At 44.9% G+C, this 125,909-nt stretch overlaps 2 protein-coding genes across 3 annotated transcripts; one reads left to right on the forward strand and one right to left on the reverse strand.

Annotated features, from left to right (window-relative positions):
* Positions 1–19,874: 19,874 nt before the first annotated feature.
* On the reverse strand, positions 19,875–42,543 carry LOC144500669 (ras-related protein Rab-18-like). Of its 2 annotated transcripts, none has more exons than XM_078223969.1 (7): positions 42,282–42,543; positions 31,069–31,124; positions 30,896–30,957; positions 28,779–28,851; positions 26,106–26,224; positions 22,898–22,964; positions 19,875–21,284 (listed from the first exon to the last, which is right to left on the reverse strand). In XM_078223969.1, the coding sequence occupies exons 1-7, from the start codon at positions 42,347–42,349 to the stop codon at positions 21,112–21,114; spliced, it is 618 nt and encodes a 205-aa protein (XP_078080095.1). In that variant the 5' UTR covers positions 42,350–42,543; the 3' UTR covers positions 19,875–21,111. The 2 variants fall into 2 exon arrangements, with proteins under 2 accessions (XP_078080095.1, XP_078080096.1); XM_078223970.1 differs by lacking the exon at positions 42,282–42,543 and adding an exon at positions 42,073–42,200.
* A 14,647-nt stretch (positions 42,544–57,190) lies between these two features.
* On the forward strand, positions 57,191–92,606 carry dusp3a (dual specificity phosphatase 3a). Its single transcript, XM_078223972.1, has 3 exons — positions 57,191–57,569; positions 72,904–73,130; positions 91,572–92,606. Exons 1-3 carry the CDS (start codon positions 57,448–57,450, stop codon positions 91,775–91,777), a joined length of 555 nt encoding a protein of 184 aa, XP_078080098.1. The 5' UTR covers positions 57,191–57,447; the 3' UTR covers positions 91,778–92,606.
* Positions 92,607–125,909: the final 33,303 nt, after the last annotated feature.

Here is a 125,909-nt window from a genome sequence, read left to right on the forward strand (position 1 = left end):
AGTTAGAGTGGAATCAAAGATTGGTGGGTGACACAGTTGTCAAACAATAGAAGATGTCCTTTGAGGAAATGGTTCAGGAACAGAAGAGGTACATTCTCACGAGGGAGAGAAAATGGCATTCAATGTTAGAGTTCCCCGAATGACAATAGAGATTAAAATGAAACAGAAAAAAGGGTTTTAATGCAACAAGTTGTTGCGATCTGGGATGCACTTTCTGAAAGGGTGATAGAAGCACATTTAGCAGTAAATTTCAAAAGAGAAGTGGATAAATACAGAAATTAAGGTTTTTTTATTCATAAAACAGGGCTACGGGGGAAGAGCAGTGGAGTAGAACTAATTGGATCACTCTTTCAAAGAGCTGGCATGTTGGCTGAAATCCTCCTTCTATGTTGTAGCACTCTGATTCCTCTCAGGATTTTCATCTTTAGATTTTAACTCAATATGAATCAGTTACAATGTTGTTTCTCATGTTATTCAGTTAGGCCCTTAACCTGAAGAAGATAAATAATCACAACAGTTATAAATAGATATTCTCAATGAAATTAGTACCATGAATTTAACAATGCATAGTAAAGTGGAGGTGATGGCCAAGTGGTATTATCGCTAGACTTTTAATCCAGAAACTCAGCTAATGTTCTGGGGGCCCGGGTTTGAATCTCACCACGGTAGATGGTGGAATTTGAATTCAATAAAAAATATCTGGAAATAAGAATCTACTGATGACCATGAAACCATTGTCGATTGTTGGAAAAACCCATCTGGTTCACTCATGTCCTTTAGGGAAGGAAATCTGCCATCCTTACCTGGTCTGGCCTACATGTGACTCCAGAGTCACAGCAATGTGGTTGACTTTCAACTGCCCCCAGGCAACAAGGGATGGGCAATAAATGCTGGCCCAGCCATGACACCCATGTCCCCATGAATGTTGTTATAGTCCATGATTTCACCCCACCCCACATCCCCACCAGCAATATTTCCCTCTGTTCCCAACTGCACCACGTTCTGCACAAGCAGTAGAGTCTCTTAGACACAACAAATTGTTTTGGCCATGCTAAATTCTCCCTCAGTGTACCCAAACAGGCACCAGTGGCAACTAGGGGATTTTCACAGTAACTTCATTGCAGTGTTAATGTAAGCTTACTTGTGACACTAATAAATAAACTTTAAACTTTAAAAACTGTTTTGTTATCTTCTGGATATGGGTTGGCACATCTCAAGATTACGTATTAGCCGACAATCGTGTTAAATAATTTACTGGGATACAAACCACATTGTCTATTACTTTAAAAGGTGAGATAAATACCATGCCATCAGATCACTGAGTGCGGGCTAAATTATTTGTTCGGGACTTATAGATGAAAGAGTATTTTGAAGTGCTAGGATAACGCAAGATGCAAAACAGCACAAAATGTTGAAATACAACTGCAATCAATTCTGCAAAGGGCAATTAGATCCTTTACAGGAAGTAGGTTTTTAAAAATTCTTAGCGTAATTTTGGTAATGCAGTCTCCAAAATGATTTGTTCTGATGTCTACTCATGGTGCCTCTACTAAGCACCCTCAGAAAGATGTGGCAAATAAAAGATAGAAGACAACAAGAATATTGCTGAATTATATAGTCTTGTTTTTTTTGGAAGATCCAACAATTTATTTGGAGAAGTCAAGGAATCAAATTGTTCATGGCTTTTATATGTTTAAATACCAGGTGGCTGTAGCTTGAAATTTCTCTGAAGATGTGTTTGGCATCGGATCACAATTAAAGTATAGCACCATCTGCTAAACTGCATCAATCAACATGTTGAACAAGACTTAGCGCCTAAAGTAAGCTTGTAAACTACATGGCATTGCTCCATTACCATAGTATCTCTTGTCGCTGATTGTGAAGTTTAGCAGAGACTGGCTTCAGTTTGACCTTAGTTACTTTTCTTAGATAAACTACAAAATAAAGACAGAGAAGATAGTTACACGGCAAACTGTGTGCCCCAGCTCTGTTCCCACTTCATACACAAACACAGAAATCAGGTAACACAGCATTGCTTGAGTTTAGTGTGCTTGTAAGCAGTCCTTTTGTATCTCTCCCAGTTTTTAGTTTTATTGATGCCAACCAGATGAAAAATTGGGAGGCATGTAAATAAGTTGTTGAACCCCTGCCACTCACTTTACACTATTGCACAGTGTCAAGATTTGCGCCACAGTCACTTCTTCATCTTTTGAGCTTCTGAACATTTATCTCTGAAAATGAGAGTAAGAGGCACCCGATGGGTATGGCAAATGGAGTACTCAGGCATGAAATTGCACCTAAATGCACCCTGTAGGACGGCACAATGGCACAATGGTTAGCACTGCTGCCTCACTGCGCCAGGGACCCGGGTTCGATTCCCGGCCTGAGTCACTGTCTGTGTGGAGTTTGCACATTCTCCCCGTGTCTGCGTGGGTTTCCTCCGGGTGCTCCAGTTTCCTCCCACACTCCAAAGACGTGCTGGTTAGGTGAATTGGCCTCAATGTATCCGAACAGGTGCCGAAGTATGGCAACTAGGGGATTTTCGCAGTAACTTTACTGAAGAGTTGCTGTAAGCCTACTTGTAACAATAAAAATAAATAAATAGAATGTATTAGTCAACGCAACTCCTCATGTATTAACAGAAGCATTGGTGGAGGCAAGATGACATGGGCAATTGGGCTAACTGTTCAGCCAGGAAACCACATACAAAATGGGTCAGAAAAAATATAGAGATAAAGTACATTACATTTTTCAACATCCATATTTTGTTATGATTCCATGGACAATCCTTCAGTTTAAACTCAACTATAGTCGATCCTGTTTCTGACATCTTGCTTGCAGCACTACAGTGCCAATGTTGAGTGCCAATTCCTCTACCTTTAAACTTCCAGGGATCTGCAAAATGTGTGAATAGCTGCAATGCTGGACAGCTGCTGTTGGAGATTTTTGAATCAAAACATACAGTTAATCATTTTACTGTTCTTTTAGGACATTGTGATTAAATGCCTTCAACAAAGACACGAGTGTTTATCCTCTCTGTTCTTTAACTTACTCCCAGTCCAAACAGTTAAAATGAAAAATCACACAATTAATCATCTAACTCAATAATGGGATCTCCATAGTCTTACGTAAAGAATATTGGAAAATAGATGTTGATTTGTTACATTCAACTCCTACTTGCTTAAGCTGAAACATTTTGATCACGCCAAAACATTTTCTACTTACGCACAGAATTTATTCCTTTTACATGGGAGTGGATAACAGCTGGATGCTTATTTTCCTCCAATTCTTAACAACTCATCAGAAAGGACATGCAGGAATGATTTCAGTTTGGATAGAAACCCAACTTGAGGGTGGTGTCTATCTATTGAAGTAGCTGATTTTGCAATGTTAAGGATGACCAAAGTGCATATGGACCGGAATTCCACCGGCACGCCCGCTCCAGAATCGGGGCGGGTGAGGCTCGCAGAACGGCATTCTCTGTTGGTCTCAGGCGGGATCCTACAAGCCTCGGGCGGGGCAAGGCGGTAAAATTCCGGCACTGGAGTTTACTTGGATTTTGAAAAGGTGTTTGACAAAGTACCTCCTGTGAGACTACGTAATAGTTGACAAGTTACCTGGGTGGATCGAATGCATGGAGGGTGGTCCGAAATCCTGAGCTGGAAAAACCTGGGCCTGGGCCCCCCAAGTCGACACTATAGTTAAGGAAGCCCACCAACGCCTCTACTTTCTCAGAAGACTAGGAAATTGAGCATGTCAGCTACAACTCTCACCAATGTTTACAGATGCACCATAGAAAGCATTCTTTCTGGCGGTATCACAGCTTGGTATGGCTCCTGCCCAAGGCTGCAAGAAACTACAAAAGGTCATGAATGTAGCCCAATCCATCACGCAAACCAGCCTTCCATCCATTGACTCTGCCTACACTTCCTGCTGCCTCGGCAAAGCAGCCAGCATAATTAAGGACCCCACGCACCCAGACATTCTCTCTTCCACCTTCTTCCGTCAGAAAAAGATACAAAAGTCTGAGGTCACATACCAACCGACTCAAGAACAGCTTCTTCCTTGCTGCCATCAGACTTTTGAATGGACCTACCTTGCATTAAGTTGATCTTTCTCTATACCCTAGCTATGACTGTAACACTACACTCTGCACTCTCTCATTTCCTTCTCTACGAATGGTATGCTTTGTCTGTATAGTGCGCAAGAAACAATACTTTCACTGTATGTTAATACATGTGACAATAATAAATCAAATCAAAAAACGTAATCAATGATGTTCTACAGGTGGTGGTGGCAATTTCTGTGGGCTTGATTAGTTAAATAGATGAGCTTTGATAAGGCAGATGGATTCTAACGAAAGATACCGCATATAGGAAAGCTGGAACAGTAAACTGGTGTATAATGTGAAACTATCTTCATTGGCACAAGCCAATAAGAATTTGATAGTGATTATTGATCATACTCTAAAAGCATCAGTTAGGTCTGAAGCACTTATATAAGACAACAAGACAAAGCCATTATTTATGTGAATCTGGAGTGCAAGTCAAGACAAGTGACAAATGTTAACAAGTATAGGATTAGGTAGGGCACCAGTATAAAATTCCCTGCATCTTGTAGATTACACTGCTACCATTATTTGTCGGTAGTGTTTGATTTGTGGAAAGGGTAACAATCAAGCTGGCTGCTTTGTCCTGGATGGTATTGAGCTTCTTGAGTTTTGTTGGAGCTGCACTCATCCAGGCAATTGGAGAGTATTCTATCACACTCCTGACTTGTGCCTTGTAAATGGGACAGGCTTTGGGAAGTTAGGAGGTGATAATCCCGTGCCTCAAGATTCCCAGCCTTTGATCTGCTCTTGAAACCACAGTATTTTTATGGCTAGTCCAGTTCAGTTTCTGATCAATCATAGAAATCATCATAGAAACCCTACAGTGCAGAAGGAGGCCATTCGGCCCATCGAGTCTGCACCGACCACAATCCCACCCAGGCCCTACCCCCACATATTTACCCACTAATCCCTCTAACCTACGCATCCCAGGACTCTAAGGGGCAATTTTTAACCTGGCCAATCAACCTAACCCGCACATCTTTGGACTGTGGGAGGAAACCGGAGCACCCGGAGGAAACCCACGCAGACACGAGGAGAATGTGCAAACTCCACACAGACAGTGACCCGAGCCGGGAATCGAACCCGGGACCCTGGAGCTGTGAAGCAGCAGTGCTAACCACTGTGCTACCGTGCCGCCCTGGTTTCAATGGTTTCATCCAGGATGTTGATAGTGGGGTCTCAGTGATGGCAATGCCATTGAATGTCAAGGAGCGATGGTTAATTGCCACTTGTCAGCCCAAGCTGAATATTGTCCAAGTCTTGCTGCATTTCTTCATGTACTGCTTCAGTATCTGAGGAGTCGCAAATGGTACTGAAAATTGGGCAGTCATTGGCAACCACCCCCACCACTGATGGAAGGTCATTGATGAAGCAGTTGAAGATGGTTGGGTCTAGAATAAGATGTGATCTAATTGAAACATGTACAATTCTTAAAGGGCTTAACCGGATAGATGTTGGGAACATGTTTCCCCTGTTTGGGAGAATCTAGACCTGGTGTTCCAGTCTCAGAATAAGAGGCGGCCATTTAGGATGAAGATGAGGAGAAATTGCTTTGCTCAGGGTGTGAACTTTTGGAATAAAAACAGAAAATGCTGGAAATACTCAGCTGAGCTGGCAGCATCAGTGGCGATGGAAACAGAGTTAACACTTCATCAGAACTGGGAAAAATGAGAAATGAAGGGTGGGATTTTCCAGCTGCGCTCATCCCAAAACCGGAAAATCCTGCTCGAGGTCAACGGACCATTTGCATGGTCCGCCCTCCCCCATCCCCCATCCCTAGTTGCCCTTGAGAAGGTGGTGGTGAGCTGCCTTCTTGAAACGTTGCAGTGCACTTGCTGTGGGTTGACCCAAAAAATGTTGTTAGGGAGGGAATTCCAGAATTTTGACCAGGGACTGCAAAGGAACGGCGATATATTTCCAAGTCAGGATGGTGAGTGGTTTGGAGGGGAACTTGCAGGTGGTGGTGTTCCCATGTATCTGCTGCCCTTGTCCTTCTAGGTGGAAGTGGTCGTGGGTTTGAAAGGTGCTGTCTAAGGATCTTTGGTGAATTGCTGCATCTTGTCGATAGGACACACTGCTGCTACTGAGCGTTGGTGGTAGAGGGAATGGATGTTTGTGAGGAACCTCAATTGCGATTATCATCATGCTTAGGATCCAATCTTTTATTGCACCCACTAATGCGAGAATAATGAAAGTTCCTTCGGATTTTAAAACAAAAAATCTGCAAACATAGGTTGAATGAAGAAAGCTGTACGATTGACATACGAACAAGGATATACCCCATCTTCAACACTGCTTTGTAGGAACGTTTGATTTTAATTAAAGGAGTACACAGACACTCATCATGATTATGGATTATTGAATGTGAAAGAAAATGTTCCAATTCAGATAGTAGTGAATGAATTAAGTCATGAAAGAGTCATATTGGATTCTTAATTCTGTTTCACTCTCCACTGTTGCTGCCAGGCCTGCTGAGTTTTTCCAGCACTTTCTATGTTTATATTAAACTCATGATTGGCCAAGTACACTTGTGAAATAAGCTTATGACCATTAGTTTGAATGATAATACAGTATTAAGTGCACTAGAGGGAGACATAGTACTAAAGATTGTTACATAATTAACAAACAACAATATTTATGGAGATGGTTAGCATTTTTACATGCAAGTCTAAGCTTTAGGGCATCAGTGTTACCTTTGCAAAGATTCTAGCAACATTGCCTACCAAGCAAAAAGGTATTAGTGTGCTGTTGACACGGGAACACCACCATCTGCAAGTTCCCCTCCAAGCCACTCACCATCCTGACTTGGAAATATATCGCCGTCCCTTCGCAGTCACTGGGTCAAAATCCTGGAATTCCCTCCCTAACCGCATTATGGGTCAACCAAGACTCAACGCTCCTGTGACAGTACACCATGTACTGGGTAAAATGGATTCTTCCTGGATCCTTTACCCAAAAAGGAATGACACAGAGATCACATGACTACGGCAAGAAGCCACAGTGCACAACAGGCAACCAAATACAAAGACATTTCTCCAAAATCACCATTTTCTTGAAAAAGAAAAATATAACACATTGCCGACCCAATCATTTGCTTAATTTCCAGGCCATCACCTTGAGCAACTTCAGAAGGGCCGGTGAAGCTCATGATGTTGCTGGTGTTCTACCTGAAACTTCACATAAATGTCCTGCTCTCCTTCTGTGGTTCTCATTCCCAGAGTTACGAGCTATTATTAACCTTGAGACTTGATGGTGCTTATCCTCTCCAGGGTGTAGAGACATCCCTCCAGCAATCACAAGATCACATTCTGCACCCTCTCCTTTCCTTCTCCCCTCTGTAATATAAGAACAGTATGTTTTGTCTGTATAGCACGCAAGAAACAATACTTTTCACTCCTTCCAAAAACACGTGACAATAAATCAATTCAATTCAATTATTGGCTTGTTTTTCATCTTTCAAGTGAAAGGCTTGCTTGCAAAGTGATTCAGTTTCTTGCTGTGAGAACACTGCTTTCCCCAGAGCATGCTTCATTTTCTTTTGTGTGCTGTCCTCCACGATTTTTACATCCAATACTCCTGCATTGATCATTCTGCTGATTCTTCTGTAAATATTCCTTCCTTTTCTCCATTGTCTTATGGAAGGTTTGAACTGCCTCTCCACGTGGAGCAAAGTCTCTCAGTTCTTCCATCACTGTTCTTCACCTGGTGATTAACCACTTCAGAACATCTTCATTTATCAATGGCTTGCGTGAGAACAAGTTACTCTCCTCCCAGCAGGCAGGCTTTCATTGCAAGGATCGCCTGTTCCTAAGTCACTCCTGTCTCTAACTAGGTCGTCCTTCAGTAGCTCAGTTGATTCAGCTAGACGTCTCAGTGCAGTCAATTACTGATCAATATTCTTTCCCTCTTTCTGAACTCTGGTATTGAGCATGTAGCGTTCGTAAATAACGGGAGCAATTCTCCCAAAAGTGCTGAATTATCAAGAAAACTGGTCTAGATCACGACTGTTTTTTCAGTGCAACTTCAGACCCGAATCTCCCTGCTCTATGCAATGCAGAGGTCCCAACTGTGAATGTCATTAAAAACAAGGGAGGTGGGGCCTATTCGCGCCACAGTCTGACAGTTTTGAGCCTCTGAGCATGCGCAGTGGCCGCGATCTGTCGGTCCTGGGCTGACCAGCTCCCGGACTTGATCGCTGGCCAGCTCGGGACCCCCACAGTGCTGCCCCTCCAGCCCCCCCTCCACGGCCCGATCGCAGCCCCCACGACAATTCCCGGGCTAGCCCTGACCACCCCGCCCATCCGGTCCCGGAGTGCCCTGATGTCCAGCCCCCCTGCACCCAGCAGTGGCGATCCCCCAACCCCCCTCACCCCAGCAGACCCTTCTCCACTGCTGACTCCCCAACAGGAGGCAGACCGCCCCCCCCCCCCCTCCCCGGGAGGCAGACTCCCCCGCCCCCGGCAGACCACCAACCCCCCAGGCCCACCCCAATCGCTGGCCTTCCTTCAGCCCAGACCGATCCCCATGCAGAGTGGCAGCGAGATCCCATCAACCCCACCAATTGCCCCCTAGGCCCTGCCCACAATAGGCCCCAACCCCCCAACCCAGGGGGGCACCGATGGGCAATGCCAAGGTGCCCCCTGGGCACATACACTTTGCCCCTTGGGCAGTGCTGGGGGCATAGGCTGGCACTGCCAGGGTGCCCATGCTCAGGGGACACCACCCCCCACTGCCCGACCCCCTGGGGCCCAGATTGCCTCCCCTTCCCTCCAGCAGGGTCTCCTGCTAGTTCCCCGAATGTGGGGAGCTACTCTAAACCCCGTCGGAGTGAAGTACTCCTGGCGGAGTGGAAAATGCTATCGGGCCCGGCAAGTTCCGTGCCGGGCCCGGTAATCACATGTAAACTACATTTATAATACATTAAAAAGCAGGTTTACATCACTTACCTCTCTTCCCGCCGGTTTCCAGCGTGGTCCCGACTGTGACTGTTCCCTGGCTCTGGGAGACACGCATGAATCCCGCAAAATGGCCGACATGAGATTCTCCGGACCGGACCCACCAGAAAATTTGCGGGTCGTGATGGGAGAATCGCCCCCAACATTACTAGAGGGTTCAAAGTGGGTCTTCAAGGCCTCCAAAATTTCACAAGACTGTTTTTTCTTCCTTAGTGTGGTCTTGGTAAAGCTTGTAAAGTTTATTTATTTATTAGTCACAAGTAATGCTTACATTAACACTGCAATGAAGTTACTGTGAAATTCCCCTAGTCGCCACAGTCCGGCACCTGTTCGGGTCAATGCACCCCAACCAGCACATCTTGTCTTTCAGTCTGTGGGAGGAAACCGGAGCACCCGGAGGAAACCCACGCAGACACGGGGAGAACGTGCAAACTCCACACAGACAGCGACCCAAGCTGGGAATTGAATCCGGATCCCTGGTGCTGTGAGGCAACAGTGCTAACCATTTTGCCACCAGGACACCAATGTCGCACTCTCTCTTATAGCACTCTTTCCTCAGAACGTATATAGAAACATAGGAATTAGGAGCAGAAGTAGGCAAATTCAGCCCTTCGAACCTGCTCCACCATTCAATCAGATCATGGCTGATCTCTCCCTGGTCTCAAATCCACTTCCCCATCTGTTCCTTATAACCCCTTATCCCTTTTTTTATTAGAAATATATCTATCTCATAACAGAGTTGCTACTCTTATCCATTTAGGTTTCTTGTTTAAATCCACGGCAAGTTCTGCCATTGAAACTGGAAGAATTTCCAATTCATTTTCGCATCTTCCTTCATCTCCATAGGATCCGATGCTGCAATATTCAAAGCCATACTGATCCACCCAGTGGTCAATGTTCTGTACAAAGTTGGAGACTGAAGTCTGAAATGTTCTCTGCTGTTTCTAACACCATGTTCCATGTTGCGGGTAGAACCTCAAGACCATAGAAACGTTACAGTGCAGAAAGAGGCCATTCCGCCCATCATGTCTGTGCTGGCCAACAAAAAGAGAATAAAGTAACAAGCCGCTCATTTTAATCTTGCTTTCCAGCGCCTGGTCCATAGCCTTGCAGGTTACAGCACTTCAGATGCAGATCCAAGTACCTTTTAAATGAGCTTCAACCAACAACTTAGGCAGGGAATTCCTGATGCCCTCAGAGTGAAAGGTTTTTCCTCATGTCCCCTCTAATCCTTCTATCAATCACCTCAAATCTGTGCCCCCGAGTAATTGACCCCTCAGCTAGGGGAAACAAATATTTCCTGTCTACCATACCAAGGCCCCTCATAATTCTGCACACCTCAATTAGGTCACCCCTCAACCACTGCTGCCTCACAGTGCCAGGGACCCGGGTTCGATTCCCGGCTTGGGTCACTGTCTGTGCAGAGTTTGCACGTTCTCCCCGTTTCTGCTTGTGTTTCCTCCGGGTGCTCTGGTTTCCCCCCCACAGTCCAAAAGCCATGATGGTTAGGTGCATTGGCCATGCTAAATTCTCCCTCAGTGTACCCGAACAGGTGCCGGAGTGTGGCAACTGGGGGATTTTCACAGTAATTTCATTGCAGTGTTAATATAAGTCTGCTTGGGACTCTAATAAATAAACTAAAATACACTCATTTTGATTTACAATATTCAGATGTCTGAAGGGCAAAATTTACAGATCAAACATTTTAAAACCATATTATTAAACCAACCCCATCCCAAGGTTACCTCCCACAAACAAGAACTGTTTATTTTAATAGGCCATTCTTTTATGTTAAACTAATGGATCGTAAAAGCTAAATTAATTTCTTAATGTATTCCTTGCCACTAGGTTTCTCTTTGCCTATAGAAAATAAGAATGATTGTTTCACTCGACATGCAAGGGAAGCACAGTGGTCAAGGAAAAGGGAAAAAATACATTTTTACGGTAAAGAGAAGTTTAAGCTCCTGCAGGAATTAAGTAAAGCTTTCTCCACCAATGAACCATAACAGAGGCCTTCCCGTTCCATTTCCATCACCTATGTAAAGTATTCTGCAGAATTGTATATGCACCGATTGAAGAGGTTATAGACTTCATAGAATCTACAGTGCAGAAGGAGGCCATTTGACCCATCAAGCCTGCATTGACAACAATCCCCCACAGGCCCTAATACTGTAACCCCACATTTACCCTCCCAATCCCCCTGACACTAAGGGGCAATTTATCCTGGACAATCAACCTAACCTGCACACCTTTGGACTGTGGGAGGAAACCGGAGCACCCGGAGGAAATCCACGCAGACACGGGAAGAATGTGCAAACTCCACACAGACAGTCGCCCAAGGCTGGAGTTAAACCTGGGTCCCTGGCGCTGTGAGGCAGCAGTGCTAACCACTGTGCCACCGTGCCATTCCATGAGGGTGAAGATCATGATTTTAAACTTTACACACCTGATGGGAACTGGGACTAGGCTGGGAATGGGGAAAATTTAAATTGGCCTGGCTATCACCAAAAGCTGTCAGAAGGTTGGCACTGGGACTTTAACCTGCACCCCTAGGCAGATGGCAAGATATCTGTCCATACACATATATATTGACTGAACAGGACAAATACTGGAGCTTTCTAGCCTGATGAAGGGCAAAAGCCCCACAAGACAAATATTAGCTGGGACCCAATTTCATAGAATCATAGATACCCTACAGTACAGAAAGAGGCCATTTGGCCCATCCAGTCTGCACCGACCACAATCCCACCCAGGCCCTACCCCCATATCCCTACATCTTTTACCCACTAATCCCTCTAACCTACACACCTCAGGACACTAAGGGGCAATTTAAGCATGGCCAATCAACCTAACCCGCACATCTTTGGAATGTGGGAGGAAACCGGAACACCCGGAGGAAACCCACGCAGACACGAGGAGAATGCGCAAACTCCACACAGACAGTGACCTAAGCCGGGAATCGAACCCAGGTCCCTAGAGCTGTGAAGCAGCAATGCTAACCACTGTGCCACCCCATGTGCAAATGAATGGGTTTTAATTGTGCTAAAATCTCAGCCTAGATGTCCGTAAGCTAAAGCCCCACCTCTTCCCCAAACACAAAATATGTATAAGTATGGTTTGATCACTGACCTTGTTTCAGCAGGTGGCCTATGAGTTGCATCATTTGCTTCTCCACTTGCTAGGGGTTTCCTGCGTCTCGAGGCCACCACACTTTAGAAAGGATGCGGTGGTCCTTGAGAGGGTGCAGAGGAGATTTACCAGAATGGTTCCAGGGATCAAGGAATTTAGCTACAGAGTTAGGTTGGAGAAGCTGTTGTTGTTCCTCTTGGGGCATAGGATGGGGTGGAAATTTGATAGGGGGGGCTTTTACAGGTTCATGACAGGTTAAGAGAAGGTAGGCAGTGAAAAGCTGCTTCCATTGGCTGATCATTTAAGGTCTAGGGAGGCACAAATTGAAGGTCTTGGGCAAGATTATTTGGGGGGGGGAGGGGGTGAGGAACAAACCACTTATGCAGTGATAGGTAATGACCTACAATGGTAGTTGAATCAGAAAAAGTCAATGATTTCAATGGAAAATTGCATTGGGCTCTTATGGAAGATAAATTTACAAGGCTGTGGGGAATGTGACTGGTTTACTCCATAGAACGCTGGCAATGGACCAAATTATCTCCTTCTGCGATGTTATCGACTTTATGGCGGGGAGGGGGGGGGTCTTACTAAAAAATTCCTAAGTCCTGAATAGCGTGAACATGGGAAAGTTTCAGATCCATTTTGTCAGCAAAGACGCAAGTCCAATTTTACGCCACTCTGTTAAAAAGAAAGTGCAAAATCTGTTTTCCACCAGCAGGGGGAGGGGGGTGAGGCCTAAATTCGCCAGAAAGGTGGAAGCTCACAGTAGAGGGCACTATTGCGCAGGTGTAGATCTCTCTGTCACTGCCTTCCCCCCCCCCACCCCTGGTATCACTGGCTTATCGCCCCCCCCCCCCCCCCGCCACTATCACTGGCCTCCATGGCCGATCGCCCCCAAACCCCCCCCACCCCCCGCGCCACGATCGCTGACCTCCACGGTCGACCCCCCCCCCCCCCCCCTCCCCACCCCCCACCCCCCACCCCACCAGACACTGCCTGGCCCGATCAATCGCCTGCCCTCGGTCGACTGCTGGTTGCGCAGCGTCCCTCTGCCTGCCTCCCCTTAGGTCCCACCTCCTTGGCACGGCCCAGTGCATGGTGAGTACTGCCACAGTGCCAGGCTGGCACAGTCAGGCTGGCACTACCCAAGGGGTACTGCCTCCCTGCCCCCGACCTTCCTGGGGGCCTCAATGGCCTCCAGTCTTACCGACGAGGCCATCACAACAGATCCCCGTTGATGGGAACAATATCTGATCTTCACTGATGAGGACTTTCATCGATGAGGTCGCTATAGCAAGCGCGGTCGGACGACAGCGTCCCGGGCTCATTAATTATATTTAAATCAAATTTAAATTTGATTAAAATATTGAAATCAGCTTCTTAGCAGATATCTGGGCGTGGTGAGATCGCGATAGGCGAAAAATGGGGGCGCAAACCCGATTTTATGGGCCTCTCGCGATCTTACTGGCTCACCCTGCCCATCGACTGGCAGAACAAGAAGGTAAGATCGCCCCCTATGACTATAAGTGGGCTGAAAGGATATAAATGAGGCCCCGGAGTTTAAAAAAAAATCCTGGGACTTTCTGGAGCGATGGATGATCCAGTTCACCTCGCTATCGTTCTAGTCAAAACTCAAACAGAGTTAAAAATCAGGGATGTCGTGTTTTATAAAACCAGTAGCCAATAATAGCTTAGAAAATATTTTGATTATTTCAAGCATGCTGCAATCAGTCTCCCGTTTATACCAAGTATGGTGCTTTAGCAAAAAAACAGCTTGTATTTCACCAAGTTCAGTAAGGGGTCAACAGAGAATTTCACATAATCAATCAAAAATGTAGCATTTTTGTTAATGTGCTTGTGTTGTGCCCAAAGTTCAATGTTTCCCTTGTTAGTCAAACATTTGTCTGCAGTACCAGTCTATAAAGATCCATTTGTCTAATTGAGACATCACCATACAATGTTTGGACTAAAAGTCCAGTTGGCACTCATTTTAGGTCATGATGTGGAGATGCCAGCATTGGACTGGGGTAAACACAGTACGAAGTCTAACAACACCAGGTTAAAGTCCAACAGGTTTATTTGGTAGCAAAAGCCACTAGTTTTTGGAACAGGCTGTCCCTTCGTCAGCCTGGGTGGGACCTAATGGAAGGGGTGGGGCCTAAGGGGAGGCAGGCAGAGGGACGCTGCGCACTCTGCAACCAGCAATCGACCGAGGGCTGGCGATTGATCGGGCCAGGCAGTGCCTGGTGGGGGCGCGGCGGTCGGCTGTGGAGGCCAGCGATAGTGGGGGGAGTTGGGGGCGATCGGCCGTGGAGGCCATGGCTGTCCCTTCATCCTGACAAAGGGACAGCCTGTTCCGAAAGCTAGTGGCTTTTGCTACCAAATAAACCTGTTGGACTTTAACCTGGTGTTGTGAGACGTCTTACTACGTCATTTTGGGCACAAGGGTCACAATTCGAGATGTTAGCGCCCGTTCACATCGAGGCAGACAGCGGGTAAACTTGGTGCTGTCTCCTTACTTAAGCGATTGCAGCATTGGGTTAGGTGAGGCTCACAATGGTGGCTGCCTCAGCCCCTCTTAACAGGGGTGGGGGGCGGGGGGTGGGGGGGGGGGGGGGAGGGTTATGACAAGGGATGTACTCAGTAAAAGGAACCTGCTGCAGGCTACCTATACTGAAAATGGTTACGAGTAGGAGCTGCAGCAATGGAGTAGCATAGAGGAAAGCACACTCATTGGAGACCTTATTGGTGGAGGGCCACAGGAGGGTGGATGTCAAGTTTCCAAGGAGGTGGCATGCAGCAGGGAATGAGGCCTCAAAGCTGGATTTCCATGGCTCATAAGAAATAGGAGCAGGAGTAGGCCACTCAGTCCTTCAAACTCATTCCGCCCACCATTCAATGAGATAATGGCTGATCTTCTACATCAACATCATTTTCCTGCACTATCCCCGTATCCCGTGATATTTTTAATATGTTGAAATCCATCAGTCTTGAAAATACTCAATGGCTAAGCCTTCACAGTTCTTTGGGGTAGAAATTTCTAAAGATTCACCATCCTGTGTGAAGAAATTCTTCCTCATCTCAGTCCTAAATGGCCTGCCCCTTATTGTGAGACTGAGTCCCCTAGTTCTAGACACCTCCAGAACATTAGCTGAGTTTGTAGATTAATAGTCTAGCGATAACACCACTAGGCCATCACCTCCCCTGGTCTATGTTATAGTTCGGAGTCTAACAACACCAGGTTAAAGTCCAACAGATTTATTTGGTAGCAAAAGCCACTAGCACTATGTTATAGTTCCCCATAGGACACTGCCTCCATCCCAGGAATTAGTTCGGTGAAGCTGTGTTGCACTCCATCAATGGCAAGTATATATTTCCTCAGGTAAAGAGACCCAAAACTGCACACAATACTTCAGGTGTGGTCTCACCAAGGCTCTATATAATTGCAGTAAGACATCTTTACTCCGATGCACTCAAATCAGCCTGTGATAAAGGCAACGTAGCATTTGCCTTCTTAATTGCTTGCTGTACCTGCATGTTAGCACATGAACCAGGACACCCAAGTTCCTTTGAAGTCCTTACCAGTCTTTAAGAAGTACTCTGTTTTTCCGACCAAAGTGGATAACCTCTCATTTCTCTACATTGTATTCCATCAACTAAATTTTTGCCCACTCAGTGAGCTTTGCCAAAATGTCCCTTGAAGCATCTTTGCATCCTCTTCACTCAGAGGTCTAAAACCCAGCACATGGTTCATTTCGCTTTATTGCAAGGTAATTAAGAGTTTCTCCCCCCGCCCCCCCGTTATGTTTACAATAGCTCATCAGTCTATATTCCATCTACTTCACAGAATTCCAAATATTGTTGAAAAGAGAGGAGATGTGTGGCTGAAGCTTGCACTCATCAGGACAAACACAAGAAAGCCAAATTTTAGACAACCATAACCATTTATAATTCAGGAGAAAAGGGTGCTGATAGGTTGGCGTGCTGACTCCGATTGGCCGAGGTGTTGCCATGGAGAAAGCAACGGGGAACTATAAGGTGCCCAAGCTCCCAGGTTGAGAATTATAAACGGAAACATCTAAATGAAACATATAGGAATACAGGGGCAGGAGTAGGCCATTCAACCGATTGTGACTGCTCTGCCATTTAATGCCATCATGGCCGAACATCCACTTTTGATGCCCCCCCCCCCCCCCCCCCCCGCCCCCCCCCCCCCCGCCCCAAATCCTCATATCTTTGTCATTTTCCGTTTTAAGTGTACTTAATGGTGGGAGTTTCCTCACATCCCACCCCATGTTTTGTGGCTGGTGGCAGGATCTGCTAGTTGTTGTCAATGGGGCTTCCTGTTGAATGCGCTGCCCATCACTGGGAAACCCAGAACGAGGGTGTGCCGTTGGTAGAAAGGGAAGATCCCGCTGGCATGAATGGCCAGAAAATTCCGGCCAATGTCTGCGTTTCCACAGCCCGCTGGGCCAGAGAATTTCAAAGATTCACAAACCTCTGAATAGAAAAAAAAATCTCATCTCATTCCTCAGTGGCTTCCCCTTTATTTTGAACTAATATTCCTTGGTTCTAGACTCCCCAATCAGAGGGAAACATCTTACCTGCATCTACCCTGTCCTAAGTATTTCGCAGGTTTCAATGAAATCAGCACTCATTCTTCAAAGCGAGAGAATGCAGACCGAGTTTTCCTCAATCTCTCTTCATAGGATAAAGAAAATAAACAAAAGGAGAGCGCTTAAGATCTGAAAAAGACAGAGCTATGATCCATCACACCAGAAATATGCTTTTTTAGCAATGCCAATCACACGCAATATGCAAACTCCACCACACAGGAATGCTAAAATTTTGCCTTGGAAAGCCATGTGTTTATATAGCATTCTTGTCCTCTACATGGTGATAAAACCCCAAAAAAATGATATGACGTATCTCATGTACTTGTCCCTCTGCCAGAACAAGCTTCGACAATAAGAATTCCTACTACTATGGAAGCCTGCAAGAAAATTACTTTCTTGCTGGGTGGTGAGCACTTTAATACAAGCGGAAATCATCACAGCATAATCTTCTTAGAACTATAGAATCACTACAGTGCAGATTGAGGCCTCTGCACCGACCACAATCCCACATAAGCCCTATCCCCATAATCCTACTTACATACCCTGCTAACCCCTTGACACTAAGAGTCAATTTAGCATGGCAAATCAACCTAACCTGCACATCTTCACAGTGTGGAGGAAACCGGAGCACCCGGAGGAAACCCACGCAGACACAGGGAGAATGTGCAAACCCCACACAGGCAGTGACCCAAGGCCAGTATTGAACTCGGGACCCTGGCGCTGTGAGGCAGCAATGCTAACTACTGTGCCATCGTGCCGCCCATCTTGCTGCTTAGGAAAGGATTAAAGACAAGTGCTGATGGAACCATTGAGTTAGAACGTCTAGCAAGTTCAGTTCAGGAATAGGTCACATGAAGTCAACACAAATTAATGCCATGTGGAGGAATGAGTGCAACTTATTTTAACAGTGTTTAAAAAAAAACTTAAAAGAAATACCATTTGACAAAGGCAGAATTCTTTCGTAATCTGTAATGACTTCCAATTCATGGCTCAGCCAGTTGGGACAATGATTCAGTGAGTAAACCAAAATAGATCCCAGTGTAATTCCGGCTTGTGCCAAGTTACTTGTAGCCATCCAGGACAGTGACAAGGGGACTACAAATGGCCTTGAGTGCCCCTGGGCTCGTAGGGAAAGATGAGAAGGAGAAAAAGAAAAAAGCAAAACAGAGAAAGTTCCTGCTGCTGATAATTACCCAGCACACCTAAACTCTAGTTTAGTTTATTTATTAGTGTCACAAGTAGGTTTACATTAACACTGCAATGAAGTTACTGTGAAAATCGCCTAGTCTCCACACTCCGGTGCCTGTTCGGAGGGGGACTTTAGCCAATCCACCTAACCAGCACATCTTTGGGACTAACCAGCACATCTCCGGGAGAAAACCGGAGCACCCGGTGGAAACCCATGTAGACACGGGGAACATGTGCAGACTCCGCACAGACAGTGGCCCAAACCGGGAATCAAACCCAGGTCCCTGACGCTGTGAGGCAGCAGTGTTAACCACTGTGCCGCCCTACAACACTGGTCTGCGCCAGCTACATAGAGTGGCGTACTGGTTACATTGATTGGCATCCTCTCAGATTTGATGAACAGATAAGATTATCTGACGACTGAACAAGTTAATTCTGGGAAGGCAACATTTGCCATGCTAAAAGTGGTCTCTTCCTGGTGGGTGCAGGGTGATCTCTGGAGCTTCTGAATCCACGGGAGGAATTTTCCGGTCCCTCCCGCCACTGGAATCGTAGCGGGCGGTGGGTGGACTATGCAAAGGTCTGTTGACCTCGGGCAGGATTTTCCAGTTTTGGGGCAAGCACAGCTGGAAAATCCTGCCCCACATGTCATGGTGACTGTTGTAGGGAAACATCCCTTGTACCAGTGCATTCAAGGAGGTCGAGTCGCAAGGCAAGGTTCAAAGCGTTTTTCTTTATTGTACCATTACCGGGATCCCAGGGAGACCCGCGTAGCCAGCTTAGAAACAGTGCTTGGCCACGTTGATCTCAGCAGTTACACCTTTGCTCTGGATATTTATAGGAATCCAAATTCGAGCGGGAACATTTGCTCATACATTTTTACAATATCTAAAAAGTGTCCTATCTGGTCAGGAAGTTCCCTGGGAGACTTGTCAATTTGCATCTGTATGGTGTGTGTCCGTGTTAATGGGACTGCCTGTTCTTGTCCCGGTGTTTTAATGTGTTTCCCATTATCCTCTCGATGTGTCCCCTTATCTAAATCGACCTCTGATGTTTTGTGTCTGTATTCTATGCTTGCGAGATTAGGTGTTAATGTCATTTTGTCCTGCTGTGTGTAGGGGGATTTAATCTAATCTTTTATTCTTTTTATCCTGGTTTATCAAGTTTCTTTGCCTGCCTTGGCCATGTTATTCCCATAATATTTTATTTAGAGTACAGTTATGCCATATATCCCACTGCCAGATCTTGACTCGCAGATATCCCGATCTTCTGGCCAAGGGCCGGTTTAAAATGCAGCTTCGTGCTGTTGCTGGGCAGAATAAGGATCTTTTGTCGGCTTTGAAATTAAAGGTCTCTCAGCTGCGCAGAGGGGGATTTAAACGAATGTCCATTCGGGTGTTCCCCTCTGCATTGTGGGCACGTTATGAATGGTGCCAATCAGTCCAATAAATGAATATGTTTAATGAGGTGAACATTGATGAGATAATAAAAATATGACTTTGGAAAATGGCCTACTTCATGACAAATTGCTGCCCACATCTGGTGTTGTCATTTGGTCATCTCGCGTTTCCCTGTGAGTAAGGTCGAGGGTTTTCACATCACGGAGCTTTGGGTGCCCTGCCGTTCTTGGAGCATGGGCTACCTCCTTGTACAGCATTTCCCCAAGGATGTGGTCATCTTTCATCCTGCGTAAATTCCCAAAGCAACAAAGCCTTCTTTGCTTGATTAGCGCCAGAGAGCTTGGCACATTTGCCCTGGAAAGGATTGCTTCACTGATGACCATCTATGCAGTTGCATTAATTAATGCATTTGTAATCCAGAAACCCAACTTTCTAACAAAAGGCACCTCGAATAAAAACCACAGGAGACCGCATTCAAAAAATTGAAGTTTTTTCGAAGTGACTGTTTATTAAATCTGATTCATACAAGTCCATATGGAACCTTTAGAGAACTGTCTGACAACAGATTATTTCCCATACTAGAAAATAGACTGCAAATACTGTTACCCCACGTAAATCTGAACTCAATCGATCATCCATTTGCGTAACATTTGGAAAGACATTAATAAATAGGTTACACTGGAAATTGTGCAGACAGTTTAAAACACAAATAAACTAAGTGATGAAAGGACTCGATCATACTTAAGCGCTCTGCATATTGGGTCACCCATGGTAGAGCTGCCATTTTGTCGAAGTGGGAGAGCATGCTGCAACAGATGATTGTAGCACTCCTTCATCCACTCTGTCCAGGGAGGCAATTTAGATTAAAATCAACTTAATACTGCATACAAACCAATGCAAGATCAGTATCATCATACACAACACACCATATTCACAACAAGTCAAGTCTTCAACATAGCCCTTTAAGAGTAACGTTTATAGACAGACGATGATAACTATGTTAGTCCTGGCAATACATCATTGCACAAGATACAATTAACAAGTTATGGCACAGAATTAAGTTTTTGCATTAGAGTGTTACAATAGATTGGAGGTACCTTTGTATACAGAAGAATACAATGAAAAAGGTCCCAAGATTGGATTCAAACCATGGCTCAACCAACTTGGGCATTCCCAACCCATCAGAGCCCTAATTTATACTTCCACATCACGTTAAAGAGAAAAGACAAGAGAAGTTAAGAGATCCCAGATTCAGAGGTCACCTGAAATCAGGAATAAAAGGCAGCAGATGAAGCTTAACAAGATTATGTGTCTGGTCCCAACCGAAGTTTGATTTTAAAAATATAATAAATTTCAGAAGCAACAATGAACTACTTATAATGTTGGTCCCCACAATTTAGTGTTGTTCCACAGCAATGCTTGCAGACCAATATGAATTCTATATCGGAACCTTCCACAGATTAATTAAAATCACACACTGGATTTCAAGGTGCGGAAACAAAATTAAAGTGGGATAATGCACTGGTCTATCAGAAGGAGATTACAGTTTTAATGAAAAATGTACGCACGAGGCTTTGTTAAGGCAAAGAGCTCTTATCTCACGTCACTTTAGCTGTCCGAGATTCTAGCCGGCAGTTGCTTCCTGTCCTTGTAGGCCAAGTGGTATTACTGTTGACACAGTAACAGCATTAAGAAGTCAGTCTCAAGTTGCTTTACAATAGGGAGCAGTAGGTGCTACATCCTCCACCCTGACTGGACGTGGCGTCAGTTAATTTCAGAGCTTTATTCTGTCCCTCGGCCTCCCATAGCCCTGGCGTTTGGAGAATTTTTTCCACCACCTCTTCAAATGCACACTCCACTCCATCGCAGGTTTTAGCACTGGCCTCTGAGGGAGAAAGAAAACACAAATGAGGGATCTCACAATCGAAAAACAAATCTACTAAGAAAGAGTGTTTTTATTACATGCACCCAAACATCGAGTCTTTTCTAAGCAGTCTGCAAGGCATACTGTTCATCTGTTCCCTAGCAATGGAAATGTAGGAAAAGGCCTGTAGGTCTTAATTCAGAAAAAATAGGTTCCTTAAGGTGAAACAACTAATGTCCAGGAGCTCACAATTGCCCAAGAGTCACCATTATCGCAACTAGTTTTGCCTCCTCGCCATTCTTAAAAGTTTATTTATTAGTGTCACAAGTAGGCCTTCATCAACACTGCAATGAAATTACTGTGAAAATCCCCTAGTCGCCACGCTCCGGCACCTGTTCGGGTCCACAGAGGGAGAATTTAGCATGGTCAAATGTACTTAACCAGCACCTCTTTTGACTGTGGGAGGAAAGTGGAGCACCCGGAGGAAACCCACGCAGACACAGGAAGAATGTGCAGACTCCACACAAACAATGACCCAAGCCAGGAATCGAACCCGGGTCCCTCTTGCTGTGAGGCAGCAGTGCTAACCACTGTGCCACCGTGCTGCCCCATTCTCATGCTCGAACTTGGGAAGGAGGTAGAACAAATAACAGATTAACCTTGTTGGGTGCCAGGTGGACCAGAGTGAAGCATTAGGCAAGAGGAGCTGGGCCCACTGACATCTGAGTGGCTGGAACATTGAGCTGTGGAGGCGGGCGTGGGGTCCGGCGGAGGGGGTATAGGGGTAGGAGGGCAGCCAGCCTCCAGTAGCATCTATGTTTCACACTGCATGCCCCCTCCCACTACCGGCAGTTGCACCCCAGTCCCATAAATGCCATAGCCCCTCTTGCCAAGAGGGCGGATAGCTTTTTGGTGGAAGGGCTTCAAGCAAACTTCAGGTCAGAGGGCACAGGGAATACGATGTCCTGTAAAATCTAGCCCCAGGACAACTTTGCAGCTAGCTTGATCCATCTATTCTTCCTTATTAAGACAGACTGTGCTTGCGTACAACCCAGGAAAATGATGTTAACGCCAGACAAATACAGGATTCAGTTTAACTTTAATGCCAACAATGGCCTTCCTCTTGGGCCTCTTCCTTCTTCCACCTTCAAATAGTGCAATAGTCTTCACCTGGACTTTACATCTGAAGATCAGACCAGAGGGTGCCCGGACTCTTGTGGAAAGTGACACCGGGGCAGCACGGTAGCAGTGGTTAGCACTGCTGCTTCACAGCACCACGGAGCTGGGTTCGATTCCCGGCTTGGATGACTGTCACTGTGGAGTTTGCACATTCTCTCCCTGTCTGCGTGGGTTTCCTCCGGGTGCTCCAGTTTCCTCCCACAGTCTGAAAGACGTGCTGGTTAGGTGCATTGGCCATGCTAAATTCTCCCTCAGTGTACCCGAACAGGCGCCGGAGTGTGGCGAGTAGGGGACTTTCACAGTAACTTGCAGTGTAAGCCTACTTGTGTCACTTATAAATCAACTTATTTCCAGGGACTCAATGTCATGAGGACAGTTGGAAAAAGTAAATTGGCAGCAAATATAAAACTGCAATGGGGATAGGGGAAAAAAATAAAAGCATAAAAATGACTTACCAATAAACAGCATTGAGTGTTTTCTGGCAAATCTCAGTCCTTCATTGCGGTCGATTTCACGGTTTTTCTTTAAAAAAAAAAGTTTTTTTTGGTCACTTTCAGAGCTATCGATGTACCATACATTTATCACATGGCAATATGGTTACACTACATTTAACACGGGGATTCATTACAAATATTGCAGAGCATCAAGACTTATAAATGAAAAGGTACAATGGGAGAACAAGGACACACGTTCTTTTGCTGTTATTATTTTCTGACCGTACTAAAGTAACCAATGTCATTCTGGCCAGCATGGAAGATCTCATACCCAACTCTTATTTCATCAGATAAAAGTAAAATACTGTGCGGATGCTGGGATCTCTGACAAAGGGCCATCCTGACTCGAAACGTTGGCTCGATCCTTTCTTCACAGATGCTGTCAGACCTGCTGAGATTTTCCAGCATTTTCTGTTTTTTATTTCAACAGATCAGCTGCAAGATCATAATTAAAACTAAGTTTATTTCTGCTGTTCTTTTTGACAATGCTCCCATTGCACTAACAGAACTTTCTAACCATCTTTACTTTATAGAAATCATAGAAACCCTACAGTGCAGAAGGAGGCCATTCGGCCCATCGAGTCTGCACTGACCACAATCCCACCCAGGCCCTACCCCCACATATTTTACCCGCTAATCCCGCTAACCTACTCATCCCAGGACTCTAAGGGGCAATTTTTTTTTTTTAACCTGGCCAATCAACCTAACCCGCACATTTTTGGACTGTGGGAGGAAACCGGAGCACCCGGAGGAAACCCACGCAGACACGAGGAGAATGTGCAAACTCTACACAGATAGTGACCCGAGCCGGGAATCGAACCCGGGACCCTGGAGCTGTGAAGCAGCAGTGCTAACCACTGTGCTACCGTACCGCCCTATAGATTTACTTCTGTAAATCCACGAAGGTAATCATCCATTAGAGTTATTAGGATAGTAAATGAAAGTTTAGCGGACTTTCTCCAATCCCTTCAGCCATCCATTGTCAAAATTATCTGCAAATTAGCCTTGTTTAAAATTTTAGATATAAATGCCAGCTCTCTAAACGAGAAAGCTGACCTTTTTTTAAAGAAAACCTCAATTCTATTTCTTTCAAAGCTTCAATAATGCCATCCTATAGTCATCCTACGCTGCTCATTATGTCACTTCTTTAATCTTCGATCCCAATTATATCCACAAATTTGCTATGCAAGAAACAAAACAATCAAGCTTTTCATTAAAAAAAAATCATTCATGGGATGCGGGCTTCTGCTTTCCTCGGCCAGCATTTATTGCCCATCGCCAATTGCCCCCACGGAGGAGGTGGAGAGCTGAATTCTAGAACCACTGCAGTCCTGGAACTCCCTCCCTACAGTGTTCTAAGGGAGGGAGTTCCAGATTTTGACCCATCGACTGTGAAGGAACGGCAATATATTTCCAAGTCAGGATGGTGTGCGACTTGGGAGGGGAACTTGCAGGTGGTGGTGGTCCTCAGTATCTGCTATCCTTGTCCTACTGGATAGGAGCTGATAGCCTCCAAAAGGCAATTTACATTTCTTTCTTACAATAATTCTTTAAAACAGGGGTTTTCAAACTTCTCAGACGATCCACTTTAACCAAATAGTTTACCCGCACAACTTAATCATTTGCAGGCTGTTCACCAGAGGATTATAGAATCCCTACAGTTCTCAAGGAGGCCATTCAGCCCATCGAGCCTGCACTGACAACAATCCCACCCAGGCCCTACCCCTGTGACCCCACGTATTTATTTACCCTGCTAGTCCACCTGACGCTAAGGAGCAATTTAGCATGGCCAGTCAACCTGACCAGCACAACAGGAGCACCCCAAGGAAACCCACACAGACATGGGGAGTACGTGCAAACACCACACAGACAGTCACCCAAGGCCGGAATTAAAACTGGGTCTCTGGCGCTGTGAGGCAGCAGTGCTAACCACTGTGCCACCCAATCGACATCCTGGCACTCTGTTTATAACTAGCACGAGTGCTGCTCTGTCCTGTTGTGGACTTGGCAGACCAGCTGAAGTTCTCTTTGGCAGGTTCAGATTGGAGATCCTTGCTGGTAAGTTTATCAGCTATTGGTGCCCCTGGCCCTCTCTTTTGGATGAGAAAACGATGCATGGATTACATGCTGCCTGGCATTACATGTGTAGCATAGAAAGAGAGGGAGAATATCAGTGCCAACTGCACATCCAGGGCGCACTGACCTGTTTGTTGCCTCGTGTGGCCATACTGTGTTACTGCAGAGAGAATAGATATCTTATTTACCCACCAGGGAATCTTTGCAAAAATCAGTTTTGGTGACCCAATTTTTTAAACATCCCACAACCCACCCGAGGATTGCAAATTCCCATTTTGAAAACCACTGCCTCTGAGGGAGGGTCATCCAGAATCGAAACGTTGGCTCTATTCTCTCTCCACAGATGCTGTCAAACCTGCTGAGATTTTCCAGCGTTTTTTGTTTTTGTTTCAGACTCCAGCATCCGCAGTATTTTGTCTTTAAATTTCTTCACTGTTTCTTCAGTTTTGATGATGACGACGACAAGAGGTCAGTCCTCCCCCACCCCCTCACCCCCCAACGTGTTCTTAAAGCTGAAGCTCACAAAACATCATCGAAATTTAAAAATCAGGTTTTTGCCAAATAATGCAACACATGATTAAAAACTAATGATACACAAAAAAAAAAATGACATTAATGCTCTGCAGTCCAGCGGTTTGTTGATGCTGGTGTTGCAGATTGGACTGTGGGAGGAAACCGGAGCACCCAGAGGAAACCCATACAGACGGAGAATGTGCAGACTCCGCAGTGCTAACCACTATGCTACCGTGCCGCTGGCCATGCGAAATTCCGGGTGCTCCGGTAGCACAGTGGTTAGCACTACTGTCTCACAGCACCAGGGACCTTCCCTGGTTCGATTCCCAGCTTGGGTCACTGTTTGTGCGGAGTCTGCACATTTCCCCCTGTGTCTGCGTGGGTTTCCTCTGGGTGCTTCGGTTATCTCCCACAGTCTGAAAGACGTGCTGGTTAGGTGCATTGGCCGTGCTAAATTCCCCCTCAGTGTACCCGAACAGGCGCTGGAGTGTGGCAACTAGCAACAGTAACTTCATTGCCGTGTTAATGTAAGCCTACTTGTGACACTAGTAAATAAACTGTAAAAAGTTTAAAAACATACCTTATCAATCTTGTTTCCAACCAGCATCTTTACAATTCCATGCTTTGTGCTGAAGGTTTCCAATTCGTTCAGCCAATTGTCGAGCTTCCCGAAGGTTTCTCTCCTCGTGACATCGTACACTGTAACAGAATTCAAAACTAAACCTTCAGAAGGAGCAGAAAAAAGTGACTATAAGCCAAATACATCACTGCAATGCCTGAAAAGCTTCGCTTTAAAATTACTGAGCTAACATAATTACTGGCTACTTTCAAAACAATGCTCAGAAATTATGCAAGTACGTCCGCAAATTTGCATTGCTCGATTAGCGTGAAGGGGAATGCAAAAAATAAATTTTACTTTTCACCATCTAAAATTTTACAATAATCTCAAATTTTACACAAGTAAATATAGGGGCACAGTCTCAAGGTAAGGAGCTGATCTTTTTGGACTGAGTTGATAGGGTGGCATGGTGGCACAGTGGTTAGCACTGCTGCCTCGATTTCCGGCTTGGGTCGCTGTCTGTGTGGAGTTTGCACGTTCTCCCTGTGTCTGCGCGGGTTTCCTCTGTGCACTCCGGTTTCCAGCAGCTGGCAGGTTTGATGAGGGTCCAAGTTCTTTCTGCTGCCACCAGCTTGATGGCAGACAGCACCTACTGTTGCCTGGAGTTCTGCTCGAGGTCAAACTCACCTGAAGAAGGGGCAGCGCTCCAAAAGCTCGTGCTACCAAAAGAAACCTGTTGGACGTTAACCTGGTGTTGAGAGACTTCTTACTGTGCTTACCCCAGTCCAAACCTGGCATCTCCACATCGTAAGTACTGGTGCAGCTTGTTGGGGTGTGTGCGCGCGTGCGTGACACATCTCCCACCATCACTCCTCAATGTGGGACAAGGGAGGTATATTCCCATGGCTGGAATCCTGGGGTCTTTAATTGGACTCAGGATTCCTTTTGTTCTGGAAGACCGATTCTTTAAACGAGGCTCTCTTGTTGAAACCATTGCGTTAGAACAGAACAGTTAATGCTTCGCCCATCGTCAGCACTATCATGGGAGATGCAGACCTGCAAACTCTTGCCTTTGTTCAAAGATGGCTGGAGCAGGCCCATCATCTGTGGGGCCATTGTGTTGGCTGGGTTGGAATGTTTATGCTGGGCTAGGGGTGTTACATTCTCGACGTTTGAAGTCTTTGCCTTTGTTAACTTGGAAGCTGCTGGATGCCAGAAGTGACCGGCTGGAGATATCCCGTCAGCTCAGCAATTGTCCATTTTGAAAAGCACAAAAAATAACTTCATAAAGTAGTCCAGCTGATGAATAATATATAGATTTTTTTCTTTCACATCTTGACCTTGACACTAGATAAGCATTTGAGGAATAAAGGACTAGAAGAGCATGCTAATAGAATTAAAGTTAAGGATGGGGAAGGAAGGAAGGAGACTGAAGTGGAGCATAAATGCTGTCATTGACTATTTGGGCCGAGTGGCCTGTTTCTGTGCTGTACATTCTATGCTATGCTGCAAACAGTGTCGGTTTGGCTACCAGCATCAATATAAACGCAGTAACAGGGACATTTCAGTTGTCAGTTTCATTGCACTGGGCTAGGTTACAGATTGCTATTGACTACGAGGAATCCCGGCATTTGAAGCAAGAAGTCAGGAACACCGAGTTACAGCTTTTAATTTCCAGATTGCTCCAAAATGTACACTATGAGTTACTGCTAGATGATGTTCATCTATTAAGTACACTGCACAGGACTGCCTGCAGTGATAGTGGAGTCAAACACTTTAGGAACATTTAAGTGGTTATTGGATAGGCACATGGAGCACACCAGGATGATAGGGAGTGGGATAGCTTGATCTTGGTTTCAGACAAAGCTCGGCACAACATCGTGGGCCGAAGGGCCTGTTCTGTGCTGTACTGTTCTATGTTCTAGGAGTCTTCCCCTTAAACTAAAATCACAAAATTGCACCAACCACACAGAATATGGCAAATATGAGCCCACGGCACGAAACTTGGTATGGTTCCTGCTCTGTCCAAGACCGCAATAAACTACAAAGGGTCATGAACGAAGCCCAGTCCATCACTCAAACCAGCCTCCCATCCGTTGACAATGTCTACACTTCCTGCTGCCTTGGAAAAACAGCCAGCATATTTAAGGACCCCAAGCACCCTGGACATTCTCTCTTCCACCTTCTTCCATTGGGAAAAAGATACAAAAGTCTGAGGACACGTAACAACCGACTCAAATACAGCTTCTTCCCTGCTGCCGTCAGACTTTTGAATGGATTTACCCAACATTAAGTTGATCTTTCTCTACACCCTAGCTATGACTATAACACTACATTCTGCACACTCCCTTTCCTTCCCTATGTACGGTATGTTTTGTCTGTTTAGCGCACAAGAAACAATATTTTTTACTGTATACTAATACATGTGACAATAATAAATCAAATCAAAACTACTCAAGGTGGGGTTACTTGCAAAGCAGTCTGGGATTCAGACCACTTTCCGTAGATTCAGCATCAAGAAGCACAGCGGGAATGATCGGGGAATTTCACAGTAACTTCATTGCAGCGTTAATGTAAGCCTTACCTGTGACTAATAAATAAACTTTAATCGGGCCAAACAATCTTCCCTAGCAAGACGGAATTTTTGATGACATGGAACTTCCAATGGCAAATGGATAACAGCAACTTCCTTACCCAAAATAACACCCTGAGCACCTCTGTAATAACTTGGTGTCAATGTCCGGAATCGCTCCTGCCCAGCCGTATCCTGTCAAAGCAATACAATATCTGATTATCAAAGCTGAAGACATTGCCAATCCCATTGTACAATGATTGAAAGAAAGCAAAGGTGTGGCAGGATTATGTTAGCGTGCGCAAATAATAAATCAAGCTCACACATGCCATTCAAGGGTGGACTGACTAATCAAGACGACCTGCTTTAAAGCTCTTCACTTACAGCACCGAGACACGGATTTCAGAATTTAAGCTGCTGAATGGGATTTTCAGCACACCCAAATTTTTTAAGCTAAATGCATGGCAACTTTCTCACAGTGGCAATCAGACTGCCACTCTGTAGCAACTTACATACATGCAAAAAAAAAAGGGATTAGCGGGTGGGGCCTGGGTGGGATTGTGGTCGGTGCAGACTCGATGGGCCGAATGGCCTCCTTCTGCACTGTAGGGTTTCTATGATTCTATGATTTAACTTGTAAAGCGCCCGCCTTGGACAATCATCCTGACTCATGCAGTGGGGCACAACCCAGTCTCTAGTGGCAAAGGGCAAAAGAAGCGGAGCGAAGGAGGACTCGCCCCCTTTTCACAGCACTAGCTGCCGTAAAGCAGGTGAGTTTAAAGGTCCCATTGAAAGGGAGAAGGTATGTTTCTAAGGAAGTGACTGGGATGTGGGGATTCCGGTTTGGACATGAGCGGAGTGGAGATTCGGACAAGGGGGTGGGAGTGCAGGGGGTGTCCCATGCGGGGCTCAGTCTGTATCTTTAAAATCATAGAATCCTTACAGTGCAGAAGAGGCCATTCAGCCCATCAAGTCTGCACCAATTCTCTGACAGAGTATCTCACCCAGGCCTTCTCCCCCACCTTATCCCCACAACCCCACACATTTACCATGGCTAATCCATCTAAACCAGACATCTTGGATCACTAAGGGGCAATTTAGCATGGCCAATCCACATAACTTACACATCTTTGGAGTGTGGGAGGAAATCGGAGCAGCTGGAAGAAACCCACACAGACTCGGGCAGAACGTGCAGACTCCACGTCACCCAAGTCTGGAATTGAATCCAGATCCCTGGAGCTGTGAGGCAGCAGTGTTAATCACTGTGCCAATTACTCTGAAGTTAGAAGTGCTTTTCTTCAGTCTAACTCTTTCAGAGTAACTATGAGGGTAAAACTGGCAGAACCATCTGAAGTTTGCGATTCAAAAATGGCTTTGTCGGATGGTTCCCAGCCCAGCGCAATTGTCCAGGGAAAGTTAGCGCTTCTGGACAATTGCCGGGTAAACCCTTACATGGGAACTTTCCAGAGAGATTCCCCAGTCCATCTTTGGGGTACCAAGTACAACGCTGTGGAGCCTGAAAGTTAGAGCCCTTTAAATATTTTGGCCAGAAGTCACACAAGTTTTAAGATGCCGATGGCCTTTTCACTAAGTGTTCAGAACAGCCTCAGTGAAATTGGAAAGCGTGGAGAAGAAAGAGAAAAAGAGATCAGGAAATGATGCTTAAGGAGATAAACCTGGAAGTTCAATGCTTAAAAGATGGAGGGAAAGCGAAGGGGCTTTAAGGTGCATAGTTTTAAGATTTTAGTAAATTGCCAGTTTAGTAAAACATAAATGGGAGATATAACCGCATCTCTCCCATTTGATTTCACCATTACACATTTTCTTCAGTAAGATAGAGACAGAGTCTGGTGTAACTCACCCACTGTGAGCTACAGTGGCTGGAGAGATTCTGGGCAAGACTCACTTTGTGGAGTGATTTACTCACAGACACAAAAGTGAACCAAAGGCAAATTCACATTTTAATTCACAAAGGAGGTCCTTCAATCTCCCCCATTCAATTATCCGAAAATAACCTGAAAACAATGACCCAACAGTTACAATGCTCAGAAGAGTTGGAAAGAGAAGAATTTGGAAAGCTAGTGTTACATTATTCATTCAAATTGCCAACCCCGTGTGTTGCACACATCTTGTGTGGACAATGGTTACAACATCGATAACAAGAGAGCTGACCTCACGTTATACAGACAGCGTAAATGTGACAAAACAGACCACTTTAAGAATCACACAACTGACTTACCCAGATTGCAAGCTTGACATTGTTTCCATCAGATTTCATGGTTTTCACTTTAAAGTCAACACCTAAAAGGAAAGATTGCATTAAAATCAATTATCCATCTACACACAGCAACAACGTTGGTTTTCATACACCCTCGGAGGTGTTATGGTATAATAACAAAAATTAAATCTCACCAATAGTTGAACCAATTTCAGAGTCAAACGTGCCATCTGTGAACCTCAGTAGAAGGCTAAAAAACAAAAAAAGTTTTTTAATTAGTATTTATGAAAAGTGTATTGCTGCATTTTGTGTTTGCCAGCTGGAAGACCTAAAGCACCAATTTTGGGATTTTAAAAATCAGTGCAAGCTACTGGGCTATGGGCTGGGTGCAGGAAGGTGGGATTAGAAAGGGCACCTGGTGTCATGGGGTGGCTTGGTGGCACCGTGGTTAGCACTGCTGCCTCACAGCGCCAGGGACCCAGGTTCGATTCCCGGCTTGGGTCACTGTCTGTGCAGAGTCTGTACGTTCTCCCCGTGTCTGCGTGGGTTTCCTCCGGATGTACCAGTTTTTTCTCAGTCCGAAAGACGTGCTGGTTAGATGCATTGGCCATGCTAAATTCTCCCCCAGTGTACCCGAACCAGCGTGTGGCAACTAGGGGATTTTCACAGTAACTTCATTGTTGATGTAAGCTTACTTGTGACTAATAAATAAACTTTTCTTTTTACTTTGGTGTCCTCACGCTGGCATGGACAAGATGGGCCAAATGGCCTCCTTCTGTGCTGTAACTTTTCGATGGTTTTAAGCTGCATCTACACTCAATACGAAGAGGACATTCTGTCGCTGTAGGGATACATCCCAATTACTCAAGTTCAAGTCCAGAACATCAAGGCTTAGAGACCACCACTGCCCACATTATCAGAGGTAGTGACGGAGCTTAATCTGTTACACACTGCATCAGTTCTAAGACCTGCTTTGACTGATTCGGATCACTGTACCGACTGAAGCAATAACGTACAGAGTTGTCCACAGCAGAAACTTGAATCACTAATGGAACCGGAGGGTGCAGGGATGGCATGTAAGTCAGGCGAGCTTGTCAATAATTAACAATGGCCTGGAGTGAATGACGGAGCAGACTCGATGGGCCAAATGGCCTAATTCTGCTCCTATATCTTATGGTCTTAAATGCCTCTGATACTAATGAACAAAACACAAGTGAGGTTTCCTTCAGCTTCACAATGTTTTGCAGATCTGTGACTTTTAAGGGGCGTCTGGACAAACAGATGAATTGGATGGGGATAGAGGGATATGGTCCCCGGAAGGGTAGCGGGTTTTAGTTTAGACGGGCAGCATGGTCAGTGAAGGCTTTGAGGGCCGAAGGGCCTGTTCCTCTGTTATAATCTTCTTTGTTCTCATTAAAGCCACAACCTGTCCTATATATTGATCAAGATGCAGCTTACAGACTGGGAACATTGGACCTGATGTAGTTCTAACTGGAATCCTTGGGAATGCTCTAACGTCCTAGTTTTGGCTTGTCCATTGTTAGGTTCCTATGTTTCGCAGTTGCGATAATATAAAATATAATTTCTGGAATCATTGTACAATCTACCAGAGAAGGCAATGGTGGCACAGTGGTTAGCACTGCTGCATTACAGTGCCAGGGACCGGGGTTCAATTCCGGTCTTGGATCACGGTTTGTGTGGAGTTTGCACGTTCTCCCCGTATCTGCGTGGGTTTCCTCGGGGTACTTCAGTTTCCTCCCATGGTCCAAAGACGTACAGGTTAGGTGGATTGGCCATGCTAAATTCTCCCTTAATGGTCGGTTGGGGGGATTGGAGGGGTAAATGTGTGAGGTTGCAGGGAGTGGGCCTGGGTAAGATGCTCTGTCGGAGAGTTGGTGGAGATCCGATGGGCCAAATGGCCTTCTTTTGCACTGCAGAGATTCTATGCTTCTAACTGTCTTTCAGAACTCAAGTGGGAAGGCCAGGGAGCCCCTAGGAATATGTTATTAACCAGGAGCTCCCGACAAATGAAGGTTTGAAAAATTATTTGCACAAAGGTGAACTTGAGTATCTTATCAAAATGCAACAGGCTAAATGAAAACCAGCATCCCCCTATCCCATTTTAATAACACCATTCAAGGATCTCCTTGTGAAGGCACTAATTCTCGCTGTACAGTCCCATAGCCACTCAAACACTCGACTTTGTGATCCTTCCATGAAATCCTAGAAGGTATGGGCTGTTCAACAGCGTTGGTGCATCACAGCATCACCATTTTCTGCATGGACCATTCCCTGGATGTACCTGGCTGTTTTCCCTTCACCCGACTATCCTATTGCCACTCGACTGGCATCAAACTGAATTGGCAAGACGCAACTGCTTATTGCCTTAGTATTGGGGGTGGGGAGGGGGGGAGGTGATTGCACATTTAAAAAAGTATCACCTGGAACTCCCTTCCTTTGTAAAAGATAAGTTCTACAGCCAACAAAATGCTGTTCATAGAATCCCTACAGTGCAGAAGAGGCCATTTGGCCCATTGAATCTACACCGACTCTCTGACAAGAGTATCTTAATAAGAAGTCTCACAACACCAGGTTAAAGTCCAACAGGTTTATTTGGTAGCAAATACCATAAGCAAATACCAAAGCTTATGGTATTTGCTACCAAATAAACCTGTTGGACTTTAACCTGGTGTTGTGAGACTTCTTACTGTCTTCACCCCAGTCCAACGCCGGCATCTCCACATCAAGAGTATCTTACTCAGGCCCTCTCCCCCACCCTATCCCCGTAATCCCACACATTTCCCATGGCTAATCCATCTAACCTACACATCTTTGGAAACTAAGGAGCAATTTAGCATGGCCAATTATTGAAACGAAGTCACTCATTACATGGAGAGACATGATAATCAATTTGTGTACATCAAAGTGATCAATTATCTGATAATTAGTTGAGCATTAATTATTGGTTAGGACATTGGAGAACTTTCTGAAGCGAGCGAGTCACAAGATGTTTCATTTGCTCTTAAGATGGCAGACAAGACCTCAGTTTAATATCCCATTCAAAAGATTCCACCAACAGTGAAGCACTCCCTCAGTAAAGCACAATGTCAACTGAAATAGGCACTCAACTCTTTAGAACGGAACTTGAAGCCATACTCTCTAATTCAAGAGCTGAGGGTGCTACCATGCTACCATCAGATATCTCCTTGGAAAATATATCACAAATATGGTTAGTGCTATTGAACAAATAACCAATAGATCAATGGAAGTTGCGAACTTCAGCTTTGACAAAGGGTCATCTGGAATCGAAATGTCAGCTCTTTTCTCTCCTTACAGATGCTGCCAGACCTGCTGAGATTTTCCAGTGTTTTCTCTTTTGGAATGGAAGTTGCGAGCCTCCCAAGTATAGATTATTTATGGGCGTCACGGTGACACAGTGGTTCGCACTGCTGCCTCACAGTGCTCGGGACCCGGGTTCAATTCCGGCCTTGGGTAACTGTCAATGCGGAGTCTGCACCTTCTCCCCATGTCTGTGTGGGTTTCCTCCGGGTGCTGCGGTTTCCTCCCACACTCCAAAGATCTGCAAATTAGGTTGACTGGCTATGCTAAATTGCCCCTTGGTGTCAGAGGAATTGGCAGGGTGAAGGCATGGGGTTGCTGGCGTGGTGCAGTCTCGATAGGCCGAATGGCCTCCTTCTGCACCGTAGGGATTCTATGATCCAAGCCGTTCATGCTCTGGGCATTTACAAGGATCAATTGCCTGAGACAAGTTCTCTTCTACATCCAATGCATGTCATCGGAGTTTGTTCAATTCTTCTTTCGATGTGGATGAAAAAGATAAATTCGCTCAAGATCCAAGTTAGCCAGATTCAACCTCTAACCAGAATGTTTAACATGGAGTAAATGCAGGTATTCACCAATGCACTGTGCATTGAATGTAGACTTGGAGCTAAAAATGTAGTTTGTCAGTTATATTCCGACCAAAGTTAAATCTGGGACAACACATCCTGTCCCAGTTTAGATACAAACAGTGCCGAAACAATGTGTAAGTGGCAACTTGAGAACGTTACATTAGCAGCTCAACAAAAAATGTTAAAATTAACTTCATGTGGAGACAATGTTAGAACCTAAACAAATGCTTCTAGGCCTTTCCTGTCACTTGGGTAATGTAAGCAACTGGGCAATGTCAATGCTACACTGGATTCTTTGAGGAGACGGACCCAAGTTCATTGTCTCAGCAGTATGAAATCTGTTGCATTAAAATAAAATTAAAACTGCTTCCCTTCTGTCCCAAATGGGATTAGATTCACTGGATTACTGTCTTGGATAACAAACTAGTTCGCACCAAACCTTGCCCTATGAAAGGAAGGCAGACACAGATCCTCTCCCAACACACTAGCCAATGCTCAGGATGCGTATGTAAGTTGTCATCGGGAAAGAATTCGGAATGACGCTGCAATATGTGCAAGGCTCACATCTGGAACTGTTTGTACACAAACTCTTAGAACAGGAAAGAAAAGACGCAAGGCTGGAAAATTGACCTTATTTTATCGGCATTATCCATTTAGCGGCATTATCCAGAACCAATCGGAACAATCCGTGCCAACACCCTGCAAAATACATTGGGGGGGGGGCGGGGGGAGAAGGAAGTGAGAAATGGGGAGAATTTTCCTTGCTCTTTGATAATTATGCTGCAATATCCCCTTGATCTACAAGTATTAAAAGTCTCCTCTAATGAATTTTCTTCCATGAAATTAGATTATTGATGCATGATTAATTTCAAGACTGATCCTTAACTAGTGAGCAGAAGCTAGTATTATGGAACATTGCTTTCTAATCACAGAATCCCTACAATGCAGAAGAGTCTGCACCAACTCTCTGACCCAGTATCTTATCCAGGCCCTCTTCCCTGCCCGGTTCCTGTAACTAAACATAAATATATTTCCCATGGCTACTCCACCTAACCTGCACATTTTGGGACACTAAGGGGCAATTTAGCATGGCCAATCCACCTAACTTGCACATCTCTGGACTGTAGGAGGAAACCGGATCCGGCACCCGGAGGAAACCCACACAGATACGGGGAGAATGTGCAAACTCCACTCAGGCAATGACCTGGGGCCAGAATTGAACCCAGGTCCCTGGAGCTGTGAGGCCACAGTGCTAACCACTGAGCCATCGTGCTGCCCAAGTCGAAGTCTAAATGAAGCAAGATATAAAAGCAGTGGAGAAAAATGTGGCTTAGGTTTAAGAAGATGTTAGTGTTGTGGGGTTGCTATGAAGAAAAGTGAGAACATAGGAACAGGAGTAGGCCACTGAAACCAACAATCCTTTTCCACCATTCAGTGAGAACGCAGTTGATCTGTATCACAACTCCATTCTCCAGCTTTGGCGGCGTGGTAGTGCAGTGGTCAGCACTGCTACCTCACAGCTTGAGGGACACGGGTCCCATTCACGGCTTGGGTCACTGTCTGTGCGGAGTCTGCACGTTCTCCCCGTGTCTGCGTGGGTTTCCTCCGGGTGCTCCGGTTTCCTCCCACAGTCCGAAAGTGCTGGTTAGGTGCATTGGCCGTGCTAAATTCTCCCTCACTGTACCCGAACAGGCGCCGGAGTGTGGCAACTAGAGGATTTTCAAAGTAACTTCACTGCAGTGTTAATGTAAGCCTACTTGTGACACTAATAAATTAAAAAAAACTCATTATGTTATTCACAAGCAAAAATCTAGGGCAGGATTTTCCATGGGTCCCACAGTGTGTTTCATGATGGTGAAAGCTACCCACCACCTGCCAACAGTGGGATCCTCTGATCCCACTTTTGACAACGGGGTTTCCAGTTCTATGCACCCCCCTTGCCACTGGGAAACCTGCGGTGGGGGAGTTTGCTATCAGCAGGATGAGAAGATCCACCACTGAGAATGACCGGAAAATTCCATCCCTAATTTTGAATTCAACATTAGTAATTAAGAACCGGCTGCTTCCTGTGGGAGTTTGCTTTCTCGCCCACTGTGTGAAGGAATACTTCCTAACTCCTCTCCTCGATGGCCTGGCTCTCATTTTGAGTTTGCGTCCACTTGTCTTAGACTGCCCATTAGCAATAAAAATTCGTAATGGTTCGAACCCATCAACTCCTCCAACAATTCCCAAAAACAATCAAATTATCCTTAACCTTGAAGGAAATGCAATAATTTCTCCGCATAATCTAACTTGCGGCAACAATTGAATCATAAAATAATAGAATCCCTCCAGTACAGAAGGAGGCCATTCGGCCCATCGAGTCAGCACCGATCACAATCCCCCCCAGACCCCACATATTTACCCTGCTAATCCCTCCGATACTAAGGGGCAATTTAGCATGGCCAATCAACCTAACCTGCACATCTTTGGACTGTAAGAGGAAACCTGAGCACCCGGAGGAAACCCACGCAGACACGGGGGAGAATGTGCAAAGACACCCGAGGCCAGAATTGAACCCAGGTCCCTGCCGCTTTGAGTCAGCAGTGCTAACCACTGTGCCACCTCTAGTGAATCTGCATTGCATTCTTTCTGAGGCCTCTATAATACTGAAGTGTGGTACCCATGGCTGTACACACTATAAGAAGTTTAACAACACCAGGTTAAAGTCCAACAGGTTTATTTGGTAGCAAAAGCCACACAAGCTTTCGGAGCTCCAAGCCCCTTCTTCAGGTGAAGGGGCTTGGAGCTCCGAAAGCTTGTGTGGCTTTTGCTACCAAATAAACCTGTTGGACTTTAACCTGGTGTTGTTAAACTTCTTACTGTGTTTACCCCAGTCCAACGCCGGCATCTCCACATCATGTACACACTATTCTAGCCAAAAGCAAATTACTGCAGATGCTGGAATCCGAAACAAAAAACCCCAGAAAATGCTGGAAAATTTCAGCAGGTCTAACAGCATCTGTGGAGAGAGAGAGAGAATAGAGCCAACATTTTGAGTCTGGATGACACTCCATCAGTATTCCAGATGTGGTCTAAACAGGGCTTTGTCCAGCTGTGACAAAGCTTCCTGCCCCTTCCATTATACACTCTAATTACAAAGGCTAACATTCCATCAGTACTTTTGACTAGTTGTTGTATCTGACATTTTAGGGGCTTTAGGAAAATTGTCCACTTGAGATAGGATTAAGAAGGTGTCTGGATAATTACGTCTATGACAATAATGGATGGGTGAATTACAAAGTGCCATTTCTGGTCATAAACAATTTTGTGGTGTGCACTGTAATCTTGCTACATGCCACACTCCCTACCACACTCCTCTCCCACAAATCCCTGGATGGAGGTTTTGATATTTACTGCTGTCTTGGGTAGATACATCCTAACTCCAATCATCATTTCCTACTCCTAATCAATAATGAGAAATTATCTGTTATGGTCAATGCGTGGGAAAGAGAGAGTGGATCCGAGGGCACAGCCTCACAGTAAAGGGACGATCCTTTAGAACTGAGATGAGGAGGAATTTCTTCAGCCACAGGGTGGTGAATCTGTGGAATCCATTGCCACAGATGGCTGTGGAGGCCAAGTCATTGAATGTATTTATGGCAGAGATAGATTGGTAAGGGGATCAAAGGTTACAAGTAAAAGGCAGGAGAATGGGGTTGAGAAACTTATCAGCCATGATCGAATGGTGGAGCGGAATCGATGGGCTGAATGGCCTAATTCTGCGCCTATATCTTATGGTCTTAAAAAAAGTGATTTTGAACTTGAGCAATTTCAAAATGATGGACCGTGTTCCAGGGACCTTGAAACTAAGTTAGCCGGAATCTATATGTTCTTAAGTTGTCCAAGTTCTCCTCAATTCCCTTCTAACACTTTAGAATCAATGCTCCCTGACAATTGCCCTCTCAAATGAAACTAGGTCCTTCCTATCCTCTCTTAATCATAGCCCCTCATAATTGTATCCACCTCAATTAAGACTTCATTCAGTCTCCTCTGTTCCAAGAAAACAGTTCCTACCCATTCTCCCTTTCCTCTTTATTAAAATTCATCAGTCCCTTGTAAATCTCCTCTGCTCTCTTTCTAGCGCATGTGGTGACCAGAAGTGCACGCCATACTCTAGCCAGAGCTGAATCAGTGTTTTATACATTTCAAGCATAGCCTCCCTGCTCTTAAGATTCCGAGCCTTGCCTAATAAGGAAAAGCATCCTCTGTACCTAACCCTCCACCTTCAGGGATTGTGAACATGCACTTCCTTCCGTTTCTCTACACTTCTTAGTATTCTACCATTTATTGTCTATTCCCTCGCCTTGTGTGCTCTCCCCAAATGCATTACCTCATATTCCTACAGATGGAGACACTTTTCTGCCCACCTGATCAGTCAATCAAAATTGACCTATAGTCTACAGCTTTCTTCCTCATTATCAACAACACAACCATTTTTTGTATCACATCATGTCCTCTACACTCAAGTCTAAAACACTGATCAATACCACAAAAATCAAGATACCTAATCCTCGCTCTTTTATTCATTCGTGGATCATGGGTGTCACTGGCTAGGCCAGCATTTATTGCCTATCTCTAGTTACCCTTGAGAAGGTGCTGATGAGCTGACTTCTTGCATCGCTGCAGTCCACATGCCGTGGGTTGACCCACAATGCCATCAGGGAGGGAATTTCAGGATACTGACCCAGCGACTGCGAAGGAACGGCGATATATTTCCAAGTCAGGATGGTGAGTGGCTTGGAGGGGAACTTGCAGGTGGTGGTGTTGCCATGTATCTGCTGCCCCTTGTCCTTCTAATACTAGCCTTGCCAAACCCAGCAGGAAATCCTGCAGTCACAAAGATCAGCCTTCAAGACTTTGTCTCCTGTCATTGAACTAACATTGGATCCAACTTGCCCTTAGATGCCATGGCTTTTACTTTCCTGACCAATCTGCCATGTGGGGTTTTATATAAAGTTTTGCTAAAATCCATGCAGACTGCATCAGACATATTACCCTCATCAATACTCCTTATTACTTCCTCTCTCACAATGTTTATCTAATCCTATATTTCACACTCCTGTTCAACTACAATCTTTACATCATTCCCCCTCTTTACCTCAATCCTCTTTTAAGAAGAGGGACGCCAAGCATCTATTAAGAGACACTCCCATTTGGGTTGCCAACCCTCCAGGATTTGCCTCAAGTCTCCAAGAATCGAAGATTAATCTCCAGAACACTACACTGTGCAATCGAGAAATCATGGGGGCATTAAAAAAAAGGGTAGTTTTTTTAGTCATTTCCTTTGAACATTTATATAAAAAAATATAAAATATAAAAATATTGAAAACGAGTTTTTTAAAAAAAAAGACTGTTTGGTCAGCAGTCAAGCATCATCCAACTGGGTAATCAGTCTTTTTACTTTCCCATTCACGTGGGAAGGAAGTGCATCAGGAAGATGGATCAGTTGACACCACCGGGTACCCGGGTTCGATTCCCGCTCTGGGTCACTGTCTGTGTGGAGTCTGCATGTTCTCCCGGTGTCTGCATGGGTTTCCTCCGGGTGCTCCGGTTTCCTCCCACAGTCCGAAAGACATGCTGGTTAGGTGCACTGGCCATGCTAAATTCTCCCTCAGTGTACCCGAACAGGCACGGGAGTGTGGCGACTAGGGGATTTTCACAATAACTTCAGTGCGTTGTTAATGTAAACCTAGCTGTGACAATAATAAATAGAATTTTAAAACTAACGGCTGGAGCCAGCCTTGTGATGATGAATCCTCCAAGAATGCATTTAATCACAGTTGACATAGGCCCAAGTCTTACCCCTCCATTCACAGAAGGCCTTTTGGTCTCCATTAGATTTTACTGTTTTTATATTTATAACACATTTTTTGGATTTTCCTGACAATATTTCAGCATCAAGGGGAATGGGGGGGAAGAGCAGGAGTATACTATTGAGATAGTGGATCAGCCAGGATTGCATTGAATGTCAGAGCAGGCTCGATGGGCTGAATGGCCTACTAAGAACAAAGAACAAAGAACAATACAGCACAGGAACAGGCCCTTCGGCCCTCCAAGCCCGTGCCGCTCCCTGGTCCAAACTAGACCATTCTTTTGTATCCCTCCATTCCCACTCCGTTCATATGGCTATCTAGATAAGTCTTAAACGTTCCCAGTGTGTCCGCCTCCACCACCTTGCCTGGCAGCGCATTCCAGGCCCCCACCACCCTCTGTGTAAAATATGTTCTTCTGATATCTGTGTTAAACTTCCCCCCCTTCACCTTGAACCTATGACCCCTCGTGAACGTCACCACCGACCTGGGGAAAAGCTTCCCACCGTTCACCCTATCTATGCCTTTCATAATTTTATACACCTCTATTAAGTCTCCCCTCATCCTCCGTCTTTCCAGGGAGAACAACCCCAGTTTACCCAATCTCTCCTCATAACTAAGCCCCTCCATACCAGGCAACATCCTGGTAAACCTCCTCTGTACTCTCTCCAAAGCCTCCACGTCCTTCTGGTAGTGTGGCGACCAGAACTGGACGCAGTATTCCAAATGCGGCCGAACCAACGTTCTATACATCTGCAACATCAGACCCCAACTTTTATACTCTATGCCCCGTCCTATAAAGGCAAGCATGCCATATGCCTTCTTCACCACCTTCTCCACCTGTGACGTCACCTTCAAGGATCTGTGGACTTGCACACCCAGGTCCCTCTGCGTATCTACACCCTTTATGGTTCTGCCATTTATCGTATAGCTCCTCCCTACATTATTTCTACCAAAATGCATCACTTCGCTCTTATTTTTCTATATTTCTAAATTTCTGCATCCCATATCTTTGCTTTCGCAATTTCCTTTAATTTTACTCTTACACTGTCAATGGTTCTCTCAGCTTTCGGCAGTATCAAGTTGTCAGTGTCTGAAAGCCTCATCCTTCCCTGTAACTGTATATGCTCCTTGACAACCGGGGGTTTGGAGATCTGGAAATCCCACCCTTTTCCTTGATCTGGGAACATCAGTTTTGAACACCTCCCCCCTCCTCTGCAATGCCTCTCACTCCTCTGGCGCTCATGTAAAAAAAGGGGTAAATTAAAACACATTCGGCTCTAAATGAATTCGACATACGCAAGAGTTTTTTTTTTAAAACTGGGCAAACCCATTTCATTCTCAGAACAAACCTGAGTCAAAAACAGGCAGCCATTACTCGAGACCGAAACAAAAAAGAAAGAATTTGCAGCGATCAGATCGCAAGCAGTTACACCTCTCTGTCATCTGCTGGTCCATTTAGCTTATAAAGGCACCTATGTGTTGACTGCATTTAAACACCCTCTGGCCCAGTCAACACATAGGTGGATTGATGTCTTCCAGCCTTTTGCCAGGTCGAGTCTGGTCTAACCCCCAACTACCAGTTAATTTCAGGAAGTCAGAAATTGACATGTTGTCTGTTACTTCCCCCCCTCCTTTCTTTACCTGGACTTGCCCACTCCACTCTCCCCAATGATCAGAATCTTCAATGTAGCCAGAATCTCCTCTTCCATTGTCTCAATGTATCAAGATTCCAAACAGCACAAAGGCGGCGCGTCAGCTGTTCACCCAATTGTTACTTTCACTTGTTACAGGAATGTTGCAGCAGGGAGATGACGCAACTTCTTCACACGTGTCTTTAACCTTTTACTGCCACATCCCCCCTCTCTCATTCAAGTCCTTCTTCAGAGTCTTTGCCTTGTCAGGCGGACAGATGAACCAATTAAATCGCTGGCTGTGAAAGGAAAAAGACCGCCTTAAGCAGAATTAACTCTCTTTTTCCCAAAAAACAACTATCGTTTTAATTGTAACCCACAAAAAAGGCTTGCATCAAACATTTTTTTTAAAACAAGAAATGCTTTTAATTGTAATCCATAATAGCAGACACCCTAAATTAAGTTGATTTCGTTTATTTGCTTAGACGCAAAAAGATGTCCATAATAGCAGACCATTTATTTTAGAATAAATTCATTGCAGCCCTTAATAGTTCGAAGGCTGCAGGCTACTTATTTTGGAATAATTAATTGCAAGCCATAAGGCTCACGGCAAGCAATTTTTTAATAATTCAATTACAGTCCAAAATTGAAGTATGCAGTAAGTTAATGTGGTGATAAGCTGGGTGTTACAGATAATGCTGAAGATCTGGCAGTCGGAAAGGCTACCGATGCAATCTTGGAAGAGGTCGCTGTAATGTCTGCAGTTCAAAAAATCCAAAGATTTTGTTGTGGCCCTCCAATTTTGTTTTGTGCTTCAGAATTTAAGTTATTCCGAACCATGATTCACTCAGCTCCTTGGAAAACATGTCAGAAACAGTAAGACTGCCTGATCTGAAGAGCATGTGACCAGAAAGGGCGGGTCATGTTGTTGAGTCAAAAGTATCAGTTGCAAGAACAGATAGCTTACTGAGGAAAATATATTTTACTAGGCGAGACTGTTGGTGTGTGTATTATAGAATCATAAAATCCCAACAGTATAGAAGGAGGCCATTCGGCCCATGAAGTCTGTACTGACCACAATCCCACCCTGGCCCTACACTTCCATAACCCCAGGCATTTATCCTGCTGATCCCCCTGTCAATTTAGCATGGCCAATCAACCTAAACCATACATCTTTTGAGTGTGGGAGGAAACCAGAGTACATGGAGGAAACCCACACAGACGCAGGAAGAATGTGCAAACTCCACACAGTGGCCAGGATTGAACCTGGGGTAGTGAGGCAGCAGTGCTAACCACTGTGCCACCCATATTTAGGGTATTAAAATGCTGCCAGAAATTCCAGATATGTGAGCCAGCACATCACAAGTTACCTGTGCCACTGATATTTTGAACATTGAGCAGTGGGTATGGAATATTTCTGGTTTCAAAGTTTAATTTAAAGGGAATGGGGTTCAATTGGTAGCATGCTTGTCTCCAAGTCAGAAACTTGTGGGTTTCGGGCTCCACTCAGAGTTTGAGCATGAGTTTTCATTAAACATAATGGGCGGGATTTTACAGCCTCTCTTGCCCCGAAACCGGAAAATCCTGCCCACCTTTCCATGGTCCACCCCTCGCCCGCTCCGATTCCCGTGGTGGGTGGGACAGTGAAATTCGCCCCATTGGGTGTAAGTGACCACTCAGCACTGAGTTTTTAAAAAGTTTTAAAATTCATTTATTAGTGTCACAAGTAGGCTTACCTTAACGCTGCAATGAAGTTACTGTGAAAATCCCCTAGTTGCCACACTGGGGCGCCTTTCTGATTGAAAAAAGACAAGATCAAAAACAGAAAATGCTGGAAAATCTCACCAGGTCTGACAACATCTGTGGGCAATGTTGGCTCTACTAGCGAAGTAAAATTTATTTATTAGTCACAAGTAGGTTTACATTATCACTGCAATGAAGTTACTGTGAAAATCCCCTAGTTGCCACACTCTGGCACCTGTTAGGGTACACTGAGGGAGAATTTAGCATGGCCAATGCACCTAACCAGCACATCTTTGGACTGTGGGAGGAAACTGGAGCAAACCCATGCAGACACGGGGAGAATGTGCAAACTCCACAGAGAGAGTGACCCAAGTCAGGAATCAAACCTGGGTCCCTGGCGCTGTGAGGCAGCAGCATCCCCCTGGCTTTGTCACCGATATCCAGAGAACCCTCGTGCGGTTCTTCTGGGGCAATCGACTGCACTGGGTCCCTGCTGCGGTCCTGTATCTCCCCCTTGAGGAGGGCGGACAAGGTCTGGTGTGCCTCCGCACTCAGATAGCGACCTTCCGTCTCCAGGCCCTGCAGAGGTACCTTTACGTTGAGCCCCCTCCACAGTGGTGTGCCATGGCGACGTATTTCTTCCGCCAGTGGCACGGCCTCAATTATGACGTGCAGCTCCTGCATATCGAACTGGGGCGTGTTCCGACCGCCCTGCAGGAGTTGCCCGTCTTTTACCAGGACCTCCTCACTGTCTGGAACAAGGTCGCCTCGCGACGCAGCTCTCCCCCGTCAGGAGTAGCGGCTCTCGTGCGAGAGCCGCTGCTCAGGAATCCGCTCCTCCAGCCGTATAACTTCAGGTGGCTGGCGGAGAGGAGGGCTGTGGACGCCGGGGTGACCAGAATCGGGGACGTGCTCGATGGCGGAGGGGCGGGCTGGATGAGTCCCCGCGTGCTGGCTGAGCGCGCGGGGACGTCCGTCTGGCGCGCGGCCAAAGCCATCCTAGACCTTAGGACGGTCGTGCTCGGCCCCGAAACTGCACGCAAACTTGAGACGGCGCAGGCGTGCGGTGGGATCCCGCCCGAGCGTTCCCCTGTTCGGGCGGAATTCCACATTGGCCCAAAGCCTCAGCCCCCTCCCCTGGGTGAGGTACCCCACAGCCTGAGCCGCCTCGCGGAAATGCCCTCCGTGCCTTTTTCTACCGCGCGGAGGCGTTTCCTGTGCGGGCTGCTGCTGCACACCTTCCACTACCGCCTCCTCGCCTGTCGCCCGGATACACCTTGGCGGGCCTTGTTGCCGCCGGGCGGCGGAGGTCCCCGCTGGAGGTCCCTCTACGGAGGGATCTCCCCCAATTACGTCGGGGACCTGGGGTGGAGGGTGATGCATGCAGCAGTTCCGCACAACCGTAGGGTTCACTGGTTCACGGGCTCCGAAGACTGCCCTTTCTGCGGCCTTGTGGAGTCCGTGGAGCACGTCTTTGTTGTGTGTCTTAGGCTGCACTCCCTTTATGTTTTCCTGAAGAACGTTTTGTTGATGTTTTGTCTGCACTTCAGTCCCACGCTCCTGATCTACGGACACCCGGTGCGGAGAGGGGAGGGTCGGGATGGCGACCTCCTCGTGAACCTGCTCCTGGGCCTGGCGAAACGCGCCATTTACCGGTCCAGGCTGCGGGCGATCGAGGGGGCCGTCCATCCTGACTGTCTTCCCCTCTACCGCGGCTACGTTCGCGGCCAGGTGTCCCTGGAGAGGGAGCATGCGGTGTCCACGGGCGAGGTTGACGCTTTCCGCGCCCGCTGGGCACCGCAGGGGTTGGGGTGCATCATTGACCCCAATAATCACATTTTAATTTGATGTTTTTAAGTTTCCTTTGTACTTTGATTTCTGTTCGGGCTGTTCCCCCTCCTTTTTGGGGAGCTGCCCCTTTTACTTTGTCCTGATTTAATCTGAGTTTGTTTACTTGGTTTGGTTTGATCTAAAAAGAGGGCAGCAGTGTTAACCACTGTGCCACTTGTGTCGCCCCCAGTGGTGAAACCATGGTCAGGCAGGGGACGAGACTAGCCCATTGCATTGGGGTGTGCTGTTGGAGCTGCACTTATCCCAGAAAGTGGGGAGTATTCCATCACACGCCTGACTTGTGCCTTGTACATGGTGGACGGATATTGAGGAGTCAGGAGATGAATTACTTGTCTCAAAGTTCCATGCGCCAAAATGTTGCCTCACACAACCTTTCAATTTTATCTTTGCAACTCACGTACACTTGTACCTAAATCACTTAGATAAGATGCAATGCAAAAAATAAAATCTTGCCATATTCACATTTTCCCTGGTTCATGCATCAAAAGGTTAATGCCATTGTATGATTCATGGCCACTTATTGTCACATAAGATGGGCATATTGGTCATTAGCCTCTTTTGTTTCAATTGCATCATCTGAAGAGTACTTTTCAACACAACATGGTGGTATGAAATTTAACGCATAAAGTTCCATTTGGACAATGAATCACAAATCACAGTCCTTAACTCCCTCAGTTGAGCCCACCCTGTATATCCTGGTATCTCAGAACATAGGGCAAGTAGAGAAAGATTACACAGCAGATCTTCCACAAACTACAGTGCACTGTCACACTGCCCTTGTACATTGCCTCTCATTGGAATTTAGGACATTTAGCCCCTTAAACCTCTTTTATGATGTTCAATGAGATCATGGTTGATCTGAATCTACCTCCAGATAAGGGCTTTTGCCCCATATTTCTCATTACATTTTGTTAAAACGAAGCTATCAATCTCAGTTTTTAAAAATAACAATTAACCCAGTACCAGATGACATTTGCAGAAGAGAAATCCAAAATTCTACCACACTTTGCATGTAGAAGTCTTTCCTAACTCCAAAAGACATGCTGGTTAGGGTGCATTGGCCATGCTAAATTCTCCCTCAGTGTACCCGAACAGGCACTGGAGTATGGCGACGAGGAGATTTTCACAGTAACTTCATTGCAGTGTTAATGTAAGCCTACTTGTGACACTAATAAATAAACTAAACTAGAGTTTAGGTGTGTTGGGTAATTATCAGCAGCAGGAACTTTCTCTGTTTTATCTTTTTCTTTTTCTCCTTCTCATCCTTCCCTACGAGCCCAGAGACACTCAAGGCCATTTGTAGTCCCCTTGTCACTGTCCTGGGTGGCTACAAGTAACTTGGCCATAGCTGGAATTGCACTGTGATCTATTTTGGTTTACTCACTGAAACACTGTCCCAACTGGCTGAACCATGCATTGGAAATCTACTGGCTTCATTAAGATTACAAAAGAATTCTGCCTTTGTCAAAGTTCACAGTAACTTCATTGCAGTGTTAATGTGAGGCTACTTGTGACACTAATAAATAAACTTTAATCTGATGTGTGAAAGTCTGGTTTTAATTTTTAGACTCCATCCCGCAACTTCCCAACTGGCATTACTAGTTTCGCTCTACACACTTAATGTCTTAAAAATGTCAATCAAATCACATCTTTATCCTTCTAACCTCCAGGGCAGACGAGCATAATTTGTTCGATCTCTCCTTTTATATGAATCCTTGGAGTTCGAATCTCATACTTTTAATCCTTTCAATGAACATCGGTGTCACAAGCTAGACCAGCATTTATTGCCCATCTCTAATTGCCCTTGAGAATCATAGAATGGAATCACAGAATCTCTACAGTGCAGAAGAGGCCATTCAGCCCATCGAGTCTGCACCAACTCTCTGACAGAATATCTCCCCCTCTCCCCCGCCCTATTCCTGTAACCTCCACACATTTACCATGGCTAATCCATCTAAACTACAGATCTTGGGACACTAAGGGAGAATTTAGCATGGTCAGTCTACCTAACCTGCAAATCTTTGGACGGTGGGAGGAAACTGGAGCACCAAAGGAAATCTACACAGCCACTGGAAGAATGTGCAAAGTCCTCACAGTCACCCAATGCTGGAATCAAACCCTGGTCCCTGGAGTTGTGAGGTAGCAGTGTTCTTGAACTGCTGCAGTCCATGTGGTATAGAAACACTCACAGTACAGAAGGGAGTTCCAGGCATTTGGCCTCTGCCAAATCATGAGCTTGTTCATGCAACCCGCCACCATGCATTTGCAATGGGATTTTACAGTAAAACAAGGTCATCCCTGGACTTCAACAACGGCTCCAAAGCATTTGATTTTTAAAAATGTCTTAAGGACATTCAGAGCATTAAAAATCAGGCATGCTGAGGTCTGTGCCAGAATCACCAATCTGCATGTCCATGAGGCTTGACTCCATGCTGAGAACATGTCCTTATGGTGCTTTATTGATGATTAGACGAACTAGGTCAAACACCAGTCATTGCTGTAGTGTATTACTGACTAGGTACAAGCAGGCTGTGAACTGTCATACTCAATTAATATTGGTGATTCACAGAGCTAGCTTTACAGCCTAAATAAGCACCTTACATTTTTCAACATATAAAGAGGAAGACTTGGCAGACCCAAGACTGACTATTGGCAAGACACTCACGCATCCATTTCAAGGATATTGACAAGACAAACAATCTACATTAGATATTATTACACGGCTTTCTCATTATCTCACTGGTGACAGTCAATTACTCATGTTTTTTAGCGAATAAGGTGCATCACTCATAAGTGACTTAGGAGTGTCTTCTCAGGAATAAGGAAAGCACTCACGCTTTCACTGGCATTGCAGAGATGGTCCATGTGGAGAGAAGGTGTCATGTCAACAATATTGTTTTAGAAAACCAGTACAGCTATCAGTATTTCAACCACATCTTTTTTTTACTGGGACAAATTATGATTCCAATGATTAACACTTACTGACTCATAATTCTAACCAGAGGTGAGAAAGAATTCAAGGGAAAAAAATTGCAAGATAATTTTTTGAAGATTCAAGATTTATGATCAGGGTAAGAAACATACACCTAATTGCGAGGATACAATTTTATCATAGAATCCCTACAGTGCAGAAGAGGCCATTCGGCCCACTGAGTCTTCACCAACTCTCTGACAGAATATCTCCCCCACTGTTCCACCCTATCTCTATAACCCCACACATTTACCATGGCTAATCCATCTAACCTACAGATCTTGGGACACTAAGGGGCAATTTAGCATGGTCAGTCCTCCCAACCTGCACATCTTTGTGGGAGGAAACCGGAGCACCCTGAGGAAATCCACACAAACACTGGGAGAAAGTGCAAAATCCTCACAGACAGTGACCCAAAGCCAGAATCAAATCTGGGTCCCTGGCGCTGTGAAGCAACAGTGTTAACCACTGTGCTACTGCGCCACCCTTGAATTAAACCTTGTAGAGAGTGTTATTTTTCCTGTTAACTTTAATCCAATTAGCACAAAAATCTTTAAAATTTATTCATAAACAAGACCTATATGATAATCTAACTGAAGTCTCAGAAATAGCTATCTTTGTTCGAAACTGCCTATTCCTTACTCATCAAAGGATGAATCTAAGTATTGCTGAAAAAGAGACATTTTTTGTCAAAACTTTTTATATCTGGCCTCAAGTTACTACAATTATCCTTTTGTACTCAAAGGACATTCACAAGAATACAATATAAGGAAATCAACAAATTTATACTGTATGAGAAGAGAGTGCTGATTGGTTGGCAAATGGACTTTGATTTGTAGAGGTACTGCCATGGAGAATGCACCAGTTGAAGATGGCTGACTGTTAACTGCTAAACATTGTTTGAAATTTAAACCATGCAGCTTGACTCCGACTGATCATTACATCTCTCTGACGAATGAGTCCATGACTGTCATTAATTTGCTCAGCTGAAACAGGCACAATGGGACGAATTTCCTGTCCTGCCCGCCATGGGAATCAGAGCAGGCGAGGGGGTGGTGGGGGGGGGGAGGGGGGGGGGGGGGGACAATGGAAAGGTCCATTGATCTCAAGCAGGATTTTTCAGTTTTGGAGTGAGCAAGGCTGGAAAATCCTGCCTAATGTGTGTATATGTTCTTTCTGTTTGCAGAGAACAAGGCCTGTGTGTTAATAAAGATAAGAACATAAGAACATAAAAACATAAGAACTAGGAGCAGGAGTAGGACATCTTTCCCCTCGAACCTGCTCTGCCATTTAATAAGATCATGACCGATCTTTTCGTGGACTCAGCTACACATATCCACCCGCTCACCATAACCCTTAATTCCTTTACTCTTCAAAAATCTTTGCCTTAAAAACATTCAATGAGGTAGCCTAAAGTGCTAATATAATGTAACTTTCAGTAGCATGCAAATGTGTCATCCTGCGAGCCCAACTGACAATCTTAAATTGGTTGTCAGCGCAATTCTTCACACACTGAAGAATATTTAGTAAATGTTGCAGAATTGCGGAATCACATCTAATGTTGGACACTGTGTTTTGGATGATTGTAAGCACGGGCTGTTTGGGTGCGGTCTGTATCCTGTCCATTGCGAACAGCAGAAATGACACGATGTTTAATATGGTCCACCAGTCTTTGAGATGTACAGCCTACTTATCTGGAATTATGCCGGCACTGAAATACATACACCACATTGCTCATTTGTGTAATTGGCAGAATGTTTTTTTGGCTTGACAGCTAAATCCTGTTAATGGTGAATACCACTTCTGTTGCTACTGCATAGTAGCAGTATGAAATAGCTTCCTTCACCTGATGCTCAAATTTTTGTCCTTCCAGGGTAATCTGAAGTAGAGTGCACACTTTTCAGCACCGAAAGTGATGGCCTTAGGCTCGTTCATGAGTTTGCATTATTGCACAAAATGATCAGATCAGGATAGCCATTAGCCCACAGGAATCATAGAAAATAGAATCATAGAATCATACAGCGCAGAAGAGGCCCTTCAGCCCATCGAGTCTGCACCGACACATTAGAAACACCTGAACTACCACCTAACCCCATCTGCCAGCATTTGGCCCATAGCCCTGAATGTTATGATGTGCCAAGTGCTCATCCAAATACTTTTTAGAGGATGTGAGGCAACCCGCCTCTACCACCCTCCCAGGCAGCGCATTCCAGACTATCACCACCCTCTGGGTAAAAAGGATTTTCCTCACATTCCCCCGAAACCTCCTGCCCCTCAACTTGAACCTATGGCTCTTCATGACTGACTCTTCAACTAAGGGGAACAGCTGTTCCTTATCTACCATGTCCATGTCTCTAATAATCTTGAACACTTCAATCAGGTCGCCCCTCAGTCTTCTCTGCTCCAACGAAAACAACCCAAGCCTACGCATCATGTTTCATAACTTAAATGTTCCATCCCAGGAATCCTTTGATACATCCTGTTTCAACATCAAGCTTCCATGGTGAACAAATGGTTCAGCCCCTATTTCCAAGGTTGTTGGTGAGACCAATCTTATAATGTGTTGAACTGTAAGAATCCCAATACATGGATTGACTACTGAAGGTAGGCTTGTAGTAGAGAACCCCCGGCAGATTTCTCTACTAGTATAAGGGAGTTCTTTTGACTGCTCCATTCCAAAGGTGAATTTGAGCGCAGAATGGAGCTCATTAAAACATGTAAGGAAATGATTAGATGCAGCTGTGGATTTAAATATTGCAAACGTATCATCCACATACTGGAAATATGCAAGGGCAGGAGGTGGCTGTCATTCCATCAAAGACACGTTTCTCATGGAACCCTAACAAAGATGTTTACAAGATCTGGACCTGGATCTAGATCTGGACCAAGATCTGGACCTGGGATTCCATGGCAACACCATCTGTTTGGACGTTTCTGGTGTCATTAAAACTGAATTCAACTCTGTGAGTTGCCGAGTTAATAAGTTAGATGAATACTGATTCACACAATGGTGGCAAGTCGAGATCATCATGATATAGTGCTGTGCAAACATCTGTGATTTCCTTAAGTGGAACATTGGTGAATAGGCTAGCAATGTCAAATGAGCACATGGACACAGAATTTCTACCAGTATGCTAGTCCTGTATGGTCTTCACAACTGTACATATGGAAAACTTGTTCAAGATTTGGTGTAACAGTTCGCCCAACCATTGGCCGACTCATGTTGTACAGAAGCGGCCATTGATATGATGGAGCGTAAAGGGCATTACTTCTGTGGGTGTTTGGCAGCGCAAAAATATTTGAGCAACAGGTGAAGCTTGTTGTTTTATGCTGCCACTATGCAGTAGCTAAAGGAGTGATATTCTCCATGAACAGGATGCTGCCCCTAAGCCAAAAAGACTTTCTGCCTATCACATAAATGAATAATGTGGTATACGATTTCAGTGCCGGTGTGATTCTAGGTATGCTGGTTGTACATCCAAAAGACAGATTGATTTTAACAAACAGCATGGCCCTTTTGCTGTTTGCAAAGGGCAAGGTAGATTGTATCCAACCAGCCAGTGCTCTCATACACAGTGTCCAACATCAGATATGATTCTGCAATTGGACAATGTTTGCTAAATAATCCTCAGTGTGCTAAGAAATGCGCTGACAGCCAATTTAAGATTGTCGGTCAAGCTCGAATTCGCGTGTACTGAAAGTTACATATATTAACACACAGGGTCCTGCGCTTGGCAGACAGAAGTAACAGATACACACATTGCAGCTATTTCAGCCAAACAAAATACATGACAGTCATTCACTGGTTAATTCCTCAGGGCAATACCTTGACAAACCAGGGTCAAACTGCCTGGTTTAAATTTAAAACAATGCTTGGCAGTTAACTGTTGGTCACCTTCAACTGGTGCATTCTCCATGGGCAGTCCATCCACCAATCATAGTCCATATGCCAACCAATTAGCCCTCTCTCATACAGTATAAATATGTTGATTTCTCTTACATTGTATTCTTGATGAGTGCAAGACAAGAAGCTTTGACAAAATATGTTTCCCTTTTTCTGTTCTAACAAATGATTAAAATAATGAACCCTCTGGCTGGAAGCTGTTATGCAGCAGGAAGGTAAGTGAATACAGAAAATGGAGATCTCTTTTCACATGAATAGTTTAGATTGGCCAATGTTTTAACATACTCCACCCAAATTGATCTATGACCTACAGATTAAAAATAAGACCTTAAAGGCCTCTCAGCTAGAACTGTGATGCAATAACACATCCAAAATCATAGATGTATCAAGGATGTATCACAGCTCCTGCTCTGACAAAGACCACAAGAAACACGCAAACCAGCCTCCCATCCATTGATACTCTCTACACATCCCGCTGCCTCAGAAAAGCAGCCAGCACAATCTAGGACCCCTTGCACCGTGTCAGGAAAAAGATACAAAAATCTGAGATCATGTACCAACCGATTCAAGAACAACTTCTTCCCTGCTGCCATCAGACATTTGAAGGATCTACATTATTAAGCTGATCTTTCTCTGCGCCCTAGCTTTGACTGTATTATTATGCACCATCTCCTTTCCTTCTCCGCTATGTATTCTATGAATGGTATGTGTTTTCTGTATAGTGCACAAGAAACAATGATTTGCACTGTATCCCAATACATGTGACAATAATAAATCAAATCAAATCAGAGGTAAACTCAAATTTGAAACAAAAATATGCACATAGTTGAAGCCTGTTGTCTTATTGTTTCTGTGGGAATGTGACCAAATGCATCCTAATAGAAATCATGCTGAAGTGGTTAAAGCCACTGAACTACATATAATCCATTTAAAGAATGAAGTTCTTGTGTAAATTTTCAAAGTCTTATTTGCTGGTATCGTTTTGAATCGCATCTTCTCCTCAGCAAAGCAAAAGTGAGAATTTTAAAATTATGTCATTTGAAATCAGTATATTTAAATGATTCTTTCACCAAATTCATTTTGACTTTTCAGAGATGGGATCGATTTCTATCCTATTGCAAATATGAAGTGCAATAAATAAACACTGAATAATCCTGATTTTTAGAATGAATGGTACTAATAATATTGAGCAGCACGGTGTCACAGTCGTTAGTACCCTCTCCTTTCCTTCTCCCCTATATACTTTATGAACGGTATGCATTTTCTGTATAGTGCCACACAGTGCAAGGGACCCGGGTTCAATTATGGCCTTGGGTGACCGTCTGTGTGGAGTTTGCACGTTCTCCCCGTGTTTGCATGGGTTTTCTCCGGGTGCTCTGGTTTCCTCCCACAGTCCAAAGATGTGCAGGTTAGGTGAATTGGCCATGCTAGATTGCCCCTTAATCTCCCAAGACATGAAGGTTAGATGGATTAGCCATGGTAAACGTGTAGGGTTTCGGGGATGAGGGGGAGGGAGTCTGCCGGAGAGTTGGTGTAGACTCGATGGGCCAAATGGCCTCCTTCTGCACAGTAGGGAATTCTGTGATTTAATGATAGCATTGATTCGTCAACTGAAACTGTCCCAGTTACAAATATGATTCTTTTTTAAAAAAGATATTCAATGATTCTGTTGCTGGCTTTGTTAATGGATTGTCAGTGATGCACCATGTCTTTATTCCTGTGTTGTGGGCTATTTCAATAAATGTGCCCTTTTGGAGCATATTGCCTCTATAAGCATGGCCTTCGAAACTGCTTAGTCAACTGGCTTGGCCTCGAAGAGATCAGACAAGAATTGAGCATCCTATCAAGTGAATTAGGATCATGTCATGGATTCTACCAAATGTCTTTCAAATGCGTTTTTTGTGTTCCTCTTCTGCAGTATTGTGCTAATAATAAACCCATCAACCCATGTGTAGGCGAAGAATTAGTCAACCGGCTGGAAGCTGTCCTGTCACAGGCAAGAGCCATTTAGTTATTTATTCCATTGGACTCTCAGAGCTTCAGCCTTTGGCCCTGAACGGTATCAGATTGTTGGTTCATTTTACTATTTGTAGTCCCATGTCCCGTCTTAAGCTTTGTAAGTTTCAGATTTTTAGCTAAGATTTGATCTGATTTATTGTCACACGTACTGGGATACAGTGAAAAGTATTGTCTCTTTTTTTCTCTGAAACGGAATTAAAGACAAAAAATAACCATGGCCTGCAGCTGACAACAGCGGAGAGTGGGAAATCTGATGCAGAGTCCGGAGTCACTCAGGGTGTCCAAACTCTTTCACACAGGGTCAAAGTGAGCTGAGGGTCATCACCACTGGACTTTTGTGTTTTATAAAGAGCAGCGTCACCTTCGAGAACAGAGCCTCAAAGACAGCAGCCTCTAGGGATTCTCTATTCAGGAGTTGCCCCGCTGCAGAGTCACCCTCAAGAACAGACTCTCAGGAGTTTCTTGCGTGCTCTACAGGCAAAACATACGACTCATGAAGTACAGAGAGGGAAAAGAAAAGGAGAGAGTGCAGAAGTGTTGCAGCTACAGGGTGAAGAGAAGGATCAGCTTAATATATGACGGGAATGTTCAAAAGCAAGAAAGAATAATGGATTTTGAAGCAGTGGATGATGTAGGTTCATGTGGAGAATGGGGCAGGAAGATTAGTTTTGAGTTGCAGTAGTTATGAGCACAAGAAGAGTGGATCCGAATTGCCTCCTTCTGTGTTGTAATCCCTGGTTCTGTCAATAACAACACGCATTTATATAAATCATTTCTAACATAGCTAGGCATTTCACAGGAGCATTTTTCAAACAAACTGTGCCAGATAAGGAGATATTAGGACAAATGATCAAAAGCTTGGTCAAAGTTGTATGTTTTAAGGAGCATCTTAAAGGAGAAACACAGAGGTGGAGAGGGTTAAGAAGGGAAGCCCAGGGATTAAAGGTTAAACATGGCCACCAATAGTGGAGCGATGAATATCGGAGATGTGAACGAGATCAGAATTGAAAGTGCCTGAAGACCTCGGATGATTGTAGGGTGATAAAGATAGGGAGGGGGCGAGGCCATGAAAGGATTTGAGCACAAGGTTGAGAAGTTTAAAATGGAGGTGGAAATAGACAGATTGAATAATGGTGTGGACACATACCCGAGACAAAAGCACCAAGAAAAGCAATCAAAAGCTCAAAGAAACACATCTGTTGCTCTAGAACACACACACACACATATATATAAATTTAGTTGAATTAATAAATTTGGGTGGCACAGTGGCACAGTGGTTAGCACTGCTGCCTCACAGCATCAGGGACCTGGGTTCAATTCCGGCCTTGGATTACTGTCTGTGTGGAGTTTGCACATTCTCCCTGTGTCTGCATGGGTTTCCTCTGGGTGCTCTGATTTCCTCCCACACTCCAAAGATGTGTGGAGTAGGTGGATTGGTCAAGCTAAATTTCCCCTTAGTGTCAAGTCATCTTTCTGTCCACCCTAGCTATGTCTGTAACATTACATTCTGCACCCTCTCCTTTCATTCTCCCCTTGTACTCTATGAAAGGTATGCTTTGTTTTTACAGTGGCAAGAAACAATACTTTTCAGTGTATACCAATAAATGTGGCAATAAATCAAATCAAATCAAATCAAGGGGACTAGCAAGGTAAATACATGGGCTTATGGGTATCGGGTGGGATCGTTGCAGGCTCGATAGGCTGAATAGCCTCCTTCTGCACTGTAGGGATTTTATGATTCTATGAAATCCTTCCCCTTCACTGCTGCCTCACAGAGCCAGGGACCTGAATTCGATTCCCCGCTTGGACCTGTGCATTTTCTCTGTGTCTGCGTGGGATTCCTCCGGATGCTCCGGTTTCCCTCCCACAGTCCGAAAGACGTGCTGGTTGGGTGCATTGGCCATGCTAAATTCTCCCTCAGTGTATCCAAACAGGCCCCAGAGTGTGGCGACTTGGGGATTTGCATAGTAACTTCATTGCAGTGTTAATGTAAGCCTACTTGTGACACTAATAAATAAATACTCTTAATAAATACTTAAATGATGTTCTCACAATAACTTCATTGCAGTGTTAATGTAAGCCTACTTGTGACACTAATAAATAACTTAATAAATGCTTAAGTGATGTTCTCACAGTAACTTCATTGCGGTGTTAATGTAAGCCTACTTATGACACTAATAAATAACTTAATAAATACTTAAATTATGTTCTCACAATCTGCCCCACTGATTTTACTTAGTGCCAAACCCACACTACAAAGTTTGAGGGAGTGGAGAGTGAGCAGCAACTGTTGAGGGGTGTTGGATGGGGAGGGAGAGGGAGCTGAGTGTTGCAGTTTGGAATGGATACATTGCTGATTGGTGTGTGAGGCGTGTGTGTCTCTGAGTGAGTGAGTGTGTGTGTGTGAGTGCTGGGGTGACTGCCGTCTGCCGGAGAAGGGCGTTGTTGCTGTTGTGGCTGGCAACAGCTGATCGTCTGTCTGATTTTTCTTCTCCCCCCCCCCCCCACTCCATTATTCCCTTCAGGGGGGTGGGTGTGGGTGTGGGGTGATCTGCCCTTCGTCTGAAGCCGGAGATGCGGGAACTTTAACGCAACATTCCCCAACACCCAGACACACACACTCTGTCTGCCCGGAGCAGCGCTGTTCTCTCTCTCTCTGCCACCGAGAACCAGCCGCAGACACTGAACATGTCAGAGCACCGCTTGATGGTGGAGGAACTCAACGAGCTCTTGGCGAACGACAGCGGCTTCTACAGCCTCCCATCCCAGCACTGCAATGAAGTTTACTCTCGGATCTATGTGGGCAATGCGTAAGTGTTGCATTTCCAGTTTGCTCCATGCAGAAGCCACCACTGCCTGTTGTGAAATCATCTCAGCAAATCGATTGAATCTTGACAGTAAGCTCCTGTACCTCTGACTGTGCTTGAGTTCATTTTTCTAATGTTCGGAATAACCTTATTTCCTTATAAGTTCCTTATCCCAACGCTTAACTCATATAAGAATGTTGCCATTCTTTTAAAATGGTGTTGACTTTGAGGGTACAAGTGACCTTTTTGGCTGGATTGTTAAGTTTCTGTTTATCTCTGATGTATAGATTTATTCATTGGGAATGTGTTCGCCCAGAGGCCAATTGTACAGAAGGGTTTAGTTTGCATCCTGCCCTGTTGCTCTCCAGAAGCGATAGTCAGGGGCTGGAGTTCTTTGCCTAGAAGCAAAAGATTTGATTTGATTTATTATTGTCACATGTATTAGTATACAGTGAAAAGTATTGTCTCTTGCGCGCTGTACAGACAAAGCATACCATTCATAGAGAAGGAAAGGAGAGGGTGCAATTTGTAGTGTTACAGTCATAGCTAGCTCTTGCCTACAGGTGTGGGGATGATTTCACAGTCCACTTGGGGCCTGATGCAAAGATCCGATTGCCACGTTGAAATATATCAGCAATAAAATATATATATATGTGTGTGTGTGTGTGTGTGTGTGCGCGCAATAAAGCATAGATTTGTCTGTGTAGAAAGCTGAGAGGCCCTGAGACCACTGGGTGATAAACATTTAGGCTGATGTCTTGGGTTGGGCTGATCTGGGTGGTGTGATTGTCCTCCTGAGTGTGGGAGAGAGGGGTTCCCACTACAGATTACTAGGTAGTGACCCTCCTGCAAAATGGACAAGTGTGCAAAGGAGGTACAGATAGGATGGATGCTTTACCCATCACAGCCAGATAACCTACCCATTGAAATTAATGTTCGCATCGGAAGAGTGGCCACTTTGATGAGATAATATGGACCGTATATACCACCTTCTGGTTCAGGACTTTAATTTAAATGATATTTTACTGAGCATCTATCTACCAGAGATTGATCCTTAGTACAACTCTATATGCAGTGAAAGGGGGTCATCTTGACTTGTGAAATTGTTTAAAGTTTTATTTATTTATTATTGTCACAAGTAGGCTTACATTAACACCGCAATGAAGTTACTGTGAAAATCCCCCAGTCGCCAATCGTCCCTTAATATCAAAGGATCAGGGGACTGGCATAATCTGTTGCATGTGCTGAGCTCCTCATCTCAGTTATATTCTAGCACTGAATCACAATATACAGTGCCACACTGAGGCTGGACAGCTAGAGAAAGAACCATCCTTGCTTGACCTTGGGTGAGGACCTGGCACTAGGCTGTCCAATGTTTGCCTGTTGATGGTGTGTCAAAAAAACCCCATAGGACAACCCCAGAAACATGCACCATGGCTCTGGATTATAGAGTCCACAGTATTTTTTGTAATAATTATTTTAAACCATTTTTAAAAATAATCTTGGACGGTTTTACACATTTTAAGTAGTAGTTAGTATCTTTAAGGACTGATTAAGTGTAGGGTCTATCGGTGTCAGGTTAAAGGTAGCAAGTACAGGTGCTGGAGTGTTAAAGCACTCAACATTTTCTGAAAGAGTAGAAAAACCTATGTCAAGAATCTAAATCATTTATTTTCTACTCATGAAATAGTTTTGAATTTTCACTTTTAATTTAAATTAAATTTAAAATGGACATTTTATGTTTAAGCTATTACTGCGGGAGCTCCTGGGAGTTTGGTGATGTAATATTTTTTAAGATATGGGCCAATAAAATTCCAGTCAGAGAATTTCAAATTAAAATCCTATGGTACGAGGTCTTAAAGGGTTAAATTAGGAGGATTGGTTGCAGAACGTTCACATGTTTCATGGAGAAAATAGAATGTTCGGGGGGGTGATCTAATTAAAATCTTTAGAATGATAAAGTCATTTAATTGGGAGGGTAGAAATATTTCCTCTGGAGGGGAATCTAGAAGAAGAGGGCTTAATATTATTAGATATTATTATCCAGCACTGACGAAGGGTCATCCAGACTCGAAACGTTGGCTCTATTCTCTCTCCACAGATGCTTGTCAGACCTGCTGAGTTTCTCCAGCATTTTCTGCTTCTGTTTCAGATTCCAGCATCCACAGTATTTTGCCTTTATCTTAATATTATTAGAGTTAGTTAGCATTTAGGAATGAAATCAGGCAACATGTTTTCATGCAGAGGATACGGAAAACCTCTTCAAAAGGCCATGGATGCTGGGTCAAAATCTTGAAATTTCCCCCCCAACAGCACCGTGGAAGCACCTGCGCCTCAGAAGACATCTCACCTTCTCAAGGGCAACTAGGGATGGGCAATAAATGCTGGCCTAGCCAGTGACAACCACATCCCATAAATTAATAAAAAGAAAAAAGGAAAATTTTGAAGGTGGAGATTGATAGATCTTTATTAGGTAAGGATGTCACGAAGTACAGAACAAAGGTGGGTGAATGGAATTGAGTCATAATCCAAGTGAATAGTAAAACAAGGGGGCTTGTGTACATTCAGCCCTTTCTTTAGTCATAGAAATCTATTTACTGATCTTATGGCATTTAGACTGCATTTTATACTCAAAGGAGATTGATGGTAAGCTCAACTGACATTTATTCCCAACCACTGTAAAGGAAGATGCATCTGCTCATTTACAGTAGCAGTTCACAGTTTACCCTTATTTCACAGGTTAGTGCTATGAAGCTGCTGATATGGTGTAGTACGCAGTAAAACAGCAAAGAGTAGATTCCATATTTCTATAATTGCTACATTGTATGTGTCTGCCGTCCCAGTCCCAGATCATTGCTGCTGTAGAACGGACAGCAATGGCTCATGCAAAGTAATAATTTATGAAGACATGAGCGTTGCTAATAATTGTTGGAGTGAGCTCACCGTACCTTTATTTAATTTTGGATGTTGTCAAGGTAAAGCAGCTGAATGCTGAAAGGTTGTGGAGAGTGCAACACACTGAAGGCCAGCTAGACTGTGGACACATTGCATTTTTATTTTAGCTGTAAGCGGCCACAGCTGATATACTGTTTTGGGCTGTCTGCTGCAGGAGGTAAAAATAGGTTCAAAAATACTTATGTTTGCAAATTTCGTCTCCACATTTCTCCAACAGTTATGACATTGGGGAAAAGCCAGCTTGGAATATACGGGCAGGGCCCATCAGACCAAGACTGCAAGGCAGCATCCAGAACTCTAAACCTGAAACATTAATTGTAGTTGGTTTGTTAAGTTTTACTTATTAGTGCCACAAGTAGGCTTACATTATCACTGCATTGAAGTTACTATGAAAATCCCTGAGCCGCGACACTCCGGCCCCTGTTCGGGTACACTGAAGGAGAATTTAGCATGGACAATGCATCTAACCAGCATATCTTTCGGTCACTGGGAGGAAACCGGAGCACCCGGAGGAAACCCACACACACACAGGGAGGATGTGCAGACTCCGCACAGACAGTGACCCAAGCCGGGAATCGAACCCAGGTCCCTGGCGCTGTAAGGCAGCAGTGCTAACCAACAGCTAACCACTTAGCCTATCAATTGCCCTTCTTTTGTTGTGCCCGATATCATCCTGATGTCTTACCAAATCACTCTCAGTCAAGGGCAGGATGCGAACTAAATAGGAAGCTTCGTTCGAAAATACTTCAGCCTCTGATAAAGTACTGAAGTACAGGGCTGGTTTGTGTAACAATGCCTTTACAAAAATAATTACGTCAGTAAACACTGGGTTCACGCATGGTATAGTTCTGTTCATACAGCAATTTGAATGACGTGCAATTGTGCATTAGGGGAATTTGATGACATAGGTATGCACAGTTAAAAGTGGTGAAACAAATAGAGTACTCCAGTCGCATAGCAATTTAAAAAAAACATTTATGGGATGTGGGTGTCGTTGGCTAGACCAGTATTTATCGCCTAATTGCCCTTGAGAAGGAGGAAAATATAACAATGGATTGGAGGAATCCTACTTGCAGCATGGTTGGTGTCAGGGAAAGAAGTTTCCTTTGAGCTTGGAAGCATAATTGGTCAAGGAATGAGTCTAGTGACTCAGTGACCCCAGACACAATCACCAGAATTCTACCACCCTGCCCGCCACGGAATCGGAGCGGGTGAGAGGCAGACAACGGAAATGTCTGTTGACCTAGGGTGGGTATTTCTGGTCTCGCTCGAGCGAGGTTGTAAAATCCTGCCCGAAGACCTTTTATTTGGTGTGATATTTACCAATTCTTGTACTCATATTTCTTTTTTCTTTACCTGTTTTCCTGGACCTCTTTACATTTTGCACCATGACGCACAAAATTCAAGTGGGTGCTGTCAGTCTCCCAGCTACAGTTTAATACCCATCACATTTCTCCCTCTCAGTCCTGATGAAGAGTCAAGTGGACTCGAAACGTTAAGAGAAAAGCAAATTACTGTGGATGCTGTGAGCTGAAACAAAAAAAAAACAGACAATGCTGCAAAATCTCAGCAGGTCTGACAGCATCTGTGGAGGGAGAATAATGCTAGCGTTTCGAGTCTGGATGAACCTTTCAGACTTGCGGGCCGGGATTTTACCGGCATGCCCACGCCGATTCCGGGGGTGGGCTTGGCTCGGAAAACGGCATTCTCCGTTGGCCTCAGGCGGGATCGTATGAACCTTGGGCGGACTTGCCGGTAAAATTCCACCTGAAATGTTGGCTGTATTCCCTCTCAACAGATGCTGTCAGTCTTGTTGAGTTTTTTCAGCATTATCTGTTCTTGTTTCATGATTCTAACTGATATCAGTCAGTGTTGTGTGTCTGTGTGTGTGTCTGTGTGTGTCTGTGTGTGTGTGTCTGTGTATGTCTGTGTGTGTGTGCGTGTGTGTGTCTGTGTGTGTGTGTATGTCTGTGTGTGTGTATGTCTATGCGTGTGTGTGTGTGTGTCTATGTGTGCGTGTCTGTGTGTGTGTACGTCTGTGTGCATGTGTGTGTCTGCGTGTGTGTGTGTATACACTCGTCTTTTGATGACTTGCTTTCTGTTCCTCACACTCCATGAGAAAGCGCTCATAGCTATCATCCAGCCTCTTTTCCTACTCCTGTCGGGGCTGGCGGGATGGGAATTGCAGGAATGTGTCTCCCACCCTTCATCTGGCAGGCTGCTTTAACAGTGTGTTTTCCCATCCATCAACCTCGGCAATCAAACTGCCTGCTGATGCTCAGGGAACATTGTAATGCTGAGGCCAATTGATTCTGCAAGTGGGAGGATAAAAGAGAAGAGAAAAAGAGAACAACTCCAGGCTGGTGAAATCTATGAAAAACTGACAACTCGTAGCGAGACATCATGCTGCCATGGTCTGCTGAGATAAAAGCCTTGAAGAGAACGATTGTGTCCGAGGCTAGTGTTTTTTTATTCATCCGTGGGCTGGCCAGTAGTTATTGCCCATCACTAGTTGCCCGAGGGCAGTTGAGAGTCAACCACATTGCTGTGGCTCTGGAGTCACACGTAGGCCAGACCAGGTAAGGACGGCAGCTTTCCTTCCCTAAAGGACATTAGTGAACCAGATGGGTTTTTCTGATAATCGACAATGGTTCCATGGTCATCAGTAGATTCTTAATTCCAGATGTTCTTTTATTGAATTCAATTTCCACCATCTGCCGTGACGGGATTCGAACCCCTGTCCCCAAAACATTCGCTGAGTTTCTGGATCAATAGTCTAGCGATAATAGACGATAGCTACACTATTAATCCAGAAACCCCTTTTATATGTGGGCCAACCATTTGCAAGACTTTTGACGTGACAATGTTTGGTTCGTTCTGAGCTTAATTAATTAATTAATTAATTAATTAGGGTGGCACGGTGACACAGTGGTTAGTGCTGCTACCTCACAGCTCCAGGGACGCAGGTTTGATTCCCGGCCTGGATCACTGTCTGTGTGGAGTCTGCACATTCTCCCCGTGCCTGCGTGGGTTTCCTCCAGGTGCTCCGGTTTCCTCCCACAGTGTGAAAGACGTGCTGGTTAGGTGCATTGGCCATGCTAAATTCTCCCTCAGTGTACCCGAACAGGCGCCGGAGTGTGGCGACTAAGGGATTTTCACAGTAACCTCATTGCAGTGTTAATGTAATCCTGCTTGTGACGCTAATAAATAAACTTTAACTTTAAATTATAGTATTTTCAGCCTGAAATGGTGAAACACTGCAGGTTGTACACATACCTATACTTCATTATTGCAGAATACCTCCAACTAAGTAAATGCATTTGCATGGAATACAGAATGGTTTGGGAGTACAGTGGGATTCATGTATTTGTTTTTAACAATAATATGGCCCAAGCAAAATGATACATCTGCCAGGAGCACAGAGCTAATTATAGACATCACGTCAGTTCACAGAGGTAGACAGCTGCTGGCTTGCTGCGCTACATGAGAAAGTTCAGGCCACTTGGTGAATAGTCGGTCAGATCATCCCCGGAGAGACTGTTAAAGACGCTTGGGCTATTTTTTTGCCTTAAGGACTCTTCAAGTTTTGTACAATTTACAAATGAAAATCTTTGGACAAGATTGGCGGCAGGGTGACACAGTGGTTAGCACTACTGCCTCACAGTGCCAGAGACCCGGGTTCAATTCCAGCCTTGGGTAACTGTGTGGAGTTTGCACATTTTCCCCCGTGTATGCGTGGGTTTCCTCCAGGTGCTCCAGTTTCCTCCCACACTCCAAAGTTATGTGGGTTAGATGGATTGGCCATGCTAAATTGCCCCTTAGAGTCCCAAGGTGTGAGGGTTAGATGGATTAGTTATTGGAAATGTGTGGGGTTATGGGGATAGGGTGGAGGAGAGGGCCTGGGTAAGATGCTCTTTTGGAGAGTCAGCACAGACCCGATGGGCTGAATTGCCTCTTCTGTACTGTAGGGATTCTATGTAAAGTCCCCTTTGAGAAACTCTGAATACAATCCTGTTGCTAATTTCTAAGCATGAAAAGTTACAAAATATTCCAGAAGAGGTGAGGCATTTTACTCTCCTATTGCTGCCAGGCACTACCTGAATTGAATTGATTTGATATACTGTTGTCACATGTATTGGGATACAGTGAAAAGTATTGTTCTTTGCAAGCTAGGCAGACAAAACATACCGTTCATAGAGTACATAGGAAAGAAGGAAAGGATAGGGTGCAGAATATAGTGTTACAGCTACCGACAGGGTGAAGAGAAAGATCAGCTTAATATGGATATAAGGGGGGGGTGGTGGCCTGGTGGTATTATTGGTACACTATTAACCAGAAACTCAGCTAATGTTCTGGCGACCTGGGTTTGAATCCCACCACGGCAAATGGTGGAATTTGAATGCAATAAAAAGTATCTGAAATTAAGAATCTACTGATGACCATGAAACGATTGTTGGAAAAAGCCATCTGGTTCACTAATGTCCTTCAGGGAAGGAAAGCTGCCACCCTTACCTGGTCTGGCCACAACAATGTGGTTGACTCTCAACTGCTCTCCAAGGGCAACTAGGAATGGGCAATAAATGTTAGCCAGCCAGTGATGCCCATGTCCCACGAATGAATAAAAAAATGTGATAGGACCATTCAATAATCTGAGTCTTTGGAGTCCGGAGAATCGCCAAATCTGTAAGAGATTTAAAAAGAGCATTGTTAGAAAGTTTAAAAGAGTGAGAGTATAGTTTTAAGAGCGTAGAACGAGAGTAAAAGATAGAATTAGAGGGTATACTGGGGACAGCTCGCAAGAAGTCGCCATGCTACGGCGCCATCTTGATCCCTCTGGATATTGAAATAAAAAGCTTTTAATAAACTTCACAATCTTTTATTTTCCATTTTTTATTTTGGTGATTCAGTTATGATTTAAAAAGAAAAAGGCGATTACAATCCCTCCTGTCGCCCTAGCTAGTAAGAACATTATCTGTTGGGGAATTGAGTCAAACAGGCCAGCAAAGCCATAGACGCCAGCCAGCTTCTTGGAATTGCTGCTAGCTGACAGTTTCAACTCCCACGTCAGTCGCAGAAGCTGCCTACGCACACACTTCCAAATGAAGAAGGGCCCTTTGGGCTTCTGCCCTCCTGTGAGTCACTGCCTGCAGAAGAGAAAATGATTAAATTTTTTAGTAACGGATTTATGAAATTAAGTGAACGTCATCATCCTTTTTTAAAAGGAAGGAATGCCTAGTTTAAGCTTCAGCAAGCTTCAAGATCAAAGTCTTTATTGGAAAGGCCATGAGGGAGTTAGAATAGAATCATGGAATCTCTACAGTGCAGAAGGAGGCTTTTTGGCCCGTCGAGTCTGCACCGACTCTCCAAAAGAGCATCCCACCCAGGCCCTCCCCTATAATCCTACACATTTAGTATGGCCAATCCACCTAACCTGCACATCTTTGGATTGTGGGAGGAAACTGGAGCACCCGGAGGGGAAACACACAGACATGGGGAGAACATGCAAACTCCACACAGTCAGTCACCCAAGGCCAGAATCGAACCCGGGTCCCTGGCGCTGGGAGGTAGCAATGTTAACCACTGTGCCACCAGAGTTGCACTCCGTTGCTATGGTGAATGTAGGTGTACCTTTCAATTCCTTTTAATAATTGGGGATTCTTTTCCTCCATTGAAATGGAAATGCCGTTGAGAATGAAAAGGAATTCACAAGGAAACACCAAAGCATCCAAGGCTACGGACTAAGTTCTGAAAAATGGGATGAGAATAGATAGGTGCTTGATAACCAGCACTGACACAAATGTGCTGCAAAACTCTATGACTCCATGACTATGACAAGGCCTTAAAAGTAATGTTCAATCTTACATTGTTGGAGAAATTAGTGCAATGTTCCTGCGTGTGTACACACAGATACACAGATTCAACAGGTGGACTCTGAGTTTGATATAGAATTTCATTCCATTCAAATTCAGAATGGCTTCTCCTTCTCTCTAATTGAGAGGTGCAAATTACCTGAAAATCGCTTTGCAATTAACCAACAAAAGACGCAAAACCGGTTTGATAAGTTTTCTTTGCCGTCCTTTGCGACAGGGAATCCACAACACCAACTACGACTGAACATGAAGGTGACACGGTGGCACAATGGTTAGCACTGCTGCCCCTCGGTGCTAGGGACCCGGGTTCAATTCCGGCTTTGGTTGATCGCATGTGTGGAGTTCGCATGTTCTCCCCATGTCTGTATGGGCTTCCTCCAGGTGCTCCGGTTTCCTCCCATAGTCCAAAGATGTGCAGGCTAGGTGGACTGGCTAAATGGACCCTGAGGGCAGAATTTTCTGACACAAACCATGAAAAGATCTGTTGACCTCGGGGGGGATTTTCCGATCTTGGGGTGAGCTCGGCCGGAAAATCCCACCCTTACTGTCCCAAGATGTGTGGGTTAGGGGATTTGCGAGGTAAATACATGGGGTTATGGGGATTGGATCTGGGAGGGATGCTCTGTTGGGGAGTCGGTGCAGGCTCAAAGGCCCAAATGGCCTGCTTCTGCACTGTACGGATTCTATTCTATGAAACCTCTCCTAATGAAGGGCATCAAATTTTAATGTGTGTCAAGGATTGAATTTGAACTCTGACCTTTGGAGCCTATTTTCCTAAATTCACATTGTTTCTTCACTTCAGCGTGATTTCTCCATTTGTTTAAAAGCATTGCTACACATAAAAAAAACTATGGACTTTTATTAACCTGGTTAATTAGACTTGGTTCTTGGAAAGGGCCAAGTAGATCAAGTGTCAATGGGGGAACATTTAGCAGCAGTAACCATTGTATCATAAGGTTTCAAATGACTATAGAAAAAGACAGAAAACAGTCTAGAGTAAGGATAATTAATTGGGAGAAAGCCAACTTCAATGGATCTGGGCCGAATAAATTGGAACCAAAAGCTGGCAGGAGAAGCGGTAGATGAACAATCAGCCACCATCAAGGAAGAGATGGTTCAATGTATATTCCCTTAAAAGGGAAGGTTAGAGCCAACAAACCCAGAGCTCCTTGATGATAAAGGAGATAGAAATTAAGATAAAGTAGAAAAAGTGCTTATGACGGGTGTCAGCATGGGAGGCAGGGTGGCACAGTGGCACCGCGGTTAGCACTGCTGCCACACAGCGCCAGGGACCGGGGTTCAATTCCTGGCTTGGGTCACTGTCTGTGCGGAGTCTGCACGTTCTGTGTGGGTGTCCTGCGGGTGCTCTGGTTTCCTCCCACAGTCTGAAAGACATGCTGGTTAGGTGCTAAATTCTCCCTCAGTGTACCCAAACAGGTGGCGGAGCGTGGTGACTCGGGGATTTTCACAGTAGCTTCATTGCAGTGTTAATGTAAGCTTACTTGTGACTAATAAATAAATAAACTTTAAATTTAAAAAAATACAATTGAGAAGCAGGTTGAAATCAGAAGGTTCAGAGGGGAGGGGAAAAAGCAAATAGAAGCAAAGAGGGAATATGAAAAGAAACTGGCAGCTAACATAAAAGGGAACCCCAAAGTTTTCTATAAGCACATAAATAGTAAATGGGTGATAAACGGAGGAGTAGGGGTGTTAAGGAACCAAAAAAGGGAATTTACGCATAGAGGCAGGGACATGGCTGAGGTATTAAATGAATATTTTGCACCTAATCTTTGCCAAGAAAGATGCTGTCACCCAGGCCATGATGAAAGAGGAGGAAGTGTGAGTCGCTAGAGGGTTTAAAATTGATAAGGAGGAGGTATTGGGGTAAGCTGTCTATACTTAAAGTGGATAAGGCCCCAGGGCTGGATGACGTGTAGCCAAGGATACTGAGGGTTCAGGGAAAGTGGAAATTGTGGGCAGCACGGTGGCACAGTGGTTAGCACTGCTACCCCACAGCTCCAGGGACCCATGTTCAATTCAAGTCTTGGGTGACTGTGTGGAGTTTCCTCTGGTGCTCCAGTTTTCTCCCACAGTTCAAAGATGTGCGGGTTAGGTGGATTGGCCATGCTATATTGTCCCTTAGCATCCCAAGATATTATGTAGGTTAGATGGATTAGCCATGGTAAGTACGTGAGGTTACAGGGATGGGGTGGAGGAGATGGCCTGGGTAAGATTCTCTGTCAGAGAGTCGGTGCAGACCCAATGGGTTGAATGATCTCTTCTGCACTGTAGGTATTCTATGATTCTATTCTGTGAAATTGCAGAGGTACTGGACATAATTTTTCAATTTTCCTTAGACTCAGCAGTGTTGCCAGAGGATTGGAGAATTGTAAATATTGCACCGTTGTTCAAAAAAGGGTGCAAGGATAAGCCCAGCAACGACAGTCCAGTCAGGTTAACTTTGGTGGTAGGGAAACTTCTAGAAACTATAATTTGGATCAGAAGCAATAGTCACCTGGACAAATGCAGTTAGTTAAGGAGAGCCGGCATGGATTCCAAAAGGGAAAATTGTGTTTAATGAAATTATTTTTTTGAAGCGATTTTGAATTGAGGTAACAGAGAGGGTTGATTTGGGCAATGCTGTTGATGTGGTGTAACTGAACTTCCAAAAGACATTTGATATAGTGCCGCACAACAGACTTGTGAGAAAAGTTCTAGCTCATGGAATAAGGGACAATAGCAACAGGGATACAGATTTGTCTGAGTGATAGGAAACAGAGTAATGGTTAATGGATGCTTCTTGACTGAAGGGAAGTTTATAGTGGAATTCCCCAGAGGTGGGTATTGGGATCATTGCTTTTCCTGATGATGTAGCCCTTGGTGACAGGGAACAATTTCAAAATTTGCTGACTTGGGAGAATTGTAAACTGTGAGGCAGACGGGTGTAGGACTTCAAAAGGACATAGAGTCATAGAGGTTTACAGCATGGAAACAGGCTCTTCGGCCCAACTTGTCCATGCACCCTTTTTTTATTAACCACTAAGCTAGTCCCAATTGCCTGCGTTTGGCCCATATCCCTCTATACCCATCTTATCCATGTAACTGTCTAAATGCTTTTTAAAAGAGAAAGTTGTGCCCGCCTCTACTATCATCTCTGGCAGCTTGTTCCAGACACTCACCACCACCTCACTCTGGACCCTTCTGTACCTCTCCCTTCTTACCTTAAACCTATGTCCTCTAGTTTTAGACTCACTTACCTTTGGGAAAAGATGTTGACTATCTACCTGATCTATCCCCCTCATTATTTTATAGACCTCTATAAGGTCACCCCTAAGTCTCCTATGCTCCAGGGAAAAAAGTCCCAGTCTATTCAGCCTCTCCTTATAACTCAAACCATCAAGTCCTGGTAGCATCCTCGTAAATCTTTTCTGCACTCTTTCTAGTTTAATAATATCCTTTAATAACAGCCAAGTTAGTGGAACAGCAGATAGGTAGCAAACGAAGTACAATGCAGAGAAATGACAGATACAAAGATAGATTGGGGAACTGAGACTGTTTTCCTTGGAGAAAATAAAGCTGGGCGGCGATCTGATAGAAGTATTCAGAATCATAGAGTCATAGAGTCGTACAATATAGAAGAAACCCTTCAGCCCATCGAGTCTGCACTGGCAAAACTACACTCAGTGTGCACTAATCCCATTTTCCAGCACTTCGCCCACAGCCTTGAATGTTATGACATTTCAAGTGCTCATCCACGTACTTTTTAAAGGTTGTGAGGTTTCCTGCTTCGACCATCCTCGCAGGCAGTGCATTCCGGACTCCCACCACTCTCTTTTGTGGAAATATTTTCCTCAAATCCTCTCTAAATCTCCTGCCTCTCACATTAAAATTCTGCACCCTCATTATTGACCCTTCAACTAAGGGGAACAGCTTCTTCGGCTCCACCCAGTCCATACCCCTCATAACCTTATACACCTCAATCAGGTTCCCCCTCAGCCTTCTCTGCTCTAAAGAAAACTACCCAAGCCTATCCAGCCTCTCTTCATAGCTCAATAGCTCCATCCCAGACAACATCCTGGCGAATTTCCTCTGTACCCCCTCTAGTACTGTCACATCCTTCCTTTAGTGAAGTAACCAGACCTGAACACAGTACTCAAGCTGTGGCCTAACCAATGTTTTGTACAGCTCCAACATAACCTCCCTGCTTTTATAATCTATGCCGCTACGTATGCCTTCTTAACTATCCTATTAACCTGCCCTGCCACCTTCAGGGGTCTGTGGACAAGCACCCCAAGGTCCTTCTGTTTCTCTGAGATTCCTGGTGTCCTGCCTTTCATTGAGTACTCGCTTGTCTTAATACTCCTCCCAAAATGCATCACCCCATACTTTTCAAGGTTAAGTTCCATCTGCCACTGATCTGTCCATCTGACCAGCCCGTCTACATATTCCTGTGACCTAAGACCTTCTTCCTCACTATTAACCATACTGCCAATCTTTGTGTCATCCGCAACCCCCTCATCTAGAAGGATGAAGGGTCTGGATAGAGTAGACAGGGAGAAACTGTTCCTACTTGCAGTCAAGGGCATTCAGCCTCCAATCTTTGGGTAAACGTTCTCCAAGGCGGCCTTCAAGACATACGGCAATGCAGAATCATCGAGCAGGAACTGATGACCAAGTTCCGCAAACATGAGAACAGCCTCAACTGGGATCTTGGGTTCATGTCACACTACATGTAACCCCCACCATACTGCTTGGATTTGCAAAATCCTGCTAACTGTCCTGGCTTGAGCCAATCCACACCTCTTTAACCTGTGATTTTCTCTCTCTCCACTCACACTGTACCTCTAAAGACTTGATTACCTGTAAAGAATCGCATTTAAACCATTCTTCACATTAGAATCGGTAATTATTTTGCAATTGTGTCTTTGCCTATATATGCTGTTTGTGAATCTACCTCCACTCACCTGATGAAGGAGCAGCACTCTGAAATCTCGTGATTCCAAATAAACCTGTTGGAATTTAACCTGGCGTTGTGAGACTTCTTACTGTGTCCACTCCAGTCCAACGCCGGCATCTCCACCTCATCGCTTGTGAAAGGATTGAGAGGGCACAGATTTAGCTTAATTGACAAAAGAAGCAAAAGTGATATGAGAAAAACATTTTCACACAGCAATTTATCAGGGTCTGGAATGCACTGCCTGAGAGCATGGTGGAGGTGGGTTCAAGCATGGCATTCAAGAGGGAAATATAGATGTTTATTTGAACAGAAACATTGTGCTGGGTTACAGGGAGAAGGCAGGAGAATGGCACTGAGTGAAACACTCATTCAGAGAGCCGGTGCAGGCATGATGGGCCGAATGGCCTCCTTTTGTATTGTAATGATTCTGTAATTGATCATTATCTAAGACTGCATTAGCTATTTTGAAATCGAAATGGAGATCTATATTGTAGCATGTAAATTGCAATTCTATCTTAATTATTGTACACTAAAGCAGTGGAGTCGAATGTATTCATGGAGGTTTCATCACCCAACATGCCGTGCCCCATTCTCCTGCCATTGGCCACTCGGCATATCCGTCCTCATGGCGCCATCTCCAGAAGTCAATGGGAAAGTCTCTTTATTATCCTATGGTATGACTCTTGACTATCAGTCAAACAACCTTTTTCTTCCCCATATCCAATATTTTTGTAACTAACAGATCATGGCATCAGAACAAAAAGGAAAGACTGACATTTATATAGCACCTCTCATGACATGGTGGCACAGTAGTTAGCACTGCTGCCTCACAGTACCAGAGACCTGGGTTTGATCCCGGCCTTGGGTGACTGTGTGGAGTTTGCATGTTCTCTCCGTGTTTGCGTGGGTTTCTTCCGGGTGCTCCGGTTTCCTGCCCAGTCCCGAAGATGTGCGGGTTAGGTGGATTGGCCATGGTAAATGCTCGGGGTTACGGAGATAAGGCAGAGGGGAGGGCCTGGGTAGGATGCCCTTTCGGAGAGTCGATGCAGACTCAATGGGCCGGATGGCCTCTGTCTGCACTGCAGGGATTCTGTGGACCTGAGAATGTCCCAAAGTGCTTTACAGTCACTTTTGTAATGTATGAAACACATACAGCACAGAAGGAGGTCGCCCACCCACCAGCTCTTTGAAAGAGCAATTCAATTAGACTCAGTCCCAGCTCATTCCCCATAACCCTGCATTTATTTTCATCTCAACTCGTTGTCTGATTCCCTTTTGAAAGTTATCATTGATTTTGCACCACTTCAGACAGTGCATTTCATACATAGCCACTTGCAAAAACAGAAATGTCCAAAGTAAATGGGGAAAAAATAACAACTTGCTTTTGAATGACCCTATCTCTTTCCAGGGTTGCTTGCTGGAGATTACTCTTCAATTCCCGGTGTCCCTACGCCAGCCTTCCACCCTACGAGGCAACCCTGTTTGAGGATGTGGAACGCTTCACAGAAATGAATAACTTTCAGTCTTTGAAGGTGTTTAATCTTTTATTTTGCAGATTCGTTGCACAAAATCTTATGAGGTTAGAGCGTTTGGGGATAACGCATGTATTAAACAGTGCAGAAGGAAACTCGTTCATGCATGTTAACACCAACGCTGAGTTCTACGTAGGGTCAGGAATCGTCTACCATGGAATTAAGGCCAATGACACAGAAGCATTTAATCTCAGTGCCTATTTTGAAGAAGCTGCGGACTTCATTGACAAGTCATTAGCCCAGAAAGACGGTAAGCGGAAATGTTACACTTGTTAATTTAATTTATCGACAATTGTGCAGTCTCATCCACAACCCTGTGGGCATATTATTTTATTTATTTATTAGTCACAAGTAAGGCTTCCATTAACACTGCAGTGAAGTTACTGTGAAATTCCCCCAGTCGCCACACTCCAGCGCCTGTTCGGGTCAATGCACCTAACCAACACGTCTTTCAGACTGTGGGAGGAAACCAGAGCACCCGGAGGAAACCTGCGCAGACACGGGGAGAACGTGCAAACTCCACACAGACAGTGACCTAAGCCGGGAATCGAACCCGGGCCCCTGGCGCTGTGAAGCAGCAGTGCCACTGTGCCACCCAATATTTGACTCACTGTGTCATGCATTGGTAAAATGCATCTTGGCCTGACAGGCAGAGAGTTGCCAATGCCAGCAGGCACAAGGTGGGCATGCACCAAGAAGATAAAATAAAGTACATCCTTTTATGGAGTTAGATTTGGTGGACATATGCTTACATAATGTTTTAAACTAGAATTATTTCTATTTTGACAGAGTTAGTACTAATTGGTCGTACTTAGAATTTTTGTTGTGTGATCTCATGAGAAGAATTGGCTACATGAACGCAACTGTAAATATTTATAGCAAAATTCAAGACCTCAAAACTGAACTGTGGGAGCGTATAAAGCTTCTGTTTGCAAGGATAATGTCAGAATGTTCTGATTTCAGAGGGTGCGAATGGGCCACGTGAATGTCTTATTAATTACATTTTTAAGAGTTAATGGCAATTACGTTGTTAAACAGTGATAGGTATTTATACATCTACCAATGGGGATAGGTTCCTGGAGAGGGAATATATCACCGATACACTCAAGATCTTCCGTGATCGATGGGCACCGCGGGGGGTTGCTGGGATGTGTTATTGACCCCTCTAATCAAATTTTGGTTTGATGTTGCTAGTCTCCTTTGAGGTTGGAATTCGCCGACCTCACCTGCAGCTGGGATTCTCCAGTCCTGTGGCTGGGTTTCTCCAGTCCCGCGGCTGGGATTCTCCAGTCCCACAATGTGAATGGAGTTTTAGCTGAGCACCAAATTCTCTGTTCTCACTGGCAGCGGGGCGCGGGGCAAACAAAATCGGAGAATCCAGGCTTTGGTTTTCGTTTGTTGCAGTTCCCCTTAAAGGGGCTGCCCTTTCAATTTTATCCTTCCGTTTGTTCATTTAATCGTTCACCCCAAAAATAGTATAAATGGGGATAGTCCCTGGAGAGGGAGCACTCAATGTCTACTGGTGTGCCTGAGGCCCTCTGTGCTGAGTGAGCACTGCGGAGTCTGGGGTTCATTGTTGATCCCCAGAACCACATTTTGATTTAAATTTTGTTAAGTTTCCTTTTGTAGTTTTGCTCTTTAGTTACAATGTCCCTTTAAGGGACCATCCTCTTTATTAGTTCACTTAATTTTTTGTTAATTTGTCATCTTTACTTGTTAATTTGATTTTCCCCAGGAGTATAAATGGGGATAGCTGGGACACAGGGGATGGAATTTACCTGTCCAGCCTGCCTTGGGAATCATAGCGGATGGGACACAGACTATGCAAAGGTCCATGACCCCGGGTGGGATTTTCCAGCCTTGGGGCGAGAGCGGCGGAAAATCCTGGGAGTTGTGTTGTGTTGACTGTGAACTATGTCAATATAATCTCTCCAGCAAAGAAAGCAGCTGTAATAGTTTCAACTTCATCAGATGGTATGGATCCGATTAACAGGCCAATTTCACTAACGTTTTGCATACAAATTGTACCAAGGGATGCTTGTATAGATGTTTGCTCCTACAGCAGGATATGGTAGTGCTGTGATAATGTTGACTCGTGAAGAATAGTCACTTGGTTATGATGCTGCTCTGGTAATCCAGAGGTCTCGACTGATAATGTATAAAATGTAAATTCAATTCCTATTATTTCCATTTGAGAATTTAAATTCAATTAAAACAAGATCTGGAAGTAAAAATTTGGTATCGGTAGAAGTGATCATGAAACTATAAGCTTGTTGTAAAATTTCAACAGATTCACATTGTGGGTCAACCCACAGCACATGGACTGCAGCGATTCAAGAAGGCAGCTCACCATCACCTTCTCAAGGGCAACCAGGGATGGGCAATAAATGTTGTAAGAAGTTTAACAACACCAGGTTAAAGTCCAACAGGTTTATTTGTTAGCGAAAGCCACACAAGCTTTCAGAGCCCTAAGCCCCTTCTTCAGGTGAGTGGGAATTCTGTTCACAAACAGGGCATATATGAACAAAATTCCCACTCACCTGAAGAAGGGGCTTGGGGCTCCGAAAGCTTGTGTGGCTTTTGCTACCAAATAAACCTGTTGGACTTTAACCTGGTATTGTTAAACTTCTTACTGTGTTTACCCCAGTCCAACACCGGCATCTCCACATCAATAAATGCTGGCCAGCCAGCGACACCCATGTCCCACAAATGAATTTTAAAAAAACTCTTTGGCAGAGGAAACCTGTCATCCTTACCTGGTCCGGCCTACATGTAACTCTACATCTCACACCAATCTGTTTGACTTTTAACACATTGAACAGTATTAACGTCTTAATCAATACAAAGGCCTATCACTACCTTCACAACTCGTGACGGACAATAGATCTCGACCTTGTGATGTCTGAAAGCTGTTGAGAAGCAATTTCTTTTACATTCTTATTAGCCGAGTAGTCTTTTGGAATGGTGCTATGTATAGGGAAGGTAGGAGAGCTAGTAGCCATTCTGCAGCAACCGGATTTAGCAGCGGCTTAGTGTAAGATTGGGATTGAGACACATGCCTCGCATGCCTGCAATCACCAGCTATTGTATGGTGTGGGGAGCTTGAAAAGCAGGGCAACCAGAAACAATATTCCAACAATACATTATCGTTGACCAATAACTATGAAAACCATTCCTCCCAATTGACACCAGGATGGATAACTGCCTAAAGCTTTATACTTAAATAAAAGGAATTCATTTAGACATGGCTACTCTAATGAACATGTTTTTAGAAACATAGAAAATAGAAGCAGGACTGGGCCATTTGGCCCTCCGAGTCTGCTCCGACATTCATTCTGATCATAACTGACCATCAAAATCAATTTCCTGATCCCTCTTTCCCCCCACATCCCTTGATCCCTTGAGCCCCAAGAGCTATATCTAATTTCTTCTTCAAATCACACAACGCTTTGGCCTCAACTGCTTTCTGTGGTAGTGAATTCCACACATTCACCACCCTCCGGGTGAAAAGATTTCTCCTCACCTCAGTCCTCAGCTCAGCGGCACAGTGGCTAGCACTACTGTCTCACCGTGCCATGGACCCGGGTTCAATTCCGGCTTTGGGTCACTGTCTGCAGAGTCTGAATGTCCTCCCTGTGTCTGCGTGGGTTTCCTCTGGGTGATCTGGTTTCCTCCCACAGTCGAAAAGACGTGCTGGTTTGGTGAATTGGCCATGCTAAATTCTCCCTCAGTGTACCCAAACAGGCGCCGGAGTGTGTGACTAAGGGATTTTCACAGTAACTTCATTACAGTGTTAATGTAAGCCTACTTGTGACACTGATAAATAAACTAAACTTAAAAGTTTACCCCTTATCCTCAAACTATGACCCTAGTTCTGGACTCCCCCACCATTGGGAACATTCTTCCTGAACCTACCCTGTCGAATCATGTTAGAATTTTATAAGTTTTTATGAGATCCCCTCTCACCCTTCTAAATTCCAATATATACAATTCTAACCGACTTAGTATCTCCTTATGTGACAGACCTGCCATCCCAGGAATCAGCCTGGTAAACATCTGCTGCACTCTCTCCAAAGCAAGGACATCCTTCCTCAGATAAGAACACCAAAACTCATTTCTAGCTTGTAAGTAGCCTTGATTAAGATCAAATCACCAGTGTCAACACTGACAACTTTTACTTGCTACAAGATTTGATGCACAAATTGGTTTGATCTTTAACTAAGCAACAATGAAGAATTGACCTTAAAAGGGAACTATAAGCAACGATATAATTGTGATATATCTGAATGCATTTTAGGTGATCTCTGCCCTATGCAGCTATAAATCTTTTCCAAGTTACGACTAGGAGTTAACATTGCAGTTTCTCATCACTTATTGTAAATGAATCTGGATCAAAAGTAATTTTTGTTCCTACCTTGCAAAAGCCCAGCTTCCTAGTTCCTTCCATACAAATAATCTATTAATATTTGGCATAAAATGGCAAAATCCTATGAGGTAATTAATAAAACACTAGAGTGCCAATATTTTGTGTAATGAAGCGGCACCAAATATAGATGTGTCTGCACAGTTCCACTCAAAATTGTGTGCAATACATAGCATGCAGTAGAAATAATTGGATAATAGCGTGAGGGAATCATAAATTGGAAAGCTGTAGGTCACCAGTAATTTTTAACGAATACTAAGTTATTAGAAAATAATGGAGATTAATGTTAGCTATTGAATTCTGAACTATGACCTTGTAATGACCCAGACATTCTGATGTGCCATTAGTGAAGCACTTCCTGTAGATAAAAAATTGGAAGGTCGATGTGTTCTGAAAAGTTGATTGGGTAATGAAAGAAGCCAACATCCTTCATCCCTGTCAGTGCTGAATTTCCTCGTTCTCAAGGACATTTGATCTTATCAAAGACCTAAATGCAAATAATAAAGGCACAGCTTAAAAATAAACAATGACAGCTTAACAATAAATAATAGGAAGAAATCAGAGAGGCAAAACTTTAGCCGGCCTTCAAGAAACTTTGCGAATATAATGATGCAAAATACTATAACATCAATCCCAGAATTGTGCTGTGAGCTTACTAGTAGAAAAGAACAGTTCTCACTGTACCAATATCTTACATTGAAGCATTGAAACTAGAAGCAGGAGTAGGCCATTCGGCCCTTCGAGCCTGCTCCACCATTCATTATGATCATAGCTGATCATCAAATTCAATATCCTGGTTTCCCCCCCTTCCCTCCATATCCTTTGATCCCTTTAGCCCCAAGAGCTATATCCACTTTCTTCTTGAAATCAGACAATGTTTTGGCCTCAACTACTTTCTGTGGTAGTGAATTCCACGCATTCACCATTCTCTGGGTGAAGAAATTTCTCCTCACCTCAGTTCTAAAAGGTTTACCTCTTATCCACAAACTGTGTCCCCTAGTTCTGGACTCCGCCACCATCAGGAACATTCTTTCTGAATATACCCTGTCTAAACCTGTCAGAATTTTATAAGTTTCTTGGTGATAGGTTTAGGAATAATGACCTTTAACCTTTAGATCCAGGCAGGATTTTCATTAAAATGGAAGAAAGGTGTAACTTCACGCCTTTAGACTTCCAGATATGTTCTGAGAAGGCCACAGTTTATGAACATGTTTAATTTTCCAGATCCTTTCTCATTTTTCTGCATCAGAGCTAGCGCTGTGAACTTGGGAAGATTAAGTAGGCACAGGATAGGAAATATAGTTAGAATGCTTGCATTGCACTCCCAATTGAATGGGTTGACAGTTAAACGGTTAAGTGCTCTATTCCATCTTGTGCTGCAACGCTGGTTTGCTAACTCACAACTTCGCTTTCATAATTAAATATTGAGTCTACTCCACGAAGGTACTAGATGAAGGCGTTGGCTTATAAAGGATAGGTTGGGACTGTCTGTTGGGGTTTAGAAGAATGAGAGATGATCCTATTGAATTGTATAAGATCCTGAGGGCACTTGACAGGGTGGATGCTGAAAGGATGTTTCCCCTTCTGGGAGAGACTAGAAGTAGGGGACACATTAAAAATCTCCCATTTGAGATAAAAGTGAGGAGGAATCTTTTTCTTTTCGAGGGCTGTTAGTCTGTGGAATCCTCTTCCCCAGAGAACAGTAGAGACTTGGTCATTGAAGATCTTTAAGACTGAGTTAGATCGATTCTTGACTGGCAAGTGAATCAAAGGGCAGGTGGACAGGAAAGCAAGGGCCACTAAGATATAAGCAAAACGCTGCGGACGCTGGAATCTGAAACAAAAACAGAAAATGCTGGAAAATCTAAACAGGTCTGACAACAGCTGTGGAGAGAGAATAGATGTGGAGATGCCGGCGTTGGACTGGGGTAAACACAGTAAGGAGTTTAACAACACTAGGTTAAAGTCCAACAGGTTTATTTGGTAGCAAATGCCACTAGCTTTCAGAGCGCTGCTCCTTCGTCAGGTGTGTGGGAGATCTGCTCACAACAGCAAACAGGGCATTTAAAGACACAAACTTACATTATTCTGCAAATTGAGTTTGTGTCTTTAAATGCCCTGTTTGCTGTTGTGAGCAGATCTCCCACACACCTGACGAAGGAGCAGCGCTCTGAAAGCTAGTGGCGTTTGCTACCAAATAAACCTGTTGGACTTTAACCTGGTGTTGTTAGACTCCTTACAGAGAGAATAGAGCCAACATTTCGAGTCTGGGTGACTCTTCGTCAGAGAGGGAATTTGACAGGTCATCAGGAACTGACAAAGGGTCATCCTGACTCGAAACCTTGGCTCTCTCTCCATAGATGCTGTCAGACCTGCTGAGATTTTCCAGGATTTTCTGCTTTTGTTAAAGTAAAGGCCACAATCAGATCAACCATGAGCAGGTGTGAGGGGCCAAATGGCCTACTCCTGCCCCAGGTTTGTATGATTGTAGAATAGGCAAGGAGGACACATATATACCCAGTAATGCAAACGAGGGCGTGCCTCCAATAAATATTCAATAATTCATAGCCAATAGTGCTGTCTTCTTTATTGTACTAAAGAAATATATGGTTTGAATGTTCCAAACATGATGAACAAGATAACGCATCAGAAATATAATTCAGAAGTAACATCTTGGTTATTAATGATTAGAAATTTGAATTAGTTCAGATGCTTGTGCATTCAAGATTGGTCTTGGTTGAGATGCATCTTTGTCAATATTAAGCAGTGAACCTTACAAGTAAATGTGCCTCCAATGATTAGATTAATGACAGTGGTCTTAATTGGGCGTAATGGGTCTGAAAAGTAATTTATGTTCATGGATTATATGCCAAGTTATAGATGTTAAATCTTTCAAATGGTTTTGGAGCAGAAAATTGACTGAGATTACCGTATTTATTGGACCATAAGATTCACTTGTTCTCTGGGAGATGGGTGCCTAAAATTGATGTGTGCTGAAGGTAATGTCCAAATATTGCCTAAGCATTTCCTCTTAAAACCTTGTGTGTCTTATGGTCTGGCAAACTTGAAGGGCAGGATTTTTCAGCCGCGCTCACTCTGAAACCAGAAAATCTCACCCGAGGTTATAGATTCATAGAATCCCTACAGTGCAGAAGGAGGACATTCGGCCCATCAAGTCTGCACTGACCACAATTCCACCCAGGCCCTATCCCCATAACCCCACATAGTAACCCTGCTAATCTCTTTTACACTAAGGGGCAATTTAGCATGGCCAATCCACATCTTTGGACTGTGGGAGGAAACCGGAGCCCCCGGAGGAAACCTACGCAGACGCAGGGAGAATGTGCAAACTCCACACAGACAGTGACCCGAGGCCGGAATTGAACCCGGGTCCCTGGGTTCAATTCCGGCTTGGGCGCTGTGAGGCAGCAGTGCTAACCACTGTGCCACTGTGCCACCCAAATAGGTCAACGGACCTTTCCTTGGTCTGCCCCGTGCCAGCTACAATTCCCGTGGTGAGCGGAACAGGAAAATTTGCCCTGATATTTCATTGTTTTCTTGACCTATTTGCTGCAGTTCCAGTAAGCCTGTCACAAAAGCAAGATTACTGACAAATCCAGGGACTCCCAGTACTGCCTAATATCCCCCATATCCTGACTTGCGCTGAAAGACAAAAATGCTGAATGAGTTTGATCGCATTGAAGTCAGCCCAAAAGTGACAATCCATGAAGACCATTCCGAACCTAACTTGCAGCTAGCTCATCACACAACCCTTTCTGAAACTCTGCGAATGATTTGAGCAATCCTGTTTTTGACAAAAAAAGACAAATGGCTTGACCTCAGGAGTAACTCCTGTGTCAGTAACAAAGACCCAGTGAGTGACCCGACTGAAGAGGTTCCAGCATTCGACCTCCCTTGAAAACAGCGGCCTACACTCCACAGGATCCGCAGTCTCCATAACTGCAAGGATATCCCACTTGTTCCGGAACTTGAATTGGAAGAGCAGTCTGGTTTGCAACTGTGGTTGCCCAGATCACACTGTTCAACACATTAGGCGGAATTTTCCCTTCCGGCACTCACTCCTGTAGTGGGGTCGAGTACGGGGAGTGCTTCCCACCACAGGGAGCACTGGAAATTTGTGCCGATTGACGTGTGCCTGAAGGTAATGTCCAAATATTGCCCAAGTATTTCCTCTTAAAATCCTGTTATGTCTTATGGTCTGGCAAACATGATGGGTGGGATTTTCTGGCCTCATTAATTATGCAGTTGGAAGATTCCCCATGCTTTTCACAGCAGTTTGGATTGGATGGCACACTCCCACCATCGTACGCGGGCTCCGTATTTAAAAGATACCCAGGCAGCAACTTACCCACCACGCCGATTGAGGAGATGGCCAGAAGAGGATACGGAGCTCCGGTGTCAGCTTCCTGAGCGTCCTCCTCGGCTGAGTGAAGGCCAGGAGGGATAACCCCTTTACAGCGGATGGGAGGAGGAGGCGGGGGAGGGAGATGAACCCTGCATGAGAGGAAGTCTCCGGGGCAGGTAGTGCCCAGGGTCCCCAGCAGAGGACTGCCCTCCCAATGCTGGAAAAGGATGAATTGCCTCACCCGCTTCACCAGGGCGAGCAAACCTTCAACTGCTCACACTCAACCCACTGACTAGGTGCATGAGCCTCAGTGACACCGTGATAAGGTCATCCTACATAGCCCCACTGCAGTCCATCCACTCTGCAGGTGGAGAACCACTCTGGGCCTCTGACCCTAACACACACACAGCCGTCTGGGAGGTGGGAGGGGTCGGTCAGGCTTTGAGGGCAGCAGCAAGCACTGTTAATGACATGCCTCTCTGAGCCTTATCCTTATATCTGCATGGATACAACACTCATGGTGCATCTGTAGAAGTTGGCGAGAATTGTAGCAGACATGTCAAATTTCCTTAGTCTCCTGATAAAGTAGAGGCGCTTGTGGGGCAGCATCTTCTGGTTGTATCACAGCTTGGTATGGCTCCTGTTGTGCCCAAGACCGCACGGAACTACAAAAGGTCATGAACGAAGCCCAGTCCATCGCTCAAACCAGCCTCCCATCCATTGACTCTGTCTGCACTTCCCGCTGCCTCGGGAAAGCATGATCAAGGACCCCACGCACCCTGGACATGCTCTCTTCCACTTTATTCCATCGGGAAAAAGATACAAAAGTCTGAGATCACCAACTGACCAAAGAACAGCTTCTTCCCTGCTGCCATCAGACTTTTGAATGGACTTACCTCGCATTAAGTTGATCTTTCTCTACACTCTAGCTATGACTGTCATGCTACATTCTGCACCCTCTCCTTTCCTTCTCTATGAACGGTATGCTCTGTCTGTATAGTGCACAAGAAACAATACTTTTCACTGTATGCTAAAACATGTAACAATAATAAATCAAATCAAATCAAAGCAAATCAAAGGTTTGGCTGGCAGCGATGGAATAGGACAGATCCACCCGAGATGTGGAGATTGGTTTGCAGCCTCCATCCAGTAAGGACCCTTGCATCCCATTGAAACCTCAGGATCAAGCATTCCTCCATGTTGGAAACAGCTCATTCTGTCAGAAGCTCTCTCTGCTCTCACTTACAGGTACCAGTAGGAAGGGGGCAAGGCCCAAGACCCAGAAAGCCCTGACCAGCTCGAACACACGGCTGGAGAGAAGCCAGGATGTTGCTATTGCAAAAAATTCCACCTTGTAGAGGGTATCACAGTAGACATCTGCACACTCCATCAGCCCAGAAACACACAGCTCGGTGGGTATTAGTTCCAGTGTCGAAAGGGCCTCACACTCTGATGTTCACTGCATCGATAAGTGTCTTCAATAGGAGCAAGCCGTGTTCGCCAAGCTTGTGGGCACTTGGAGGAATACTAGGGAAGAGGCATGCATCAGTGAGGTTCACCTCCATCAATGACAAACCTCTGGAATTAGCCTTCCAAGATCTGCTGGAGAGACAACATGAGACAGGGGAATACCTGGCAGAGTTGTTGGAGGTCCTCATCAGGGTGACTCGCGAAGCGGAGGAGTCCGTCTGCCTGCTGGTGATGAAGTGCTGCTGATCTGTGGATCGAGGTCTCCATGGGGAGGGTGGAGGGACTCCATGGGGAACTTGGTCCAGCAGACTTTGCGGGAGATACACACGGACCTGCCCTCCATCACGGTCGCCATGAGTGACCTTCAGCAGTGGCTACACGAGAGGGGACTCTCCCTCCAGGTACCCCCTCCCTCTCAAGGAGTCAGGCTGGAGCCCTTGGACAGCCAAAGGGAGGAGGATCGGCAACTGGACACTCCTGGGAGCTGCACCCAGGACTCTCCGAGGGTCTCTGGGCCCTTCCAATTTCCCTTTGCCTGTGACCCCTTCAATCTTGTCTCTGTCCCACAGCAGGACAGTCAGAGTAAGCCAGGGCTCTCCAGGTCTCCAGAGGATGGCCCCCAATGTCATCCAAGGCAACAGGGCCAACAGATCAGCAGGCTGCCTCCACCCCTGCTGCGGATAACGGGGAACACCTGGAAATGTAAGGGAAAGAGAAGTTAAGAAGTTCTGAATTTGCGAGTGGTTGCACGGGTACACTATGATTGTCATACATTTCAAACATTGTAAATATATTCACTTGCACTTCAATCATGTCTCAACTGGTGTTTTTGCGATTGTCCTTAAGCTTTTACACGCACTCCCACCCCCCACCTGCCACCTTCATCTTTCCTGGATATCACCCGGATTGAAGCATGAACAGGAAAGCAAAGATCTTTGCCAGGACCGTTGTGAGCCATGTGCAAGCAATCTCCCACACAAGCTGAGCCTTTGCCCTTCACACTCCCATTTGTCCCAAAGCCCTGGCAGTGTCAGTACAACATAATGGGGTTCCCCTTCAGTTCTCCAGACCTGCATCTCCAGCCACCCCTGATGACCCATCTCCCATGCAGCATCTCGAGATCTCCCAGGAGTCTCTGCATTGTTGCAACCAGCCATGCTGTTAGTAATGTTTGAGCTGCAGTCTAACATAGAAATCATAGAAATCATAGAAACCCTACAGTGCAGAAGGAGGCCATTCGGCCCATCAAGTCTGCACCGACCACAATCCCACCCAGGCCCTACCCCCACATATTTACCCGCTAATCCCTCTAACTACGCATCTCAGGGACAATTTTTAACCTGGCCAATCAACCTAACCCGCACATCTTTGGACTGTGGGAGGAAACCGGAGCACCCGGAGGAAACCCACGCAGACACAAGGAGAATGTGCAAACTCCACACAGACAGTGACCCGAGCCGGGAATCGAACCCGGGACCCTGGAGCTGTGAAGCAGCAGTGCTAACCACTGTGCTACCGTGCCGCCATCTTTTCCTTCACGGGCCCGCCCCCCCCATTGACTACACTGACCCCTCCCTGTGAACCCCTTTCCCCTCAGTAGCACCCCCCATGCACATCGACACCTTTGCACAAGCCCCCATGCCTCGTGATATCTGCACAAGCCCTTCTCCGCCCACAACCCAGTCCTTACCCATTGCAAAACCCCCTCCGAATCTTTTTCTTTCCCCGATAACCCCAACATCCCCCACCACGGTAGTCCCCCACATCCATTCCACTGCTTCATTTCTCTCCTCCTTATCTTTTGCCGCCCACCCTCCATGCCCTCACCTCCACCAGTACCCCAGGCTTCTTAAGGTAAGTGCCCACTGTTACAAGCCACGTTGTTCCAGTGTGATTTTCTGTTGGCATTGCGGATGATCTGGGGTGGCAGTGTGATTCTGATCAGGCCTTCATTTGCATCCCAGTTGCGGAATGCAAAGCGGTTTCATGCCAGCATCTGACGAAAATGGTGATGGGTGCAAAGCAGGAAGTCCCACCACCATTTTATGCCAGCAGGAAATCGATTTTTTGGCTGCCACTGCATTGTTTCCCCCACTGCCCTCCCCCCGCCCCCGCCCGCCATTAAATCTGTCACGGGGAGACTGGATAATTCCACCCATTGTGATGTGGTTTATAAAAATTTGCCACTGGATTCAAGGCAACACACCTAGTGCTTTGATTTGATTTGATTTATTATTGTCATATGTACTGAGGTAGAGTGAAAAGTATTGTTTCTTGCCCTCTATACAGACAAAGACATACTGTTCATAGGGTACAAAGGGGAGAAGGAAAGGAGAGGATGCAGAATATGGTGTTACAGTTATTGCTAAGGTGTAAAGAAAGGTCAGCTTAATATAAGGTAGGTCCATGCAAAAGTCTGATGGCATCAGGGAAGAAGCTGTTCTTGAGTACATTGCTACGTGATCTCAGACTTTTGTATCTTTCTCCCAATGGAAGAAGATGGATTAGTTATGAGGAGAGATTGGGTAAACTGGGGTTGTTTTCCCTGGAAAGACGGAGGATGAGGGGAGACTTAATAGAGGTGTATAAAATTATGAAAGGCATAGATAGGGTGAACGGTGGGAAGCTTTTCCCCAGGTCGGTGGTGACGTTCACGAGGGGTCATAGGTTCAAGGTGAAGGGGGGGAGGTTTAACACAGATATCAGAAGGACATATTTTACACAGAGGGTGGTGGGGGCCTGGAATGCGCTGCCAGGCAAGGTAGTGGAGGCGGACACACTGGGAACGTTTAAGACTTATCTAGATAGCCATATGAACGGAGTGGGAATGGTCGAGTTTGGACCAGGGAGCGGCACGGGCTTGGAGGGCCGAAGGGCCTGTTCCTGTGCTGTATTGTTCTTTGTTCTTTGTTCTTTGGAAGAGAGTATGTCCAGGGCGCATTGTGCCCTTGATTACGCTAGCTGCTTTTCCGAGGCAGCGGGAAGTATAGACGGAGTCAATGGATGGGAGGCTGGTTCGAGTGATGGACTGAGCTACGTTCACAACCTTTTGTGGTTTCTTGTGGTCTTGGTCAGAGCAGGAACCATACCAAGCTGTGTTAGGTGCATTGACCCGAACAGGCGCCGAAGTTTGGCGACTAGGGGATTTTCACAGTAACTTAATTGCAGTGTTAATATAAGCCTTACTTGTGACACTAATAAATAAACTTTGAACTTTGACTTTGACTTTTACATCCAGAAAGGATGCTTTCTATGAGGCATCTGTAAAAATTGGTGAGAGTCAGTGAATGTACTAAATTTCCTTAGCCTCCTGAGAAAGTAGAGATTTGGTGGGCTTTATTAACTTTAGCGTTGGCATGGAGATAACAGAACAGGTTGTTGGTGATTTCGACACCTAGAAACTTGAAGCTTTCGATCATTTCTACTTCATCCCCCTTGATGTAGACAGGGGCACGTCCTGCACTACGTTTCATGAAGTCGATGACTATCTCCTATGTTTTACTGACACTGAGGGAGAGATTATTGTCACCACACCAGTTCACCAGATTCTTTATCTCTTTTCTGTACTCCGTCTCATCATTGTTTGCGATCCGACCCTCCACTGTGTTGTCATCAGCAAACTTGAAAATCGAGTTGGAGCAGGATTTGTCCACACAGCCACAGGTGTATAAGGAGTATAGTAGGGGGCTGAGGACACAGCCTTGCAGGGCACCGGTGTTGAGGATAATCATGCAGGAGGTGTCGTTGCCTATCCTTACCGATTGTGGGTTAGGAAGTCCAGGATCCAGTTGCAGAGGGAGGAGTCGAGCCCTAGGCCATGGAATTTGGAATTGAGTTTTGTAGGAATGATGGTGTTGAAGGTTGCGTTGTAGTTAATAAAAAGGAGTCTGACATAAGTGTCTTTGTTATCCAGGTATTCCAAGGTCGAGTGTAGGGCCAGGGAGATGGTGGACCTGTCGCGACGATAGGTGAACTGTAATGGATCCATGTAATCTGGGAAACCGGAGTTGATCCGTGCCAAGACTAACCTTTTGAAGCAGTTCATAATGATGGATGTCAGAGCCACCAGGCAACAGTCATTAAGGCACGTTGCCTGGCTTTTCTTTGGTATAGGGAAGCAGGTAGGGGCCTCAGATCGGTGTAAGGAGAGGTTAAAGATGTCTGCAAATACCCACGCTAGTTGGTCCATGCAGGATCTGAGTGCTTGTCTGGGTACCCCATCCGAGTAAGAAGTTTAACAACACCAGGTTAAAGTCCAACAGGTTTATTTGGTAGCAAAAGCCACACAAGCTTTCGGAGCCCCAAGCCCCTTCAAACTACCCCATCTGAACCAGCCGCTTTCTGTGGGTTGACTTTCAAGAAAGCCGATCTGACATTTGCAATGTTGACTGATTTGGCCGAGGCTTCCGGGGCGAAAGGCATCCTCTCGCTGTCCTCATGCTCAAAACAGTCATAAAATGCGCTGAGCTCATTGGGGAGGAGGGCATTGTTGCCGGCGATTCTACACGCTGTGACTTGGCTTCCATCTTGTACATTGACTTGTAAAGCTGCTAGATGTCAAAACACAAGAAGGAGGAGAATCTCAGGGCATAGAATTTTAGACAAAAATCCAGTCTTTTCTTTGGAGGGCATGACTCCAAGACAAAAGTGGAAAGTGATCTGAGTTTGGAAAGATTGGGTGAAAATGCAAGCTTGAGTCAGGGTCGACTCACTTGGCAGGCAATTTGGATCCAAATCAGGTTTTGTTTTTTGGTTGATTGTTTTGGTTGAGAGTGAGTAGATTTGAGCCAGAGCCACAATGTTTGTGTCAGGATTAGTTGGTTTGTGCCAGTACTGAATGGCTGTGCACAAGACAAACTAAAGCCTATTCAGTTATTTCCAAATTCTTTACAAGTGGACTCTCTTAATGAGCAAGTTTTTTTCACATTACATCTAAGACTTCTTTCTTGGTCCCATGATTTTTTCCCAATAATCCTCAGGACTTTATAAATCAGTAAGGAAAATTATTTCAAGATTAAGATCATGAAACAATGCTTGCTGAGAGGCTAATTTTTATTTATCTCCAAATTAATTATATTTTTGATTCTCGAATAACTATATTTATTGTATATTCTACAATGCAGAATGAAGTCATCCGACCCATTGAGTCTACACCAACTTCTTAGGTTGTCCACTCTGCCCTACGTCCGCACATTTACCATGGTTAATCTACATAATCTACACATCTTTGGATACTAAGGGGCAATTTAGCATGGCTAATCTACCTAACCCGCACATCTTTAGACTCTGGGAAGAAACTGGAGCACCTGGAGGAAACCCATACAGACACGGGGAGGACGTGCAAACTCCACACAGACAGTCACCCAAGGCCGGAACTGAACCTGGGTCCCTGGCCTCCTGAGGCAGCAGTGCTGACCACTGTGCCACCTATAATATCCATGGCCCGCATTGATTTTCTGAAAATGGGGGAAATGGGGATAGGCCATGTTGCTGACAGTTAATGCCAATCAAAATCAATGACGGTAGCCACTGAAAGGCAACAGTAATCGGTTTCCCACAAGAAATGTCCTCTGCTGAGTGTGTTGACCTACCTACTGCTATCTCATACAAAGATCCTGATGATTTCAATCAACCCCTTCCTGTTCCTTCGAGGAAGTTTGGTTCAGTGGATATTATTGTACCAGCTTGAGTTCGTCAGCTGTACTTCAAAGCACAGCTCTTGGATTCAGATTATACTAATATGTCCAACGAAGCAAGATCCTGTTCTAATAAATATCATTGACATCTGAAATATTTGAATAATTCAAGCTATGCTCCAATCCCACCCGAAAATTCCTGACACTTTTGACATATATCCAAGTATCTATATGTGCCCCATTGTATTTATTTTGTGAAGAGGCTGTCTATTTCCACCCCTGTAACATCGCCTGATTCTGGCCCTTGCTTAGCTCAGCCACTGCTGAAACACTCCTCATTTGTCCTTTATCCATTCATGGGATGTGGGCACCACTGGCAAGGCCAGCATTCATGGCCCATCCTGAATTACCCTTGAACTCAATGATTTCAGAGGGCAGTCAAGATTCAACACATTGCTGTGGACTTAGAGTCACATGTAGGCCAGACCTAGTAATGACGGCAGATTTCCTTCCCTAAAGTGCATTAGCGAACCTGGTGGGTTTTTACGACAATCACACGCAAAGATAATTTCACGTTCCGACATTACTGAGATTTTAATTCCAAACTTAGTTATTGAATTTAAAGCCTTTAAGCTGTCATTGTGGGATTCAAACCCATGTCCACCAGAGAATTAACCTGGGCCTCTGGATTACTAGTCTAGTGACAACCAAAAGAGAAAACGCTGGAAAATCTCAGCAGGTCTGGCAGCATCTGTAAGAAGAGAAAAGAGCTGACGTTTCCAGTCCAGATGATCCTTTGTCAAAGTTTTGACTTGTCCCTTATTGGCCAAAGATGTGTAGGTTAGGTAGATGTGTAGGTTAGGTGGATTAACCATGGTAAATGCGTAAGATTACAGGATAGGATGAAGGGTGGGCTTGTGCAAGATGTTCTTTCAGAGAGTCGGTGCAGACTCGATGGGCCAAATGTCCTCCTTTACTGTGGGGAGTTTTATGATTCTATGGTTCTATCCTAATGCGCTCCTGCCCTGCCTCCCACTACCTGCTGTAAACTTGAGGTCATCCAAAGGCCTTCTGCATGTATCCTTACTCATACCAGCTTCCACTCTCCCATCCCCTATGCTGTTGACCAATATCAGCTTCCAGTAAAGTAAAGCCTCAATTTCACAATTCTCATCCTTGTTTTTCAAGTCCCTATAAAAGGCCTCGCCCTTCCCAAGCTCTGTAATCTTGGTTAGGGGAGGCAATGGCCTAGTGGTATTATTGCTAAATTATTAATCCAGAAACTCGGCTAATGTTCTGGGGACCCGGATTCGAATCCCGCCATGGCAGATGGAATTGGAATTCAATAAAAAATATCTGGAATTAAAAATCTACTGATAACCATGAAACCATTGTCAGAAATCTGCCGTCCTTACCCAGTCTGGCCTACATGTGATTCCAGAGTCACAGAAATGTGGTTGACTCTCAACTGGGGCAGCACGGTGGCACAGTGGTTAGCACTGTTGCCTCCTAGCGCCAGGGACATGGGTTTGATCCCCGACTGGGGTCACTGTCGGTGCGGAGTTTGCACGTTCTCCTCATTCTGCGTGGGTTTCCTCCAGGTGTTCTGGTTTCCTCGCACAGTCCAAAGATGTGTGGGTTAGGTGGATCAGCCATGCTAAATTGACCCTTAGTGTTAGGGGGGCTAGCTCTGGTAAATGCATAGGGTTATGGGGATAGGGCCTGTGTGGCATTGTGGTCAGTGCAGACTCGATGGGCCGAATGGCCTCCTTCTGCACTGTAAGATTCTATGATTCTATGTCCTCCAAGGGCAATAAGGGATGGGTAATAAATGCTGGCCAGCCAGCGATGTGCCATGTCCCACGAATGAATTAAAAAAAATCTCCTCCCATCCCAAAACCCTCTGAGATTTATCTGCTTGGCTTCATAGAATCCCTACAGTGCAGAAGGAGGCCATTCAGCCCATCATGTTTATTCTGGCCTCTTGACCATTCCTGGCTTTAATCAATGTCATTGTTGGCTGAACCGTCACATGCCCAGGCCCTGGGCTCTGGAATTCTCTCTTTAACCTTCACCAGGCTCTTCTCTTTCCTGCTTTCAGATGCTGCTTTAAATCTACCTCTTCAACCAAAGTTTAGGTTAACAGCTGTAAAATCAACATTTGCGGCTCAGTGTCAAATCTTGCTTTATAACGCTCCTGTGAATTGCTTTGAGGCATTTCACTAAAGTTTAAAAGTTTATTTATTGTCACAAGTAGGCTTACATTAACACTGCAATGAGCTTACTGTGAAAATCCCCTTGTCGCCACACTCCGGCACCTGTTCGGGTACACTGAGGGAGAATTTTGCATGGCCAATGCACCTAACCAGCACGTTTTTCAGACTGTGGGAGGAAACCGGAGAAAACCCACGCAGACACGGGGGGAATGTGCAAACTCCACACAGACAGTGACCCAAACCGGGAAATGAACCCGGGCCCCTGGCGCTGTGCGGCAGCAGTACTAACCACTGTGCCACCGTGCCACCCTTATGTCTAAGACACCACATAAATATGATTTGCTGTTGTTAAAATGTCAAAACCGGCGACATCACGAAAAACAATGAAACAATCCACAAAAAACTGGACGACATCTTTTTTACAAGCAGTTGCGGGTGAAGAATAATGCAGGAAAATTGAAAGGTTGGAAATGTTGACATTCTGCCTGTCCGATCTACCTGGCTGTCCAGCAGAGTCATTGAGGCAGGCAGTTGTTTATTGTATTTCACTGGCTAATCCTGTGCCGTTCTGTTTCCCCAGGACGGGTATTCGTGCACTGTCGAGAAGGGTACAGCCGATCGCCTACACTAGTCATCGCTTACCTCATGCTGCGACACAAAATGGATGTCAAAACGGCCCTCCTGGCTGTCCGCCAGAAAAGAGAGATTGGGCCGAATGATGGATTCCTGCGACAACTCTGTCAATTAAACGAGAAACTGGTTAAGGAGGGTAAAATTAAATCTTAAGTAACCATTTTGGAAGTAGCCAGCGCCTGGTGTGAATTTACAGATGCCTGAGATTTTATTGTGCCAAATGTTGCGTGTTGACGTTCAGGGTGAGGACAAAGTTTCACTCTTTCAATTATTTCTTCAGTGGGATCAGTTTTGTTTTGAAGTACAATCCTTTCATATCTTTAAAAAGGCCCGGTCGAAGTGATTTTAAATAGACCTCTTTCATTGTTTCCAAATTCATTGGACCTTTTAAAAATCTGATGGAGGCACATTGTGATTTAGAACTTTACTGTCTTGGACTCTGACCAATAAACATTGTCAATCCAAATAAAGAAAATGGACGAGTAGAGATGGTGTAAGGGTTGAGCGCACAGCTTCTGCACTGAACGCACTTACTTCCGATGACATTGGCAGCTAAGGGTACTAACTGAGCACAGTGAACATGCATGTTAAACCTTGGACGCTGAGCTCCCATTCTTGACAAGTTAGCCCCTTCTGGAAATAAATACCAACCCCTGCATTTAGTCACCCTTAGATCTGCAGACGGCTGGAATTTTACCGCCTCGCCCGCCCGGATTCCAGGGCGGGCGAGGCTCGCAGAACGGAATTCTCCATTGGCCTCGGATGGGGGTTTATAAGCCTCGCCCGAGTGAGGTCTCATCTTTCCCTGATTCAGGGCTAGTTTCCCTCCTCGTATGAATCGATACAAATCTAGCCTGTAATGTGAACAAGAGACAAACAACTGATGCCCATTAGCTCCTAAAAGGGGATACAAAATACAACACGTTTAACATCTTGCCCAAGTCTGCAGGATGTTTCCCCCCCCCCAACTTACATGAATCCTAAAATCTATCAAAGTAGCTTTAATATATGGAAACTTGAAAAAAAGATGTCCTTATCGTCACAAAAGCAGTCAGGTTGTTCAGACTGTTTGTGCTTTTGCTCTTTTTATCTTCTCTGATGGGTCTGAGCTCCTTAAGTTGAAAGTGATTGACTGCCATACCAATGTAATGAGCTTGTTAACCAGCGAGCAGCTGTTACAGCCCAGCGCTTGTGACATTTTTCTTCAGCGCTCGATCTGCTACCCAGCCCCCCAGTTTGACATATTGTGAGATGAAATGGCTTAAAAGTCATATAAACCTCAGCATAACTACTGGTCAATCTGGCTGGTTAGTTATAGCAAAGCCCACAATATCCTTGTCAGTTTTAGAAAGCTGTGTTTTCGGTGGAATAAATCGTACAATGAGGGAGGTGGGAGGGGGAGGCGGGGTATTTGAAGAGCCTTCTGAGGAAAGTTGAAAAGTAGCTTTGGTCCTTGCCCTATTTAACTAATTTTGAGTTTGTGAGGTACTGTAATTGTTCACATTTCTGGAAGGTATGTGCCATTAGGACTGTAGCAATCGGATCATTTTTCATATTGCCAATCGTTCAAATATTTTATGATTATAAGCTGTCTTTTTAGCCACCTGTGAACTGGAGAGAAATCATCTGAGTGCTGAATGAATTACAAATGTTTGTTCTTTCCGAGCTTTGCTGGTGCAATGGAAATCTGGCTGGATTTTGGGCAGAGATGTTCAGTGATTTTGATGTCTAGATAAGTCGAGAGCTGTTTGTGTGTTAAAAGTTTGGGTCTGCCTGATAGTTGACCATGTTCAACATGGTGTAGTGCTGAGTCTCACAGACTAGAAAGGTTCCAAATTTCCAGGATCCAGGTGTAGGTCGAGTTGACTTAGCTGGAAGTTATCATTGGTCTCCATATTCTAGGAAGGGGAATGATCAACAAGGATCCCCCACTACTGGTTGATATCTGGGACGCATGTTGGAAAGTATCATGCGTAGATGTCAAGTGAGTACAGAATCCAACTCAGCTATGATGCAGTCCGTGGTCGTCAACTAGGCTGCTGACAGTCATTGCCCCGAACCTTACAGATGAAGAATAGTTATTTGAGCAATGTACCAGGGCACTGTACCCTAGGGCGACTGCTTCCAAGAGGGAAAGAGAGAATATTTTTGGGTGGGGGGGGGGTGTTACGCAAATGAGGCTCAAGCCGGGAATCGAACCTGAGTGCTGTGAGGCAGCAGTGCTAACCACTGTGCCACCATGCCACCCCTAGACAGTGTGAATAATGGGGTTTTTACTGTAACTAGTTTAATATTTTAGAAGTGGTGCTCGGGAGTGATTTGGTGCACACAGAGCGAATTTGTAGCTGATTTTGTTTTGCTAGTTTGTAAGCTTTTTTGCATTTCAAACCAAACAACACAGAAAACAAATCTCCCAAAAGATTCTGCACTGTCGCTCTTTTGAACTTCATTTGCAAGAAGATCGAGCAGGGTGGAAATTCAGCTGCTGATATCTGTCAGATACAACACAGTTTCACTCCCTTTGTGTGTTTTTTCATATTTGAAGTTTATTTATTAGTCACAAGTAGGCTTACATTAACACTGAAATGAGGTTACTGTGAAAATCCCTGAGTCGCCACAGTCCGGCACCTGTTCGGGTACACTGAGGGAGAATTTAGCATGGCCATTGCACCTAACCAGCACGTTTTTCAGACTGTGGGAGGAACCCGGAGCACCCGGAGGAAACCCACGCAGACGCGGGGAGAACGTGCAGACTCCGCACAGACAGTGACCCAAGCTGGGAATTGAACCCGTTTCCATGGTACTATGAGGCAGCAATGCTAACCACTGTGCCACCATTCAATATTAAATGGTGATTTATTTCTTGGGGGCAATATTTAGGGAATAAGATACCCGATGTGTCTATTTTATTTTTTTAAAATAACTTATTCAAAGTAAGATTTTTATTTTAATGACCTGAAAACTGAGACAGGATAAGAAGCTGATGTACAATTGCCTCCATAATTTCATTTTTGAGAACTGGTATTAAATAGAAACAGATACAGTTAAAGCAGCCTTAAGATGCTTCAGTAGACTGAGCTACCACGGTGGCACAGTGGTTAGCACTGCTGCCTCATAGCGCCAGGGACCCGGGTTCGATTCCCGGCATGGGTCACTGTCTGCAGAGTCTGCACGTTCTCCCCGTGTCTGCCTGGGTTTCCTCCGGGTGCTCTGGTTTCCTCCCACAGTCCAAAAGATGTGCTGGTTGCCTGCATTGGCCATGCTAAATTCTCTCCCGAACAGACGCCAGAGTGTGGCGACTAGGGGATTTTCACAGTAACTTCATTGCACTGTTAATGTAAGCCTACATTAATAAATAAGCTTAAACGTATGAAATTCTAGTGCTCCCTGTCACTCAAACCAAGGCCTCAAGAGCTTTCCTTGAAGCATTTTGATCTGATTTTGTAGCTCACATGTGGTGATTTGGAATAGCAGTGCAGTAGGAAGAATTGTTCACCGAAGGCTGGGGTAAGCCAAGTTGCCCAGGCAGTGTAAGAAGATGAAGTTTATTTATTAGTGTCACAAATATGCTTACATTAACACTGCAATGAAGTTACTGTGAAAATCCTCTCGTCGCCACACCCCAGCACCTGTTTGAGGGAGAATTTAGCATGGCCAAGGCGCCTAACCAGCATGTCTTTTGAATTGTGGGAGGAAACCAGAGCACCTGGAGGAAACCCACACGGACATGGGGAGAGCGTGCAGAATCCACACAGATAGTGACCCAAGCCGGGAATCGAACCCGGGTTTCTGGCACTGTGAGGCAGCAGTGCTAACCACTGTGCCACCGTGCGTCAATGTTTTGCAGCCATGCCATACTCAGTTGCTGCATTACACATTATTGTTTGCTGCAACTTCTAATGTTTTGATTTACGTTGTTATGGTCAACTGCAACCCATATTTATAGCCTGTAAATCAGATTAGTGCAGAAGGCATATATTTCACCAGCATTGTGACATTAAGCAGATAACAATTCAGTGGCTGGTTCAGTACATAACATAATTAGTATAATTGATGTGCTCATAAATAGGCTTGCTAAGTGCAGTTGAAAGAAATACTTCAGTTGTAATCTATAGATAGCGCTTGATTTTGTGGACACCAAACATTGTTTAAAGTTAAAAATCTTTGATTTTATTTCAAGCATCTGTCAGTATAAATGCTCATCTTCTATTTTTACCAGCTGTATGTGAACCATTTTAATTTTCCTTATTTTGCCAGCTAGTTCCTGTAACATATTCTATCTAAAGTGCTTTTTGATGTGGAAAATGCAGGCCTTGAACTCAAGATTTGAAAATATTAGTGTGTGAATACTTAAAACGATTGGTTCCTTGATTTTGATGGAGTGGGGGGTGGTTATTTTAAGTTGGTTAATAATTCTCTAAAAAATAAGACAAAAAAATCTTGCAAATATTCCTACGTTAGTGCTATGTCAAAGATCTTATTCTCAGTATCGTGAAATTTAGGGATGGCACAGTGGTTAGCATTGCTGCCTCATAGCGCCAGGGAACTGGGTTTGATTCCCGGCTTGGGTCACTGTCTGTGTGGAGTTTGCACTTTCTCCCCGCGTCTGCGTGGGTTTCCTCCGGGTGCTTCAGTTTCCTCTCACAGTCTGAAAGACGTGCTGGTTAGGTTCATTGGCCGTGCTAAATTCTCCCTCAGTGTATCCATGCAGGCGCTGGAGTGTGGCGACTCGGGGATTTTCACAGTAACTTCATTGTAGTGTTAATGTAAGCTGACTTGTGACACTAATAAATAAACTTTAGAAATTAGAGCCTTGCCACAATTGCAAACTAGATCTGTTTGTGGGAGTTGGCGTGTATTAGTTGGCGATCTCTTTTCCTACATTACAACGGTCATTGCACGTCAGAGGTTCTTCGTTGGCTGTAGAGTGCTTTGGGAGGTCCAGTGGTAATGAAGGGTGCTATATAAATGCAGGAACTTTCCTGTTTCGAATAGGCCAATTCATGAGTTCTTATCAAAGGACCAAAGCAAATTACTTTGTGCAGAAGTTCAGCAAGCGGACTCTTCTGACTCAGTCATTTCAAAATAAATGTCAACGAGTGGATTTGGGTTAGGCCTCACGATCGCGATGGTTTTCTTGGTGTGGCCTGCTAATGTGGAGGAATCTCATGCCAGTCATATTTAAATATCATTGGATTTGGTGAATTATTATCAGCGTAATTATAAACTCACAGACGAGGATCAGTGGGGGAGAAATTAATGACCCATCTGTCGGGAGCGCACACTTTGAGGCTTTGGATTGATTGTTGATTTTTTGAAAAAGATATTCAGTCGAATCATATCAAGATTTGATTAGCTTTGTAGGCCTCTTTGTGAGTGCACGCTCAGTTTACATAGCCTTGTATCATTGGCAATAGTTGGAATTGTTACCATGGTAGCACTTCTTTGGTTGGTAACTGCAGTACCCATTGTGCGACTGAGCCGTATAGTCCTGCAGGGTCCTAGGTTCTGCGCTGAGTTAATACACCTCAGCCAAGGGGGCAATGAGCTTCTACAGTGGACCTCAATACCTCTCGTCCAGAGAGGGGCCAACAAAATCAAGTTCCTTCTCTTGATCCACGTCCAATGGTAGTTGTATTGGAGCACGACCGGGACCGTCCGGTCTTGCATGCCCCGCTACCGCGGCCAGCGAGAACGGAGAATTTGGCACTCTGCCAAATCCCCATTCACTGCAGCAGGACCGGAGAATATTAGCCGCGGGCAAAGTCGGAGAATTCCAGCCCACAGATGTGTGGCCATCGGGAGAGGTTGGGCTGGTTGTGACCCAACACTCACTTTGGACAATTGGACAAGGTACCAGTGTCCATCCAGATAACAGTCGCCTCGGATGAGACAGCATTCCCGGGGGGGAAGAAAAACTATTGAACTGAGCAGTGATTCCTGCACAGGGGTGGCACGGTGGCACAGTGGTTAGCACTGTTTAGTTTATTTATGGAGTCCTTGATGGCCACGGTCCTACAACATGGCACACAGATTATCCAGAAATGTAATACTGTATAATGTATTTGAAAATGTACGTGAACGTGTTTTACATTTGATTTGACTTTTAATGAACAAAGAGAAACAATTTGTCTTCCCTTGTTGATGTTTGTTAATACTGTAACTGTAAACTGACAAATATACTAAAACCATATTCCTTCATCAAAAGAAGAGGAAAAAGTATTTATTATTCTGAATGAACGGAACAAAGCAAAATCACTCTGAGATCCATAAAACTATCAGCGCAGACGGTGACTGAGATAATTGGACATTTTGGTCATTCTTGTGTTTTTTTATATTGTTCTCTGTTACCCGCTGACAATTTGTAAATGGCTCTTAATTCTTAAAATGCTACTCAGTCTGACTATTGCAGACTAGTTCAGCAAGATAAGGGAGCAGTGTTGAAATGCCAGCGCAAACCCCTAAAGTAAAGAGAGGGTGGCACGGTCTCACAGTGGTTAGCACTGCTGCCCCACAGCGCCAGGGGCCCAGGTTCGATTCCCGGCTTCGGTCACTGTCTGTGCGGAGTCTGCACGTTCTCCCCATATCTACGTGGATGTCATCCAGGTGCTCCAGTTTCCTTCCACAGTCCAAAGACGTGTTGGCCATGCTAAATTTTCCCTCAGTGTTCCCGAACAGGTGCTGGAATATGGCGACTAGGGAATTTTCACAGTAACTTCATTGTAGTGTTAATGTAAGCCCACTTGTGACATTATTAAATAAGCTTTAAACCTTTAAAGAGATGATGGAATAATTGGTTACAAGTACAAATCCCTGTTAAAAAACTTACAAAATTTTTTACCAAGTACATAATTTTAATAATGAATATTGCTGGTCTGAGTCAAGAATGCACATTGGAGGCAGTACATGTGCTTCCTCACTCACTCCTGATGCTTGTTGAAAGCAGACCATTCAAATTCACGTTAGTATTTGTCAGTTTACAATTCAAGCCATTATTCCTCTCTTTACTCTTCCTCGTTTTCTGGTAACATTGAAAATATTAACCGTGTGCACTTTGTAATAGAAATAACATTCTTCCAACATACTGTCATTACGGACGCACTTAAGACCCTTTGGCCGCTGAAGGGGAACTCAACCATTGATTGAAATCACTCACAGGACACTGATTGGGGATGGTCTAAAATCGGCCAGACTCTGTCTTCCTGCGCTTGAAAAGTTAAACAAAGAATCTTCAGCAAATTGCTGTCATTGTAGCTTCATCAGCAAAAAGAGTCTGCTCCCTACTTTGACAACCAAAGACATTAATTCTACGTGTTATGTGAATGATGTGGCCCAGCTACAGAAAAAAAAAAAAATTCTTAAACTAACTGCTGTTACCTTAACCTTTTTGATTTGTTAGCAGTTTCCCCCCCTTTTCTCATAATAAGCAGAATAGAGAATGCATAGGCCTCTCTTGAAGAACAGAAGGCACAGTGGTTAGCACTGCTGTCCCACAGTGCCAGGGACTGAGTTTGCACATTCTCCCTGTGTCTGCGTGGGTTTCCTCTGGGTGCTCCGGTTTCCTTCCACACTCCAAAGATGTACAAGTTAGGTGGATTTGCCATGCTAAATTGTCACTTAGTGTCCCAAGATGTGTCGGTTAGGGGGATTGGTGAGGTAAATACAAGGGGTTATGGGAATAGAGCCAGGGTAAGTTGCTCTGTTGGAGACTCAGTGCAAACTCAATGGGCTGAATGTCCTCCTCCTGCACTGTAGGGATTCTATAGTTCTGTGATCCCAGTGAATAGATCCTTATTGGTGGATGTGATGTGCATTAAATTTAGGCAAACATTGTTCTCACTTATTTGCTGATTCCATTGTTTTGTTTGACGGGAATGCATATTTTGGGAAGAGAAATGTTAACTCTAGGATTAACGTTCCATTTACCCTTTGTAACTTTCTCTCCGGTGTCCCGTTCGAAAATTGTCCATGGTCAACAGCTCCACCTAATTGGCATCAGGTTAGTTTCCTGTTTACAGCAGTGTTTGGCTTACAGTGCAATGAGATCATCATTTAACACATGTTAAAATAAATACATGGAAGTAGATGCTGAGAACATAAGAAATGGAGCAGGAATAGGTACAGCCCTTTGAGTCTGCTCCACCATTCAGTAAGATCATGGCTGATCTGATCTTGGCCTCCATGTTACTTCCCTACTGTTCTCTACAACCCTTGACTCCCCCATTGTTCAAGCTTCTGTCCAACTCTGCCTTGAATATATTCACTGAATCGGCCTCCACAGCTCTCTGGGGAAGAGAATTCCAAAGATACACAGAAATGTACAGGACATATCACTGGTCCCCCTCCCCCTTCCCCTAAAAGTCATTTGAAGAATGAGTTGATAAACCAATTTGGCACAGTGGTTAGCACCACTGCCTCACAGTGCCAGGGACCCAGGTTCAATTCCAGCCTTGGGTGACTGTGTGTGGAGTTTGCACATTCTCCCTATGTCCATGTGGGTTTCCTCTGGATGCTCCGGTTTCTTCCCGCAATCTAAAGATGTGCAGGTTAGGTTGATTGGCCGTGCTAAATTGCCTCTTAGTGTTAGAAGGATTAACAGGTTAAATATGTGGGATTACAGGGATAGGGGCTGGGTGGGATTGTTGTCGGTGCAGGCTCAATAGGCCAAATGGCCTCCTTCTGCACTGTAGAGATTCTAAGATTATAACTAATAAAAATGAAAGGCTGCAAGTGAAATGATCAGTTTTCGCCTAAATAATATTCTGCTACAGAGCTATATTGTCAATGATAATCATTAACTTGCAAGACGGAAAGTTTTACACACAAAATCAATGGGTGGGAATTTATGGACCTCTCACATCCCGAAACCGTAAAATCCCGCCCCAAGTCAACGGACCTTTCCATCATCTGCCCCACGCCTGCTCTGATTCCCATGGCGGGTGGGACGGTAAAATTCCGGTCAATATCTTTGGAACTGTTGAAGTGATTGCTTTTGTGGATGTTACATTGGAATTCAAGTCTGGCATCTCAGTCTGTCCTACTAACCTGAATTAAATGGGCTTACATGAAGGAATTTCTGACTGGATGGTTAAATGTTTTGGTTAACTCCATCGCCATTCCTATTAGCAATAATGTTGGACACCAATTCAGCACCAGAGAAACTGAGATTTATGTCCAGAAAGGAATGGTGATATGGACCTTAGGAAAGTGATGAATCATCACCTAAACTGAGCAGATACATTTATCTAAAAGAAAAGCAAAACCTTGCCAACGCTGAAAACTGAAATTAACACAGAGAATGCTGGGAGCATAAAAAAAAAGAGATCCTGTTTCAGATTATCGAATGCTGGAAATACTCAGCAGGTCTGGAAGCATCTGCAGAGAAATAAAAACAGAGTTAATGGTCGCTGCAAATTCACACCCAAAATCAATGGACCTTTGGCTGATCCGTTAAACTTTTCCCTTCTGCCCGTGATGATTTCCGCCACGGGAAGGACCGGAAAATACCAGCCAATGTTTCACTTAGGGTGACCTCTCATCAAAACTGGAATGGGGAAGGTCACTGTTTCTGTTTCCACAGATGCTGCCAGACCTGCTGGGTATTCCCAGCATTTTCTGATTCAGATTATTGACCTTTGATTAGAAGCACGTTTACATGTTTGGGTGGGTTCATTAGGAGAATGCGCAAGAGTCCCCATCCATAACATTTCAATCGTATCAGGGCAATTCAAAAAAATGGGATGCCATTTGGAAATCAGAAATTGGGTGAACTAAATTTCAGAATTCATCAAAGTTTCATTGTTCTATTCTTCATTATCATAGATCATAGAATTCCACAGTGCAGAAGGAGGCCATTTGGCCCATCGAGTCTGCACCAACCACAATCCCACTCAGGCCCTATCCCCATAATACCATGTATTTACCCTAGCTAGTACCCCTGACACTAAGGGGCAATTTAGCATGGCCGATCCACCTAACACACACATCTTTGGACTGTGGGAGGAAACCTACGCAGACACAGGGAGAACGTGCAGATTCCGCACAGACAGTGACCCAAGCCGGGAATTGAACCCGGGTCCCTGGCACTGTGAGGCAGCAGTGTTAACCACTGTGCCACCGTGCCACCCTGCCCTGAATGTTAGGTAAAAGCATCTCAAATGAAAATCCAACATTGAATTCCCCTGTGGTGCCAATGAGGTGAGAATGGTAATGGATCAATATATTCATGATACTCCTTATCTACGTTCTGCACATGGCCATGGATAAGACATACTGGCATTAGTGTTACCACTGATACCTTTGAAGCCAATGCTTTCAGACAGTGATGAATAAAGCAGAGAGATGCCCCAACAATGGCTTAGGCCAGAGCTAGATGAGATGATGGCGATAAAGAGGTGATATGTGGTGATATGAGTTGAGTTCTGCAAGAGCAAGTGGGGGGAATTTCCTTCCAAGTTGCTGCCTTGCAGCCTCGAGGTAACTTCAGCTGGTCAGTTCTGCAAAGGAGATATCGAACCCCTTTGGAAGCATTGCTGATGGTCAAATGTCTCAGAAGACCCTTAACTTCATCAATCAACAACTGTGCAGCGATAGCGCCAAACCCACTCGGGGCAAAGTTTCATTTCTTTTTAAAAAGAGCAATAAATGCCAATATATTTGTGCTGCAGCCAATAGTCTGCCTGCTGCGGAACCAATCTATTTCCGCACATCTCCGGGCAGATTTCCAGAATAGACATCATAGAAAATAACACGGGGCGGCACGGTGACACAATGATTAGCACTGTTGCCTCACAGCGAGAGGGACCTGGGTTCAATTCCCGGCTTGGGCCAGTGTCTGTGCGGAGTCTGCGCATTCTCCCCGTGTCTGTGTGAGTTTCCTCCCACAGTTTGAAAGACGTGCTGGTTAGATGCATTGGCTGTGCTAAATTCTCCCTCAGTGTACCCGAACAGGCACCGGGGCGAGGCGACTAGGGGATTCTCACAGTAACTTCATTGTAGTGTTAATGTAAGCCTGCTAGTGACAATGATAAATAAACTTTACCTTCTTGGAGAAGCAACTTATTATGGAGCTAAGCAATGGTTTGAATGCTGAGGTCAAAATATGAGGAACTTTTCTTTTGACACTTGAATGATAAAACCTGGGTGCAAGCCCCACCTCACCCATACTCTTTCTCCTTTCCCTCAGTAAGAAGTCTCACAACACCAGGTTAAAGTCCAACAGGTTTATTTGGAATCATGAGCCTTCGGAGCGCTGCTCCTTCATCAGTGAGTGATGATGAGCTGATGAAGGAGCAGCTCTCCGAAAGTTCTTTAACCTGATGTTGTGAGACTTCTTACTGTGCTCACCCCAGTCCAACGCCGGCATCTCCAAATCATCCTCTCCCTCAGACTAGGAACATTTTTTTGAAAAGGAATTGTCATAGGATCCTGGATCCTGTATTTTCTACATGTGTAGTTTTGCATAGCATTATTTTTCGTACAGGCAAGAAAAAATAATTTTTCCCAGGCTCAACTTTCTTCCATAGCACCTCACTGTACGTTGATGTGAGTGAAAAATAAATCCTGTCTTTCACCCATTAAGGGAGATGTCCTTCTGACTTGTAACTGGGAGGAAATCCAAGAATTGGCCTTAGTTGTTGTTTAATCAAGCCTTGAGTGAAATTCCCAGAACCAGTCTGCTGATTCTGATCCAATTTTCCACACAGGCAGAAAATCTCTTTCATTTCCATTTGATACTTGGGGCTGTGCAGGATTGTAGTCTGTCCAGCAATCCGCCGGGATTCTTGTGTGTGGAAGGGAATTGTTCCTTAATCTGCACCTCTCTCAGTCTTATTTTTCAGGTGGCTACCATATCGACCATCGCACCAATTTTCACTTGGGTTCAGACCCCCTTTCAGGTCACTTTGAGAAATTGTTTGCTGAATTGTTATCTTCTGGACCTGTGTGAATAAAATCTATACAACCATCCATTGGGCGGCACGGTGGCATAGTGGTTAGCACTGCCGCCTCACAGCACCAGGGACCCGGGTTCAATTCTGGCCTTGGATGACTGTCTGTGCGGAGTCTGCACATTCTCCCCGTGTCTGCGTGGGTTTCCTCTGGGTGCTCCAGTTTCCTCCCATGGTCCAAAGATGTGTGGGTTACGTTGATTGGCCATGCTAAATTGCCCCTTGGTGTCTCAAGATGTGTAGGTTAGGGGGATTAGCCGGGGCGTGAGGTTACGGGGACAGGGGTTGGGTAGGATTGTTGTCAGTGCAGGCTCGATGGGCCGAATGGCCTCCTCCTGCACTGTAGGGATCCTATGATCCAGTAATCAGGGCTTGTTTGGCTTTGCAGGTCGGGTAAATTTCATAAGGTTAGGATACAAGCAATTCCCCAGCTCCCTGAATGATTTGTAACAATAGTCAATGTAATCCCAACACATTATGTTACGTAAGTCTGAAGTATATGCATTCTGCAAACAAACTATCACTTCTTGACATTGGGAAGTTATTTATTGTTCTATCCTTATTTAGATCTCTTATCTTGGTGGTGGCATTGTGGTTAGCACTGCTGCCTCACAGCATCAGGGACCCGGGTTTGATTCCCAGCTTGGGTCACTGTCTGTGTGAAGTCTGTACATTCTCCCTGTGTCTGCGTGAGTTTCCTCCGGGTGCTCTGGTTTCCTCCCACAGTCCAAAAAGCTTGTTGGTTAGGTGCATTGGCCATGCTAAATTTTCCCTCAGTGTACCCGAACAGGCACCGAAGTGTGGCAACTGGGGGATTTTCAGAGTAACTTCACTGCACTGTTAATGTAAACCTAATTGTGACACCAATAAATAAACTTTAAACTTTCAAACTGGAATCTTCCCCGTCTAATACAGTGACAACTTGAGTATGCATGGCTGGCTTTACTTGTATGTTGTTGAACGCATGAGGTATGAAGAACTTTTCAGGCCAATTAAGACAGAGATCTTGAGCGACCCAGCTGAGATTTACATTCCCAGCCTATTCACGGCCCATTAAGCTTGTGTCTGGATGCAAACCACTGAATTTGCACAGCCAAACAAATGGGTTTGGAGGAAGCTTGGTGCAGTGGCAAGGTTCCTAGTGAGTGCAGGCTGGTATGACTTATTGACAAAACTGAAGGTTTTCAAGTAAGACCTGGCCGAAGGATAATGCATCTTCGTCACCAGAGTAACTGAGGGCGAGGGCGGGTGGGGAGACATTTCAAGCTCAAGGTGATATCATTTGTAAGTTAAGTGGGCCATTCATTGTAGAACTTCATGAGTAAGACAAGCTTATTGGAATGTCTCGATTCCAAGTTTATATCAGCACATATAAATGACAGCTTCCATCTTGAATATGTAGGCCGGAATATATGTATCTCTTTATGTAGGCAGCAAGCAGAGACTAGGTGCTGCCATATTAAAATCTATTTTAAAGAAACTAGGTTTATATGCCCCGAGGCCTTACACTTGAACAAATCCTGTATATATTACTGAGTTTGTGTATTTATTTCTGAATTTAAGACGTATGTTTTGACAAAAATACAAAAAAACCCTGAAATCTGTTGCAATTGTACTTGACTGGAGATTTGTCTATTGTTTCTTTTCCCTGTAATGTTTTCCTGTTTAAAAATAAAAAGGCAAAATTCTGGCTATTTGCGTCTATGGTTTTGTCATCAGGAGGCAGGAGGGGTAGGTCTCCGAAATAAGAAGCAAACTGCTCAACACCAGCCCCTCTGTAATAATTCCTCGGAGGCAGAAGTCCCTTCACCAGAATCCCTTTATTTACAAGTCTGACAGCAGCATACAGAGTGCTTTCAGTGAGCAGTCTACACTCGGAGTGCCAGAGGAACTGACACGCCTGGTTAGGTACAAAGCAAGAGGCTTCCTGATTGGCCCATCAATTTGGCCCTTAACCAGGGATTTCTTTTGTTTATCACAAAAACAGTTACAAATATTCAAAATACGAATATGAAAGATACATTACCAATGGCTAACTCCATCCATTTATCAATGACCTACAATTACTATCTTCTATTTAGGAAGGGTTCATTATCGGTTATAGTTTTCCAGGGCATTGCCCTCTAAATACACCTCAATTTGCAAATCTACAAACAGTACAACACAGCAAACTAACTGTACACAACAAAAATGAACATTGAAGCATATCCGTTGCCCTCCAGGGCACTGCCTCCTGGATTTTCCTCCTGTGCGGGGGGGACACAGACACACACTCCAGAGGTACTTACGTCCGTGGGTTACACCTTACGGATGTTCGGCCGGAAGGAGGGAAGAGGAAGAGGGGAGGCCATCACGGACCTAGTCTGTCCGGACCCTCCCTTCCGGATTGCCCTTAATCAGAGAGTTAATATTCTAACAGGCCAACCTCAATTGCCTGATGACAGTCATTACACCCCCCCCCCCCACCCCACCCCCACTACCACCTCCATCTCCCAAGTGGCCCCATCAAATGCATTCAGGAGTTTCTGTTCCTGTTCCATCATTCTTGTGCCACCCATCTCCTCCAAACGGTGAAGTTCCTGAAACAGTTAATATATTCCGCTCAAGAAATTTAGAATTGGAACTGCTCAAACTGTTCAACGTGGATCCTTTATCATCATCTCTTCCTAGCAGACTCCCTCTGCTGGTTTATGTGCGTATGGTGGCCTCAAGTGGTTAAAATGCACGATGCTATTTTCAATACACCACAAGCACCAAAAGGGAAAAGAGTGAGGTGCGAAGGAAAGCAGGGAATCGAGAAGAAAAATGAGGAGCAGAAAAGCAGCAGCGGTCAGAAGGAGAGAAACAGCATGATGAAAGGTAGAGGGAAATCATTTTTTCTAATTTATCATGTCCGATTGCAGGAGATTGATCAATGTGTTATTGAAAGGATTGCCCTGCTGTGCACTTTTTGTGTCATATCTATTTCATGAACATAAAGGAGAGAGAAAGAGAGAGAAGAGCAGGACAGCAAAGAAAATCAGCAACATAAACAGACACTGAGCGATGCTATGGGAGATCCCCCAGTTCTCTTAAAAATCCTCAGATCTGTTTTCTTACTGTTTGTTACAATCAGGATGTGGAGATGCCGGCGTTAGACTGGGGTGGGCACAGTAAGATGTCTCACAACACCAGGTTAAAGTCCAACAGATTTATTTGGAATCACGAGTTTTCAGAGCGCTGCCCCTTCATCAGGTGACTCAGGTGATAGAAGCACCCAAGACAAGGTCCATAAATTTCTCAATAGCTCACTCAGATGCCAGTGAACACGGTGAGTCACTGAAACTCCCTCTCATAAGGGATTCCAGTCTTCAGCTTTGAAGATCTAACCTGGGTAAATATGTAGGGATATGGGGGTAGGGTGGGTGGGTGGGTGGGTTTGTGATCGGTGCAGACTCGATGGGCCGAATGGCCTCTTTCTGTACTGTAGGGTTTCTATGACGATTTCTATGATTTCTGAGAATTCTCTTCAAACCTTGCTTGGACTTTGTGTGTTGTGAGACTTACAGTTACAGTCAGAATAGAGAGTGGTAGGGAGGAGAATGGACCATCACCGAATTGTAGCCAAACTCCCCATTTGCGTGAACTATTTGGAACAACATCTTGTTATGATCTTAGATCGGACCCCCATGTTTTTGGGAATATCCGATTTGGGACTAATGTTTAAAAAAGGCCATGTTTGAGATTTGAGACATTTGCTCAGTATATAAAGCCACAAGATTTCACAGGTTTTGAACAAACAAAAATAGACTTTACTATAATAAGGTCAGAAAGATAAAACAATTTGCAAATCTATCTTATTATCTAACCTTCAGAGTAAATACGAGGCACATTGACTTTACAAGCAAAGAATGGTTGAACTCATCAAACTACACAATAAATGGCAGAAGCGCCCAAGACAGAGTTCACAAATTTCTCAATAACTCACTCAGATGTCAGTGAACACGGTGAGTCAATGAATCTCATTGAAGCTCTCTCACAGGGGATTCTAGTCTTCAGCTTTGAAGGTCTAACCTGAGAGTTCTCTTCAAACCTTGCTCTAACAGCATCAACAAAGGGCAATGTGGCAGGGTTTCCATCTCGATTCTGTTCTGGATTCCTGAGTATGTGCTCAAGCACCAACTCAGAAGCACAACTTCAGTTCTTAGGCTGTGCCAAACAGAACGCGACCAGTCCAAAGGGGCACCTTCGCCCCCAACGCTTCGCAGCACAGAGTCACCAACCTTTTGCTGTCTTTTTAGATCTTCAGGGCTTTCCCTGAATCCTCTTAGAGTCTGCTGCTCACCATCTTTTTCCTCTTTTTGCCTGTTTCTCAGCTCCTCTCTTTTTATTCTTAACTTTACTAGGATCTGCCTCTGTCCCCTACCTGGGACTACACATTGGGATCTCCTCCTGCCCCATACCTGCAACACTTGTCTTCCATGGAGCCCCGCTCTGGATCACTCGACACAAATATTTGCACTAGTTTTCTTCAAGCACATTGCTGGGCCAAAAGAATGTAAAAATTGCAGAACTATGCATGTGCAGCCAGCTCTCAGTCTTCACAACTAGGGTGGCACGGTGGCACAGTGGTTAGCACTGCTGCCACCGGTCCTTGGTCAGCGCCAAGGACCCAGGTTCGACTCTGGCCTCGGGTCACTGTCTGTGTGGAGTTTGCACATTCTCCCCGTGTTTGTGTGGATTTCCTCCGGGTGCTCTGGTTTCCTCCTACAGTCCAAAGATGTGCGGATTAGGTAGATTGGTCGTGCTAAATTAACCCTAGTTTTAGAGGGATTAGCAAGGTAAATATGAGGGGCTACAGGAATAGGGTCTGGGTGGGATTGTGGTCGGTGCAGACTCGATGGGACGAATGGCCTCCTTCTGCACTGCAGGGAGTCACTAGGGGTTAAAGTTCCTGATATCTGATATCCGCTCTCAATGAAGTTTGTAGTTTTCATTACCCCAAATCCTTTGGAAGAAAGTAAGTTTCACTGTAGTGAAGGTTTCTTTATGAAGACTTGACAGTGTCCTCACAACAAGTACTTAACATCATCAACGTCTGACCAACAGCCTGGTATATACTGTGCAGATAAACTTTCAGTTTGTTCCACAACTATTCATATTGTATTGTAAAGTTACAAAGGTTTAGTCAAAATTAAAGCCAATACATGTAACAAGAAGTATTAGCAGGATTTCAAAAATAATAGATTCATCATTACTCAGTCTGACTTTTTTTTTCCTGCACCCATTCTTTAAACTCTGATGAGAATGCCAGCAATTACATTTTTTAATATTAATTTCCAGGACCTGACGTCGTTGGGCTGGCTGACCAGCATTTATTGCCCAACCCTACTTGGCCAAGGACATTTGTGAGTCAACCACATTGCTGTGGCTCTGGAGTCACATATAGGCCAGACCGGGTAAGGATGACAGATTTCCTTCTCTAAAGGACGTTAGTGAACCAGATGGATTTTTCCGACAATCGACAATGGTTTCATAGTCGTCATCAGACTTTTTAGTGCCAGACCTTTTATTGAATTCAAATTTCACCATCTACCATGATGGGATTCGAACCCAGGTCCCCAGAGGATTACCTTGGATCTCTGGATTACTAGTCCAGTGACAATACCACTGTGCCACTGCCTCCCTCGTTTGGCCAGAATCTTTTCATGGTCAGCCAGAGGTGGTGAAGACTCACTTTGCCCAACTTATATCTCTGTGTTGTATTTGGGTTTTCAGCCTTGTTGGTGTAACTGCAAACAGCAAACCAAACCCATATTCCAGTGTGGGTGCATATTGGTCATACTGAGTGGAATCCTACCATGGACCGGATTCTCCGACCTTGCCAACAGCTGCGATTCTCCAGTCCCGCTGTAGTGATCAGAGATTTGGCTGAGTGGCAATTTCTCTGTCCTCGCTGGCAGCGGTGGTGGGACATGAACGGCCGGAGAATTCTGTGTTCAAATGGGCCGATTTTACCATTTTGATTCAAAGTGCTGAATCTGGGAGTGATCCAGATCCGACTTGTAAACCTGTTCTCCGGCGCCCCCATACGCACTCTGCCTGAACAAAAAGCAGCGATTCTGAATCACGCTGCAGAAGCCTGTGGGCGGGACTTAAGACGCCTGAAACCTTGCAGCTCCAATCAGAGCCTTCAACTGCGCATGCGCAGAAAAAAAAAGAAAAACGCTCCCCTGTCACATTGCTCCCAGGCCCGATAATGCCTCCCCCTGGCCCCCACAGACATTGCCCCACCACCACAACATAACTGTCCCCCTTATCCACCCACCCCACAGCTACCCAGACTGATTGCAACCCCCGCCCCTTTTCCCCCCCCACCGATTGCACGCAGAGTGGCAGCGGATCCCCCTTCCTCCCCCACCGATTGCACGCAGAGTGGCAGCGGATCCCCCCCTCCCCCCACCAGAGAACCATCTGGCCCTCCTCCCTGCCCCCCCCCCCCCCCCACTAGAGAACGATCAGGCCCACCTTCTCCCCCCCCCCCCCCCCCCCCCACCACCGATCTGATGTGAGAGCTGCTGGAAGCTCTGAACTTACCTCTTCAGAAGCTGGAGCGCCCGAAACAGACCTTTGCCGAGCATGTCTGTTTCGCGTCGAATCTGGACGGGCGAACGTGGTGGTAAGGTTTGGGCGTCCAGCTCATTAAGTGAATTTAAATTCATGCAAATGCATTTAAGTTGACGTCGTGCCCATTTCGGGCACAATGCCAATCTCGGCCATTTTAGACGCTTGGTAAAGGGGGAACGGGCGCGGAGGCGGTCGCAGAATGCGCTACCCACCTCACGCCCGACTTTACCAAGTTTCCGCGCTTGGAATGGGCGCAACTTGTTGGTAAGATTGGGCCCAAAGTTTCTGGCTCTGACTGAAAACTGGCATGTAACTCTCCAGCTACACTGCTGGGTTTTTAGTCCAGATCTTGAGCCTCCTTAAAAATGTAATGAGTGGGCAGGGTTTTCACCATCAGTCTGGTGGGGCGGGGCCTGATAGAGCTGGCAAGGCTGGCTCCACAGAGATTGGGGCACCATCTTTAAAGTTCACCCCAATCAACGCTGAAGTGCAGTGCTCCCCCCCTCGCCGCACAATCATTGGGGGCTCTTCCCCTCTCCCCTCCCTCACGGCCGAATATTGGAGGGTCTCTCCTCCCCATCCCCATGGTCAAATAATTGGGAGCTACCCCCTTACCCACGTGATCATCGGGGGTTCTCTCCGTCCACCCCGCTCCCACCACCCCACCACCACTGCAGAAGTATTGCCAGCATTTCCCCCCACTACCTGCCCCCCCGTGGCAGCGAGTTCCCCCTTCAATGGCCTCAACGCTCTTCCCCTACCCCCACCATACAAAATGCCCCCAACATGGCTCCCCAGAGGTCCCAGCACTGGCCCTGGCAAGACCCGCAGCAGGTTGGCACTGCCAGGTTGGCACTGAATAATACAGAAGAACATGGGGTTTTTCCTTTCTTTCTGTTACTGGAAACATGTCTCCAATGTGTTCCTTAAGCTTGCAACAGAAAGTGTACAAATCGGATTGGAAACCAGCTTCAAAGTTATCCTTCTTAATCACTTCCCCCATAACAGACTTTCTCTTTTCATTATTTTGATCAGCACCAGATGAATGAACTTGCGGGAGTCTTACACTGTGTTTAACAACCTCACATGGGAAATATTTCAGAATCTTTTTTCCATGTTGATCCTCCAGAAGAAACTCTTCAGTTGTAGACAATGAAATAAAACAAAACTTACTCCAACATATAAATCAAAGAAAAAGGTTTAATAAAGAAACTTCATTACTCCAACACTTGAGGCCTCACCCTGGGCCATTCCAAGCTCCCCTCAATTCCCAACAGATTCTTATTTATACTGAGTGAGCTGGTCAGCTACTTACCACATCATTTTGTCATTGGTTGCATAGTTTACTGAGTCAGCTGACCCTTACAGCTTGTTACCATTGGTCACACTACAACAGATCCAATGTTATCATTGGTTGCATTCTAACTAACATTCCATGCTCATTGACTGCTCCTTAGGCTTTTCCAATTCATTCACTAGATTCTCAAACAGTTTCTTCAAATTTCCCAGATCTGCTTTCAAACTCTGGATCTGCTCTTCCCTTTCGCCCATCTCGTTCTTTTTGTTCTCCAGATTGTCCCCGAGTTCAAGAATCTCAATTGCTCTTCTCACCATGTTGTTTCAACAGTTCATCAGCCTTGGTTCTCGATCCTGCATTCAACCGACTGCTTTGATTCATCAGCGGCCCCTCTTCCTGTGACTGGCACCCAAGTGTTCTCATTAGTTCCTGTTTTTCATTAGCAAATGCATGAATGTTGGATCTCTACGCTAATCAAATTCTCCTTCAATTACTCGTTATTGTCAATACGCTCCTGGTACTTGGCCGCAGTCATTTTTTAGGAGTTTGGCAAGAATAGCCATGATCAGGCATCTGCTACAACACAGTCGTCACCACGTTGCCATCTACGCTGGCCAAACCATTACCCAGAATAAAATCTACTCCTCCAATTGGTAAACTAGGAACAATTGTGACAATAACAACTGTGTTTATTCAGTCACCTCGCAAATTGTTTATAAAACAAGGGGGCAGGTTCACAAACCCCATGAATACCTCCTATTAATACTTCATCAAACTATGTGGAACACAAATCATGACTGATCTGCCCCAGTATCTCTCAATATATTAATTTGTTTACTTGTTTTGTTAGAGGAATAAGGGAACACATCTCCCTTAAAAAAAACCTCTACCTTACTCATTTTTGCAGTAATCAAGGATCCCTTGATTACTCTTAGCTATATCCCCCTTTCTAGTAGTTTCTGAGAGAACATGTTTCACTTGTACCACTATCACTATTTTAGTGCACATTTCTTTCTCAAGTTCAACAGTTTCTAAAACCTCTTCAAATGTCCTATTACTGCCACCAGTTTACCATTCAGCTTCCAACAATGGGCTTTAAGAAATCCAGTCTTCTGGCAGCAAAAACGTATTGGTTTCTTTACATAATTTTTATCCTCAACACATTTTTCTTGACTGGAACAGCCTTCTCCTGAAAGCTGGACTTTTTTCTATTCCTGCATCTTCCTGGTGGGCTTACGAATGGAGATTATTGCCCCCTAGCTGCCTATGTGCGACATCATGCTCATCTGCCAGAACTGCTGCTTCCCATACCTGAGAAACCTTACAACCATTCAGGTGTGACCTAATCATTGTTAAGATGTTGTTTCTAAATTCTTCAAGTATCATTATCTTCCTCACATTCTCATGATTTTGTTCTAAATTCAGAAGTCAAAATCACCAGCCCCACAACATTTATTTTTCCCCGGCAAATTTTACAAAAAAATTCATTCAGTCTTTCCTTTAAAGTCTGAAATTTCAACTGATAGGTTTCAGGACAAGTTCATAAGCATTATTTAGCTCAATTGCGATACAGAGTGAGCCAACAGCATGGGTTTGATCCCCATACTTGCTGAGGTCATTTGCGATGGCCCTGCCTTCTCAATCTTGCCCCTCGCCTGAGGTGTGGTGATCTTCAGGTTAAATCACCACCAGTCAGCTCTCTCCTTCATAGGGGGAAGAAAGCCTATGGTGACTTTACCTTAACCTTATCATAATCTGAGGATTGTTCTTCTGAAAGGCCAGAACACACATCCACAGCCTTCCTTGCCAAAACGCTTCGCAAATGAGAGCCTGTGTGGCCTTTGGCCATTTTAGCCACCTTTTCAGATGAGACAAAAGAATTCTCATTGGGTCTTCAGTAGGCACAGTAAGAAGTTTAACAACACCAGGATCATCAGTAGGCAACAGCTGAAGATGCTTTGTTATATCACATCTCGAATGAGACTCAATTCCTCATTGGGATGATGAGACTCAGTCCGTCACTTACACTTTGCTCTGGGCACTTCCTGCACTCTGATTTCTTTATTTAAAATTCTCCTTCCCTTTCCTTATCTCCTTCATCTCTTGCTAATCGCTCTCTCTGTAGTTCAAGTTCAAGCATTTGCATTTACTTTTCCAATTTGAGCTTTTTCATTTCTTTTTCAAATTTTGCCTTATCTCTATCTTTTCCTATCTCAAGCCACCATTCTGCACCAGTATAGAATCCCTATAGTGCAGAAGGAGGTCATTCAGCCCATTGGGTCTGCACTGACCACAATCCCACCGGGTCCTATTCCCGTAATCCACATATTTACCCTGCTAATCACCCTGACACTAAGGGGCAATTTAGCATGGCCAATCAACCTAACCTGCACATCTTTGGACTGTGGGAGGAAACCGGAGTACCCGGAGGAAACCCACACAGACATGGGGAGAATGTGCAAACTCCACACAGACACCCAAGGCCGGAACTGAACCTGTGTCCCTTGTGCTGTGAGGCAGCAGTGCTAACCACTGTGCCACTGTGCCTCCCAGTAATGGAGGGAGCGAATGTTTAAGGTGATGGATGGGGTGCCAATCAAACAGGATTGTTTTGTCCTGAATGGTGTTGAGCTTCCTGAGTGTCATTGAAGCTGCAATCATCTAGGCAAATAGATAGTATTCAGTTGCACTCATGACTTGTATCTTCTGGATGGTTGAAATCTCTGAGGAGTCAGGAGGTGAGTTACTTGCCATGGAATGTCCAACAGACATACACTTTTCCACCTTCTTCCGTCGGGAAATAGATACAAAAGTCTGAGGTCAGGTACCAGCTGACTCAAGAACAGCTTCTTCCCTGCTGCTGTCAGACTTTTGAATGGACCTACCTCGCACTAAGTGGACCTTTCTCTACACCCTAGCTATGACTGTAACACTACATTCTGCACTCTCTCCTTTCCTTCTCTATGAACTTTGTATAGCACAAGAAACAATACTTTTCACTCTACACTAATACTTGTGACAATAATAAATCAAATCAAATCAAAGCACTTCACAGCAATGCTAGGGCCTGACTTTACACCAGGATAAAATAAAGTAGGACACCTTTGAGGGGGAAGCTTATTTTGAAGTCAGTTTATTCCTTCACACTCACGTAGTTTAGCATTGGTACAAGGTAATTTTGGCTTCTCCCGACTCTTGTGGATTTTGAAGGTATTGAACAGCAGCAGGGGGCGCTATTGTCTACATCTTTGAAAGGTTTCCAACTCATGCGTTTTGTCTGCAGTTGCAAGATGTCCATACAGTATATACCTGAGTGTTTTAAGTCACTATTGTACAAGGAGGTTGCTTTCAAACGACGTGGTACATGGCAAAGTAAGAATGGATGATAAAAAATAAAACTCAAGGACAATAAAAATAATAAATCCATGAGACAAGCGTATGAGTGAGAAAGTAATTGAGGGTCACGGCGGCGGTAGATTTAGATGGGGAAAGATGGGAGGAGGCTCGAGTCGCGAGCTGGTTGGGCTGAATGGCCTGTTTCTGTTCAGTACATCCTATGTAAGCTTAGCTAAGTAAAGAGAAGCTTTACACTGTACAATGCAAGTCCTCTTGTTAAAGTGGACCTGTGTTTAAGGGATACTCTTAATCGGGCCAAATGTCTACTCCAAGTACTTGCATATTGAGGACAATTGCTTCTGATGAAAGAGATTTAGAATAGAATAGAATCCCTACAGTGCAGAGGAGGCCATTCGGCCCATCGAGCCTGCACCGACAACAATCCCACCCTATCCCTGTAACCCCATGTATTAACCCTGCTGACTCCCCTGGCAATTTAGATAGCTGATCAACCTAACCTGCACATCTTTGGATTGTGGGAGAAAACCAGAACACCCGGCGGAAACCCACAAAGGGAGAAAGTACAAACTCCACACAGACAGTGAGTGAGGCTGGAATTGAACCCAGGACCCTAGCACTATGAGGTAGCTGTGCTAACCATTGTGCCACCATGCCACCCATAAAAGGACAGCAGATAGGTCGGTGTTTGCAAATTTCCAGCTTTAAGTCAGAAATGGCCTAGCCTTTTCTCTCCTTTTTGTTTCCAGTTTTGATGCTTTGATGTGTGATAAATGCTGGACGGCAGATTTTACTGTTTTTCCATCCCGAGCTTGGTCCATCAACATCCTCGATACCAATGATTGTCCAATACACACTGTAGCGAGCTGATAAAATACATCCCATAATATACAGAAAGAGGGGTAAAGTTGTCAGTCTTTCTGTACATGAGGTGAAGATGCCGGTGTTGGACTGAAGTGGGCGCAGTAAGAAGTCTCACAACACCAGCTTAAAGTCCAACAGGTTTATTTGGAATCACGAGCTTTCGGAGCGCCGCTCCTTCACTCACCTGATGAAGGGACAGCGCACCAAAAGCTCGTGATTACAGATAAACTTGTTGGACTTTAACCTGGCGTTGTGAGACTTCTTTCTGTCCAATGCGTTTTTAATTAGTCACTGATGGTATTGAGAGTCAGGACAGTTCTAGTCACATTCACCCACCCGACCCTATTTCATTCTTCCATCCATCCAATCTAACATACAGGTAGTTTCTACCTCAAACACTAACCCTAGAACTAAATTTTACAGACTCGCAACTTTCAACCTGAAGACGTATCTCCGGCCCTCTACTTTAAACCTCCCATATTTAACCTTGTATATACATCCTGTTGTCCCTGATCTCTCAATTACTGGAGAAAGTTTGTTTCGGAATATACTATCCTATTCTTTCATCATTTTAAACATGTCTATGGGAGAATTAAAAGGGGAACGTGTTATCTAAATGGTGAGAGATTGCGGAGCTCTGAGGTGCAGAGGGATCCAGGTGTTCTAGTGCATGAATCACAAAGGGTTGGTATACAGATACAGCTAGTAATGAGGAAAGCTAATAAAATGTTATCATTTATTGCCGGGGAATTTAATACAAAAGTGGCGAGGTTTTGCTTCAGTTGTACAGGGCACTGGTGAGACTACATCTGGGGCAATAAGTATCGGCCACCTTATTTAAGGAAGGATTTAAATGTGTTGAAAGCAGGTCAGAGAAGGTTTATTGACTAATACTAATACTAATATGGATGGGTTATCTTCTGAGGAAAGGTTGGACAGGCTAGACTTGTGTCTGCTGACTTTAGAAGAGTAAGAAGCATCTTGATTGAAACATGTAAGATCCTGAGAAGTACTAACAGGGTGGATCTGGGAGAATCTAGAACTAGGGATCATTATTTTAAAATAAGGGGTCATCCATTTAAAATGGAGATGAGGTGAATTTGTTTCCTCTCAGGATCATGAATCTTTGGAACCCTGAAAAGGCAGTGGGATCAGATCTTTGAATATATGTATGGCAGAGGTGGAGAGATTCTTGGTCAGCAAGCGGGTGAAAGGTTATCGGGGGTTGGTGGGATGCAGATTTGAGGTTACCATCAGATCAGCCATTAATCTTATTGATCTTATTAAATGGAAGAGCAGATTTGAGGGGCTGAATGGCCGACTCCTGCTCCTTGTTCATTTGTTTGTGTGTTCCAAGTAAATTCTGTTGCTCCAACAAAAAATACTCAATTAGTCACTAACACTTGCATGCATCTCTATCACACACAAACACACACACTTACAAACACACACATGTACACACAGAAACACATGTGAACACACACACACACCTACAAACACATATATGTACACACACAAATACGTGTACACACAACACATCTACAAACACACACATGTACTAACACAAACACATGTGTACACACACAGACTTACACACATTCTCTCTCACACACACAAACATACACATGTACACACATGCTGCCACCCCGCCCACACACACACACAGGCTCACACACAAACTCACATTCACACACACACACATTCACACACACACACAAACACGCACGCACACAATCACACCCACACAAATACTTACACACTCACACATCCCCTCACACAGACACATTCACACACACAGACAGTCATACACACTCACACACACATTCAAACACACAGTCACACACTCACACACAGATACACACACTCACATGCACACACATACGTTCACATACATTCACACATAGACACTCACACACACAGATACACACACACATTCAAACACACAGTCACACTCACACACACGCACTCACACAGACACAGACACACATGCACACACACTCAAAGTGATCATTCCTCATATTTGAGCAAAAACACTGGATTATGTGGGATATAGGGGACAGAAACGGGCCATTCAACACAGCCACTCCATGCTGCCATTCATGTTCTATCTGAGCCTCCTCCTATCCTTCATCATCTAAATCTACTATCGTAACCATCTCCCTTTTCCCTCATATGCTTCAGATTCCCCTGAAATGTATCTATACCATTCACTTCAACCTGTGGGAGTGAGTTCCACATTCTTACCATTCCCTGGAGAATGAAATCTCTCCAGAATTTCCCACTGTTTTGTTTTTAATACTGACGACCTCTGGTTTTACTTTTCCCCACAAGAGGAAACAATCTCTCTGCATCCATTCTATCAAAACCTTAACCTTGATGAGTGTCGCTGCCTCCTCGCCTGATCCATTTCCTCACCTGACACCCACTCTCTGTAGCACAGGACAGTAAACAGGAGCAGGGAGATTGGTTGATGTCCCGCACCCGAGGATGCTCAGGCCAACTGTAACATCCCAATTGTCGCCTCGGTTGAGATCAATCGACTCGGCATGAATTGGGAATTGAATCCGAGTGCCTCTAATCCTCATGGCTCAACTACACACTGGTCTAACCAGCTAAGCTACTGACGGAACATGTGAAAATTGTCCATATTCCTTAACAAGGAGTTGGTTGGCTCAGTTGACTGGACAGTTACAGAGTGATGCCAACAGCATGGATTCAATTCTTGTACCGGCTGAGGTTATTCCCAACCTTGCCCCTCGCCTGAAGTGTGGTGAACCTCAGGTTAAATCACCACCAGTCAGCTCTACCCCTCAAAAGGAGGAGCAGCCCATGATCATCTGGGACTAGGGCTACTTTCCTTTGGTATCTTGATAGACACATGAACAGGAGGTGAACAAGGGGATAGAAACCACGTATCAGTGGAGGCATGTTGGGTCGAAAGGCTTGTTCCTGTGCTGCACTGTTCTTATTGTTATTTATCTGGCTTATTGTGAGAAATATAGAAAAACTACAGCACAAACAGGCCCTTCGGCCCACAAGTTGTGCCAAACACATCCCTACCTTCTAGACCTACCTATAACCCTCCGTCTTATATAGCTGCATCATTATCCCCGGACTCCTAAACTCAATCCCTCGATTGATAAAGGCTAGCATACCATACGCCTTCTTAACCACCTCCTCCACCTGCGGGGCCGATTTTAGAGTCCTATGGACCCGGACCCCAAGGTCCTTCTGATCCTCTACAGTACTAAGAGTCTTTCCCTTTATATTGTACTCCTTCATCCTATTTGACCTACCAAAATGGACCACGACGCATTTATCTGGGTTGAAGTCCATCTGCCACTTGTCCGCCCAGTCTTGCATCCTATCTATGTCCGGATTTCCAATAAATTGTAATTTCATGCAGTCCAATTTCAGATGCTTTTCCCATCTAATAAAATCATAGAATCCTATTGTGCAGAAGGAGGTCATTTGGCCCACTGAGTCTGCACCGACCACAATCCCACCCAGGCCCTATCCCCATAACCCCATGCTTTTACCTTAGCTAATCCCCTGACACTAAAGGGCAATTTATCATGACCAATCCACCTAACCTGCACATCTTTGGATTGTGGGAGGAAAACTGGTCACCGGGAGGAAACTCACACGGAAACGGGGAGAATGTGCAAACTTCACACAGACAGTGACCCAAGCCAGGAATTGAACCCGGGTCCCTGGCGCTGTGAGGCAGCAGTGCTAACCACTGTGCCACCATGCCACACTGTTAGTATTTTGCGCATACCTATGAAAGGATCACCAGCCAATCAAAAACAACCCTTTACAACTTCACATCTTGGGGAAAATTTCCTCAAAACTCCCACATTTCAGACGAATGAGGCGGCGGCGGGGGGCTGGGGGCGGGGGCGGGGGGGGGAGGTGGTTGTTGGTGAATCAAATTCTAGCAGTACGAGACAGGGTAGATACAGGAAGGATTGTTCCCAATGGTGGGGGAGTCCAGAACCAGGGGTCACAGTCTGAGGATTCTGGGTAGACCATTTGGGACGGAGATGAGGAGATATTTCTTCACCCAAAGAGTGGTGAGCTGTGAAATTCATTACCACAGGAAGTAGTTGATGCCAAAACATTGAATGTATTCAAAAGGCGGCTGGATATAGCACTTGTGGTAAACGGGATCAAAGATTATGGGGAGAAAGCAGGATTAGGCTATTGAGTGGGACGATCAGCCATGATCGTGATGAATGGTGGAGCAGGCCCGAAGGGCCGAATGGCCTCCTCCTGCTCCTATCTTCTATGTTTCTGTGTTTCTATTTCCTGTCAAAGTAATTGCCTTTTTCAGGGAAGTCAGAATCCCCGTATTGTGACATTGATGACGGACGTGGATGGCAAGTTGAAACTGACAACAGGAATCTACTTTGGTATTTCCTTCGCTTATTTCAGGGTCATTCTTAGATACGAGGTCAGACAGGTCATGACCTCCTTAGATCTCAAGTGTGCAAATATTTAATGCTGCCAATGGACCCTGTGCTGCAACACAAGTTAATTAGTGACAGGCGGCTGAACTAAAACCCTTCAGCTGACAATCCTGTTATGTTGATTCCAGATAGTCTGTATATTTGAGGCTATGCTTACTCTAATATTGGCTTATTTAGAAAAAACAATGTCTTAGGTTTAGTTCTAAGGCCCTTTATTTGCATGTCCTCATCAGTAATGATTTGCAGATCTCACTAAAAGGACAACCAAAGATAACAAGGTGAATAATAGGAAAACAAAGAAATTTTCTGGTTAAGACAACTTCAACATCCAACAGTTTGTGTTCCTGTCCTTCCCTAATATTAACTCACTGAATCACGGGGAAGATGGTGACATAGTGGGAATGTCACTGGACTAGTAATCCAGAGGCCTAGCTCATGCTCTGGCAGGCAAGGGGTTCAAATCCCACCACGGCAACTGGTGGAAGCGGTATTAAGATCCAGGAGCAGAAGTAGGCCATTCGGCCCATTGAGTCTGCTCTCTCATTCAATGAGATCATGACTGATCTGATGTGATAATCTTCAACTCCACTTTTCTGCCTTATCCCCATAACCCTCGATTCCCTTACTAATTAAAAATCTGCCGATCTCGGCCCTGAACATATTTAATGACCCAGCCTCTACAGCCCTCTGCGGTAAAGAATTCTACAGATTCACTACCCTCTGAGAGAAGAAATTCCTCCTCATCTGTCTTAAATGGATAACCTCTTACTCATCTGGTCCTAGACTCTCCCACAATGGGAAACAACCTCTCAGCATCTGCCCTGAGAATCTGATATGTCTAAATAAGGTCACCTCCCATTCTTCTAAACTCCAATGAGTACAGGCCCAACCTACTCAACCCTTGCTCATAAGAAAATCCTTCCATAGTAAACCTGCTCTACCAATGCGAGTATATATTTCCTTAGATAATTCAAGTGATAATCTGGAGCGTAAAGTTAAATTTTAAGTTTATTTATTAGTGTCACGAGTAGGGCTTACATTAACACTGCAACGAAGTTACTATGAAAATCCCCTAGTTGCCACATTCCAGCACCTGTTCAGGTACACTGAGGGAGAATTTAGCATGGCCAATGCACTTAACCAGCAGTGGGAGGAAACCAGAGCATCTGGAGGAAACCCACGCAGACACGAGGAGAACATGCAAACTCCGAACAGACAGTGACCCAAGCCAGGAATTGAACCCGGGTCCCTGACGTTGTGAGAATCATAGAATCCCTACAGTGCAGAAGGAGGCCATTCGGCCCATCAAGTCTGCACCGACAACCCAGGCCCTTATCTCCGTAGCTCCACATATTTATCTCGATAATCCCTCTAACCTACACATCCTGGGACATTAAGCGGCAACTTAGCAAGGTCAATCAACCTAACTCGCACATCTTTGGACTGTGGGAGGAAACCCACACAGAGATAGGGAGAATGTGCAAACTCCACACAGACAGTGACCCAAGCCGGGAATCGAACCCAGGTCCCTGGAGCTGTGAGGCAGCAGTGCTAACCACTGTGCCACCGTGCCGGCCATCTGGTTCCCTAATGTCCTTTAGGGAAAGAAATCTGCCGTCCTTACCCGGTCCAGCCTATGCGTGACTCCAGGCCCACAGCAATGCAGTTGGCTCTGAATTACCCTCTGAAATAATGTGGTCAGCCACTCAGTTCAAGAGTAATTAGGAATGGACAACAAATGCTGGCCTTACTCGTGATGCCCACATCCCATGAAAGAATAACTATTAGAATTGAAACACAGAAGACTATTCAGCTCACTGAGCCTGTGCTGATGCCGACTCCACAGGAAGTATCTATTTAAATCCATTTGAAATATTCACATGAAAGTACAGTACCACGTGCCCACAAAAACCAAGCCAGGCTTCAGGCTACCTGTCTCCCATCTGTTATGGGGGGATGTGCAGTTCTGAATTGAGTCAGTTATTTTGTTATTTTTGTCTGGTGCCTGGAGTCAAGTCTTCCATCACTACCTCTGATTATCCCATTAGCATGCTGAGGCAGAGAGGCTGGGAAGGAAGGGACTGTCAGAGACAATAATTCACCAGAAAAATTGTGAGGAAATTGTAATCCGACTGAGCAAGTGAATTACATAAAATGTTCATTCACAGCGCAAGATATGTGGGGGGCCTTTAACTCCTCACTTTATTTTAAATATAAGAATTACAATGTTCCATCCCCTCCATGTTTGTGTATGTGTGTGTGTGTGTGTGTGTGTGTGAAGACACTGATATCGCCACCTTGGTTTTATCTCCAGGCTGTGTGACAGTAGTCTGGGAGTAGTTGAGATCCTCCTTGGCTATAGTCTCCCTAAGGTAAAGCGGGCGTAATGGCCAAGGTTCCTGTTTCTGATAGATGTCCAGTGAGCCTTGCTGGAAGTAGGTGAACAGAGGGCCAGGATCAGTGTCAGCCTCAACTGCGATGCCATTCATAGTCAAAGTGCATCTAATCTCTCACCTGAAAATGGACATATGGCCAAAGTATTGGATGACATCTATTTCCCACAGAACCAAATGGGTGTGTTTTTTTTTATTCATTCACGGGACATGGGCGTCACTGGCCGGCCAGCATTTATTGCCCATCCTTAGTTGCCCAAGGGCAGCTGAGATCCAACCACATTGCTGTGGCTCTGGAGTCACATGTAGGCCAGGCCGGGTAAGGATGGCAGATTTCCTTTCCGAATGGACATTAGTGAACCAGATGGGTTTTTCTAACAATCGATAATGGTTTCATGGTCATCCGTAGATTCTTAATTCTAGATGTTTTTGTTGAATTCAAAGTCCACCTTGTGCCCTGGTGGGATTCGAACCCAGGTCTTCAGAGCATTAGCTGAGTTTCGGGATTAATAGTCTTGCAATAATACCACTAGCCCATCACCTCCCTCTAAGGGAGTCAGTGCCCAAAGGTGAGGGGGTATAGGAGCAATAATGGGGAATTGGGGGGAACAGCAAAACAGTTGGTAAGTGAAAAAACACTTCATTGTATGTCTGTGCTTCCTTTGGTTAACCAAATAAACTAAATCAATAAATTACTGGATAAATTAAAATGCAGCTCCGTAAAGGGAAAAAGGCAAAATATTGCGGATGCTGGAAAATCTCAGCAGGTCTGACAGCATCTGTGGAGAGAGAGAATAGAGCCAACATTTTGAGTCAGGATCTGACAAAGGGTCATCATGACCCGAAACGTTGGCTCTATTCTCTCTCCTCAGATGCTGTCAGACCTGCTGAGATTTTCTGTTTTGGTTTCCGTAAAGGGATACCTCATCAAAGTAAACGGAATTGCAAAGGGGAAGCTTAAAACAGCAAAACAGAATGTGACTAAAGGGGTTGATAATGCATTCCAATCCCCGGGGTGGCCACTGGGTATGGAAAGCCATCCTGGTGCCCGCAGACACCCATGTGCTTCCTCTTTAGGGACACCCGGCAGCGAAGGAAGAGGGGCAGACAGTCAGGATGAATGAATCCCGCACCCCCCTCCCCCCACCCCAACCCCCACCCCCTCGACTACCCACTGCCTGAATCTACTAATGGCCAGCTTAGCTAAACCCAGGAGCAGGCCCACCATGAGGTTCTCTTCCCTCCCTCGTGCACCGGGGATGTATGTGTGCTCCCGGGGGATAATGATTGGGAACAAGCGCTTCGTATGGGAGACAGAAGGGTTAATTATGGTCTTTGATTTATGATAATGTTGTGACTTTGACACGCCAGATTTCCACATCAAGGCCACGTCTTTCTGCGGGCTGCAATCATCAAGTGGTTATTATCCCAAAGCGTTCAGGAAGTAGTTAAGGGAAGAGAATTGCTGCCTTTGTCACTGTTTATTTAACAAAACATCGCCTTGTAGAGAGAAAAGGAAGCAGCAGCGCTGGAGTTCCACACAAACGCTGCCTCAAAACCCTCCTTATCAATGTAATAATGTGACCAAGAACCACTGACCGAAAGAAAAAGCTCAGAGTCACGCTTGAAGTGGAGACTGATATATTTACCAGAATAATATCAGGCATTCATTGGGGGATGAGAGTGTTTACCTCGGATTTAAGACGCCACTGTGTTTGGCTGAGATTGTCAGAATTAAAACCTTCAGGCGTGATTCCCAGCTCCAAACAATTACTCATATCATTTTCTTTTTGTTTAAAGATTGAACTGCTCTTGCACATTGAACCCTGCAGTTAGTTGACTCACGCTGTAATTATCCCACAGAGTTGATACTTTTGAAGGACAAGGAAAGGCAGCTCTCAGTCAGTTGAAGGGCAGTTGAAATATTTTTCTTCCTCCCAAAAAAACTTGAGCTGATCTTGAAGGGCATGAGGCCGGTGAGATGAAGTTGATGATCAGCCCCCAATGTGTAAACTGCAACACAACAACCATCCTGCTGGGCACGCTGATGGAAAGGGAGATATTAAAGCAAATGCCACACTCATTGTATTAGTGAGTGACTTCCCCCCCAATGGCTTAACTTAACCCAGGCAACTTTGTCTGTGTGACAGAGTGAAGGAGTGTGAGTGTGGAGCGGCACGGTAGCACAGTGGTTAGCACTGCTGCTTCACAGCTCCAGGGACCCGGGTTCGATTCCCGGCTTGGGTCACTGTCTGTGTGGAGTTTGCACATTCTCCTCGTGTCTGTGTGGGTTTCCTCCGGGTGCTCCGGTTTCCTCCCACAGTCCAAAGATGTGCGGGTTAGGTTGATTGGCCATGCTAAAATTGCCCTTAGTGTCCTGGGATGTGTAGATTAGAGGGATTAGTGGGTAAAATATGTAGGGATATGGGGGTAGGGTCTGGGTGGGATTGTGGTCGGTGCAGACTCGATGGGCCGAATGGCCTCTTTCTGTACTGTAGGGTTTCTATGATATGTGTGTGTGTGTGCGTAGTGTGTGAGTGAAGGGGTGTGAGTATATGTGTGTATGTGAGTGAAGGGGTGTGAGTATATGTGTGTGTGTGAGTGAAGGGGTGTGAGTATATGTGTGTATGTGAGTGAAGGGGTGTGAGTATATGTGTGTGTGTGAATGAAGGAGTGTGAGTATATGTGTGTGAGTATGTGTGTGAGTGAAGGAGTGTGAGTATATGTGTGTGTTAGTGAAGGATTGTGAGTATATGTGTGCGCGCGTGTGTTTTAGAGTGAAGGAGTGAGTATATGTGTGTGTGCATGCATGTACGTGCGTGTGTGTATGTGTGAGTATACATGTGTGCATGAGAGTGAAGGAGCGTGAGTATATGGAGGTGATCTTACCTTCTTGCCCACCCAATGGGAGGATCGAGCTGGTAAGATCGTGAGAGAACTGGAAAATTGGGTTCGCGCCTGATTTCTCGCCTCTCGCGATCTTACCGACACTGGATATCCTGTGAGGTCAGCCTCACGCCTGAAATGGGTAATATTTTAAATATTACAAGTGAACCTGGGATGCAATTGTTGGGCACGCTTGCCTTAGCGTTCTCACCGGCGAGGACCACGTGTGGTCCCCATCAACGGGGGCCAGTCACGATGGCCTCACTGGTAGGACGGGAGGCCACTGAGGCCCCCCCAAGAAGTCGGGGGCAGGAGGATGCACCTTGGGCAGCATCAACCTGGCACCCTGGCACTGTCCACCGGGCATCGTTGTACTGCCAGCTTGGCACACTGGGCACAGGGCAACACCAGGGGGCCGGGCTATGATGGGGCAGGCCCTGACAGGGCAGGCCTTAATGTGGAGCT

The sequence above is a fragment of the Mustelus asterias genome, chromosome 11 (assembly GCF_964213995.1).
Source record: "Mustelus asterias chromosome 11, sMusAst1.hap1.1, whole genome shotgun sequence".
Classification (NCBI taxonomy): Eukaryota; Metazoa; Chordata; class Chondrichthyes; order Carcharhiniformes; family Triakidae; genus Mustelus; species Mustelus asterias.

Bases quoted from the DNA above. Each gene is read 5' to 3' on its own strand.
- LOC144500669 (XM_078223969.1), bottom strand. From the start codon at position 42,349: ATGGAAGAGGAGATTCTGGCTACATTGAAGATTCTGATCATTGGGGAG. The intron at 22,965-26,105 runs GTATGTTTTTAA...TTTTTTTTAAAG, and splicing joins TTGGAAACAAGATTGATAAG to AAAAACCGTGAAATCGACCG. The intron at 21,285-22,897 runs GTAAGTCATTTT...TTTCTCCCTCAG, and splicing joins ACACTCAATGCTGTTTATTG to AGGCCAGTGCTAAAACCTGC.
- dusp3a (XM_078223972.1), top strand. From the start codon at position 57,448: ATGTCAGAGCACCGCTTGATGGTGGAGGAACTCAACGAGCTCTTGGCG. The intron at 57,570-72,903 runs GTAAGTGTTGCA...TTTATTTTGCAG, and splicing joins CGGATCTATGTGGGCAATGC to ATTCGTTGCACAAAATCTTA. The intron at 73,131-91,571 runs GTAAGCGGAAAT...CTGTTTCCCCAG, and splicing joins GTCATTAGCCCAGAAAGACG to GACGGGTATTCGTGCACTGT.